Below are 144,179 nucleotides of genomic sequence, written 5' to 3' on the forward strand. Positions count from 1 at the left end.
GACGATATCCTCATCTACTCCCCCGACCTGACCTCTCATATCCATCACGTTCAAACAGTACTCACCCGGCTCCGAGATTATCACCTCTATCTCAAACTGGAGAAATGCGAATTCCACCAAAGCACCATCCAATTCCTCGGGTACATCATCACTCCCCACGGAATCACCATGGACCAGAGGAAGGTGGAAGCGGTACTCCACTGGCCACAACCCACGACCCGTAAGGAGCTCCAACGCTTCCTAGGGTTTGCCAATTTCTACCGCCGGTTCATCCATAACTTCAGTCCCATCAGCTCTTCCCTCACCGACCTTCTCAAGAGTGGGGCCAAGTCTCTATCCTGGAACGACCAAGCCACCCGCGCCTTCCAAGACCTCAAGTCCGCCTTCAGCACCGCTCCTACCCTGGCCCTTCCGGACCCGACCCTACCGTTCCTCGTCGAAGTGGATGCCTCCATCTCGGGGGTAGGAGCGGTCCTCTCTCAGCGGCAGGGGAACCCACCTCAACTCCACCCATGCGCCTTCTACTCCAAGAAACTGTCCCCGGCGGAGCAGAATTATGACATCGGCAACCGGGAGTTACTGGCCATCAAACTCGCGCTGGAGGAATGGCGGCACTGGCTGGAGGGAGCCCAACACCCTTTTACAGTGATCACGGACCACCGTAACCTTGAGTACCTCCGAGAGGCCAAGAGACTCAATCCCCGTCAAGCCCGTTGGGCCCTGTTCTTCACACGCTTCAATTTCTCAGTCACCTATCGCCCCGGAGATAAGAATGTGAAAGCAGACGCTCTCTCGCGTCAGTTCCAACCCGAGGTCCCTCCTCTTGAGTCCGAAACCATTCTCCCTCCAGCCGTGGTGGTCAGCCCCATTCAGTGGAGCATGGATGATCACATCGCCGAAGCCACACAGCTTGAACCTGCTCCGCCGGGAGGTCCTGAGGGACGGGTCTATGTCCCAACTCGTTTACGCCTGTCCCTCATGGACTCAGTTCACTCCTCTCCGGGCTCTGGACACCCAGGCAGCCAGTCCACTCTCTCGCTCGTCCAACAGCGCTACTGGTGGCCGGGTATGGCCCAGGACGTCTCCCGGTTCGTCAAAGGATGCTCAGTCTGTGCCATGGCCAAAGTTCCCCGTCATCTCCCAGAAGGCAAACTGGTCCCTCTTCCCATACCCACTCGACCCTGGTCCCACCTCGGAGTGGACTTCGTCACCGACCTGCCCGTGTCTGACAATCACACCTGCATCCTAGTAGTAGTAGACCGCTTCTCTAAAGCGTGCAAGCTAATTCCCCTTCCTGGCCTACCTACAGCCCTTGAAACAGCGGAGGCGCTGTTCCAGCACATTTTCCGGAACTTCGGAATCCCAGAGGACGTTGTCTCCGATCGAGGACCCCAATTCATCTCCCGTGTCTGGAGGGCCTTCTTCAACCTTCTGGGAGTGACCGTCAGCCTCACTTCAGGTTATCATCCCCAGTCAAACGGCCAGACTGAGCGGAAGATCCAGGAGATAGGGAGATACCTGCGGTCATACTGCCACGATCATCAGGACTGTTGGAGTCGTTACCTGCCCTGGGCCGAGTATGCACAGAACTCTCTCCGACAAACCACCACCGGACTCACCCCATTCCAGTGCATACTCGGCTACCAACCTCCACTCTTCCCCTGGTCAGGAGAACCATCAGACGTCCCAGCAGTCCACCATTGGTTCCAGACGAGCGAGAGAGTCTGGGACTCAGCTCATACTCACCTCCAGCGGGCAGTTCGGAGACACCAGAACCAGGCCAACCTGCGCCGCGCCGACACCCCTCACTACCTTCCCGGACAACTGGTCTGGCTCTCCACCCGGGACATCCGTCTCCGACAGCCCTGTCGGAAGCTGAGTCCCAGATACATCGGACCTTTCGCGATACAGAGGCAGATCAACCCCGTCACCTACCGGCTGGTCCTCCCCGCTCACTACCGCATCGCACCCACCTTCCACGTCTCCCTGCTGAAGCCCTACACTAACCCTCTCTCTCCTTCTTCCCCAGGGTCTGGTGCTGCGGAGGTGCCCCCTCCTCCTGCAGATCCCGAAGACGATAACATCTATCGAGTCCATGAGATCCTCGACTCCCGACGACGGGGCGGCCGCCTGGAATATCTCGTGGACTGGGAGGGATTCGGGGCTGAGGAGAGATGTTGGGTCAATCGGGAGGACATTCTGGACCCCTCATTACTCCAGGACTTTCACACCACCCACCCAGATCGTCCAGCGCCCCGGGGCCGTGGTCGTCCCCGTCGTCGGTCCCGTCCGCCAGCTGGAGCTGGCCGTGGGGGGGGGGGGGTACTGTCACGGACCCATCTGCGTCAGCACCAGACACCTTCACTCCGCCCACTCGTTCCAGCTCCCCAGCCTTCTAATCACCGTCACCTGCCCGCATCAATCACCGTCCCAATCATCCTCCCTTTATAAACTCACTCCTCACAGCCACTCACCGTCTGGTCTCGTCGACACATCGGCTACAGACTCCCGCTACACTACTACCTGGCTTTGAGACATACTTACCCGCTTACTTTCGTCCTGTCTGCTCCTCATCCGCTCCTGGTCCCCGGTTTCCCACTGCTCATCTGTCCGCTGCCTCAGCTCTCCATCTTCCAGTCCTGCTCAAGATAAGATATACATCATCAGACTGTTTCCCGATCTATTACTGAACTTTATCCATTATCTACTCACCTGCTGTCTACCATATCACCTGTGTCAATAAACCTGGTTTACACTCATCCATCTGTGTCCTTCTAGTCTGTGACAGCGAGAGATCACTTCCGGCACTTTCAGGCGCAGACCGAAGTGCCCATGCCATCAGATCACTTGGACGTGGCTTTGGTTACAAGAGGTAAAAACGATATAAATACTGTTCGTTTTCTCACAAAAAAAAAACAAAAAAAAAACGCCGTTTCATGTAGGCCATCAATGTGTACTAACATTTACGAGTCATTAAATCATGTTTAATTTGGACTTCTCTGTGCATGCTCTTTTAGGTGGACCCCATAAACCTCTATTATATGACTGACAGACAAGAACGGTTTGACCTTAAAATATCAAAATTGAAAATACTGTGGAAACAAAGACACCTACATCTTGGATACCCTTGAGGTAAGCTAAAACATATCAAAATAATAATAATAAAAAAAAACTATCCCTTTACAAGTATCTTATCCTCCTTAAAACAAGACATATTTACTTTAGAAGCAAAACTGTTTAAGATATTTGGACTTCACAGAATACACCTGGAATTAAGTTTCTTACCCCATTTTATTAGTTTTTTTTAAGCACAGCCACTAATTTTCTTAGATTCATGCTTAAACATGTGGAAAAACATACTGGTGTTTTAATGGAAAACCAGATAAAGTAATGATTGAAAAAAAATGATTTTTGCAGGTTGTTGTTAACAGTAGTGTTGCACCATGCACTTAGCAACACTCTTCACCTGAGGGATCTTTTGTTCTGTTTTCTTCGCTCAGCAATCAATAGAGCTCACTTTCCTGCAGGATAAAGATAGTTCAGGAGATTGAAATGCACGTGACATGCTATCAATTCTAGATCCGTTACAGAATGCTATTTCTAGCACTAGGTTTGAGAGAGGAAAATCCATTTCCCTTTTACACAATATATATCAGATGGGCATATGGAGAAGACGACATGCCGGAAATAAACCCTTTACTTGTTTTGTCATTTAGATCTTATTTTCTGTTCCATTTGTTTTTGATATCCAATTTCATCAAACTGCTGTTTTCTGTCTCAACAAAAAGAGATCTGTGTTCAATTACCTTCCTAGAGCTCTTGTGATCTCACCGTTAATCTATCTGACCTACAGCTGAATTTGTGTTCCTCTTTTGGAAAATGCATTTTGGAGATGAGGCATTTTGTCATTGGCACAACCTGTCTGTGACAGACAATTTTAGCTTGTCTAGCTGAGATAAAGGAGAAGACGAGAAAGTGTGACATGAGATGAGGAGGAGACATAGACATACTGACAGAGAGAGAAAGAGAAAGCAGAAGTGTCCTCAGGAATAACTTCTCCATTATCCTTCAACATTAAAGTTGAGCCCTAACAGAGAATGGACATCACATCTAAGCCACAGGCTGGCATGACCTTAAAGGTCCCAAAAATATGCAGTTTTTCTGTTTGAAAACACTTCTGATCAAGATTGAATGTGAAGGGTTGTTTTCATGATTATTTTACTTAAATCATTCCACTTTGACAACCTACCCCTTGTGACAACATCCACTAAAAAGGTCACCTTATGTCCAATGACTGTTATATATATATATATATATATATATATATATATGTTTTCTTCCTGGATAACCTTGCCTTTATGTTAAGAAAATTATTATTTTTACAGATTTAGTCAATTGCAATTATCCATAGCAAATTGACTAGTGAATTGGTTCCAGGTCGTATGAATGTTATTTCAATGCAATGAGGAATGGGGATTGTGCAAGATTACTTAATCAAACAGATTTTAAGTAGAATGAAGGAATCTTGTTTTAAAATGTATATACTATAAATCTTTGGTAACACTTTATCTGAAGGGGTGTGAATAAGACTGACATGACATGACATAACACCTGTCATGAACATGAAGGAGTGTTTATGAACATTTGGTAAATGATGACACTTTTAATGCAAAGTTGACATTGTTTAAAATATCTTTGTTATGACAACTTGACATTAACAAAGACAAAAAAATGTCTTTTTTATGACAACTTGACATTAACCAAGAAATTATAACCTGTGAACCTGTCACAAATATGTCATAACAGGTCTAATTATCAAACTTCAAGAAGTTATTTAGCTTTGTGTTAACATTACATTACCCTGTCATATGTTATGGTTGGTTTTAACTTTGGTTGTCATGACACCATTATAACCGTGACATGAATATTTTACTTGTCCTCAAGTAAAGTGGAACACATTGTACTAGTTATAAAAATGTCATTAAGGGTTATTACACTTTCAAATGCTTTAACAACAGTGTCATTAATATTTCCCCTTACCTCAAGTGGAACACGTATGATTTCTTGGTTAATGTCAAGTTGTCATAACAAAGACATTTTAAACAATGTCAACTTTGCATTAAGAGTGTCATAATTTACAGAATGACACTTAATGACAACAGTCATAAACATTCATAAAGACTCATGTTCATGACGGATGTTATATCATGTTTATGACAGTGTCATGTCAGTCTTATGTCACCCCTTCAAATAAAGTGTTACCAATTTTTTTTTTTTTAGGTTTTTACCTAAATTGTACTCTCTATTAAACATGTTTTGCTGTACTTCAGAGTCTGCTTTTATAGCTGTCGGTTATATATATATATATATATATATATATATATATATTTTTTTTTTTTTTTTTTTTTTTTTTACATGTTCTGTGGTTGTCTAGGCGTGCTTGACAGACAGTGAACAGTGTGAGTAAATCTCATACTGAGTTTCTATTTCGGAGCATTTCTTCAGTTGGTTTGTCTAGGGTGGATAGGACTGCGTTAGGACTACGTTAGATGGAGTGCAGAATTTGTGCACACTGCTGCAATAAAGCAAGTGTCTGCATGAGGCTTCAGGGGCTCAACTGTGCATAGAGGACAAGCTGACAGTTCCATCTGCCTCACAATTTCTCCACAGATGTCCACACACACACTTGCCTGCGCGCGCACACACACACACACACACACTCACACATAACCACGCACGCCAGAGCTGTTTTGTTCAACCCATCACTCATTACATTGCTGTCTTGCTTTGGCATCCATTTCTGGCAGTGTCATACAGGGCAGCAGCAAAAAGATATACCGGTTTGAGAAAAAAAAAAAAAAAAAAACCTAATGCCGCCCACCGGTTGTTCTTCTGCATTCGTTTAAACAAACGATTGAATGTTTGAAAAGACTAGCAAGGATTAAAACAGCTTAAATGAATTGTCCAGTTATCATTTGCTCTCCCACATGTCCTTCCAAATCTGTATGCTGTTACTGAATGACAGATCTGAGCGATCAATACAGTCAAGATCCAAAAATTACAACTTTTATTTGCAGATGGTATTCCAAGAGGACAGTTCAACAGATCTGTTTGCATCACTTGACTTGAATGTGTTTGTTGGTTCCAGACAAACTGTGCATTAGTGGTGCGGATTTTTCACTGACTCTTTTGGCAGATTATATCCTTTTGTCACACTTGGTTGCAATACAATTAGAAAAAGGATATTTTCTCAGCAGTATTGAATTTATTAACAGAACTGAAAACACTAAGAAGCCTATGGATCATAACAACCGCAAAACACACAACGTAGAAAAGACAAGTGTACAAAGAACACTGAGGACTTAAATACAAAGGGGTAAACGAGGAAACTAAATGAGCAACGTGAAATTAATTAGTGAATAACTGGCACACTCAAGGACATAGGAGTGCTTCTCAATGTCCCTCCTCATCTCCTCTGTCCACCGTCCTCCATCCTATGACCCGGAAACCAATCAAGGTCAGCCATCTTGAAGGACATCTCAATTCTCTCATTGTCAAGGAGTGAGGAGGCTTCCAGAGAAGTCATGACCGTCTGAATGTGATGCACGTATAAATTCCCCTCCCCCTTCACAATCATTTTATTTTGTATATAAACCACACATCTCACATATTTCAACAGGCAATCTTGCCTTATTATTATTTATTACGAATTACTTAAATAAACAAACTTCCACAACATATAAGTGCAGCTCCTTTGAGCGCTGCTGATGACGCTGCTCAAGTGATCAAGTATCCAAATGTATAACAAAAAAGGTTTCAGTAGATTTCTCCGTCCTCCTTTTCTTTCCTTGCAACCTTCCCTCGTATCTTGCAGAGGGTGGAAAGGAAAGGAAAGGAAGCGAGGAAAGGTAACAAGGATGCTAAAATAAGAAATGAGAAGCACCCTATGTTAACATACAAATGCAGGAACAGAAACAGAACCAAACCAAAACACAAGGAAACTAACCAGAAGAAAACATAATCCTGACATGACGCCAGGATGACAGAGGACTGAAGCAGAGCCGGTGGGACTGAGGACCAAGGTGGGGCCGGAGGGGTGGAAGGATGAAGCACAGCTGAAGGCCCATAAGTCTTTGGCACAGGGAGATTTCTGACCAAGGTGGCACCAGAGGGACAAGGGAGCCTAGTGGAGCCGTAAAGGCGATGGTCCTAAGTGAAGCCAAAGGAGGGAGGAGCCAAGGTGGAGCCAACAGGTTGACGAGCCAGGATACAGGGTCCTGTTTCTTAACCCCACACACGCCCCACACCCTGCAGTATTTTACAGAACACCCGACCCATTATCTGACAGCAGCATAATTTAATTCCGTACCCAAACCGTTTGACATAAAGGCCGAGACCTGAACCGCATCCACATTAAACACCAACATGGCATTCTGAGTTGATCCATTTCCAAGAAAAATAAACATGTGGAAGCACATGGTGATAATTGAATGGTGAATTTTTTTTTTTTTTTTTTTTTTTTTTGAGAAAGCACAACAAAAACTTTTGCTTAAATGTGAGCAATCTGCCCATGCAGGCTATTTTGAACAAATGTGCATAAATAGACCATTTACTGATGCTTAGAGGTCTCCTTAAATTAGAAGAAAATGGCCAAATGAGCCTTTATCTTCATAATAGGTATTTTATCAGGGATTCACTCGTGGGATGTAGGTCCTCTAAGCAGCATAAAAATAAAACTTTAATTCAAATTAAGAATAGATTGTATAGGAAGCATGCAAATAGGCCTCTCTTAAGGACTGAAGCTGTCAACTTAATGCTGGCAGTGCGCAAACGCTGCTGTGCTCAACGCTAAACCACGTTGAAACATTATAAACATTTGATGGTCTTCAGACTATAGAGCGCGGACAAAAATAAGCATGAGACCGCTTGAAATCAGTTGCGGATTCCAAGTGAGTGGCTACTGAATTGAGTCAAAATAGTCTGTTGGCTATTGGACTCGCAACCAATGAATGACAACGTAAATGTTATTTCATCCGTTACATCAAAATTAGCAGTTCATCTGTCGGGTAGCCGTCCACGTGCAGGACTCTGGTTGTGCTCACAAACAAAATAACTAAAAATGTATGCATATTGCACCTTTGAGGGAGTAGTTGAATCAACCGATGTTGAATTCAACTGATGAATTCAATTGATTTGTTCAAAAACTATTTTACTCTTTACGAGTAAGTCATTGAATCGTTTACTCACCTGATTCCTTGAATTCATTGATTGTATAGCTCAGAGATTGTAGCAAAGAAATATAGACAAAGAAATGGCAATACCATGTCTAAAATGCAAGTTGAGATATTAATTTATTGTTCAATACATTTTTGTACATATAAAGGGCCCTATTTTAACAATCTGAAACGCAAATATCAAACGTGAAATGCAAGTAACTTTGTGGGCAGATTATCTATGGATCGCAAATTATCTATGGATCGCAAATCTAAAATGGGTTGGTCTGAAGTAGCTGAATTACTCATAGGTGTGTTTTGGGTGTAACGTGCAATAAGCCAATGAGAGCGTCTTCTCACATTCCCTTTAAGAGCAGGCACTCTTGTTCCATGATGGATTGATATTATAACGCCAGATTTGTCAGGCCCAATTTTTTTTATAGGGTTTTACAATTTTACTTGTAATTATGTATGATTTGCAAAAAATGCTGCATCTGTGTAGATGAGAGAAGCAAAGTGTATGCGCATTGTGCAGACACTACATTATGGCCAAGCATTCGCCCTTACAATACCATCCGAATAACACGCCAAAACCTTTTTCTGGAACTGCAAATTAGCAGGGAACGTTTTCGACGAAGCCTAACACACCTCCTCTTTTCGTTGGACCACCCCCGGGAGCACAAGTTCATTCCCTGTCGGTGTACAAAGTCAATTGTGCTGGGGGCAAGATAGGGCCCAAACAGTCCTTAACTATTTAAAAATTGGACTTGGGCTGCATTTATGTCCAAATTTGTATTATTTTACTTGTATTATTGAACTTCCCTCCATCTCATTCACTCGAATGTACATGATTGCTTGCAATGTATAAGTGCTCACCACATGGCGGAAGTTCTGCAATGTGTTTAAGTGGAATACCCCAAGCCCTTGATCAATTGGAATCCACATTGGAGCAGATTTCTTATTGACTGGGGGTGTTTTTTTTTTTTTTTTACAGATAATTTGTTTTACACAACTTTCTATATGTGTGGATGCTTGGCCTGTTGGAAAAAAATAATAATTACCATTACAACAAATGAAACTGATAACAATACAATAAACTACAACAGTCAGACTCAGGTAGCTATGTGGTAAATTTCTAAATTTCAAAGTAACTCCAGTATCATACACTAGAGTTGTGTGGGGTGGAGGCAAATTAATCTGCTATGATGTAAAACCATGCTGCATTGGGGTCTATGAATCTGCCTGAAGGGTAGACTCGGTCCCTCTGTTAAAATCAAAGGGTCAAGTGTCTGTCCAAATACACTTCTCTCGCCCACTTGACAAACTTTGAATGCACTTCAAAATGGTGGTGGGGATTCCCCTGCTTAGGGAGGTTTGCGAGTGTATGTCTTAAAGTGCAGTTAAATGCAGCCCTTCGCTTAACAGCTTGAGAATACCAATAATGCACTGTAAGGGTCATGCCAAATGAATTCATGCGTCTTAGTAGATGATGGCGCCCACAACCGCAATCCATCCATCCATCTTCCAAACCGCTGGTGCAATGTGGACCATACAACTTGCCAAGTCAGTGATAGACAGAAATCAAAAAGTCTCAATGATGTGCCTACTGCTCCATTCATTCATGAGCCTTAAATTGTTTGTTATTTTCTGTCCATATGATAAATTTAATGTGTTTAAAGTTGGCATTAAACTGTCACAGGTGCATGTAGAGTAAAATCCAAGAAAGATGCCTGATGGAGAAGAAACGTGAAATATAGCTATTTTAATAGCTTTTTTACATTTACGAGTCATTAAATAATATGTAATTTGGACTTCTCTGTGCATGCTTTTCAGGTAAACCCAGGGTGAACCCCATAAAACTCCATTATACGATTGACAGACAAGAACGGTTTGACCTAAAAATATCAAAATTGATAATACTGTGGGGAAAAAAGACCCAAGATGCCCTTGAGGTAAGCTAAAACATACCAAAAATTAATTTCAAAGTGAACTATCCCTTTAAGTTGTCTCTGTATGCAGTTGTGCTCTCTTTCCTTGAAATGCGAAATACCTCTAGTTTTGTTTTTTCCAGTTGTGCTCCATTTTTCTGGCTGCTCTTTTAAGGGCCTAAGGGGCCTTTAGTCTGTAATCATATAATTAACAATAAGTGCTTTTGAAGTAAGGGATTGAATATTCAGAAACCCGAGATTTATCATTTGTTCATTTGTATTATATCTATTTTTTTATTTGTTGAACATCAATTAAAATTTTACCCTTAGATGGATTCTGAAGTTTTTTGTATTTCCTAATTGGGGGAGCAAACATGGCCTTTATACAGTATGATGATATCCAGGTGAAAGAGTCTCTACATGATGGGATTTATCTGACCCCAGTGACGTGAGACAGCTAGCAAATGGTCGGTTTAGCCGGACTGTATACTTCCTGACCTGAGCCCTAGATTGTCATGTTTGAGCTCCATTGAGTCTCCTTGAAGACCATGTGCCATATTACTAGAGAGAAGAGCAGCACCATCCCATGAGGGATAAATACCATTCTCTTCAACAGGTCAGGTCTGCCCCAAAAACTTTTCCAATTGTCCATTCATTCTATGTTATTTTGTGGACACCACTTACACAGCCAGCCACTGAATGAGGACAGTCTACTAGCCATCTGATCACTTCTTCGAACAGGAAGGGGGCAAGAGCAAATTACAGTGCCTGACATCGTACTAGCGGGTTCACTCACCTCTTTAATGTTAATTTTAGTGATCTCCGTCTGGCAAAGTCCAACATCATTAGTGCCTACGTGAATGATAATCTTAGATAATTTACAATTAGCATTAACCAGAACTTTTAAATTTACTTTGATGCCAGGTGCTCTGGCTCCCGGCAAACATGTGGCAAACATGGTAGCTGGTGTTTCTATTTTCATTAGTGTTTTACTATTACTATGTTCATTCTCTATATCTCTATTAGTGTTATAGAATTGCCAACTAGTGCACATACAATAGAATTCTCACAATGGGTGTTTCACTGATAACCTGTTTGATGTTGTAATCGGAACGGAAGAGCGATGTTTTGTCCCGTGACTACAGCGTCTCGCAGTCACCCAATTGCTCAGCTGCACGGGGTCTACTACAGCCAGAACCGAACAATGTATGGTGTTCACTAAGCTAGTCGCTTTCAAAGCAGTATCTAAAGCCCATGCACTCTTACAATTAACCTCAGTTAAAGTTTGGATGCGTGTCTCAAGTTCTGAAATCTTCTCTGTCAGCCTGACTATCTCCCTCCATTTATCACATGTAAATCCTGTGCTGACAGAGAACACTATGATATACATATTACATGAAGTGCAAGTGCCAATAAGAGAAGATGACATAACTCTTTTGTTTGACTGACTGATACTCATCACAATTGTTTAATGGATTTGTAAAAGGCACGAGTAAAATAAATAAATAAAGAGTGCATGGATGGCACACTAAGAGGCTAGCGTGTGTTGTGCTAGCAACGATTTAGATTGAAACTAGCGATGTCCGGTTAATACGCAATATTGAGTAAGTTATATTTAGCAGTATAAACAACAGGAAATGATAGTAAATAATGATTCAAAACAGAAAGATATACACAGCTTACAGATGCAAACCAACTCAGCAGGAGCAGGCAGACAGGCAGACCAGGTCTATCACATCATCTAAACCCAGGTATTGTCACGGCAAGGAAGCTATTCCCTGATCCAGGAAGGAAGTGTCTAGATGCATGGTGTGGTGCCAGGAAAAAAAAACAGGAGGTTTAAAAGTTATTTTTCCTGGTTTTACCAAGTTTGGTAAAACCAGGAAAAACAGTTAGTTTTATTGACACCAGCCTCAGCAAACGACTCTTTTTCAAAGTGGGGAACTATGACGTCAAAGAGGATAAAACCCCACCCCAGCAGAAGAAGATTAACGCCTACTTCAACACAGCTGGGTTAGCCCCGCCCACAGATTCACAAATTACACGCATAGCTAAAAAACATAGAGGACTACCTTGTGATGACAAACTGAATCGAGCTACCTAGCAATACAAAATATTGTGCAGTGCCTGGTTGTGGAAGAAAACAGTCATTGCATAAGCTTCTTCTGGATTCCAATAGGACTGCATGGATAAACTTTATTTTTAATGACGTTCCAGCTGATGAGGTAAAACATTGTCTGTCTGTTCGCTTCATTTCACTGAGGACTGTTTTGTAAACAAGACTGGATTTGCAGACCGATTAAGAGTAAAGAACGGTGCTGTGCTGTGACAGGAATTGTGCAACGCACAATGTCGAACATGTATGGGCGAATCCTTCCGGTTGCCATTTTACAACATTGGATGTTTTCAAAACAATTTCCCCCAAGTGCATCGACGAGTGAGTTGAAACTTATTGTAATGTACAAGACTGTTATCCACTCAAAGCAGTGGGTGTTTACTTTCAAGTCGCAGTGCGAGACGCCCATAAAAACCAAGCGTTTACACAGCCCATTCTCACCCCCAAGGCGTCACTTAACTGACGCCTTGGGAAGCATTTGGACATGCTTCAATATCTGACGCTTTAGGCGCCCTTTAACATATTATTAGTGTCCTCCTGGTAGAACTTATGCTAAAGCTTTCTTTTCTCTTTTATTTTATGTTCTTTTCTTTTTTCTGAGTATGTAGTTAACTTTTTCAATGCACATTGCAGTTTGGTATTAATACATTGAGACAATGCCTGCTTGAACATAACATTTTCCAATTAATGAAAAGATTAAGAGTAAGACTGCTAAACCCAGGGTGAAGTGTAATCACTCACTGACAAGCTGGTAAAATGTGATGTAACCTTTCCTGCACTCTAAGGATTGTGGCAGTCATAATCACCATTTGATGACTTTCAGTTCAATAACTCTCACTGGCTGGCTTCCGTTACTCACGCAATGCAAAAGTGAATGTCCATTTATCGTAGCAGAAGCCAAACAAAATAACGCTTCATGAAAAATAAAGCGAAGTTGATGAACAAACGACAAGGAAGCAGACACACATTTTACATACACACAAGAGTAAATACAAACAGGGGGTTCGTTGTTGGTTGCCAACAGTACAGCAGCTCCAGACAAACAATGACACGAAAACCCAGTGTTACTTACGTATGGAGTTGAATCAAAGCAACCTCCCCATCTGTTTTCAGGCCTTCCCATCTAGCTCTCTCCAACGCTGGAAGGCTTTTCTAAAATTAACACAGTCCTAAAGCTGTTTCCTGATAACATCCCTTCATTTTCCAGCGATATTCTTATGAGCTTTTATCTTTTATAATGTCTCTCAGCCATCTCTCTTTCTACAGTCTTTCTTCAAATCTCCCTCTTGCTCGTTCTCTCTCCTCCACTGTCATATGATTGGCGGCTAATGCTGATTGGCTACAGGTTTGTTGTTGTGTCTTCTGTGTCTGTCTGACCAACTTTCAAACAGCGTTTTTCAATTATCGCTTACCCCACCTTAAGCCAGGACTAGGCTTTGATTCATTTAGGACATTTAAGTATCTTTTAAGGCCATTGCACACTGAGTATGAAATTTTCGTATGCGTATTTTCGTGTTCGTCAGCCTAAAAATTCGTCACGCATAGAAACCTTGCACACCGAGTCCGTTGCGTATTTATTAAACGTTTGGGGGAAAAAACGCAAAAATACCAAATGGATTCGTCAAGCAGTGAGGATGATTTTTGCCCTCTCTCATATTGAAAAGAGAAGAAAGAGAAAATATTACGTCCATCCAATCCTGAAATTGCGCCGAGGCAGGAGAGTTCCACCTTATCAAGGAGTTGCGAATTTATCCTGAGCGATTCAAAATTTACCTAAGAATGTCAGTGGGATAGTTTGATGCTTTGCTAGCGATTCTGGAGCCACATATTAAAAACAAGACCACCAATTTCCGTGAACCAATCGATTCTGAACGGAGACTGGCTGTGTGTCTGGTATGGACCAGGTATGGACACACACACAAACACACACACGCGCGTGGCCCGGTGGAAGCGCTGGCACCGGTCTGGGATGACAGAACAGCTAGGCTGTTATTGTGTATATATTGTGCCCAAATAATGCGAATTTCGGACTCAGTGTGCAATGGCCTTTATAAACATGCCTTAGAAAAAAAAGGCATTACTGGTGTGCATGTTGAGACAAGACAATGACAATGACATATTTTAAGATATGTCAGTGCAAGTTGGTTTCAGTTAAAACAGCTCAAACATGCATTATAGTCTGGAACTATCTTAAGCCTTGTCTGTTTAACCAGGGAAAGTTGAGTAAATAATGACATATTTCAAAAAAAAAATTATTTTGTTTTACACTTTTAACAACATATCCTAAAACAGAACCCAACATAATGATAGAGGACTGCGTAGCTGTCAGTTTAATGAGGACACTGGAATGAAGGAGAAGGCGAGGGAAGGGTGAGATGTCCTTTGCTGGGTGAAGAGGAGAGTGGGTGTGTTGGAAGAGATGTCAAAGGAAGAAAGGGCCACATGGCGTTCACGCTGAGCCCTGCTTCACTCAGCATGCTGTTGCACAGACGCCGTGACAGGAACTTCCATGCAAGGTTAAAAAGATGCAAAATTATGAACATAAAGAATGGGTCGGTCTGTCTTTCCGCATAGCATGGGACTGAAGCAGAGCTCTCCTGGGATTTCAGACGCCACACACAGCAGAAACAGCATTTACACCGGCACCAAACGTGAGTGGATGGCAGCGTCAGTGGGAGATTGCAATCGCAGTGGGATTTGTGTGAAAATGGAAAGCTGTGCTCACAGCTGAGAGGAGACAAATAGCCAAGCGCCTCTCACTTGTTGTCTTTCGCTTTCAATCATCACAGTAGCTTATTGTTCCACTTGAAGTGCAGAGCGAAGATAAAAGCAACCCCATCCAAGCAAAAATGAACCAATATGTGATTTTAATAACATTGAAAAGGTTAATACTTAAGGTTAAAAATGTAGATGTCTTTTATTCAATTTTCGGTAACACTTTACAATAAGGTTCATTAGTTAACAATAGTTAATGTATTAACTAACATGACCATGAGCATATACCATGAGCAATACATTTGTAACAGTATGTGTTAATCTTCGTTGATGTTAGTTAATAAAAATAAAGCTGTTCATTGTTTTTTTCATGTTAGTTCACAGCACATTAACTAAGGTTAACAAGATTTTAATAAAGTATTAGTAAATATTGAAATTGACGTTTACAAAGATTAATAAGTGCTGTTCATCATTAGTGCATGCTAACTAATAACTAATGTTAACTAATGAACCTTATTGTAAAGTGTTACCCAATTTTCCATAATGTTCTCATTAAGTTAATAAATCAGGGCCTGAGAACACAATATGCCATCAAAATAGATTTGATATGTGTGTTCCTCCATCTGCCTGGTTATTAATTCAATATTGAAACAGGAAATATGATTTCCGTTCCCTTTGGTCAGCTTCAAACAACCATTGAATGAAATAACTCTAATGCTCCTGATCCCATTGTCATTTCACATTGTCATCAGCCCAATGCCCGGAATGATGTAATTTACATCTCATTGTCCTGAGAAGGAAAAGAAGGGAGAAAGTCACGCTTTTCAATTTGAAATCGAGCGTTTTTCTTTTTTTTTTTTTTTTTTTTTTGCTATGTAAATTAAAGAAAGGCGGCTCGGCTTAAACCCTTTAGGTGCTTGACAATCACTGAATCTGGAAAATTGCTCTACCTCCCAAGAGTACAATGTACCCTCTAAAACAGCCGAAGACGTCATTATCCCACTCCTTTTCCCATCTGTAGGTCGACTAGATACATCGTATACCTCAAGGAGTGAAAAAAGGAAAAAAAAAAAAAAACTGCAAGTTGGCATGAGTGAATGTGTGAAAGCAGTGCGTTACAGAGAAGCTGCCTTGTGTAATTAGATAATTTATGCAAAATCATGCAATGAAAAGTGATTCAGGGTGAATAACAATGAGGCCTTTGCGGAATAAGATGTGTATGATCTACAGATGAGCAGATAATTTTAAACAAAGAAAAAAAAGCAGCAAAAACACCTTCATCGTGGCTCTTTTGTCACTATGGGGTCTTATTGCTTGTTACCGCAAAAGGGAGAACATAACAAACTTAAAGCCCAGTTCAAACAGAAAGAAATTAGAGAGGGGCAAATTAGCATCTTATATAACATTATCAATTCCCACTAAGAGCACTTTATGAGGACACATAGGCCTACCCATCATCGCTGCAGCTCAAGATTTTTTGGTTTAGGTTCAATAGTCTCCTAGCAACAACTGTGATGGAAAAACATAATAATAAAGTTGAGGAAAACAAGCGCTATTGTGGCCTAGTTTTGTGCACATCTTTGTGTCCATTCACTTAATTTGTCATTTCTGACATTTTTTACTTGGTTTTAATTGATTTTCGGTCAAATTTAAAGTAGTCAAAACCAAATTGCAATGAACTTATAGCTTGCATTTTTTTTTTATGTAACATTTTGTGTACTTCTTTTAATGTAGGGGTAAGAGCAGGGCTCAATCTAATGTGGGGCTATTTGTAACACACTTGTTTTAAATTCACATATGCAAGCTTAACAAAATTGAGGGTATTTACAATATAGTTGCCATTTTAACACCATATAGAGAAAAAATGCAAAAAAAAAATCGACTTTTGGAAGATATCACTGCACAAGTATAACCATGGCTAATGTAAATTTCTTACTTGCATTAATTTTTAATGTTTATATATATATATATATATATATATATATATATATATGAAGAGTTTAGATGCAAAAGCCTCTAAGTGCCATTTGAAATTTTCTTCTAGAATGATGATTTTTATCAAGCTTGTATATTTAAGTTCAGTGATTTCACTTAAATGGCAATGATATTTACCTATTAATTGTTATTTAAGTGAAATTACTGAACTTAAATATACAAGTTTGATAAAAATCATCATTAAAGAAGAAAATTTCAAATGGCATTTAGAGGCTTTTGCATCTGAACTCTTCATATATATATATATATATATATATATATATATATATATATATATATATATATATATATATATATATATATATGTATACGTATAGACAGATTTGATACTATTTTAATCTCCAATCTGTTATTTAACAGATGAGATTCTTTTCTTATAAATTCTATTGAAAAACCATGAGAAAAGGGTGAATAAAGCCTGGGAGTCGAAGTTCAGAAATTATTATTTTTATATAACTTTTTGTGGTGTGTTTGTTGTCAAACTCAAACTTTTTTTTTTTAATTATTACAAAATGTTGTTATTTTATATGAAAAACTTGAAAATATTTTAGTTTGTCTTGTACATTTTTTGATTAGATCATATAACATTTTAAGCTGTCATATGGTCATGTTATGGGGCATGTTGTCACATTTCACTTCCATTATTTTGGGGGTAAATCAAGAAAAAAATATATGCACTAAAGAAACAAAACCACATAATTGTTCTAGACGTGTGAAATTAATGCAGGAAAAAACAAATACTCTGAACCAAAGTAAAACTAAGTAGGTTTACACAAACTGAGAAAGCCAAAAAGCGTTAGGTTGTACTCCGCTCTCACCTTATCTCAAGAAAATATGGTGGGTTTTTGTACTATAATAGCTTGAATAGTGATGTTTCCCCCCAGTCCATTTGTTGTTTGTATAGATCGATATTATGGTCAGATATACCATTGAAAAATGTAATGTAAACATGTAAAATGTAAAAAAATCACCATCAAAAGGTGCATAAGAAATGCTGTTATGCATTGTAGTCCTCACAGGAAGCCATTTAATCAAAACATTGCAGAGATACATCTATTCACAAATTTCTTCTGCAAAAGATTAGGTGTGTGCATTTGTTTGGAATAAAAAAGGAGCTAATCACAGTTCCAGTCAAGGGCGTTTAATGAATAACGATAGTGCGTTTAGCGCTTTGTCCTGTTCAGTTAGGAACACGGCTCTTCATGTTAAAAAAAAGTACAGAAACAGCGCCCTCTACTGGTAGACTAGCAGAATAACAAAATGACGACGATGCAAATGTCCTTGTGCTACAACAGATAGGCCTAGCTATAGTCTCCAAAGATCTATAGAAATTAAACACCTGCATGTTTATATTTTTCTTAAATTATTACTTGTACAGAACATCTACTGTCCTTTGTGTTTCAACATGTAGCCTAATGTAAATAAAAATACATGCTAAAATCATCTAATGTTATGAAAGAAGCCTGAACAATGTATAATGATGCGCCACATGAAACACTTAAAAAAAAAAAAAAAAAACATTAAAAAAAGTCCAATATGTACAGTATATTCATTGTATATAGCTCACTCCACTGATTCTCCATCACTCCCCTGAGAGGGAAACTGCCCGTGCTCTGAATGATCAGTCACCTCCAGACAGAGTCCCTCCTGAGCATAGTACTCGAATTCAGTTTCTTCTCTCCAGGACATCTCTTCACTGTGGTAGCCCTCCAGATCCTCAGCATTAGCGTGACTGAGGGCTAAGCTCAGGATTTCTCTCTTCTCCTTGTAGAAGCGGAGTTCCCTGCCCGTTCTCCTGGCCTCCGCCAGCTCCTTCACGGCCAGCTGCAGCTCTTGGGATAGCAGACCGGAGGATTTCTGCTCTTTCTGTAACCAGTCTAGTGCCATGTGGCTGCGCGTACGCTCATCCAAACGCTGCTGTGAGTAATAGTGGATGACGTCCTGTAAAAGAGACAATTAAACAAGAATGAGAAGATTTGACGTCAAATTGACAGCATTTGGATCTGGGACTTGAGAACAGGCTTTTTTACTGGGGTCAAATAGCAAAACTCAGCAACCTCATATATAGCTACACACTAAAACACTCAGAGCACCTTTGTAACTTCATGGAAATGCCCTGGCAACCACCTACAGCACCCTAGCATAATGGTGGTAAACTACAGCATTACTCACATTTTCTTCAGAAAGGATTACAAAAAGCGAGTTATTCTTACCTGACGGCTACATCTCATCTCCCGAAATGCCTTCAGAGTACCATTCCAGTGCAACAGTTGAAAAACTGTCATTATTTCCTATGAAAAAAAATAAATGTATTTGAAAACAGTCAAAAGACTAATTCTACAACTAAAAGGCCTAGTTTGTGTTGATGTGTAGACATAGATACATTGCTGGAAGCCAGTGATCAGTTTAAAAAAGTTTTAAATATGGATTTTTTTTTTAAACATTGCTTCAGAAAGCACTAACAATGGAGTTTTATGGATTACCAGCCCATTCTCACCCCCAAGGCGTCACTTAACTGACGCCTTGGGAAGCATTTGGACATGCTTCAAAATCTGACGCTTTAGGCGCCCTTTAGCGTCAGTTAGATGACGCCCTAGGATCGCGTGTACCCTACCCCCCAACGCATTCTCACCCCAAGGCGTCACCTTTGACCATGCTTCAATATTTGACGTTTTAGGCGCCCTTTAGCGTCACTTACATGACGCGATCCTATGGCGTCATCTAACTGACGCTAAAGGAAAGCGTCAGTTAGAGGATGCGGTTAGGTTTAGGTCTGGGGTGGGGGTAGGGTACACGCGATCCTAGGGCGTCATCTAACTGACGCTAAAGGGCGCCTAAAGCGTCAGATATTGAAGCATGGTCAAATGCTTCCCAAGGCGTCAGTTAGGTGACGCCTTGGGGGTGAGAATGGGCTGGTTACCCCCACACCTAAACCTAACCGCGTCCTCTAACTGACGCTTTCCTTTAGCGTCAGTTAGATGACGCCGTAGGATCGCGTCATGTAAGTGACGCTAAAGGGCGCCCAAAACGTCAAATATTGAAGCATGGTCAAAGGTGACGCCTTGGGGTGAGAATGCGTTGGGATTACATGATGGATGAATGGATGGATGTGTTTTTTGTAGCTTCAAGAAGTCAGGTTCTACTCACCTCCCCCCTATAGACCATTTTGCTAGATGTAAACAACACTGGTCCAGAAACACTTCTGGAACAGTTTTCTTTATTTCACATGTAAAGAAAACATCTTAAAGATGTTTAACTTTTTGATTCAGTTTTATATTTTTTGTTGGTTGTATTTTATGCCAGCTTTTATGTAGTGTTAAAAAACTGAAACAGGAAGTGCTTCTGGACCAGTGTTGTTTACATCTTGCAAAATGGTCTATAAAGAGCCTGCATGATATTATGTAATACAACTCCGACTCTGTTCGGTTGAAAGAAGAAAGTCGATTGGTGAATTTAGTCGGGTTTAGTGAGTAAATTATAGAATCATGTTTGGGTGAACTATTCCTTTAACTTGTCAAAGGTATTTGAGGCAAAATTTCAAAGAATTAGAACAAAGCGTTTAGGTGTTCACCAGAACTTAGAGGCCTATAGAATTTGTGTTGATGTAAATAATCAAATTCTCAGAGACATCATCTCATGATGTTTATTTTTGAAGTGTGTTGATCATATTTAACATATTACTGTGTCTAAGCAGATGTGTATTGCTTTAGCATTTTTTTCTTCACTGATGTCATACTGGGGATTAGTGTAGACGGAGTGTGAAACAGAGCTCCATTGTGCGCACAGTGTGAAAATTATCAGGGTTTTTTTATGCACATGAATTTGTACTCATATAGGCTCTAGAAAGCATTCACGAGTAGATTTTGCTCAGCGTTTGTAAGAAAAAATGGTATCTTAGTTTTTCATCATGAAGTGAAGAAAGCAGCTATTTGTCGCGTTTTCACACGTTTGACAGATGAGCAGCATGAGTAAAGTTTGGACCGAATACAAATTATTTATAGCGTTTTATAGCAGCTACTATGAAATATGTGAAATATCAGCCTTATTATGGAGTTTTCATTGTCTCAAACTAGCTGAAGCTTTCAAGTTTCAAAGAGGACACCGTAGTGCCATAATGTGGTTCATATAGCCTACATGTTCCAATTCTAAATTCTAAAGTTATACAGTATAATTCATTTTGTGTGAGAATTTAACTGAAATTTAAAGGGATAATTCACTTTGAAATTAATTTTTGATATCTTTTAGCTTACCTCAAGGGCATCCAAGATGTTGGTGTCTTTGTTTCCGCAGTGTTTTCAATTTTGACATTTTTCAGTCAAAACCGTTGTTGTCTATCAGTCATACACTGGAGGCTAGGGGGGTCCACCAAAAAGCATGCACAGAGAAGTCAAAATTAAACATGATTTAATGACTCGTAAATGTAAGTACACATTGATGGCCTAAGACACGAAACGAGCGGTTTGTGTGAGAAAACGAACAGATTTATATCGTTTTTACCTCTTGTAATCATAGCCATGACAAAATGATCTGACTGCACGGGCGCTTCGGTCTGTGCATGTGCCGGAAGTGATCGCTTGCGCGCCTACGTCACTCTTTGTTAATACAGAGATTTCGGAAGTTTTAACCTTTCACTAAACATATTTAGATATACGGGAAACCGCAATGGAAGACGATTTCGTTATATCTAAATATGTTTAGTAAAAGGTAAAACTTCCAAAATTTCTGTGTAAATATTGAGTGACGTCACACGCAAGCGATCACTTCCAGCGTAACATTGAACTGATTCAGTTCGGTTCATTTGGACATTGCACAACTGATTCAGATCACTTGGACGTCAATGTGATTACACGAGGTAAAAACGATATAAATACTGTTCGTTTTCTCACAAAAAACGCTCTTTTCTTGTCTTAGGCCATCAATGTGTACTTACATTTACGAGTCATTAAATCATGTTTAATTTTGACTTCTCTGTGCATGCTCTTTGAGGTGGACCCCATAAACCTCCATTATTTTGAGTGAAAAATATCAAAATTGAAACTACTGTGGAAACAAAGACACCTACATCTTGGATGCCCTTGAGGTAAGCTAGAACATCAAAAATTAATTTCAAAGTGAACCCTTTAAGTCAGGAACACTATTAGGGTGAAATTCTCACTATTAACTAGTTGCTTTTTAACAAGCATAAAACAAGGATATTGGGTGTTTATTATTAAAGCAAATATTAATGACATATTTCTGCATGACCCTAATCTGCATCCATTAACCCAATACCTAAAGTTAAACGCTACAAAAAGTACCTTATTAACTATTAATAAGCAGCACTAAATTAGGAGTTAATTGAGGCAAAAGTCATAGTTAATGGTGAATATGTGAAGAGTTCAGATGCAAAAGCCTCTAAATGCCATTTGAAATTTTCTTCTAAAATGACCATTTTTTATCAAGCTTGTATATTTAAGTTCAGTAATTTCCCTTAAATGACAATTAATAGGTCATCTTCATTGCCATTTAAGTGAAATTACTGAACTTAAATATACAAGCTTGATAAAAATGATCATTTTAGAAGAAAATTTCAAATGGCACTTAGAGGCTTTTACATCTGAACTCTTCATGTGTTCCCCATACTAAAGTGTTACCTTTAAGCCATTATTCACAGATAATCTTCCCTTCCCGTGAACTGTTAACTAATGTAAATGGAACACTGACCAATGACTCATGTTAGAAATCATTATAATACACTGATTTGGTGCTCAAGAAACATTTCTTATTATTAACCATGTTGAAAAAAAGTTGTGCTGCTTCAAATTTTTTTAGAAACTGATACATTTTTGTCAGGATTATTTTGTCAGATAGAAAGTTCAAAAGAACACCATTTATTTGAAATAGAAATCTTTTGAAACATTATATACTTCAGAACCATTATCTTTTGATTCATTGAATGTATCCTTATTAAATTATTAATTCCTTTATTAATTCCGCAAATGTTTGAATGGTAGTAAATAATAATTCATTCAAATGATCTGATTCAAAATAATAATTCTCTGATGTGTCATTTATCAAGGCTGATATTAAGTGACTATCATTGAATAACATGACTTCTGAAAACTTGGAAGTCACAGTAGTAACATGGTGCTTTTGTATCCTATTTCAATTCATTGTCATTGCATGGAAAACTGCATCTGGAACATCATTCAAAATACCTTCTTTTGAAGTCATACAGATTTAAAATGAGTTCCAGCTAGACCAGCAGCACCTAACCAGCATAAACCAGTCTGGACAAAGCTGGTCTTTTCAGAAGGGTAACATAGGGCAGTTTCTATTTTTTCTAACCTGAAATTCCAGCATGGTTCTCCCAATGTTCAGCTCCAACATGAGGCAGTATGCTCCTATACTAGTACTGGGGTCAGATGCATCTGAAATGTTACCCTGTGAACAGTGGGACACAATGACTTACAGACGTGTCATCACTCAGCGCGAGCAGACACAAATACAGAAGGAGGTCTGGGTTTCATTAGACACCCCTTTTCTTTGTAATTCAGCCGGAGCAACTTGTCTTTATTGTTGGAGGAGAAAAGGCCAAGACTGCCGAGGATAAATGACATGAGACTGAAGGGAGACCACACATGCACACCTACACACACACAGAGAGAATGTGAAAAACTTGGCAGCTACTTTCAGGTTTGGGGTTAGGGAGGGTGGCATGACTTTTTTCTTTTGGTACAAAGCCAATTTATCATTGGAATTGCTTCTCGGCTCTTAATTTTAAGGAATAGAGCCAGAGCAAGGACATGGTTATATAACTACAGTGGGTGGCCATTCCGTTCTTACAAACTATGTTTGGAAAGCTTTAGTGCACAAAGAGTAATCTACAACTGAGCGAGAATGTACCAATGAAATGTGTAGCTATACTGTTAAAAACATATATACTAGACAAAAAGTCCGAAACATCTTGTAAATCTCAGCAGTGTAAACGGCAAACTGTTGATAAGCAGCTTAGTATTGAGACTCACGCTAGTGGTGCTGACGGCTTCCTTCACGCTGCGTGATATGAACTCAGGAGTGATGCGGCGGCAGGGCAACTCATTAAACGTGGAGTTCATCAGAGCGATACGAGCTGCATCACGTCTGGCCTCTGCTTTACTGTAGCAGTACTGTCAGTGAGAGAGAGGCTTTCAGTTCATCATCATCAGGAAATGCTGAAATATGATCATTTGCACTGATTGGGCGGTCTTTAGGATTTATTTTATTTTTGATTACACAAACACTCTAATTGGACTTCAGAGGAATTGTACACCCTGAAAAAATGATACAGTCACAATGATTAACATCGAGGAGGTCATCAGTGAAAAATGGCATACATTTCGGTCCATTTCTCACAAAAAGCTACTGTTTGTCTTCATTAGACTAACAATGCAGCATGAGTTGTGTGGGACACTTTTTTATTTGAGCAATCAGCTTGGTGAAATTAAAGGGGCAATGTGTTGGTTTTTACTTAAAAAAAATCTTTAAGATAGAGTCTTCATTTGTACATTTATGAGCCAACCATAATGTAATAGAAAGAATGACACCTTGACTGTCCACCACGGTTGACTCTGTCAGCCTGTTGGTTCAATTGTGTGAGGAAGAGTCGGGTCTGAATTGGCGTGAAAATCCACAAAATGTGACATCATGCACATTCTTGTCTACTTGGGCTTACATCCACGGCAGCCATTAGTAAGCAGCAGCAATCGCAAAGATCGTAATCGGAAAGATGCAACCAGCCTCAAGCACAATCCAGATACCCACGGAAACTCCTTGTTAATAATAATAATAATAATAATAATAAAGCCTCATCTAGTGGCCAACACGCGTGTGCACCGAGAACGAGCATGAGACTGGCTGCAGTTTCTCTAATGACCACTGGTGTCAGTAACTTTCCAATGCTCTTTTTAAGGTATAGGCTACATCTTTGACCAGTGTTTACCGAGCTTGATGATCGAATGATCCGGAAAATAGTTCACAAATATATTACATTTTTTAAAAATTATTACTGCCTTTAGTTATTATTTTGGAATTAATGTAAAAATGTAAAAAAAAAAACAACAACAAAAAACACTAACTTGATGTATACTAAAATCTATATAACACTTTTGCTGATAATTTACTCACCCCCATGTCATCCAAGATGTCCACGTCTTTCTTTCTTCGGTCGAAAAGAAATTAAGGTTCCCTTTCGAGGGAACTCTACACTGCGTCGAGAATCGACACTTTGGGGACGCTCCCTAAGCGTGCGCCTCTGAAGTATGAATGAAACTAATCCAATCCTGATTGGTGTTGCGTCGTGACGTAACATGTGACGGCATACCCGGAAGTATAAAAGTGACGTTGTCACAACACACACTAGCTTTCGCTCTTCAGCAAGCGCTTTATGTTGAAACTGTCTGTCTTATTTGGTGTTGTTTGTCACTCAGTTTGAACTGGGAATGGCCAGCGAACAATTTAAAAACATGTGTGCATCTCTGCCCTCGTTATGTCACAGGTGGGGACGCACATGCTTTGTGTGTAAATTGTTTGGGAGCGCAGCATGACTTGTGCAGACTGTAAAGCACTTCCTATTAGAGTGCTGCGCTCCCGGCTGGCGTGCTTTGATGAGCACGGTCAGGCTTGCGTTCCCTGCGTTTCTGGTCCCGCGTCCGTTGAGGCGGCGCGGCGATTGAGATCGTGGGGTTCACAGCGGGATCTTGCAGACGAGAATGAGACTGCTGAGGCACTTTCTCATTCATCGTCTGATGATCCCGTAGCCCCTGTGAGTGGCGCAGAAGTCCGCGCCGCGGCTTCTTCTGACCACGATCAGGTCCCGATACTCAGGCTCTCTGCTTCCAAGGAAGTAGACGTGCTCAGTATCGATACGGATGACCGTGAGTTAGGCGCGCCAGTTCACGGCCAAGCATATGAGGAACTGGTGAGGTTGTGACTCGTGCCGTGGCCAGACTGAACTTCAGCTGGCCACAAAATGAGGAGGGAACGCAAGTTTAAATAAATTGCGTTTCTTGCGGCACGGGTCACAGCCTCAGCGCCGGAGTTTGCCGTTTTTCCCCGATCTCCACTAAAAGATCATGAGATCGGGGGATGAACCGCATTCGTCCCGTGTTTCCAAACCCAGTGTCCTAAATTCTTGCGTTTGCCGAGGCAGCGTGTAGATTACGAGTCTACTCTGCAATAAAGATTCTGTGACTGCAGCGCATAGATTTAAGGTCTGCATTGCAATACGGAAACTTTGACTCGGATCTCTCGTTTGTCGAGGCAAATTTTCTCTCGTGAAAATTACGAGTCTCCTTTCCAATAAGGGAAACTGGCCTGTTCTCCGGCGCTGTAACTTCAATCGTCGACAGGTTTAGGAATAAATAAATAATATATATATATATATATATATATATATATATAGTAAATAAATAAATATATATAAGATATATATATAAAATATATATGTTGTCCCGCCGTTTTGAACGTTTCGGGCTACATCGATTTCCAGCGAACGCACACTGTGTCGTTCACCCCGACTGTGGTCACAAAATTTTTCTCGACTTTTTCCTGCCGGTCATCCGCTTCAGGGACTCGAAAGACACCCGAGGTCGGTCTCAAGGGGCTGGTTCCCTTAGTAGATTTTGCAGAATGGCTACACCTTCCAATATATCTATATGGGGCCTGAATATTTTTAAACAGGAAACGATGTATGTTGCCCGCCGTCAGCGACGCTTCGGGCCACATCGGTTTCCAGCGAAAATATTATAACGAAGCATCGTTTATGGTCAAAACATCCATATCGACTACAGCCTGCCGGTATTCCGCTTCAGGAAGTCGAGAAAGATGCTCTCGAAAGACAAAACAGAAAAAAAAAAAAAAAAAAAAAAAAACCAGAGGCCACTCTCCAGAGGCTGGTACCCCTAGTATATTTTGTAGAGGCATGGTATCATCTTCCCAACATATCTGCATGGGTCCTACATATAATAGAATCAGGGTACAGACTGCAGTTTGCACACCGCCCCCCAAGTTCTCTGGGGTGGTACAGACTACAGTGGTCCCAGAGCAGGCTCAGGTGATGGAACAAGAAGTTCAAACTCTGCTGCTAAAGGAAGCCATAGAACGTGTTCTTCCTTCAGACAGGGGGTCCGCGTTTTACACCCGGTACTTTATAGTTCCAAAGAAGGATTGGGGGTTAAGGCCAATTCTAGATCTCGGGGTTTTGTACCGATCTCTGAATAGGGAGGTGCAGGTTCGAACGGTTAACTCCAGTAATCGTGAGTCAGATCAGAGGACTGATTTGTCACGATAGATCTAAAAGACGCCTATTTTCACTCCATCCTTCCATGTCACAGGAGATACCTGAGGTTCGCTTTCGAAGCTTACCAATATCGGGTTCTTTCGTTCGGCCTAGCACGCTCTCCCTGCACATTCACCAAATTTATGGATGTAGCCCTTGCTCCACTGAGACTTCAAGACATCCATATATTGATTTATCTCGACGACTGGCTCATTCTGGCTCAGTCTCGGGAAATGGCAGTTCGGCATCGAAATGTCGTCCTTGGCCACATTCTGAAATTGGGGTTGAGACTCAATGCAAAGAGGAGTGTGCTAGAACCATCCCAGTGTACGACATTTTTGGGAGTCATATGGAACTCGATTACGATGTAGGCACGTATGTCTCCCGCACGTATCGAGTCAATTTTGACGATGGTATCCAGGGTAAAGCTAGGCCAGGCCATCACTGTGAAGCAATTTCAAAGAATGCTGGGCCTCATGGCAGTGACATCCAACATCATTCCTTTGGGGCCTGCTACACATGAGGCCCCTTCAGTGGTGGTTAAAGACCAAGGGGCTTTCTCCCGAGGGAATCCGCTTCGTATGATCAGAGTAACGCGCAGATGCCTTTGTTCTCTGAGAATATGGAAGAAACCTTGGGCCAGTGTTGGGAGTGTCATGTCGCCGGGAAACCGTTTCGACAGACGCCTCCCTCACTGGCTGGGGCGCGGTCATGGACGACCGTTTGCCAGGGGTCTATGGCAGGACCATCATCTTCTTGGCATATAAACTGCCTAGAGATGATGGTTGTGTTCAGGGCTTTGAGGAGCTTCCTCCCAGACATCAAAGGTCACCACGTCCTAGTACGGTCAGTGGTAGCCTATCTGAACCGACAAGGGGGAATCAGATCGCGCCCTCTGTGCAGACTGACGCATCAGATTATCCTTTGGTCCCAAGGGAAAATACTCTCTATCAGAGCAATGTATATTCCGGGGGTTCAGAATCAGGGGGCAGACATCCTGTTGAGAAAACCATACTTAGCTCTTGGGCTCCATCCACCAGGAGATTATATGACCTCAAGTGGAATGTGTTTGTCACTTGGTGTAGAGAACTTGGGTTAAATCCAGTAAACTGCCCGGTGGCTTCAGTTCTGGGATTTCTCCAAGATCGTTTCTCTAAGGGTCTCTCCCCGTCCACGCTTAGGGTGTACGTGGCTGCCATTGCGGTTTTCCACGCACCGTTAAGTGATGGGCCTCTGGGGAGGCACCAGTTGGTCATTCGGTTTATCCTTGGTACTTGGAGGATGAGGCCGGCAGCCAGGTCCAGGGTTCCTGCCTAGGACCTGGCAATAGTTCTGGAGGGGTTATCCAAAAGTAGAGTGCCCCCTTCGAACCTTTAGAGTCGGCTTCGCCTAAGGACTTAACACTGAAAATGGCTTTTCGCTTAGCAATTACCTCACTTAAGAGGGTGGGAGATTTCCAAGCCCTGGCAGTAATGCCAGCTTGCTTGGAGTTTGCCCCTGGCAGAGTGAAGGCCTTTTTACACCCGAGTCCGGGCTACGTGCCTAAAGTTCCATCGAATACGGCTCATTCTATAGTCCCTCAGGCATTCCATCCTCCACCTCATGTGTCGGCGGAAGTGGAGAGGCTTCACTTGCTCTGCCCAGTCAGAGCTTGAGCTTGTACCTTGAGGGGTCCTCTTCTTGGAGAAGGTTGGAACAATTGGACTAGTATGTTCTGGGTCACCTAAGAGGGGGCTCCCGGCAACCAAACAAACTATTAGCAACTGGATCGTCCAGGCTATTACTGAGGCTTACAAGGTGCGCGGTTTGCCTTCACCTTTTACCTTGTGGGCACAGTCAACTAGAGGCATGGCTTCCTCTAGGGCCCTTCTTTCGGGAGTACCTCTTCAGGAGATCTGCGAGGCAGCCGGCTGGGCTACCCCACATACTTTCATAAAATTTTACAGTCTCCACCTTCCCAGTACACCCGGTGCACAGGTGCTCAGTCCTTGCTGAGTGCCTAGACAGTTTTACTCCAGGACAGGCCTATTCGGTGCGTGGCCTAGTGGGCACTCGTTCCCCAAAGTGTCGATTCTCGACGCAGTGTAGAGTTCCCTCGAAAGGGAACGTCTCGGGTTATGACTATAACCCTTGTTCCCTGAGAAGGGAACGAGACACTGCGTCGTTCTGCCACGCCCCCTTTAGGCCTTAGAGCGTCTTGCTTCATCGCGAGGCTAGTGTGTGTTGTGACAACGTCACTTTTATACTTCCGGGTATGCCGTCACATGTTACGTCACGACGCAACACCAATCAGGATTGGATTAGTTTCATTCATACTTCAGAGGCGCACGCTTAGGGAGCGTCCCCAAAGTGTCGATTCTCGACGCAGTGTCTCGTTCCCTTCTCAGGGAACAAGGGTTATAGTCATAACCCGAGACGTTTTTCACATTCCAGGATTTTCTCCATATTTGCTCTGTTCTGTGATGAGCGTTCGTGACTCTCCTGTTCAAACTTGTTCATCAAAGTGAACAAATCTTTTTTTCGAGTCGATGACTCGAAGGGTCCTAAGACCCTTAATCATCGTCTGGTGTCATTTAAAGCTGTTTGAAGCTGCACTGAAACTCTCATTTGTACCTTGAACCGTTTGGTTCCCAATGAAGTCCATTATATGGAGAAAATCCTGGAATGTTCATCAAAAAACTTAATTTCTTTTCGACTGAAGAAAGAAAGACGTGGACATCGTGGATGACATGGGGGTGAGTAAATTATCAGCAAAAGTTTTTTTTTTTTTTTTTAAAGTGAACTACTCCTTTAAGTGTGTCAAGTGTTATGTTCAGTAATTTTCTGTTTTCGTGGACTGTTTGTTTTCTTTTGTCAGTCTTCCAGATTCCCGCCACTAGTTTGTCTCCATGGTTACCCATATAAGTTTGTTTGTTTCAGCTGTGTTCTATAAATCATCTTGTTTGAGTTTCTATTTAGGTTGTACCCTCATGTTTGGTCTCTCTTGAGTTTACGTGTGTTGCCACCATCTGTTTGCCTCTTGGATATTTGTAATTAAACTTATGTTGAAACTTCATTCTTCTGTCTTCATCTGTCTGCCTGCCCAACACTATCTCACGACCAATTCGTACGAATTTGACGCATGATTAAAAAGTGGCTAATTCGTACTAATTCGTACGACCTCACTCGTACTAATTCCTACGATTTGTCTAAACCCACGTCTAAACCCACGTGATGGTTAGGTTTAGGGGCGGGGTCAGGGGTAGGTAATTCGTACGAATTCATACGAATTGGCCAATTCGTAAAATATGTACGATTTTGCTAAATGTGAGGTCGTATGAATTGTTACGAATTAGCCACTTTTTAATCATTCGTCGAATTCGTACGACTTGGTCGTGAGATCGGGTTGGCCTGCCTGCAACCAGTGTGACAAAATGTAACTGGGACATGAATTTACATTTAAAAATTGTACGATTTGTCTAACCCCAGTGAGGGGCATAGGGGCTGGGTCAGGGGTAAAACATCTGTACGAATGTCATAAAATATGTACGATTTGGTAAAAATAAGCTCACCTTGAAAATATATACGAATAGTCGTGAGATCGGGTTGGGTTGTTGTCACTGATATACTCCTGTGTCTCAGTTTAGTTTAGTCAGTCGCTTTAATGTTTGCGTTCAGTTAGTGTTTTCTCTTACATATTCCTGCATGTGTTCTAACTATTTTTGGATTGTAAACAAAGTCTGAGTAATTCTCCTTTGTCGTGCTTGCTGACCATAAGTGTGAAACAATATTCTACCAAGTATTTCATTCTGTATTTATTTAAGATTATTGAGATTATTTGTTTATTTGATTATTGTATGCATATGCTTACATGTTTTTCCATCTCAAGAGTAGCCACATTCATTATCATTGCATGAAAAAGAGCAGCCAGTACAGCCTTCAGAATATCTCCTTTTATGTTCCATGCAAGTAAGAAAGTCGTACAGGCTTGGAACATGTAAAATTCTATGAAAACAGAACTTTCATTTTAGGCTGAACTAATCCTTTAAGTTAAACTAGTTCACAAAAATATGTCTTAATCACAGAGCCATACAGAATGCTTAACCACATCACAAGATTATTTTAGATGATGTCTGTGAACCACAACTGCAGAGATTAATTTCTGGATTTGTAATATTTCTGAAAACCTTTATGCAAAATAAATATCAGGCCATTACATTTACAAGCAGTGTTGGAATGAAGATGGAATTCTGAGAATTGTTAAGAATGTTTTGAGGATATAAAAAGAAACCCTTAGCTCCAATGATCTCTGTGATCTACTTGCACACAATGCTTTTGGGAAATGCATCCCAGGTCTTTGATCTAAAAGCAAACTCCTGTTGGAACCAAGCTCCTTTGTGAATGTCATCATCAGTATGGTGTGAGAGTATTTCCCATGTGCTCAATCCCTGATCAATGATGATCATTTAGACAGTACTATCATTGAAGTGGCGATTCCCTGGTGTGCTTCGTTCTCTCCAAAGAGCAGCTGAATTTTCCACAAATAACAGTAATTTCGAATAGAATCCATGGTAACAACGTCAGAGGTTTAGATCCTTTTATATGGGCCATTGCAGTGGTGTTTTTCATGCATTATGTCAACGTCAGATAGGTTTTTCAAACGAAGGACTGATGTCATATTCTTTATAAAATACCCCAGATTCCCCTAGTTTATTTTCAAATGGTTCAATCACAGGAGAAGAAAAAAAACACTTCAGAATAACAAGATCTGTTCCCAATCATATCAAGCACTTCACATTGACAAATGAACAAATAAACTCATTTATTTTCAAGATTAATTTCAAAGAACATTCCATTTCAACTGAAGTAAAATGCCACACACTGATTTGCGGCTGGCAGGAGTAATTTAGCAAATAAGAACCACCTGTTGGCCCTCCTCATTTTCACACAAGAGCCTCTTCTTATGACTGAGCCGAATAGCCTACTGATGAGTTCAGAAAGACTCTAGACCTGATTTAATAATGGAATTTAACCCCTTTGCTGTCACCCCCCTTTTTGAGAATGAGATTTTAACTTGTGGTAATGTTGTGTGTTGTGCCTTGTGTTCTTCTGCTGGCTGTACAAATAATTGTCCTTCGGGGACAATAAAGTAACCTTTGACCTTTGTAATTAGATGGTTATAATTAAACAAAAAACACTTCAAAAAATGAAAGTATGAAAAATGTATGGAAGTTTAACTTTACAGTAAATCAAATATACTGTACTTTATAGTTTTTATTTTATATAAAATATATATTTTACAAAATATTTTTTACTCTAAAATTACTATAAAATCAAAGCCAAACACTTCAAAAAATGAAAGTATGAAAAAGTTATGGAAGTTTTACTTTACAGTAAATCAAAAATACTGTACTATATATTTTTTATTTTATATAAAATATATATTTTACAAAATATTTTGTACTATAAAATTACTATAAAATCAAAGCCATAAATCTAACCAAGTTATGTTCCAAGTTTGAAGTTGATATCACAAAATATCAACTTTTATATCGATTTATTGATATAAATATATATATATATATATATATATATAATATCGATTTTGTTTAGGCGTAGTACCAAAATAGCCACCATTGAAATCCATTCAATTTAGTTGTATACATTCTGCCTTAACAAATTAATAAATTTCTGTCCAAATATCACTTCTGTCACAAAATTTGGGACTTTGAGACACAGACCTTTCTGACAATATATGTTTGGTCAAGATTAGAAAACGTTTTGATCATAAAATGAAATATAATGATGCCCAAAAGGGGAGGAGCCTGATAAAATAAGTACCATTTCTATGATAACGCAACGTTCAATTATAAAACTGGTTTCACATGATGAATTCTGAGTTTAAATGGTCCAAATCAAAAAAGGCAATAAAAAAATACAATATTTTAGAGAATAATTTATTTATATTATCGTTTTTAGATGATAATATTATACTATTTTTTTTTATTGAAAAATACTACATTATATTTGAATAATATGTGTTTTATTATGAACTTTTAGCATGAAAAAGTTTCAATGATTAAAAGTGGGTGCATGGACTTTTTGTGACAGGTCAGAATGATGCAGATTTTTTCCACTCTTGTCATTAATTCATCAATTACTCTTCCTACATAATTTGTAACACAAAACAGGGGTAGAATATCTATTTAGAAGTCTTAGGCCTTTCCAATTATAATTTGTCATAATTAGATTAGGATTTAATAGAAATATAGTGAAGTAAGTTTAGGCGTTCCAGGACGGTGACAGTTAAGGAATTGTAAAAAAAAAAAAAAAATTGAAGAGATTTAAAGTAATTTGAAATGAATATTTTTCTCAAAGTTTTTAAAAATTAGAAAGGGCATAAGAAAGGGCGTTTGTAGGGTGAAGTCAGGTAAAGTGGGACACTTTTTGGTAAATTGCATTTTAAACAACCTACGTCAGTTAGAATGTATTCAAATTGTATTTGTTTTGTTTAAATAGATTGTAATTAAGGCCACTATGGTGAATTTTCCCCAATTTATGTATTTATTAACAAACTGTTCATCTTTAAACAACATCTGACAACCTCTTCAGAAACTGGAAGCACTCAGGTTGAGTGGGACACTTTGTTAGGGAAAGTGGGACACCATATTTTATGGTTAAAATGAACATGGAAAAATACAACCCCCAATTCCAATGAAGTTGGGATGTTGTATAAAACGTAAATAAAACCAGAATACATGCATTGAAAATGTGTGCGCATTATGAAGCGCAAAATACAACAATGGAGACCTTCAATCAATTAATACTCGGAAGCATTTTTTTTAAAGAATTTCTGGAACTAATGCAAATATTTTAACGTTGTAAACTTCTCTCAGCATTGAATGTAACTTTCATTAAGCCTACATCCATTTACCTGAGCTGAGAGCAGGGGCTGGCGGTAGCCACTCACTAACCCTTTCTCTCACCTTTTCAGTGTTGATTATGGGATGTTCCATGCCCTGGTTAAATGCCCTGGTGTCCTTCAGTCACCTCCTGCTCCTATTCTTCAATAGCCCCTGCCATTCTCTCTTCACTCCACTGATTTAGTTGTTTTTTTTTCCCTTTCCTACTTTGCTGTCTTTTCCTTTTCTGTAGCCTATTGCCCTGTTCTGTCCTGTATTGCTTTCTCTCTCTCTCTCTGTCCCTCTCCTCTCTGTATGGATTCCATATTGTGTCTATTGAAGTTACCAACCTAAACAGACACATTATTATTACTTATAACTTTAAAATGTTATATTTTGTTCATGAAATGGCTGCACTAAAACTGTCCCACTCAACCTGAAATGCACTGTCCCACTCAACCTAACACGGTCAGGTTGAGTGGGACAGTGCTTTAAATCTAATTTTCACAAATATTTTATACAGTTAGATGTTCATTGTTATTAATCTCTAATACACATACAGTATAAATGTGTGTAAAAGCAAAAGTTTTATTGTTAAATCATAAGTGACAGAATGATCAACCTTATTATTCTAAAATAGATTTACACTTGCCGGGTGGCTTACCATGAAGTCCCAGGAGTCAAGCAATTTTTTAAAAAACAAATCTGGACCACATCTGTGATGTCACACCAATCACAAAATGTATTTCATATCCAATAGACATTCAGCTACAACACAGTAATAGTTGTTTTGATTGGCTTACAAAATTAACCCTTTACAGTACCAAAAAGCTTAAGTGTCCCACTCAACCTGATGTCCCACTCTACCTGAATTCACCCTATATATTTATCCAATACAGTACATGCCAAATAAAAATGTGGAAGTTCAATTTCAGTTCACTTACCTTAAAATTTCCAAAGCAGCTGCCACCTGGTAAGGTGACGTAGCACGTGTAGGGAGGGCTTGGTGAGGGAATGGACTCATAGACTATCAGATTCTCTGTCTCCATCATCACACCTTTCACTTGTTTCTGCTCCCAAAACTTGTGAAGCATTCGCACAACATTCACTAAGCAAGAGCAGGAAAAGGAGAATCTTTAGAAATTAGATCACATACATTTTGATGTGCACAATATGCACCACTAAAGCGCCATATAGGACGCTTTTGCAAAAGCGTAAATATCCAACGCACATGGCACCCTTTAACGTGAAATGAGACGCAGATATATTTGGGCAGAAGGCGCCCCCTAGTGGTCTAACCCTTACCCTACACCATACCTAAACTTAACCATAACCGAAGCGTCTCATTAGATGTTAAAGGGTGCCATGTGCGTTGGATATTTACGCTTTTGCAAAAGCGTTGTATATGGCGCTTTGGGATGAGAATGCGTTGGTAAGGAAGTATGATTTCTCTCACCCAAGACATAGTGACTTTTACAGTACAAATGGTTTATTCTATCACCTAAGAAAACTTTATGCAGACAAAAAAAAAAAAAGTCCCCACAAGGTAAAAAAAAAATTACTGTTTTTTTTTTTATACTTGTGGGGACATGTAGTCCTCATAATATTGGAAAAATCAGGTGCACACACACACACACACACACACACACTTTGGGTTTCCATCTTTTATGGGGACTTTACATGGGAGCCCGTTATAACGCGTTGTACATAGACATAGCGGTTTTTATACTGTACAATATTCTATCCTCTAACTCTAACCCTTCCCCCTTTTCTGTGATGGAACAAAACCATCACAGAATACTTTCTGATTTTTTACATTTTCAAAAAAACATGATTTAGTAATTTTAATATGATATAAGCAGTTTACACACACACACACACACACACACACACACACACACACATATAAAACTGTCATTATTTAATCACCTTCATGTTGTTCCAAAACTGAATTATGTTCTTTTTCTTCTGAACACGAAATAATTTATGAAAAATGTATTGTATTTACATTAACAACATTGTCTTGAAGAAGCTCATATAGGTTTGGAACGAGTAAATCATACATTTTCATTTATGAGAGAAGTATGCCTTTAAGATGATTTGTGATGAATGGGCTGTATGCACGCATAAATTTCGCATTTGACGCAAGGATGCTCGTCCATTTTCGGTTGTGGAGATTAAAGTGGAGGAGAACCGAGGAAAACGGGATTATGGCAGAGTCTTCAAAATGTACTGTCCTCCCGTCTTTGAAACGAAACGCACATACGTTTAGATGTAATTTTATATAGTTATGTTTATTTAATATAATTTTAAAAAGAAGCATAAACACAACGAGGGGTGCCTGTTTTATCTGTTTTTGTGACTAGCGTTTCTTTATTATAACCATGGAGTATAAAATTCACTATAAATTCTCGGTATGGGCTCTATGCACGGCGTTATTTCCGGTGAAGCATTAGGGATGCTCGATAACTTCCGCCGATCATAGAGTCCAATGCAATACCGAGAATTTATATTGAATTTTATACTCCATGGTTATACTAATGAAACGTTAGTCACAAAAACAGATAAAACAGACACCCCTCGTTGTGTTTATGCTTCTTTTTAAAATTATATTAAATAAACATAACTATATATAAAATTACATCTAAACGTATGTACGTTTCGTTTCAAAGACGGGAGGACAGTAAATATTGAAGACTCTGCCATAATCCCGTTTTCTCCGGTTTTCCTCCGCTTTAATCTACACAACCGGAAATGGACGAGCATCCTTACGTCAAATGCGGAACTTATGCGTGCATATAGCCCATTGCATTGGACTCTACGATCGGCGGAAGTTATCGAGCATCCTTACACCTTCACCGGAAATACCGCCGTGCATAGAGCCCATTCAGTACATTGAGTATTTTATTTAAATCTTGTCTGTTAGTATTCAATCTTTTACCTCCCAGGTCACTAATAATTTGCAGAGGTTCAGTTGTTTATAATGTCTAAGAGTCTAAGTGGTTACATATGAGGTTTTTGACTGCTGTGTTTGTTGAAATTGTGCCTGTTAATCATACAGGGTTAAGCAGGCTGGAATGATGTGTGAAGGAGCTGGGAAAATGAGACTGCAGGACTAAAGCTTGTTTTGGACAAGGAAGGAGTCGGTGAGCATTCGTTTGTGCATGTGGTGCAATTATATTTAGGGAAAAATGTGTGTATAAAATCACATGTTAAAAATTGTGTAAAAAAATCATGTGTTGGAATTGAAAGCTAAAGTCTTGTACATTTAACATTAAGAATGTTTAAAAGCATAGTTAAAAGAAATGTATTGTAAAGCTTTAAACGCGTTAAAAAGCTGCTACGGTTGAAATCATTTTAGCGGTGCTTTAAAAGTGTCTTTATTTGAAAAGTGTCCTCAAAAATTATGCTTTATTATGGTTACTTGGGTTTATTATGTGTTTTCTTGATTTACTTGTGTTTGTGTTTAAGGTTTTTACCTGCTTTTGACAACTTTCGAATAAAAGAAAAGAAAGAATTGATTCCTGGTCATTGAGTAAAATCCAGTCCAAACCTTCAGAAGCAAGCATACCCTTTCAAGTGGGGAAAACTACATTGGATAAACTTCACTGAACTTGACAAACTTAATTCAGACAGTTTTATATGGCTACATTTTATACTGATCTATAGCTCTGATATGCAGATCTAAGTCACCCGACACGTTTGTCGTAATCGTTGCAACAGGCAAATGTTATGATTCATCATTCAGCATTTACATTGACATAAAAGACTTTTCTCTTTAATGTACACTCAAAAATAGATTCTGGAGGATGAATAAACAATGAAAGAATTTAAAATTAACAATCGTAGAGAAACCAAAATATAAATATTATTAATCATTTCATGTTAACTTAGTCATTTCATTACTTAACATTTTAACGTGTCACCATTAAAACACAATTGTTTACCTTCATGTCAGTCTTTCCATTTAAACCAACATCCACTGTAACATTAGTGTGACGCCTGTCCAGCATCAGCACATGGAATCATTTTCCTAGCAAAACAAACAGGTGTCCATGGACACATCAGGGAGTTGTGGTGTGATTTCTGTGTTTCACACCCACAGTAAGTGCAATGTTTGTGCAGTCTTGCTTTAATCAGCTCACGTTGTATAAAACACACCCCCTCTAAAGGGGTCAGCAATAATATTAAGAAGGGGAACCAAAGGTATATTTTTGTAAAAAACACCATGAATGTGGGAACACAGACTTGTTTTTACAGCGTGAAATTTTCCAGCTTTTTGTTTGTTTGAAAGAGTCAGCTGCTGCGAGCACCACCCTGCCTATGTTTGTGGTTCAACACACACTACGTGAGTGTTTAATTCCAGTCTCCTGGTGTATGAACTGCCTTGTTTCAGCTGAAGTGGATCAGAAACAAAAGCTGTGTCTGTGAATGATTGAGCTTTGGTTCAATCAAATGATTGACTGTATTTCATCAAACACCCCTATCATCTAAGTGTTTTTTTCACTGTGATCTCCCCTGACTAGTTGCTAAACATTGTTACTTTTTGCAGTATCAACCAGTTAGGGGGAGCCTATAGATAATAGGCAGCATATAAGGTCAACGTTCAGCACAGAGCGCTATACCCCAATATAAAATACAACTAAAACAAATGTAAAACTGCACTCTTCAACAATATTATTTTAAAACTTTGCCCACAATATTTGAATGTTTGACCAAAACACATTAAATAACCACACAGTAATATTGTGTTTTACAATTGTTGTATTTTTTTTTTTTTACTATATTTTAAAATAACTTATTCCTGTGATGGCAGAGCTGAATTATCAGCATCATTACTCAAGTCTTTAGTGTCTCATGATTCTTCAGAAATAATTAATATATGCTGATTTGCTGCTCAAGAAGCATAAATGCTACTTGCGAAATAATTGTCATACTTTTTTTTCAGGATTCCTTGATGAAAATAAACATTTATTTAAAGATTTTAAAAAAATTATCTTCATTTATTTGAAATAGAAATGTTTTGCAACATTATAAATAACTTTACTGGCTTTTTTTTCTATTTAATCACAGGATTTTTACTAAATTGTCATTAGCAAGACTCAAACTTTCTGCACTTAAAGGATGAATACATATCCTGAGCCTTTACATTTTTGAAACAACAGGACAAACAAGTCCCCCCTTCACAGTTATGCGATACTGCATTGCTTCTTCATGACAGTGAAGTACATCTACACTTCTGCTAGGTCTTACTCACAGTCTTTGAAGGTCCTATCATCATCAGAATCTGGTCCAGACATGATTTCCAACTACAAGTCTCACACGTCCTACAGCAATCCCCCGTCTCCAGCTCTCACATGCTCGACAGAAGTTCAAAACATCAGTTAAGCTCCAGAAAGGGTGAACATGTGGAGGTCCCCTATTAGCATTCTCGTCTCTAGTCCCAGAGCTATCTGTGGAGCCTTATTACGCCGGCCCCCGGGGGTTCTCTTCAGTGGCTGGCCCACCTTTTGTCAAGGGTTGAACTAATTAGCTGTGAGGTTGGTTGTTGCACTGCACTCCCTTATATTCACACACTCTGTCAGCACATACACACTCTCACAGCCTGTTGCACACTCCCACTCGACTGAGTGGAATAAGCCCTGGCCCAGGAATGCAACCCCCTTCTCCATTCATTCACAGCATGCCTCTGCCTTCTCCTTCACAACACTCTTTACTTATGCAGTGCTCAACATCTCACTGAAAAAAACATCCAAGATGGACAGCAGACAACTTCTGACGGTTTTATTGACCACTTTAATAGCTGTTTAACTTAACAAGATCCTGAAATTGGTGGGGAACAAAACATTTTAAATGCAATTAAATAGCATTTATTTGCAAAGAGACTCTCCATTTGTCCTTGTAACAGTAACCCCAAAATGGATGGACACGTTAAATGATAGTTCACCCAAAAATGAAAATTCTGTCATCATTTGATCAACTTTATGTTGTTCTAAACCTGCATGAAGTTCTTTGTTTTGTTGAACATGTATTTTAAAGAATGTTGGGTAAAACTAATGGTCCGTCTAATAAGTAAGTAATGCAGGGCTAAGGACTACATTAACTTCAGCTGCTACTAACTAATATAGAAACAAGCTTAACTAATCAGTAAGTAATATCAATTTAGGAGATAAGTTCCGTATTAAGCAATCAATCATAACTTAATGAGATTAGACTCACTATTAACTAACTGAAAAATGATAAAGTACTTTATTGTGTGTCTGAGACATAATCAGTTATCATTTTGACTTAAAATATAGTCATAAAATGCATCGCTAATTACTCAACCTAGTTACTATGCAGGAACTACTAGTGATTTAGACCATTATTTTAAAGTGAAAAACATCTTTATCACTTTAAAATAATAGTCCAGATCACTAGTGACTCTTAATGACTTCAAGAGTGAGGTACTTGAGTCAGTGACGTGTTTTATGACCATATTCTGAGTAAAAAAAAAAAATACTATCTTCAAGAACTACTAAATAAATATTGTTGCTTTAACTTAAAAAATTAAGTAACCTGGTTGCCTGAAAACTTTAAGTTGATTGAAATGGAAAAAGTGAGTTAATACAATGAAGGTGATTAATTTAATCATCAGAAACTCAAAATAATAAGTTATCTGAACTAAATAAATTATTAAAAAGAAAAATGTTGTGATAACAAATCTTGAAAATTATTTTTAAAGTGAAAAAGATGTTCTTCACTTTAAAATAATGGTCCAAATCGCTAGTAGTTCCTGCATAGTGTCTAGGTAACACTTGAGTGATTAGTGACGCATTTTATGACCACGTTGAGAGTAAAAAAATACAATTGCTAACGTTTTAATACTGTAATTAATGTGTCTACAAATTATAAACCATTAATTAGTAATGCTTTATCATTTTTCATAATTAGTTCTTAGTGATGCCAATCTCATTAGGTAATTATTGATTAACCATCTTAGTGCTAAATTCAATATTACTTACTGATATAGTTAATAGCTGAAGTGTTAATGATCTACTCATTAGTCCTGCATTACTTACTGCAAAGGAAGTAACTAATTATCTATTAATGACACACTGAATGTTGGTAACCAAATAGTCAGCCCATTCTCACCCCCAAGGCGTCACTTAACTGACGCCTTGGGAAGCATTTGGACATGCTTCAATATCTGACGCTTTAGGCGCCCTTTAGCGTCAGTAAGATGACGCCCTAGGATCGCATGTACCCTACCCCCACCCCACACCTAAACCTAACCGCGTCCTCTAACGCTTTCTGACAGCGTCAGTTAGATGACGCCCTAGCATCGCGTGTACCCTACCCCCACCCCACACCTAAACCTAACCGCGTCCTCTAACTGATGCTTTCCTTTAGCGTCAGTTAGATGACGCCGTAGGATCGCGTCATGTAAGTGACGCTAAAGGGCGCCTAAAACGTCAAATATTGAAGCATCCATATGGGGAAAAAAAGTTTCTTCAGCACAAGAAGGAAATAATACAGATTCATAACTTGAGGTTGAGTAAATGATGACAGAATTTCCATGACTGAACTATCCCTTTAAGCTCACCTAAAAACAAAATCGCAACATTAGTATTAAATATTAAAGGGGTCGTGAACTGGCTTTTGAACATTAGCTTGTTGTTTGAGGTGAACATGATGTTCGGTTTTTGCATTCAAAAACATCAAAATGAATCAGTAATAGGCTATTTTCTACCCCAGTTTTGCTCAGATCTCAGATCTCAGAAACGCTCGGTTTTTATGGGCGTCTCGAACTGAAGACTTGGAAATAAACACCCTCTGCTGTGAGTGGATAACAGTTTCGCATATTATAATGAGTTTCAACTCACCTCGTCGGTGTACGTGGGGGAAATTGTTTTGAAAACATCCAATGTTGTAAAATGGCAACCGGAATGATACATGTTCGACCTGGAGTCCGTGTGTTGCATCATTCCTGTTAGATCCAATATAGACGGCACAGCACCGTTCTTTACTCTTAATCGGTCTGCAAATCCAGTCTTGTTTCAAAACAGTCCTCAGTGGAAAGAATGTGTAATGTGCGAATCGGAATCGAAAAATTTGATTTCTCAGTTCTTCACCCCATTTAAATTATTAAAACGTGACATTTATTTTAAACAAAGTGCAAACATGCCTTTTCAGAATAACATTTCACAAAAAAAAAATAAAAATAATGAACTACACCTGGTCACAGGACACTTGTGTGAACCAGGAGAACTGACTATCCACTAAAAAAAACACTTTTGCACCTCTTCATTAAAAGTCATAGTGAAATTAGTTCTGAGGTTAGCTCTTGTGGTATTTTGTATCTAATGCAATGACATTCAGACATTTTTAGAAAGATGACAATTTTTAGACAATTCAGACAAATGTCCATGTTGTACTAAAAACCTCTGTTAGTTTTTGTAAATTTATTGTTAAACCAAGTGCTAAGTTTGTTTGCTTTTTTTAAGATCGTGATGCAGTCTAAGAACTGTGCTCAGACAGCACCGTGTAGTCAAACTCTATGAGAAAACATTTCAATTTAGCATCTCTGAATGCTTGAATGCCTATTGTTCCTTGAACAAATCCAAGTGGCGGACAGCATTCCTTTGAATGGTTCACTCAGTCTGGTGAACTAAAAGCACACTCTATTCCCTCTTCTCCACTTAGCATCCATGAGCCTATTTCCTCAATGTTCGAAGCTCAATTCACTTTACATCATTGCCTAAACCACATTTTTCACGAGTCTGATGCCCCTTTTTAACTTTCTTGTGTCTTTCGTTCTTGGGAATAAGGGCACCATTCAGAGTCGAGCTCTATTATGAGACTGCCTTGGGAAGAGAGAGAGGTGTTTAGCATAAATGACAATCACAGTATTACAGAAAGGGGGCTTCAGCACTGAGAAAAACAGCTTGGCAGCTGAAATGACAAAAAGGGACAGGAGGAAAAAATATCTTTTTGCAAGAATTCACAGAATGGTTTAATTGGCTGTTGTTTTGTGGGGATAAGGGGAAATATATTAAATGTTTTTAACTATTCCCTCTCATCTTTGGTGATAAATAGTTGCAAGGAATTCACTGGAATGAAAGGACCACCTGGTGAGGGGAACCACTGAGGTCACTGAAACGTTCAAGCCTGCAGCTGTCAGATCAAAACCAACCGGGAACTTGAATGTCAATCAAAAAAAAAAAAAAAAAAACTTGGGTGAGTTGTCAGGGTTGAGTGGGTCTTAAAAAGTGTGTGTGTGTGGTTTTTTTTCTTTTACTTATCTGACTTGTTTTCTGTATCTTTGAAGGCCATGCTCAGTCTGTGCAGGAAATAGAAGGGCAGTCACACTACACTTTCAGTACACTCACTTACATTCATACACATGTGAATGCTGGAGATGAAAAATTTCTGATTTTGTTGCATTCCAAAGTTTGGTGAACTCTGACCTGCAAAACATGTGTCGTCTGAAGACGTGTGACTCCTAGCTGAATTAAAAAAGCATAAACTTTAAAGTTTGAGGAAAATGTAGATTGTGTATTTTCATATTTTGGATTTATTCGTTAAATTCATGTTTTTAAAAAGTACTTGATGACCTTAGCAGTGTCTGAAGAAATTGTGTGTGTGACCGCCCTTTAGCAGCAATTACAATGGAAATTCAAAGATGTGCTATAGACATTCCTGTTATTGATTTAGAAATCTAATTTCACATTTCAAATAGTCTTTCCTCACTGGAGAGATAAATAATGGAGATTAAGCCATAATTTACGAATGTTGTTCCTAACCTCTATGACTTTCTTTCAGAATTTATGAGCTCCAAAAATAATAAGTAGCCATAAGCGATATGATAATTTTATGTGAGGAATGGACTCAAATTTAAGCTGTCACTGAAAATCTGGCTTAACAATGCTATAAATGATTACAGAATATTTTTTGTCAACTTTAACCAGTGAAAAAAAAGCCAAAAGAGAAATAAAGAAAAATAAAATATAATATTCAGACTTTTTTTTAGGTCTTTTCTCTCTCTCTCTCTCTCTCTCTCTCACAGAGCACACACAGTTTTCCAAGCACAAATAACACACTAATCAAATATTTTGTGGATTAAATTAAAATTGTGTCACTGCTGCCTTTCAGAGCATGTGCAAAACGCAGATGCCAATATGTTGGACGAAGCCGAGCTATATTCAATAGGTCTGTCTGGTTCAACTTAGCTAAAGTTGAACTGATGCAATTTGAGTCAGCTTAAAGCTCAATTTGAGTCAGCTACATTCTAACAAGAACACATGTGGATGGGGTTTGATTTTGTCCATTGGGAATTGACTGGATCGACCAATAAACACGTTATCAAAGAAGAAAATAGATGTTGTTCCATCTGTACAATAAATACTGCAATATTCCATTTAAATAAGAAGAATTGTCAATTTTGACTCACAGTGACTTTAAATGCTTAGAAGAAGCCCATTCAACAGAGTCAAGCAGAGTTTGGAGCTTTGTTGACATAACCTGCAGCCTTTCTGAATGAAGTGGTCTTTGTTTAAGCCTCCTGTTGTGGGAAATGTAAATGCTAGAGGTTTTTGCTCTGCTTACAGCTGATCTGAGAACAGATTGTAGTGTCACTCACTTGTGATACTGACTTGAGTTTTGAAAGAAGACTGGTCCTGGATGCTGGATGAGTTTAAGAGTCCATAAAGAACACACAGGCACAGCTGTATGTGCCAGGGTGGGCCTGTTGTTGCACATTATATTAAGCAATATAAGTAATAAGTAATAATAAAATAAGTAATAAAATAAGTAATAGTGCCGTTTAAAGAAAAATGATGTAACCAATCTACAATAAAGATTATAAACCAATGAATGTAACAAATAATAAAAAAAAAAATGGTTGTGAAACGATTAGTTGAGAGTTTTAGAATTGTCACAATCCTTCACGTTACTAATTTGGGTCCTGCAGCCTTGGCACATTACCTTAAGTATTTTTATAAAGTGATTTCAATAAGTAGCCTAATTATTGAGTAATTACTATTTATTAGATATCTCACCACTCTATAGTCAGTATCTTGTGTCTGATAGTCGTCTTCTTGTGAACAATAATCAATGATTCATCATAATAAATAAAGATGTCTTTTTTTTCTCACACATTCCCAGACCATCTTGCACGCAATGCAATGATAGCTATAAACAGCAAAAAATAAATAAATAATAATAATAATAAAATCATCATCATATACAACCATGGATTTGATGTAATTATTTTTCATTTATTAATTCCAATAATAATAAGAAGGAAAATTAAACAATAATAATACAAATTATAGCCTGTTAGTATGATAATATATTAGTATATTGTTGATTATAATACATAAATCATAAAAAAAACCTAAATATTAAAGGATTGTCTAACTTTTTAGTGCCATATTTGTCGAAAAGAACTCTAATGAGAAAATATTAGCAATAAACGTGCTGAAATTACCGAAAAAATTATACATATCATATAACTGTTAATGTTATTTAAGGGGTACACACAATATGTTATAATTAAAAAAACATTATAATTAAAACATTAAGGCAATTGACAATAAAATGGTATGAAGGTTGTGATTCCAGCTCCAATCCAGTGCGTGGCGGTAATGAGACGTGAAGCTGAAGACAAAATCTAAAACCAGATCGCACTGCCCTCTAGTGTAAAGAACTGATTATGAAATACAATTGACCCCTGCACAGCTGAGATTGCAATTTGCGCTGTTTGTCTTGGTTCTGCCACTTTCTTTTCTGCTTCCTGAGCTTATCAGCCCGACGACACGCACATGGAGCAGAGGTGGCAGCACACGGTGGGGTGAGTACATGATCTTGTTAAATGCCGATCTGTTTCCCTCGACGGGGAATACAAAGACACTCTGCCCTTTTATACAAAGACAAGCAGCAAACTAATATTAGCACATGCAGTCATTCATATGCTGAGCGGCGAATCTCGTCATAAACACACATGACAGTATGTACGGGCCTGGTTTATTATTGTTTTCAGTTCATAACAATAGAATTTCAACTGTGGGAGACTCGCATCTAGCTGGGAGGATTCAGAAGTGAACTGGTTTAATCCAGTTGTCTATTATCCTTATTTGTCGATCAACATCTATATCACCTTATTATCTTCTTTCAATTAATATAGATATTGTCATTTTGTCTTTCAAACAAAAACGTTTCTATGTCTCAGCTTATTTAAGTTGCCTCTTATATAATCACTAGTCAGTTATGTCATTTAAAATAACGTTTCAAGTAAATGGAAAGGAAATAAGTTTACAACTTGTTATTTTTCGCTTCAGGGAAGAACTAAGATTAAAACTGCTTTGAAATGGCTCTCAGAAAATGCATAATGGACGTATTTGACGTTGTATTGTATGGTTTTTGTTTTTTTTTTACGACAGGATATCTGTGTCCCATCCAGACAAAAAGGACTGTGATGAGTGTCAGTTCCTGAATGGAAATGTGGAGTATTAGGTAAAATCTAACTGAGGAGACACTTTTCAGACACTGCCCTGCCTTAGACAAACAGGATTTGAATCCTGGGTTCACGGACTCTCCAAAGCCAGAGGAGACAATTCTTCAGTGTTATTATCGGAAATGGCTAATAATAGATGACAAGAAAGCCAGAACATTCTTTTGGCGGAGTCTTCTTGTGTAGCAGCCGGGGAAGACAACTGTCCTCGACTTCGGTAAAATATGTTTCAGATGTTTATTTTGGAAGATGATATAGAGTTATTTTTTTGTGATAAATAAAGCATAATTAGTAAGTATATAGATGCTGTTTGTATGACAATGCCCATATTTTCATTTCAGGTAAATCATGATCCCCATAACTGAGCTGCGCTACTTTGTGGACACGCAACCTACGTATCGCATCCTAAAGCCATGGTGGGACGTGTTCACGGACTATTTATCGGTCGTAATGCTGATGATTGCAGTATTTGGGGGCACTCTTCAGGTCACACAGGACAAGATGATCTGCCTGCCCTGCAAATGGGTAGTTAACAAGACCTGTAGGAAGTATTTCAATTCAACATTTTCTGTGCCCTTGACCCTTGAACCCCAAGGAATCCAGTATGACCTTGATCGACACCAGTACAACTATGTCGATGCTGTGTGCTATGAAAACAAGCTTCACTGGTTTGCTAAGTATTTCCCATATTTGGTGCTACTGCATACGCTCATCTTTCTGGCTTGCAGCAACTTCTGGTTCAAGTTCCCATGGACAAGCTCAAAACTGGAACATTTTGTGTCTATCCTCCTGAAATGTTTTGACTCGCCGTGGACCACACGAGCTCTGTCTGAAACCGTCGTGGAGGAAAGCGATCCCAAAGCGCTGGTGAAAATGAATGGCTCCTTCGATAAGAAGGCTTCGTATGTTAGCGAAGACGTTGAAGCGAGTGTTCCCATGCTGTCAGCAACCAGGTCTCGTATTGAACAAGGAATCGTGGACCACTCCGAGACTGGTGTCTTGGACAAAAAGGAAGGTGAACAAGCCAAGGCGTTGTTTGAGAAGGTGAAGAAGTTTCGGATTCACGTTGAAGAAGGCGATATAGTCTACAGACTCTACATCCGACAGACTATCATCAAAGTTGTTAAGTTTATCCTTATTATCTGCTATACCGGCTACTATGTACACAATATTCAGTTCAACGTTGACTGCAATGTGGACATCGAGAGTCTGACTGGTTATCGCATGTACAACTGTGCCCATCCCTTGGCCACTCTCTTCAAAATTTTAGCCTGCTTCTACATTAGTCTAGTTATCGTGTATGGCATGATCTGTGTATACACCCTCAGCTGGATGCTTCGACGTTCCCTCAAGAAGTATTCGTTTGAATCAATCCGAGAGGAGAGCAGCTACAGCGATATCCCAGATGTGAAAAACGACTTTGCCTTCATGCTGCATATGATTGACCAGTACGACCCCCTGTATTCCAAGCGATTTGCCGTGTTCCTCTCAGAGGTCAGCGAGAACAAACTTCGCCAGCTGAACCTCAACAACGAGTGGACTTTGGAAAAGCTTCGGCAGAGGATCACCAAAAACTCCCAAGAGAAGTTGGAGCTCCACCTTTTCATGCTCACTGGGATTCCAGACACAGTTTTTGACTTGGTGGAGTTGGAGGTTCTGAAGCTTGAGCTCATTCCTGATGTCACCATCCCACCAATCATTGCCCAGCTTACTAACCTCAGAGAGATGTGGCTGTACCACACGCCAGCAAGAATAGAGGCTCCAGCGCTCGCGTTTCTGAGAGAGAACCTGAAATCTTTGCACATCAAGTTCACCGACATAAAGGAGATCCCTTTATGGATCTACAGCTTGAAGAATTTAAGCGAGTTGCACCTTACTGGGAACCTTAGTGCTGACAACAATCGCTACATCGTCATTGATGGTTTACGAGAGTTGAAGCGACTAAAGGTTTTGAGACTGAAAAGCAACTTAACAAAGCTGCCTCAGGTGGTCACGGATGTTGGAATGCACCTCCAGAAGCTGTCCATCAACAACGAAGGTACCAAGCTGATGGTGCTCAACAGCTTCAAGAAGATGGTGAACCTGTCCGAGCTGGAGCTCGTCCGCTGCGATCTGGAGCGCATACCACATTCTATCTTCAGCCTGCACAATTTACAGGAGATCGATCTTAAGGACAACAACCTGAAAACCATTGAGGAGATCATTAGTTTTCAGCATCTTCATCGACTTGTTTGTCTAAAGTTGTGGTATAATCAGATTGCGTACATACCTATCCAGATAGGTACTTTGATCAACCTTGAGCGCCTCTATTTGAACCGCAACAAGATTGAGAAAATTCCACATCAGCTCTTCTTCTGCCGGAAGCTGAGGTTTCTTGATCTGAGCCATAACAATCTGACTCACATCCCATCAGAAATAGGAATTCTGCAGAACCTTCAGTACCTTGCTGTAACTGCCAATAGGGTAAGTCAAGTTCATGGCTATTGTAGTTTTGAGTTTTAATTGTGCTTTTATTTCTATTGGGTTTTATTTTTATTTATTTTTATAAGTAATATTAGTACTTTTAGATTTTTTTAGTATTTTAGGACTGTATAAATTAAGTTTTACAAAATACCACATATCAAATGCTAAAATGATTTTTAAAGGGATAGTTCACTTTGAAATTAATTTTTGGTATGTTTTAGCTTACCTCAAGGGCATCCAAGATGTAGGTGTCTTTCTCTTTGTTTGAACTACGCAGTAGTTTCAATTTTGATATTTTTAGGTCAAACCGTTCTTGTCTGTCAGTCATATAAAGCAGGTCTATGGTCACCACCTCAAAGAGCATGCAAAATTAAACATGATTTAATGATTTGTAAATGTAAGTACACATTGATGGCCTAAGACACGAAACGAGCGGTTTGTGTGGAAAAAAAAAAAAACCGAACAGTATTTATTTAGTTTTTACCTCTTGTAACCACAGCTATGTCCAAGTGATCTGATGCTGCGGGCGCTTCGCTCTGCGCAAGAGACGGAAGTGATTTCTCGCGTGGTCGCGAAAAAAAGAAAAAAGAAAAAAAAATGTTGTCTGTTGATATATCGAATTCGTTGTTCATTGCGTTTTCCTGTATATCTAAATATTTTTAGATCTTTACAGTGAAGGGTAACACTTCTGAAATTTCTGTGTAAACAATGAGTGACGTACACACGCAAGAGATCATTTCCGGCACTTGCGCAGACCTCAAGTGCCCACGCCCTCACATCACTTAGACGTGGCTGTGGTTACAAGAGTTAAAAAACGATATAAATACTGTTCGTTTTCGCATACAAGCCGCTCATTTCATGTCTTAGGCCATCAATGTACATTTACGAGTCAAGTCATGTTTAATTGGGACTTCTCTGTGCATGCTCTTTGAGGTGGTGACCATAGACCTGCTTTATATGACTGACAGACAAGAACGGTATGACCTAAAAATATAAAAATTAAAACTACTGTGGAAACAAAGACACCTACATCTTGGATGTCCTTGAGGTAAGCTAAAACATACCAAAAATTAATTTCAAAGGGAACTATCCCTTTAATGTGTGGCCAGTTTTGAAGTCATGAAAATTTTGTTTTAGCTTGGTTTCTTGTTTCATTTTTTTAAATGAAAATAGCACTTCATAGCTTTTCTAATTGCCACTGATTCAGATGTTTTTCGATTATTTTTATTAAAAGCAGGCCTACGCAATAAAATAATAATTACTAATAATTAACAATAGATACAATCCCATTTCCAAAACAATTGGGACATTTTGTAAAATGCAATAAAATCAAGAATCTGTCATTTATTAACTCTGGCATGCTTTCACTGACCAACAACATTGCTTTTTGTATATATAATTTATTTTATTTTGATGGCTGCAAAGCACTCCAAAAAAAGTTGGGACAGAGGCATGTTTACCACAGTGTCACATCAGCTTTCCTTCATTTTAATCATTTGCACTGCATCCTCAAACCACGACAGATGTTTGCTTTTGCACCTGTCGCTGATGAAAGACTGGATGGGCCATTTCGTCTTTGGGACTGAGAAGTTGATGTCCATTTTTTTTTCCCAAAAACAAGCTGAAACTTGGGGTCACCTGACCACAGCACACATGCTGACCACAGCTGTCTTTTGGACCACCTGAGATGAGCTCGGGCCTAGAGAACTCATCGGTATCTCTGCATGGAACTGATGTACAGCTTTATCCTTGAGTAACAGAGATTCGAGTTGCATTTCTTGATGCAGCTTCAGACTGTGTTATGTGACAATGGTTTTACAAAGTACTCCCGAGCCCATGTGACTGTATTTAACAGAATAGCACGACAGTTTCTCTGCAATGCCATCTGAGGGCTCGAAGGCCACGCACATTTAGCATAGGTTTCCTGCCTTGCTCTACATGTACTGAGATTTCTCTAGATCCCATGAATCTTTTCACAATATTATAGTAAATTTGCTGTGATTTTTTTTTTTTTTTTTTTTTTTTTTTAACTGTTTGACATTTCTTATGCAATTTTGCTCAAAGTGGTGAGCCATGATGATCCATCTTTGGTGGATGGTACTATTATACCTAATCATTATGCCCTCACCTATTACCAATTTACCTGCTAATTGTGGACTGTTTTAAAACAATTTAACTTGGATATGATGTAGTCTTTTCACTTTTAATTAGCCTCTGTCATAAAAAAAATAGTTTGGGAGTGTTGCAGCCATCAAAATCAATTTTTATATTTACAAATGACATTATTACATTATTAATAATAATATAACTGGTGTAAGAATGGAGGAAAAGCGCTACTGGTCTTCTGTTGAAATTCAAGTTGTACATTCTTGTAAATTACACTAATGATTGTGATGTGATTGTGCCTCCAGTCAGCTTTGTTTTCTAATCTCTGTTCTCTTTCATGCTTTCATTTTCCCTGTAGATTGAAGCGCTTCCCCCTGAGTTGTTTCAGTGTAAGAAATTGCGAACACTGAATCTCGGAAACAACTGCCTGCAGTCTCTTCCCTCTCGGTTTGGGGAGCTCACCAGTCTGACACAGCTGGAGCTGAGGGGCAACAGGCTCGAGTGCCTTCCTGTAGAACTTGGGGAGTGCAGATTGCTGAAGAAGAGTGGTCTAATCGTGGAGGACAATATTTTCAACACTTTACCTTCCGAGGTCAAAGAGCAGCTGTGGAGAACCGAAAAAGAGACTTCTTGAAGCAGATGCATAAACCTGAGAGCACTTACCTGCGTGAAGTTTTTAAATGGTGTGAGGAGAAGAATTCAAACCGAGCAATAGAAAATTACATTTATACATGTTTGTCACATTTTACAGGGTTCATCTGAAAGTTTCCTGGATAAAAGGTAAGTGTTTCAATTTATGGCATGTCGTTTTTTTATTGCAACATAGACATTTCTGCTGTTTGGCACAGAGGAGTGAGCAGACCAAATATTACATCAGGATTATGGTGCGGTTCATTTTTGCCTTAACATGCACAAACACTATTCATATTTAGTATTTTATTATAAACATTTCTACTGTATTTTATACCCGTGTTGCTGTGTAAGTGTTACTGTGAAATCACTCTACTTTTACCTTTTCCTAAATCCATGTGTAACGTTGAAGACTCCTAATTCAACCCGATTAGGGTTTACTTTTGTAATACATTGTGTTTACTTGAAATTGTTGGGCATATAACATGTAAATAACTGGTTAACATAATCCAGAAACATAAGACACCAATTAACTTTTTTATTTTTTTTATGCATGCCCTATACATTACCCACCACACAAATATGCTGTACAGTCTTTTTGACATATGTCTGTTACATTACAAACATGCATATTTTGAGATCCCCTCCCCCCCCCACCCCCCCCCCCCCCCCCAAAAAAAAAAAAAAAAAAAAAAACATAGTAAGTTGCTATTATCTACAGTTAATATTTATTGTCTTTATTGGTTTTATGTGTTAGCAGAGTTACGGAGTACTTATGGTTACAAAATTGATGTTTGCAGTATTTATGAACTGATGCAAAAACTAAGATCTTTTAAAAAATATAACGTTACAGTAAAAGATAGTGTTAATGTCTGTATCACTATCTATCTATCTACATGTATTTCTTTTGTATAAAGCATATGCATGTTATTATTACTTTTTTTCTAATAAGTTAGAAAAAGCCTTGATTACCGTACATTGTACCTTACAAATACAGCACCTTATTTCTACCCGTCTGCTCACTTTGAAACGCTTTAAGATTTATCAATTAATCATTTCTAATAACCAGTTTACCCATTTGTTAAGGTTGTTTATACATTGTAATCAGTAAACATACATGTGCATACTCAAATTAAAATAGACTAGTTCCCTCAACTTAATGTTACATTAAATATTCTTTATTGTTCTACGTTATTCTCATGACCGTGTGCGACAATCAGAAGTATTGAGTGAAATGTTGTGTATAACTTTGAGTGTGTGGTGCAGATGTCACTTATTTGCTCTAGTAAAATCAATATAGCTGTTTTGTCTTATTTTAATGTCCATTCTCAGTTTGTTGATATGTTAACAAACTTGTTACTGTTGATAGGTTATTAATCTTGGCTTGTTGCATGTTTTCTCATATTACCTCAAATATGAAACATTGTAGAATGTTTTTCTTCCATACTGTACACATTGGAAACTAAGCTAATAGAATTTCAGAACTTGTTACTCAGGTAAGTGCTTTTCAACTTTGTACATTTGAAGATCAACACTATTGTTTAATGTCTTTTTTGAGTCTTTTTATTTTTATTTAAACAAATTTAGCTGTTTGCAGTGTTAACGTATTTGTAACCATTTGATATCAACACTTTTTTTAATGTGTTATTTGAGGGGTTTTTTGTTTGTTGGTTTTGTTTGTTTTTTTAAACAAAGTGTGCTGTTTCCAGTGTTAACATATTTGTAACCATTTGATAAATTTATCACAATATCAAAATGTATTTATGGTTGATGATTTCATCAATTTGTGTATTCTATAAACACACTATTTTACTTTTGTTTACATTGTTTGCAAACTAGGATGTAAAGTAAAAAGTAAATGCCACAAAATGTATGAAGCCATACAGTGTGAATAAACACTGTTTATTTAGTGTGTCAATAAAAATCACTAAACATTTTTTTTTTAAATATTTGTCCTGATTATTTTTTATAATTAATATTTGTTTGTCAGTTGTGTATGCTCTTGTATAGCCACTAAGAACCGTTGTCGTTTTTAAAAATCATTGCTTGTTTTTGGATAGTTTGGTATTATTAAGTTTGTGCTTGTGCGCGCATGCGTGCACTTGGTTAGAACCGGGTAAGGGGAACCAATGCTTTGAGTCATTCCGCTCCATCGGAAGTTTAACAGTGAAACGCCACTAGAGCGAGTTTGCTTGTAGTGTACGCATGAACTAGTCAACTTTCTTATACTGTCTATGACTTTACCTTGTGCTTTAGAAGATGGTAAGACTGCTCGTTACATATCTGTGAATGCTGAAAATTACGGGGGAAATGTAACCCTTTATATTTTAGCTTATTGTTATATAGAATTAATTTAACGCTTTGTTTGTTGTATGTTAGCATGATGGCAGAATGAGAATCTGGCCAAATTAAGTTAACAGTTCCTGATAGTTATTGAAACATTTGCTGTTCTGTGGAAAGCCTACCTTCTTCGGGCAGCATACACAATTCTGAATTAGTTATTATAAGCTCGGTATTATCATTCTAATTATGTATTCTATAATTCTATTATATTAATAAGATGACCCTTTCATCATCTCGCAGGCTGTCACTCTGCATACAGACCTTGGTGATATTAAAATAGAGGTGTTCTGTGAGAAGTGCCCGAAAAGCTCCGAAGTAAGACAATTTTTCTTTGTTTCCTAAACGTTGTTTCTTGAAGAAGCGATATCTCTTTGTTCATTTATAATTCGAATTCAATTTTCCCCTAGAATTTTATTGCACTGTGCGCTGGAGGGTTTTACAATGGATGTATATTTCATCGAAACATAAAGGGCTTTATGGTCCAGACTGGAGACCCAACAGGTAACTGGTCTGAGATTTCTTTTCCATCCTAAAACCCATGTCAAGCTGCCGTTTTTTAAGCTTATACGGTTGTAAAATGCGCGAATGCTTATTTAATGTAAACACACACACACAATATTAAATATTATCCTTTGTTTAAAAAAACAAAAAAACATCCAGATTCCAGACTAGTATTTGGTTGATTAATTTATGGATATTGTTTTTCTTGCAGGCACAGGCAAAGGAGGGACCAGTATTTGGGGAAGAAAGTTTGAAGATGAATTCAGTGAACATCTGAAAGTATGTATTGTTGTGCGTTATTATACTTAAATATATTATACAAAAAATAAAACTGTACTGAAGTCAGGCATGAGTTTGAATTTAATTTTAAGGTCTGATGTTGCAAGTGTGAAAATAAAACCTTATAACTTGATTTGGTGATTAAAGGGGACCTACTATGACCTTTTTCAAAGTCTTGGTTTTGGGGACGACTAGAATATGATTTCATGCTTGAATATTCAAAAAATACATTATTTTTCACATATTTTACATTGTTGCAGCACCTGTGATGATACACAGGGCAACTTTTTGAGCAATGTTGCTGGGAAATTTCTATCTGGATAATTTTGATTGGCCGTGGGCCCTGTCTCATCTGGTTCGAGCAGCGAGCCATCTTAGAATATAGTCTCGATAAGTCGATCCCCCAACGCCGTTCATACAGTTCAGAAGTTAGTACTAGCGTTATACGCTAAACAGTTTTTAGAGATAAAACTCTTTACATTCGATTATCATAAAAACAAATCTCAGAGAACGGTTGACTAGGTACCGATGTTTTATTAGACCATTTTTCATTTTGCACCGGAGTTCTCCGGAGACACATGTCTAGACTTATCAAACTCAATCCTCCCTTTAATATCTGTCTTTTGTAGCACAATGTCCGGGGTGTCGTGGCCATGGCAAATAATGGACCAAACACAAATGCATCACAGTTCTACTTCACATATGCAAAACAGCCTCACCTGGACATGAAGTACACTGTTTTTGGAAAGTATGTTTTTTTTTTTTTTTTTTTTTTTTTTTGCTTGTGTGTTTTATTTTCAGTTATTGTTATGTGATTGATCATTTCAATAAATAAACCAGCTTATAGTTTTTGGTATATTTAATTCTGTTATAAGTATTGTATTAATGGTAATAAATTGTGACACAAACTCATCCTTTGTTACAGAATTATTGATGGACTTGAAACTCTGGATGAACTAGAGAAACTCCCTGTGAATGAGAAGACTTTCCGTCCTCTCAATGATGTCCGTATTAAGGATGTTACTGTCCATGCCAACCCATTTGCTGGTTGATTGATGCGAAACATGCATAATGGCTTGTATTGTAAATAGTTTTTTTTTTTTTTCGCTTTCATGCTGTTCCATAAATATGTACACACTGACTCACCAATGTTTTGCCAATAAACTTTTACATTGTGTTTTTAAATGTAGCCTTTTAATGTTGTAAAATTATGAGAGAAACAAAATCAGATGAGCAATATTGCACTTTGACAAATACAAATTTCACAAAATGGGTAGGGTTTTTCCCCCTTGTTTTGAATGTTTTTTTTGCAGTTTGTAAGAACTATGATTTTGAAAGGCTAAAAAAAAGACTTTAATTTTGAAATTGTTATAGCTGGTTATAACCCGGAAATGATATGTAAGCACGCTAGTACATCCATAAATAAAGTTAATTCCGCATCAGTTAAAAATATAAAAAATACTGTCACAATAAAACTGAAAAATTCTATTAATATTTGGTTGACTTAATCGGAAAATATAGTAATGAACTGTGAACTGCTAAAATGTTCTTGTAGGTACGCGGTGACGTAACTAGTTCACTAACGTAAGTTACTAGACAGGAGCACGTGAGCAAGAGGAGAAATAAAAGTTCAGTTGATCCAGAGAGAGGAACTGTGAAAATAAATCGAATCTAATGGCAACTCCAGGTGCGTTTAAAGTAGGTAGAGTATATTTTACAAGCACTCACAGAATTTCTAAATTATTAATTGAAATTCCAAAACTGTCGTTGACATCTCATTGCTTCTGAGTTACACACTAAACTTGATTTGCCGTTTCAGGTTTGCTCTTTAAACGACAAAGTCACGCTGATAACTGGCGCAAGTTCAGGAATAGGAGCTGGCACAGCCGTGCTGTTTGCCAAACTGGGTGCCCGACTGGCGCTGAATGGACGCGATGTAGAAAATCTCACTAAAGTCGCAAAAGAGTGCGAAGCTTGTGGAGCAGTTAAAGTAAATCACACTGAAAGATGTCAATTGCAACCGAAATAATTTTAATATGCTATTATTATTTAAAAATAAATATTAATATGTCCTTTCGGCCCTTGTCTGATGCATTTAGCCCTTACTAGTGCCAGGAGACCTGACAGATGAGGATACTGTGAAGAGGACAGTTGAAGAGGTCATTGCTCACTTTGGGAAGCTGGATGTCCTGATCAACAGTGCAGGAATACTCGCCATGGGCAGTATAGAGACAACAGATATGGCCCAGTATGATAAGGTCATGTCTGTTAATGTCAGGTAAAAAAAAAAAAAAAATAGTCACATCTGTGTGAGTGTTTATCTGCACGGGATTTAGATCTGGGGTTCCAATCATTTAGAGGCCACAGACACTAAAATATGGCCATCCTCATGTGAGGGAGCTCCAAACTAAAATTTAAAAGGCATATATATATATATATATATATATATAGTTCCCTGTATAAAGTCCCAGTTTATACTGTAAAATATTATAAATATGTTTTATAATTATGGGAAATATTTAGTGTATGTTAAGTTACAGTTTGACATGTTTTACTTGTAGTCTTAGTATAAGACGGAATAATATACAATATTATAATATTTGTATTATTTATCTTCATTTTTGTTAGATTTTGTATTGTTTTAATTATTTTTATTTTCCACTTTTATTTATTTAATCTGTTTACTTAAACCAATTATTTTAAACCTTTCCATGGACCCCAGCCTCTGCACTGGATTTATGTAAAGATTTATTGATTTATTTAACCCCCTGCAATAAAATGATCTAAAGATGTGGATCTTTGACTTTATAAGGACAAAGTACAAAGTCAAACATTTTATTTTCTTTCAGATCAGTGTATCATCTCACTCATCTGTGCGTGCCACATCTTATCAAAACTAAAGGCTCAATTGTGAACGTGTCCAGTGTGAATGGGCAGCGATCGGTGCGTTTTTATCCGTATCAAATGAGCCATAAACCATAGAAATACAAAATATTTGCTCATTGTTTTATTCATATAGGCCCTACATGAATGAAACTATGAGCAGGCTCTGGTTGATATGCTTACACATTTTTCTGTCTGTTATAGTTCCCTGGTGTACTTGCCTACTGTATGTCCAAATCAGCAGTCGACCAATTCACATGCTGTGTTGCTCTTGGTGAGGTGATATCTCAAGAATCATTAATATTATTTATAGATAACCGGGGCTAATGATAATGTCACAAGGTCTATTTCTCAGCAATACAGTTTCAGTTATAATTATATTATTTACAATATTTGTTGTCCAAAACAATGGTTTGGTATTGTAGCATACTACCTTTTACATTTTTGCTGTTTTATTTGTTTTTAATTGCTTGGTTTCATTATTTGGCTGAAAAAAGAACCTCTAATTGGCTGTTTAATAGCATATCCCGTTGTGACAACATGACCTACTATTGGAGAATTAAAGGGTTAGTTCACCCTAAAATTAAATTTCTGTCATTAATTACTCACCCTCATGTTGTTCCATGTGGTAAAGACTTTTGTTCATCTTCAGAACACAAATAAATTCCGAGTGACGAACCAATGAGGTTCATTCTCATGTGTTACGCAGAAAATTCAATCTGTGACTAAACCACTCAATTCATATGGATTAGTTTTATCTCTTAATGAACTTTTTTAAGTGACAAAATGATAGTTGCGTGAACTGTCAATGAAGGGATAGAAATAGCTCAGGTTTAAATTAAAATATTATTTTTGTTTCTAAGATGAATGAAAGGGAGGGTGAGTAATTGATGTCAATTGTTTCATTTTTGAGCGAACTAACCCTTTAATGGTTTAATGGATAAATATATTTTTGTATCCAATTTTATGTGCGTTTGCAGAAATTGACTTTAAAAATAAACCTGCTCTGAGAAATATACTCGAGTAAACAGTGTGACAACTAGCCCTGGTCTCTCCTACTACTAGTTTTTAATTAATGCAAAAGGGCTTGGGTATTACTACTGTACAAATAAGTGTTTTTTTGTTTGTTTTTTTCACCTTATGTTAATTGTAGAGTTAGCGTCAAAGCAAGTACGAGTCAACTCAGTATGGTAAGTTTCTTTCTGCTGCTGTTTTTTATGTACCATACAATTGCTACATTGAATACAAAATAACTTGAAATGCTTTGTCTTTACAGCCCAGGAGTTATTATAACAGAAGTTCACAAGCGTGCAGGACTGGATGAGGACCAGTATGCTCAGGTCAAATGCTTTTTTTAATGCGAGAGTGTTTATTTCACTGTAATATACATTTCTAATTAATCACACGTCATGTGTTTTTTTTCTTTGCTGCAGTTCCTTGAGAAAACCAAGGTGACCCATGCTCTCGGCAGACCGGGGGAAGTAGAGGAAGTAGCTCATGCTATCGCCTTCCTGGCATCTGATGCGGCAACATTTATAACAGGCGTCAATCTTCCAGTGGACGGAGGTCGACATGCAATGTGTCCACGATAACACTCTGCCACCATGATAGAGCTGCCATAAAGAAATAAACATAATTGGACCCCATTTGAATGTTGTAATCCTTGATGTATTATGCAAACTGCCCACATTTATTTATAAATACACATAACACACATTAACAAAAGCAAGTGCACATTTTCATATGCAGTTATTTATTAATGAGTCACAGTGATTCTCTCCAAATTCTGGCATGTTTACACAGATGGAAGTAGGAAAACATTCATTATAGAGTTGCATATAGTGTTGGAATACAGCTGTCTGCAAATGAGGAAGTAATATGTTAGCGTTCAAAACTGAAATTCAGCCAGAGCAGGTATACTGAAACAATATATTTTAATCTTTACAAAAGATATGTCAATCACATGATGCCACAGCAGCATTCAAAATCAGTTTAATACATTTAATCTCCCTTGACCTGTAGTTTGCAAAAAAAAGACATTAAACCTGATTTTGACTGCACGTGTATCTACCAACCAGCAGACACGTAATTTAATTATTGTAATTTACTGTACAGTTAATGACTTACAGTATTGGTTATCAACTTTATTGATATATTTTTTTAAATCAAAGGCCTTTTGTCTAAAAAAAAAAAAGCGGTGTCCAATCTTGCTCCTGAAGGAACAATGTCCTGAAAAGTTTAGCTCGGAAGTTTCTAGTAGTCCTAAGGCTAAGACCTTGATTAGTTCTTTCGTCTGTGTTCAGTTGGGATTGGAGTCTTTCAGGAGCAGATTTGGACACCAAAACCCCCGTCAAAGACAATATGTCCAACTGTTGTAGTAAAAATAAATAAATAAAAACATATAATGTCAATGTAATGTTGTTAATCGTTATTTTTTTGTGTATGTGTTTTGAAGGTTTTCAATTAAGATTATGGGTAACACTTTATAGTAACTGCACGCTATTAATCATTTGTTAACCATGAGTAAACAGTTAATTCATTTATAAAGCATTAATAGACATTAATAAGCAGTTTATAAATATAACTATAAATGCTTTTTCTTGATTTAAAAGCATATCTATAGTGCGTTTAATAATTGTATTTTCATACTTTGTTAATGATCAATTAATAATTTCTAAATGAAGTATAGCATTATTTACAAACAAGTTATTTAAGAGTTGTCAGTCATTCATAAGATCACTTAGAAAGTGTAAGTAAATGTAGTAGATACAGGTAGTTATAAAGCATTTAGTAGTGGTCAGTTAACTATTTTTGTGAGCTAATCTAAAGTGAGAACGTCATGCCTTGTAAAGCATTTATAAAGGAGATTTAAAGGCTCATCAATCTTCTAAACAGTAAAATGTCACAAACACAACACAGTAATACAGAATATAGAAATATTGGTAACACTTTACAATAAGGTTCATTAGTTAACATGTACAATATGTGAACAATACTTCTTCAGCATTTATTAATCTTAGTTAATATTAATTCCAACATTTACTAATAGGCTACGTTATTAAAATCAAAGGTTGTATTAGTTAACATTAGTTAATGGACTGTGAACTAACATGAACGCACAATGAACAGCTGTATTTGTATTAACTAACATTCACAAAGATTAATAAACACTGTAACTAATGCACTGCTCATCGTTAGTTCATGTTAGTTAATGCATTTAGTAATGTTAACTAATGAACCTTATTGTAAAGTGTTACCTTTAAATCTCCTTTACAAAGCATGAATAGTCCTCACTTTAGATGAGCTCACAAACATAGTTAACTGACCACGACTAAATGCTTTATAACTACCCAAATTTTCCCTGAATTACATCATAAATACATGTTAATAAAGCATTTATTAACATGCTAAGTAACCGTCACTACATGTCTGAATAATAAGATGTATGAATATACGTTTAAATCATTTACTTACACGTTCTACCTAATCTTATGAACCACTGACAACTCTTAAATAACTGCTTTATAAATAATGAAATTCTTCATTTAGAAATGAGGATGAAAATACAATTATTAATCAAATTATAAATATGCTTTTAAATCAAGAAGAAAGCATTTATAGCTATATTTATAAACTGCTTATTAATGTCTATTAATTCATTATGAATGATGAATGAACTGTTGACTCATGCTTAACTAATGATAATTAGCGTGTAGTTATTATAAAGTGTTACCCATTTGGGTAGTTTTTATACCTAACCGTGCCTTAGAAAAAAGAAACCTTACTAGTTTGCATCTTGAGACAAAACAATGGCACTGACATAATTTAAGATATGTCAGTGCAAAGTTGCTTTCAGTTAAAACAGCTCAAACATACATGTTAGTCTGGGACTAGGATTAAGTCTTGCCTCTTTTAAGACTTACTGGGGCCCTCTTGGAAGTTTGCCGAGGCGAGCCCCCTCTGCTTGAGATCCACTGATTTACGGCATTGTGTCTGCAAGACAAAGTTATGTCTGTGTGTAACTTATTTTAATATGAATTTATAATCCTTCAAGCAAACTGCCTTCGTTGGCATTGTCAAAACTGTTTTTTCCATGGATCTGCTTCAGGTGTTTACGTAGAACTGGTTTATGCGCAAACACCATCTCACAGTAATTACAACGGTGTGGTTTGTCTCCACTGTGAAGGTTCAGGTGGTCCAGCAGCGAGCACTTCTGGGTAAAAGTCTTTCCACATAACTTACATTGGAAGGGTTTGATGCCGGCATGGACACGCATGTGCCGGTGCAGGTTTCCTTTCTGGGTAAATGTCTTTCCACACAAGACGCACATAAACAGCTTGTGCATCTTCAGATGGTTGGCGTAGTTCTCCAGTTGACGGAACACGCGAGCACATTTCGGGCACTGGTGGTACCACTGCATTCCTTTATCGGAATTCCTTGAGAATCCCCAAAGATTCCCTTTCCCGGAGCCACTGGTTCCAGGTAAGGACATTGAATAGTCAGCTGCAGGGTTAACAGTGAGCACGGCAGGCCGGGTTTCCACTGTGGAGTTTATCAGGGAGTGTTGTGGCTCAGGTGAGCGCAATTTCGGAGAGCGATTTGACTGACTCTGGAAGTTATCAGACATCCGCTCATCTATTGATTCCACCTTAACAATGCTAATGGGACTGTACTCGTCTCTGGGATTGTTGCTCTGAGAGTTTCTAAACACAGGCGGAGACTTGGGCTGTATGATTACATCATCATCATCATCATCTTCTTCTTCAATGAAGTTGTCTTCTCCATCATTGTTTACCTCATCCTCTTCATCACATATTGTCTCCACAGCTGATGGGCCACGCTGTGCGTTATAGTCCGAGGGCTGTCGAGATGATGCACGCTCGTCTTTAACCTCGTGTGGTTTTATGAATTTATTTAGAGCTTCGGTGCACTGTGCTACAATATTACCCATCTGTAGGAAACTAGCGACGGTTAAGTAGTGTACTAATTCCAGCTCCGGGAACTCAAGGGTCCCAGTGTAACAAGACAAAAGAAGCCTCTGTCCAACCTCTGCGTCCTGGTGTGTAGATATTTGTACTTCACGCGAGTCCTGAAGGAAAAACTGGTCTCTAAGAAAAGGAGAGCCAGCAGCAAATATCACTTTGTGTCCAGGCACTGCCAATTCATTGATGCGGATCACTACATCACAGAAACGTCTGTCTCGACGAAGAACATCCATCTTTTGAAGCATGGAGTCCCCAAACGTGGGAAAGTTGAATTGTAGTATCACCCCGTCCTGAGCCATGGTATACTGTCAGAAAAATGTACAATTTAGTAGACATAATAGATTTAAATCTTATAACCCTGCTGAAAATTCCAGCATTACTGGTCACCAGCATAAGCCGGTATGTTCATGCTGGATTATGTTATGGACCTGTATTATTATGTTTCCAAACGCACGTATTAGTTAAGACATTTATAAGGCACATAATGTCATGATATTTAAATGTATATGCTGGTCTATATTTTCTGAAAGCAAAATCGTTTTAAGTTGACACGAGGAAACTAGTGTGGTTAGAACAGGCCTGGAAATTGTGCGAGCTAAACCAGACACTGGATGGACGACAGTAAAGAATGGAGGAAAACGGACGATGAAGACAAATCGTCACAAAAATGAGGTAAATATGATTGTTTATTTAAAATATGAATACCTGCGCAATTGTTTTTTGTTTATTTTTGTTTTTTTCTCTCTCTCTCTGGGTGTTTTGTTGTCCTGGAGATGAGCATACAGCGCCTGTATGTTTAGTGTTTTGCTTGAGACGGAAAAGGATGTGCTAATAAGACAGCCGAGCTTCCCGATTGGTCGGCAAAATTTAAAGGGCCAGGACACAAATACAGGTGGCTCATTTTGAAAACAGCTCATTACATTTATATCGGCTGTTTTAGGATTATTTTGACTTTTCTTAACAGCAAAAGAAAGATTTATTTACTGCTAGGCCGTTTAAAATGAAAGTTTAGTCATCCAACAACAGTTAAAATACTCCAAATAACGTTAGCTTGTAATAGAAACATTGAAATTTAAAGAACTAACATTCCAGCCTTGCTTCAACTGGTGTTTAAAGTCGGTCTATTATTATTACTAGTAGTACTACTATAACTGAAAGTATTTATTGTACTCTAGAAATACTAATAGACTAGTAGTATTTATAGAGTATACTCTCAGTATTTCATTACTTGTGACATGACTTGTTTCTTGTGAGTCCGTGGTATTTGGTGTTTTTTGGTGTGCCCCCCCCCCCCCCCCCCCCCCCACTATAGAAGGTTTTTTTTTTTTTTTTTTTTTTTTTTTTTTTTTGCTATGGAACTCAATGGGTGCCTCGACATTCTTTAAAATTTCTTCTTTTGCGTTCAAGAAACTCGTAGCCTACAGCAGGAATGACGATGACGACATTTTCATTTTTGGGTAAACCCTTTAAACAAACCTAGTTGTGTTCTACTTACCACAAGGAGGCAGTGATATAAAGGAGAAGCGCGTTCACTCAAGTTTTATTAATCAGTTATTATAACGTCTCGATAACTAATTAAAAACATTTACAGTTAGCTATAGCATTTGAGACTGCCGTTATGGTCTCCTGTGGATCCTCCTTGATTCTATTAGTATTTTTTTAAAGTTGTAGCCTAAATTAAAAAAAAGATTAGCCTACAAGGTCTGCTATTTTAGGCTTTCAAAATGTTACGTTTTAATAATGTGTTACTTGCCGTTTCTAACCTAATTACCTAATTATTCATTAAATAAAATAGCCTAGCCTATTAGGCCAAGTGATTTTTTAAAAAAGTAAATCCTAAACCGTTTTCACTCAGTGCAAGTATAGATTACGTCATTTGCTACAATAATAATGTTGTGGTTCACAATGTCACAATGGTAGCCTATGGCAGGAAAGAAAATCAGATTAGTATTATTATTTTTTAAGCTTCTCGTGGATAACAGACACCAGAGCCATGGCTCTGACAGACACCAAACAAGAGTCAGAATACACTTTGGCTGATCAGTTTATAAGTTTATTGTAAGTGCCTTATTGTATGTTCACCCATCTACACAATGGTTTATATAGATGCAGGGTGCAAGATGTGCTGACCTGTGACTCTGAGCATTTCACACACCTTTATTTGTCAGATATGGACTTTATCCATAAAAGATTTTAAAAAAAGAGAGAGAGAGAGAGAGAGAGAGAGAGAGAGAGAGAGAGAGAGAGAGAGAGAAATGTCAAAATGTTGTGAAGTGTGGGGGTAAAACTTATTTGAATCTGCCCCATATTGAAAATGAATAATGAAGTGTGTTTTTTTGGTGTTCTTGTTCTAACATGAGTGTTACATTTCCATAATATGACCTATGTACATCAAAAATGATAAATAGAGACATTTCATTGATTTAATGTTTTAGTAAGCACTTAAAATGAATAAAATTCTGATTCATTAAGCCTGTCAATAATTATTTAACGCATTCACATTAGCACAATCTTTGCACTGTAGCAAATACTGAAAGCCATGCTGTTAATAACTTTAATACATTTGTTACCAGTTTGTACAAATGCTTAAATTGTTAGCCTATATTTCTGGGATGTCTAAAGAATATAGCAAAACAAAGCTCTTGTTTACCAGGACTGGGAGTATATTAGGTATTTCGCCCAGAAACCCTCACAAAAGCGAGACATTTGACACTACAGAGGTTTGGTGTCAGGGCTTTTTCGGTCATCGTTCTCAAAGTGAGGCTGTCTTGATTTCGTCGTTCGGCTTGGTTTCTCACACTGTGACCAGACAGGTTCAAATCCCCATCCACATACATATCATTTTTCTACCACTGCCTCTAAAAAAGTGGATATCAGCTAGTATCGCATGTATTTAGTTTCACTGTGTGACTTTCGGTCTGTGCTATTTTTAAATGACCCGCTCTATTGCGACTCGCCTTACAGAATCAGACCTAAAGAAAGTGAAGAAGAAATAATATCAGTGCACATGCTTCAACAGTGAATGGGAATGCAAATATGACAATAAAGAGAGAGTATGAAGATGTACAGCCTTGTTAGCTTTCATGTGGCAATTTCTACCATGATGAAAAAACAGGTGGTAAAAAAATCAAGACAGCTGACACATCACTACTTTGTAATTTTTTATTCACTTTTTTGGTGAAATGATGAACAGATCTCTGATAATAGTCTTGTGATGGTTTGTGCTTTGTCTACGCTTATCACAAGGAATGTCACTTTTGAGCCAGACTCACTTTTTTCGTTCTTCAATCTGTTCAACTTCACTGGATTCATCCACCACCTTTCCATTTACCATGGTCTGGGTGACAACTTTGACAATCTTCCTGGTTCTCACTTCAGGCTCTTCTACAAAAGGGAGGGAAAAAAAGTTTTAAAAAGTTGTAAATCTTTACTAACTCCTCAAGTGGTCTTATTTAGATCACATCCCTTTATTATTGTGCAGTAACTCTCAAAGCGTTGTGTTGTCCAAAAGAAAAAAAAACTATTTGCATTAAAAATTTGTATTGTTACTGACAAGGAAAAAATAGAGTTCAATGATTAGCAGGACGTGTTGTAACGCTATAATACTATTGTCACACTGTCAGACAAAATTCATGATAAAATTCTCAAAACTGCAAATATCTCAAATGTAATGTACAATATTTAATTGAATTGGAATATATTCAATTGGAATATATTCCAACAAATGTTATAAGTTATAAATCAAAGCATTGCTTTAGCCAAGAACAGTTTTTAAGTAAAACGTTTATGTAAAACGTATGTTTATATTTAATAAAACATATTACAAGTAACAACTTGACTCAACTTGCAACTTGACATTTTGGGTTAAAGTCTTCATTCATTATAGCAATAGTTGACACTTTCCTGAATGTACAACAGTGTTGTTTTATTTTGTCCATTTATTTTAAAAGCTACGCCAAAATTATGATATTATTGTAATTTTAGATACAGGGAAAAAAATATTTTATTTTAAGACAGCCCATTCTCACTCCCAAGGCGTCACCTAACTGACGCCTTGGGAAGCATTTGACCATGCTTCAATATCTGACGGCGCCCTTTAGCGTCAATTAGATGACGCCCTAGGATCGCTTGTACCCTACCCCCACCCCATACCTAAACTTAACCGCGTCCTATAACTGACGCTTTTCCTAAAGGGCGCCTAAAACGTCAAATATTAAAGCATGGTCAAAGGTGACGCTTTGGGGTGAGAATGTGTTGTTTAAGAGGGTTTTTGTGGATTTTACAAAACCATTACTGGGGAAAACAAACATCAGTATATTGCAAGTATTAAATAAACTGAATATATGTTGAGTTTTAGTCTTTATAGAGTTTAATAGTCTATAAAAATATCCATTCAGACTTACTTTTAGGAGTGGCCATCTCTTTTATCCTGAAAAAAACAAAAAGGAAACACATTTCACATCTGATTTTATATGTCAGAGATGCTCCATTCCGCACCATCTGTTGTGAACTGTAATGTGTCAATAGAAATCAGCTTTTTTTTCAGCTTTGAGAAACCTCTCTCAGTTCTTACACTTCCTCTCCATCCAGCAGCCTTCTATAGGTGGCAATCTCCAGCTCCAGGTTCTGTTTGATACGCAGTAACTGCTCGTAATCAGTTTTGATTCTTTGCATGTCCAGGCGCAGCTGTGAGAGCTCGTCCTCCAGCTGTGTAAGTGTGCCCTGAAGACGTTCAATCTCAACCGCGTACTTCTGATTCACCTCTCCGAGGTTCCCCTCAAGAACACCAACCTGAGGTGGGCCATAACATTCATAACATTTTCATTGTGAAAGCTCAAAGGTTTTTAAAAAAGTGTCTCATGCTCACCAAAGCCTCCTTTATTTTATCACAAATACAGTAAAAACAGTAATATGGTTAAAATTAATTAATTTATTTATTTTAAAATGTAATTTAATTGAAATTAATCCAGTCTTCTGTGTCAAATGATCCTTCAGAAATCATTCTAATATGCAAGAAACATTTTTAATGTTACAAAAGATTTGTATTTCATATGGATGTTATTTGGAATTGTGTCTTCATCAAAGAATCCTGACACATTTTTAATACGAAGAACTGTTATTAATAATTATGCACCAAATAAGCATATTAATGATTTCTGGAGGATCATGTGACACTGAAGACTGGCAAATGATGCTGAAAATTCAACATAAATCACATTTTATAAAATGTATTAAATTTAATCAAATAAATGCAGCCTTGAGAGAAACATTACAAAAACAAACAAAATCCATAAGATGATCGGTTGTGTATGTAAGACATGATGATAAATTCATAGAAATGATGAGAAATGTTTTAGATGAAAACCATTAGAGGTGATCACCATCAAGAATGAACTGCCCTGTATCTGCCTGGTCTAAAACCAGGATGTGTGAACGACTATTAAACAACGCTGAAAGGTCCTTATCACCTGTCCAGGCCATGAGATGCGATGTGTTTTTAGACTGTCATCGCATGTATTACAGAATGATTTATTAAAACAGGAGTAAACATTGTTTGCATGAGGACGAGCAGCAGATGTGAGGGGAGAGTGGTTTCCTGTGCTGAAGAGCTAACCTTGACACATTCTCTGGATATTTGTTGACAAACTATGGACAAAATTATTGCAGATCTAGTTCAAAAATAAAACCCCCAAAAGGGTAAAAAAAATAAAAATAAATAAAAATAAAAACACTGCAAGACTATGATGCTTCAAACAGCTCACTGGCATATCCATTGCCCTTTAACTGCAGGACAGAGTGAGTAATATAAGGAATTGTTTGAAAGAAGGTTGGGAAGATCTATTTTTGCTAACTTCTTGAGTTCTTCAAGCAATTCAATCTTGGACATTTTTACGGAATCTTCCCAACCATTTAAGCTACTGAATGACCTCCTTTGTGTTCTAAAGACATTCAGAGCTTTTCAGGGAGATGTTAGGGTTGAAGCTAAATGGCACCCATTTTTTATGGATGGAAGAAAAGTAGCCTTATTTATATATTTCACTGAGCTATTTGTCTGGAATTTTGTTGTTTTCTTGTATATAAAGCATAAAAATTACTTCAGAACATTTTAGAGACAAGTGACTGCCTCTTCCCAGGGATCAAAGATCTGGAAGCAACAAAATAACATATATCAACTATAAAAACTTCCTCTCTCTCCTTAAAAAGCGACATTCCTTAAAGCTACACTGTGTGATTTTTACCCCCAACTAGCGGTGTAAAGATATATCCAGTGAATATTAGTTTCTGTTCCTCTCAATTCCGATTTCGTTTTAACTCCTACGGTGGCCAATGTAGTCCAAGATTAACATGGCTTCCAGTTTGACCTCGTCCATGAGTGTTAACCGAAACGTAACCGAAAGGTGAAGCTTTAATTAATGGGTATGTACCTCTTTGGCTAATGTACTTTCAAGATGAAGGGTCAACATTGCGACCGACATTAGAACCCCTTACCCCTATGTATTTTCAATGGCATATTATACACTCACGAGAATACTTTATTACTTGAACGAAGTAAATATACATTAATGAGCACACATATTTTTGAAAGAACTAAGTGTTTTTAGCTAACACAGAGTGTGTAGCTTTAAATATATAAGGGGCTTTAAAATCTAGGGTTTAGGGACCTCCAGTGGTCCGCATGAAAGTTTGATAATTCATGAAAATGTTTTTTTTTTTGTGATATTTTTATATCACTCAAGACTAATATATTCAGTTATGTTAGTAAAATGTTAATCTAAAATACATATTGGTTGCCTAATAAAAAGTAAATATTTTCCAGATAATAATTTAACAATTTGGTTTAGCATAATGACAATGTAAAAGTCTTTGTTTTCTTTATCAAATCATCTTAATAAAATGTCATCTTTTTTATCACACAATAACATTATTCAATATCTTCATGAAATTAGCTTTTGTATTTTAGGCAGATGGTCCCTCAAAAGGGGATCATCTATTTTGCGGTCATATTTCATACTTCAAATGTTTATGAAAGATTAAAATTTGTCTTGTCATGCTGGTCATGAACATGCTGCAAAGCTGTCTTACATTTAAAATATATATATATATATATATATATATATATATATATATATTTAAAAGATAATTATAAATTACATACATTTATATTTTTTATACATTTATACTTAATGAAAGAGATCTTTGCAGCATGTTCATGACCAGCCAAACAACTGGAAAAGTCAAGAAAAGTAAAGTGGGAGACACTTGCTTCCTGTAAATGGGGATACAACTATTCACAATGTCCCAGTGTCAAACACTGGCATGTGATATTAACAGATATCTTTTACTTCTTGATTTGTTTCAATAGGAGTAACTATTAATCGACAAAAATCGAGTGGACATACAAGCCACAGCAGTTTAACCTGCAATCTATGTATTGTTGAACCATTTCAAACACTCATTGGTATCACCTGTTTGCGCAGACTGTCCAGTTCCACCTCTAGCGCCTGCAGGAAGCGTCGTCTTTCACTGAGCTCACTCTGAGCACATCTCAGAGCCTCGTTGCTCTCCTTCACCTCGGACTGCACGTTCTCCAGCTGTCACATATAAACGCCACACGTGCTTATTGTGTTACAGAACACACCTGTGTTTGCAGTCAAATCATCAGTCTATAAATAGATGTTTGGGGTGTGTGTTGGCTGTTGGATTGTACTCTGACCTTCTTCAGATACCACATCTCAGCATCCTCTTTATTCTTCCGTGCGATGCTCTCGTACTGCACCCGTAGCTCCGCCATTATGGCTCCCAGGTCTGGGCCCTGGGCTGCTTCCACCTCCACGTTCACTTGCTCGTTGGCTAGACGGGTCTTCAGTGTGCTCTTCTCCTTCAAGGACACAGACAAATCATTTTAAATTTGTTTCACTTCATTTGAAGCACTTCAATGTTTCAAATGCACTACACTGTGTTAGCCCTCCTGCTGCTTTCGGGTCCGTTTTGACCCAGCAAAGGTAAAGAATATCCATAGTTGTTAATACAAACATGAAAATGTGCATATGCTATGTGTTTACACACATTTATTTATTTTTTTCAGATTTTTTAAATTAAAAAAATTATATAAAAGACATATATCCATTTAAACCTAATTGTTTAGAACTTTTCCGTTTCTGGTCTGTTTTGACCCGAAAGTGGACTGCAGTTTAACACAGGGAATGCATGCACACACACACACACACACACACACACGAAAATTCTGAAATTTAAATAAAATGACAAATTAAATGAACGTCTCTTAGTATATCAAAAGTTCAATAGTCTAAACATCCACATTTTACTCAGATGCCATCGAACGATTGCAGCATTTATAGTTGATTAGGCTATTTCTTATCTTTTCTCATCAAGTTTATGCAATTAAAATGTATATTTGAAAACATTTCAGAGTAAACTGATGATGATTTGATGTTTAGTTAGAAAAAGAATGTGTAGTTGACATACATTTTGACTGTTTTGAGCAGTCAAGCTATATAGGTCAAAGGACTTTAATTAAATCCGTTGAAGTCAGAGTTCATACTGGTAATTCTCATATTATATCCTTTTATAAATTTCATACAAATTTCATATAATGATATTTTCAAATATAATTCATCACATGGATAAATGTTTTATGCTGATTTTTGAATTAATTTTAAAAATAATCTCTCTAAAAGGTTCTTTGGGGAACCAAAAATTGTTTTTTTATTTTTTTTATTTGACAAGAGTATTTGTGCTATCTTTCTTAAAAAATAAATGCCAGTTGATTTTATTTTTTGCCAGTTGAGATATTTTTTACATATATTTACATTTTTATGGCTTAAGTGTCCTAATCTTTATTGTCAACGTTCTGCTCTGCAGATGCTCATTGTAAACTCATTACTGAGTTTAGGGCAGGGTTATTTTTGCTAATTAAAACCATAAAAAAAGAAAAAAAAGAAAAGAAAAAAAAAGAAAAACTATAATAGTAAGTTACTAAAATAACACTGGTTTATGGTTAAATGCATTTCAGTGGCGCCACACCTGTCTGTCCAAACACTTTTCCCCCTACTCTATGTTTGTGGACATGGGTGTGTGTGTTTTACACACTGATTAGTCTATATATTTATCTAAAGAACTTGATAAGGGTGTTTCTATATGTGCTGTATTGATATACTGTGAAGGCAATATGATCTTGCTCAAACGTAAAGGATATTTTAACTACTGTAACATTGTCGCCAGTCTCTGTATGTTTATATGTATGTATATTACATTTTTATATGGGAAGAGGTTAGGTATATATATATATATATATATATATATATATATAAAGGATTCATAGACTTTTATGAGTTTCTAAATCTATGTAAATTTTTTTCAGGTGCTGTTGTCAATATATATTGTACATTATTTAAGCATATAAACATACAACAATGTCTGTGCAAACTCAGTTTTGTGTTTAACCTCTTCATGATTCTTCTTCAGGAAGTAAAGCTCCTCTTTCAGACTGTCCAGGTCTCCTCGGAGGGTTGCGATGATCTGATCATGATCAGATTTGGCTCGTCTCAGAGCATGGCAGTCTCTCTCAACCGACTGGCAAAGGGAAGCTTCTGCCTCCCATCTGTTTATAAAGACATAATATAATGTACCAATTAAACCTAGAAATGAAAACAAAATGGTATACCGGCAATAGATTTCATAATGGATCTTTCTCGATGACTATAAGGAGGAACAAACTCACTTGACCCTAAAGTCATCTGCTGCAAGCTTGGCATTGTCAATCTCCAGCATTATACGAGCATTCTCCAATGTCTTTTTCCTCACCTAGAGAGCAGAAGTTTGATTGTAACTGTCTGTAAAGACACAACTGAACATTCCTGCTACGTTATTGTCTTGACCAAAGCAATAAACAGAACTTAAATTCCACTAGACAACCAAACCTCTTGTCCGATCGCATGTGCTTGAGCCATCAATCCGTCAATGTCGTGACCCTTGGGTGATCGCTCAGTCATCAACTGTTTAATCTTCAGCTCCAGGTCGGCGTTAGACTTCTCCAGAGTGCGCACCTTTTCCAGATAGCTGGCAAGTCGGTCGTTTAGACCTTGCATGGTCTCCTTGTCACTGGAACCAACTCCCAGACCATTCAGTGAGAGGTTGCTTAGGATGTTTAAGCCATTTCCCAGAGAGGTGGAACGAGACAGGGACAGACTACTGGCTGAGGAGAGGGACACTGGGACTTTAGAGCGTCCACGAACCCCAAAATCACGCATAGACATGCTGGAGAAAGACGCCTGCCGTCCAAGAGAGTGACTGTGCATAGAGAAGCTGGAGGTCATTGTACTCGCAGAACCAGAGAGGGGGTTTCTGTATGTGATCCAATGGTAAAGAAATATTCATTTTTTGTTATAATCTGAATGCAGCGTGTCGTTCATTTATGCCATATGAAAACTATAGTAAACACAGAATGCTAATTACTCTAATTAGGCATATTTGTAATATTTCAGGAGCTATTTAATGTTATGCTGCAGTGAAGAATTTACCATAAAAACTATTTGGGAGATTACAGATTGTATCAAAATACAATATTTTGCATTTTAATGACAAATTTCCCTTTTTTCAGTGAAAAAAATGGTAATTTGGTTGCAAACAAAGAAGAATAGAGACTTTGTGAAGATGAAATGTAATACTTACATGTATTGTGCAGCGCCTGTGTGTTGGTTTTGTCCAGAGAATAACTGTTGGCTTTTATTTGTAGTTGCTCAGGTGATGTATGTGCTAGGACTCCTCCTGAAGAGCTGTTGACTATGGAAGTCTATTGCCAGCCAATCACATCCCTCCACAGGTAAAGGATATTTCCTGACTGAAACCAAAAAAAATAAAAAAAACAATGATATTTTCCCAAGGCATCATCCACAGATTACATTGCACATTTGATTTTGAAAAATGTCAGTAGCAAATTATGATGCTTTCATTTAACCTTTGCTAAAATAATTTTCTGAAAAAGGTTAATACAATGAAATTCAAAAAAGTCCTTTGTTGTTTTAACACCAAAATATCTTAGAAAAGGGTTTCAATTTATTTGGATGGTCCCTTTAACACATTCAGTTGACTATAAGTAACGTTGCACCTACATCGCTACTAACTCTCACTAGAGTTTTAGTATTATTAGTAGACTGGTAGGGTTAGGGATAGAATAAGTTGACATGCACTTGCAAAGTTACTTATAGTCAGTAGATTGTCTGTTGGAGGAGCATCACAATAAAGAGTTTGCAGATATTAAGTAGTAGACAGTGTACTGATACTCTAATAATGAGAGTAGTTGACATGTAGTTGCAAAGTTATATTCAACAGGATGTTCAAAAGGGGCCAGCAAAATAAAGTGTGGAAAACCTAGAAAAGTGTGGAACAACATGATAGTGAGATCATTGTCTTTTTGGGTGAACTATCCTTTCAAGGCAATTAACTGACAATTACAGTTTATATTAGAAGGGACTTCATACCCACTGTGGGACAGAGTGTTCTATAATAATCATAACCTATTTTTTTCTGTATCTTGTGCAACCTGAATTACTTTAGAGAACGGGGGAAAGTCCATTTCTGTACATTGACACTATTCAGTCAATACAATGACCTGTAACCTGAGAACTGCTTCACACAGAAACGGTTCTCCAAAGCCTCACAAACCATGGAATAAGCTCAAACAATGAAAAGAGTGAGAGAGTGCAGAAAGGCAAAACCTATGAGAAATGTTTCTATTTGGGGAGGAGGTTGACCTAATTATCTAGTTAAACACACACACGGTGACTGGAAATTTGAACGAATTCTTGAATTTCGATTTGTTTTTCATCTTTCATGATGCTATTTATCGTTAACAAAAATTACCCTCACCATGTTTTTTGGACATTTAATCGGTAATACCATATGAAGTGTAATAGTGATGCATTAGATGGTGACGAATGGCACTAAAAGATTGCCACCATGACCCTTCTATCTAAATAGACTACAGTATGTCAGTAAATGCGACCCTTCCATCACAAATAACATGCACTATTGTGAATAGAGTCAGCACCATCATGTGGGCACTACTGAAATGGCACACTGATGTTTTGCTACGACCTTGTGCATGGATAAAACACATAAACATGCGTTAACATGATGTATATATACTGTATAGAGTAATGACTTTTGCATAATGCGTTTATTCAGCAAGGATGTATTAAATGGATCAAAAGTGACAGTAAAAACGTTTGTAATTCTTTTGTAATATTTTTTTTTTAATTTCTTCAAAAACCTTGAACATGAGTCAAGGTATCCACACGGTTTTTAACATTGATGATAATAAGAAGTGTCTCTTGAACACCAATTCTGCATATTAGAATGATTTCTGAAAAATCTTGTGACACTGAAGACTGGAGAAATGACTGCTGATAATAAAACTTCAAACTTTTGGACAGTATAGTACACTACAACAAAATAATAATAATAATAATAATAATAATAATAATAATATATATATATTAGGGCTTTCAAACGATTAATCGCGATTATTTGCATCCAAAATAAAAGTTTGTGTTTACATAATATATGTTGGTGCACTTTGTATAATTATTTTGTACATATAAATACACACACATGCATGTAAATTTAAGAAAAAAATATTTATATTTATATATAATATAAATTATGTATAAATCTATAGTATATACATGAAAATATTTCTTAAATATATACAAGCATGTGTGTGTATTTATATATATATATATATATAAAATAATTATACAGAGTGCACCCACATATATTATGTAAACACAAACTTTTATTTTGGATGCGATAAATCGCGATTAATCATTTGACAGCCCTAATATATATATATTAGGGCTGTGCAAAAATTAATTGCGATTAATCGCATCCAAAATAAAAGTCTGTGTTTACATTATATATTTGTGTGTGCTGTATATAATTATTTTGTATATATATAAATACACACACATGCATGTATATATTTAAGAAAATGTGTTATTCATATATAAAATATTTATATTTATATAATATAGATTATGTATTTATATATATACAGAATTTAAGCGCAAATAATTTTTAAATATATACATGCATGCATAGGTATTTATATATACAAAATAATTATATACAGCACACACAAATATATTATGTAAACAGAGACTTTTATTTTGGATGCGATTAATCGCAATTAACTTTTGCACAGCCCTAATATATATATATATATATATATATATATATACAACCTAGTACACTTTAAAAATATATCAGTGTAGTAAATTGTATAGTAAACATTATAGGTGCACTGCAGGAAAGAAATTATCCATAAATGACTAGGAAAGGACAAGCAGTTTTAGATCTGCGTTTGACCATTGAGGCTTATTGTAAAGCTTAAGTGTGTCCAAATCAATACAAGCCTATGAGATTCTTCAAGAAATGGTGACATTTAATGGACAGTGCCGTAAATCAATGCATCATGCAGTATTCAGTGCTGTAACTGCCGGCCAACATTGAATTGCTCACTGAATGAATACTTTTAATGGTTATTATTTGATTGGACAATTTTAAAAATTGTAATTGCCCTTAAACACACACCGAAAAAAATGGAGACTTTCAGCGTCCACTGGAATTATTACATACCAATGAACATGAGTGAATAAAATACATTGATGGCTGTATTATATTGGACAATTCGATGAACTGACAGATAATTGACAATTATTGCTAGAGTGCAAGAAAACAAACGTCACCAGGGCTGTAGCAATTTTTTAGCAATCAGACAGACAAAGACTAGATATAAAGATGTCAAGTCTGGCATTCTTTTTTCTTTTCTTTTCTTTCTTTTTTTTTTTTTTTTTTTTTGGCAAATGAATACATAAGATGAAAAGAGGACACTTTAACTATGACAGTTGGAAAAGCCTAAAATGAAAAATGAAAAAGCCTATCAAGAAAAATCTCTTGAGAAAGAATCTCAAAATCATCTCAGATGTTTTGAGCAATTTTTGGCATCAAATTAGCATCGGATATACTGACTATTAGGGATATTAAAAACAGATGTGTTCCATATTATTGAAGAGTCACCATTTTACAATTTCCAGTCAATCCCATGATAGCATTCAAAACCCTTTGAACTCTATGTTCTCTTAAAACACCTGCTACAGATAATAATTGAAAATTAATAAATGCAAAACCATCTACAGAGAACTGATGATGTTTCTTGATGGATTGTTAATAAAAGTAAACTTTTTAAATGTGGTACACTAGCCGATCGTTGGAGGTCAGCGATATTTATAATGTTTATTTATTTTTTTATTTTTTTACTATTGTCTTACTGTTCAAGGCTACATGTATCTGACCAAAATGAAAACAGTAATACTGTGTAAAAAAAAAAAAAAAAAAAAACACACATACTTACTTATTGTGACGCTGTGCGGAGAAACAGAGCTGAGGCTGGGTCCAAACGCAGTGTAGCTTTATTAAAGAAACTTAAAACAAGACACTAGAAGCAAGAAACTTGAGAGCACCAACGCAACACACATAAATTCAACAACCAACAAAGACAGGGCAGAAACACAGGGCTTAAATAATCAATGACAAACGAGCTAGACAAGATAACAAGGGGGCGTGAGAAATGAGAAACACCTGGGATAAATAATGGACGGGCAATAACTAATAACGAAAACACACAAAATCACTACGTGACATAGCCTCCCCCCTATGGGCGGCTCCCGACGCCCATACAAAAAACAAACAGTTCAGGAGGGCGGTGAAGCGGAGACAGTCCTGGGGGAGGGACGGAGGGCCAGGCCCGTGCAGGGGAACAGGACCAGGAGGTAGCCAAGGCGGGCCTGGGCCGCAGAGCATGGGCCTACCAGACTGGGCCGGAGACCAAGGCGGAGCAGGACGTGGCAGAGGCCAGGGCGGAGCAGGACGTGGCAGAGGCCAGGGCGGAGCAGGACGTGGCAGAGGCCAGGGCGGAGCAGGACGTGGCAGAGGCCAGGGCGGAGCAGGACGTGGCAGAGGCCAGGGCGGAGCAGGACGTGGCAGAGGCCAGGGCGGAGCAGACACAGGCAAGGTCCATGACAGCCTCGCCTCCATGGCCCCCACAGAGTACCTACTGCCCCCCCCCAAAAAATACTTGGGGAAATTCACGGGAGGAGCCTCTGGGTGGTAAACGGGTTCAGGAAAGGTCTCCCGGAGCTTGAAGGGCGCAGTCAAGGTGATGCGCAGAGGCGGGGCCGGCAGGGCGAGGCGCAGAGGCGGGGCCGGCAGGGCGAGGCGCAGAGGCGGGGCCGGCAGGGCGAGGCGCAGAGGCGGGGCCGGCAGGGCGAGGCGCAGAGGCGGGGCCGGCAGAGCGAGGAGTCTGGGCACGCTCACCGGGGCCTGGCGAACCAAACGAGTCCTCCTTCTCCTCCTCCTGCGGCGGCGCGTCACAGGGCTAGACACACTCGCTGGACTGGACAACTCACTCACTTGAAGAGGAGATGCAGCGCTCACTTGAAGAGGAGATGCAGCGCTCACTTGAAGAGGAGATGCAGCGCTCACTTGAAGAGGAGATGCAGCGCTCACTTGAAGAGGAGATTCAGCGCTCACTTGAAGAGGAGATTCAGCGCTCACTTGAAGAGGAGATTCAGCGCTCACTTGAAGAGGAGATTCAGCGCTCACTTGAAGAGGAGATTCAGCGCTCACTTGAAGAGGAGATTCAGCGCTCACTTGAAGAGGAGATTCAGCGCTCACTTGAAGAGGAGATTCAGCGCTCACTTGAAGAGGAGATTCAGCGCTCACTTGAAGAGGAGATTCAGCGCTCACTTGAAGAGGAGATGCAGCGCTCACTTGAAGAGGAGATGCAGCGCTCACTTGAAGAGGAGATTCAGTGCTCACTTGACTCGATTTGGACCTGGACACACTTGACTCACTTGATTTGGACCAGGACACACTTGACTCACTTGATTTGGACCAGGACACACTTGACTCACTTGATTTGGACCTGGACACACTTGACTCACTTGATTTGGACCTGGACACACTTGACTCACTTGATTTGGACCAGGACACACTTGACTCACTTGATTTGGACCAGGACACACTTGACTCACTTGATTTGGACCAGGACACACTTGACTCACTTGATTTGGACCTGGACACACTTGACTCACTTGATTTGGACCTGGACACACTTGACTCACTTGACTCGGCCGTTGACTCACTTGACTCGGCCGTTGACTCACTTGACTCGGCCGTTGACTCACTTGACTCGGCCGTTGACTCACTTGACTCGGCCGTTGACTCACTTGACTCGGCCGTTGACTCACTTGACTCGGCCGTTGACTCACTTGACTCGGCCGTTGACTCACTTGACTCGGCCGTTGACTCACTTGACTCGGCCGTTGACTCACTTGACTCGGCCGTTGACTCACTTGACTCGGCCGTTGACTCACTTGACTCGGCCGTTGACTCACTTGACTCGGCCGTTGACTCACTTGACTCGGCCGTTGACTCACTTGACTCGGCCGTTGACTCACTTGACTCGGCCGTTGACTCACTTGACTCGGCCGTTGACTCACTTGACTCGGCCGTTGACTCACTTGACTCGGCCGTTGACTCACTTGACTCGGCTGGCACGCGCTCAGTGGAAAACTCTTGAGGCAGGAATGCAACGGAGCTCACGTGAATCGCGAGTTCGGCTGGGCTGACGTGAAGCGCGGGCTCGGCTGGGCTGACGTGAATCGCGGGCTCGTCAATGCGCACGTGAAGCGCGGGCTCATCGTGACTGACGTGAACCAGCGGTGAAGACGACGAGGGCTTCGCGGGTAAAGTACACTCGGCAGGTGTCGAGTAGAATAAGCGCGCAGTAGTGAAGAGGTCCTGCAAGTAACGAGCCCGAGCGACATACCCGTCAAGAGTCCAGTTGGCAAGGTCCCGCGGCATCCGTCGAGCGATCTCATAATCCAGCCCATTCAGAAACAGGCCCATGAGCTGGATATCATCTAGCGCTCCCAGACTGCTAATGGACAGGAACTCCTTCGCGTACCTTTGGACAGACTGGCCCTCTTGCAAGACCGACGACAGGTATTCTGTCATAGCCCGGTTGCTGACGACTGCTGGACCCATATTGAGGTTGGTTGTTCTGTGACGCTGTGCGGAGAAACAGAGCTGAGGCTGGGTCCAAACGCAGTGTAGCTTTATTAAAGAAACTTAAAACAAGACACTAGAAGCAAGAAACTTGAGAGCACCAACGCAACACACATAAATTCAACAACCAACAAAGACAGGGCAGAAACACAGGGCTTAAATAATCAATGACAAACGAGCTAGACAAGATAACAAGGGGGCGTGAGAAATGAGAAACACCTGGGATAAATAATGGACGGGCAATAACTAATAACGAAAACACACAAAATCACTACGTGACACTTATACACTTACTATTATTATTATTATTATACTTACTACTTACTTACTTATTATATATATATATATATATATATATATATATATATATAATCGTGTAACAAATGTATTTCAAATATTGTAATTTATTTGTGATGGCAAAGCTGAATTTTCAGCATCATTACTATCCAGTCTTTAGTGTCACATGATCCTTCAAAAATTTGATTTCTGAAACAGTTATTATTTTTGCTTGATATTTTTATGGAAACTGTAATACATATTTTCCTGATTGAACAATAAAAATGCATTTAAATGTATTTATTAGGCTAATAGAAATCTTTTAGCATTACAAATGTCTTTACAGTCATTTTGATCAATTTAATTCATCCTTGCTTAAACAAGTAATAATTTCTATTTAGAAATCTTACTGAAACCAAACTTTTGAACAGTATACAATCAGCACTTAAATCAAACGATCCCCACAAAAATGATTATACATCAAAAGATCTCACGGAGCACATGATATGCTGAAATAGAGGACAGTCTCAGTGAGTCTCAGGTCTGCCTAAGGACAAGAAGGACTGGCTATCTCACAGAAAGGGCACGCTGTCGTGAAGTGGGTTCCTCTTCTGTCTGGCTCTACAGTTTTGGAACCAAACCTACAAGAATTCAGTAGTGATTAAAAAGTAAATTCTTCTTTTTTTATTAAAATGTTAAAAAGAACCAATTTGATTGAGTGAGTCACTAGAAACATGAGCCTTTACATGTTCTGTACCTGTATGACTCTTCTGCTCAGCCCAGTCATGTCTGCCAGCCTCTGCAGAGTCTGTGCATCAGGGTTCTTGTCTTGGATAAAGTGGGTTTGCATAATCTGTATAAAGCAAATACACAAGCCCAATCTGATATGCAACGATCTATGAGTAGCACACATTTATTTGTGGTTTGGGATGAATCTTTGGACTTTAAAAACATTCAGAAGAACCTGAATACAGTTAGCTGTTACAGTTCCTTTTACCACAGGAAGAGAAAAAGCATCTGAAGTGTACCTGTAGCTGTTCTGAGGTGAATGACGTACGAGGTCTTTTGGGCAGCTTTGGGAGATACTGTATGGCTCCATATAAATCATTTCCTGTTGTGAAAAATAGATTCATGATTAATGTTCTTAACTGTTCTCTACTGCAATGCAAGATATGCTTTTCATATCCTTTTCCATTGGTGTTATGAAATAAAATGCAAACAAAAATTACCATTGTCTGACATGGGCTGTAGGTTTAGCATTATGTCATAGTGAATGCGACAGAGAACCTGGTTCTCCATCAAGCCGAACTCCTCCCCTGTAGAAAGCTGCCTTTTACAGAAGAAGCAAGCGAAGCAGGTGAGATGATATATGCCGTTTCCTGCCCTCCGAACCCAGTCATTTGCACTGACTTGATGGCCACATCGGACACATTTTATGCCAAAAGTACTGAAAAGAACATGTATTATTTTCATGCTGTTATACATTCTGTAATCACAACATTTGTCACAATAATTTATTTTAAGAGTTTTCAGAACTTCAGTTTTCTCAATTTTCTTCTTCTTCAGTATAATTCAGGTTGCTGTTTGTACTTTGGCTCCACTTTCATAAAAAAAAATAATACATTAGTGAAAGTCCTGATATTAAAGCTTTATTGTAAGTTAACATACTATATTATATATATTATATTATAATTATAGGCCTAAATTAAGATAGAATGTTTAAACCCTTTTACTGTGTATGTACTAAAAAGTTTTCTGTTCATTATATAATTATCAAATACAGTACAATTTTATAAGTACGTGCAGTTTTGTTGTCAACCAACACACAATAAATGTAAATAAATTATGAAAATCGCCAGAAATTGAGGAAAGCTTGGGGTGGGAAAGATTAAACACTTTACCTGTTATAATCCTTTCTACAGAAAACATCTTTATTTCTGATAAAGCAGCTGTTATGGTGACCCAAGGAAACTCCGCACACCGAGCACTGCAAACATTTCAGGTGCCACGTTAATCCATTCACCTGCGAGAAGAAATGACGTTAAATATATTTAAATGCGCAAAAATATTTGTATTTGTCGTATATTCATTCAATTAAAGGCGCATTATATGTTGACAAATGTATTATCACTAATCTTTAATGAGGTTTAGCTATAAGCACCTTCAGCACTTGTCGGTCCACAATGTCTGTCCCGCAGCGCGCGCATATGAATAAAGACGATATCGATGAACACGTTGGTGTCAAAACAGGTCCTTTCTCCCTTAAACTCTGGAAAATATATTTAGAATACCCAAATTAAAATATAGGCTATTTCGCAATAAATAAGTTAAAATAGCCTAAGTGAAAACTTAATCAATTCATATACTTACCATTTCTATGCGCGAGGATAGCCTACTTGAAGCGATGAGGAGACTGGGATTTAAAACCCGTCTCACAAAATAGTCTACCACTCACACAAATCCTGAATATGAAAGCTAATGCTACACTTAGGTCCAATTATAACAGAAATATCGATCTTAACCTCTAAGCCCTTCAGAAGTGTTATCATGTGCCATATAATAAAAGAACAGCAAAAGTCCATAATTAATGACTTGAAAAGTTCAGGATTGGAGACAGCCAGAGTGTACATTTCAGCTGTCAATCAAAAGCAATAAGCCCATCATCAAAGAACACAGACAGAAAATTCAATACAAGCATTTTGAGGCATTTGCCAGCCAGCACTTGACATGGTTTAGCTGGTTTAGAAAAAAAATAAACGTTAAAATAGTCTTTTTAAAGTAATTTTTATTGTATATTAATACATTTATATTATTTTATACGGTGCATTTCAAATATCTGTGAGAGATTTGGTTGTATCTGTGAGATCTGATAGAGATCTGTGAGAGATCTCTAACCTCGTTACTGCCAAAATATCTTAATAGACTCAAAAAATGATTGTTGAAATGACATCTTGACAACCAACCTCAGTATTTTGTTGTAAATTAATGCATTTTTACAGTAATGTTTCTACTTTGACATACAGGAGAAGAGTGCCTGTGGCAACACTTTTTGCATTTCCTTGAGTTTTCAGAGACTGTATTGGAAAGGCAAACTGTTTATAGACAAAGTCAAATGTTGCACTAACCGCATAATATGGGATGGTTGCAATAATCCACAGGGACTGTTTTTTTTTTTGTTTTTTTTACATATTTTTTCACATTTATTTAGTTTACTTGTGCACATGTGGGTCTTCACTAAGTTCAATTGGCTGTATAAAGACAAAGACTAGTAAAAGAAATAAAACATTTACAACCAGGTTTTTGGTAAATTATTGCAATAGATTTAAAATATATTTTTAATATATATATATATAAAAGCCTCTAAGTGCCATATGAAATTTTCTTCTAATGATATTTTTTTATCAAGCTTGTATATTTAAGTTCAGTGATTTCACTTAAATGGCAATGATAATTACCTATTAATTGTTATTTAAGTGAAATTACTGAACTTAAATATACAAGTTTCATAAAAATCATCATTAAAAAAGAAAATTTCAAATGGCATTTAGAGGCTTTTGCATCTGAACTCTTCATATATATATATATATATATATATATATATATATATATATATATATATATATTAAATCAAAATCAACACTGAAACTTAATTATACCCCTGCTGTTGAGCATTTCCTCTCTTGTGGCACACTGGTAAAATGTACCAAATGTATGCCTATAGTCTGATTTTTTTCATGTAAAGAAAACATCTTAAAGATGTTTGTTTAACTTTTTAATTCAGTTTTATATATTCTGTTAGTTGTATTTTATCCCAGCTTTTATGTAGTGTTAAAAAACTGAAAGAGGAAGTGCTTCTGGACCAGTGTGGTTTACATCTTGCAAAATGGTCTATAATGCATATAAATATATATATGAACCGTAGTTCGAATTTAGCCAGGGCCAGATATATAATGAGAAATATTGCCTGGGGGTTAGTACTTAAACTTACACTGAAAGAATCCTCGCTTGTATAGTGGGAACTTCCAGGTTGTAAAATCTGATAAATGTAGACGGCGAGACAAAGCTGGCCGCCGCACAAATATATCCAATAGGTATTCCACTTGACCAAGCCCAGCATGACGAGGCCATGCCTCTCGTAGACTGAGCTCTGATGCCTAAGGGGCAATTAAGTCCCTTAGACTATCAAGCTAGTGTTGTGTTCTAGGTATCAATACTGCCCTACAAAGCAAAAAGGCAGTAACTGCAGTTTTGGTAAAGCATCAATTATTACAATGTTCATGACATTCAAGGCATGAAAAAAAAAAAAATTACAACCACTTAGACTATTCAAATAGACTATTCTATTTGAACAGTCTATGTTTTCATATTGAATAATCTGTGTTTTCATATTTTTGACAATTTCCCATTCATTTCCTATGGGGGTCCATTTGAACCCGAAGGTCCTGAGTGTGACTATTTTTTTTACAACCACTTAGACTGTTCACATCCTGTCCCCAATTTTTTTGTGTGTTCACATACCTAATACCATAAAAGTCACCTAGTTTCGTAACATTCCGATGAAGCTGTCATTTTTAAAAATTCTAAACAGATTTATGTAATCTGAATTTATGAGTGTGAAAGTGTATAAAAGTAGGCTATGTGTGTTTGTGTGTGTGGCTGTCTGTTTTGCACTCTTTGTGTTTTATAGATTCACCCCTTCACTGTTGTGTGCTTTTTTTATGGATTGTGTCTGATTTGTAGATTGTACGCACCAAAAAACTCAATCGAAAAAAAAACTCAATCAATTACAACCACTTAGACTGTTCACATCCTGTCCCCAATTTTTTTGGGTGTTCATATACCAAATACCAACAAAGTCACCAAATTTCGGACCATTCCGAAGAAGCTGTGATTTTTAACATTTTTTTATTTGAATGCTTCGGGTCCATTTGGGCCGAACAACCCCAGAGGGTTAAAGAATGTGTAAATACATTTTAGTATTATTGTTGGTGTTTAAACAGCACTACCTCTTTAAAAAAGGGGAGGAGACCGCAAGAAACTCTGTGTTTACTGAAGAAAACCTGCTCCCGACCAGGTTAGGTTCACAGAGTAAGCAGTGGCGGTTCTACTTTGAATTACACCCAGGGCGAGACCCCCTTCGAGCGCCCCCCCCCCCAAGAAAAAAAAAAAAAACTTTGCGTATTATAGGCTACTGTAAAAACTCATAATTAATATTGATTTTAGTTGATCATTATGAAAAGTATTAGACAATATGGTATATCACATACACAGAATCGTGTTCAAAAAGCCTAATACATAGTGAAATCAATTCACCAAGTTAATAACATCAAAGATTTGTTTTAAAGGAGTGTCTTTCATTTTACCTACTAAACTTAAAAAAAGGTTAACACACAAAAAAGGGTTTTATATAAAGATAAACCTCATATTTCAGCATTTAAATCATCTCTATAAAAAGAATGAGTCAATAAAGATACATTCCTGACATTTCTACCCCAAACATTTATAATGCACAGTAGCTTATCTTTTATTATTAATAGTAAAATTCGTACCGATTTTCCCATGGCTGTCGTTGCTATAGAACCATGAACTCACACTGGGCTCTACACAACGACAAAAAGTTTTAGTAGCTAATGTATTTCCACCACAGAAAAACGCTTGCTGTAGCTCTGCTAAAAGATTTATTTACAGAGAAGAGAAAAAACACACAAGTGTTTGGGTGCACGTGCACTCCCATACTGAAAAGTTTATGAGCGCGCTTCCCATGAGCGCATAATGAGCGCGCTCCCCGTGCGCCTATTTGAAACATAGAGGATTTGAAATAACGACCTCGAGCGCAAAAGACGCGATACGTGAACTAATCTGGAGATCCCCTTGACATCGCTTCTAGTCGGCACCTTTTTAGCAAGCAGGGCGCCATTGCCAATAATTGAATCGAAATAAAATATAGAAAAACGTCTCCGGTTACTATCGTAACCTCGGTTCCCTGAGAGGCGGGAACGAGACATTACGTCATACTGACGTATATGGGAACTCCCCCTTTCTCCATTTCCACTGAAATCTTATAGGCTAACGCCAGCTGGAGACAGCTGGCCAATTGACGCAAACATGCAAATGCTGACCGGTCCACGGGCAGTATAAATAGCATGGGCGCGCCAATTGCGTCAGAATCTCTTTCTTCACGCTAGAAGTCTTATTGAAGTCATCGTGGAAGTTGCAATAGAGGTTACTCACCACGTTTCCTCCCCGCATCCGATGGCTGCTACATGCCAGATGTGCGGGTCCTTGACTCGCTCTACCCTACAAGGAATCTACAGAAGCCGCACTCACGGAACGACAGGTGTGCTGATCTTCCAATGCGCGCCTCAGCAGGGATGAGGCCCACTGCCGCCAGCTGGCCGCTGGTGGGCCCTTTCCCGCCCAAAGTCGAGTGGACGTCGCTTTCTCGACGTGATAGGCTTCGTCGAAAAGGGATCCTAGCACTGTCTCTGTGTTCGGTATCTCAGCCCGCCAATCGGCCCCGAACCTGAATTAACCGGTTCCTCACCGTTGTCAGAGGGCGGGACCGGGAATGTGGCGACTCGGGCCACGGAGAGCGCCGCACCAGACAGTGGGTCCTTCCCTGGCTGCCTCTCGGCACCTGCTCAGGCCTTAAGTGCTGGATTCTGAAATTAACCATGTATTCACAGCTGTTGTCGCTATGCCACGCACGCTGTGTCTATGTGCACGCTGATATGTGCTATATTAACGGTAACGCCAGTGCAACTGGCCATTCTGTTAATCACGATTCACAGTTGTTGTCGCGACGCCACTGACGCTGTGTTTATGTGCACGTTGATATGTCTTGTACTACTGTTATGCCCTTAAATATTGCCCCGTTTTCCTCAGTGCAACTGGCCATTCTCTTTAACCATGTATTCACAGCTGTTGTCGCTACGCCACTGACAGTGTTTAGGGCTCGCTATGTGCTTATTTAACAGTAACTTAGTGCTACTGGCCATTCTGTTTATCCTATGTGTTAATCACGATTCACAGTTGTTGTCGCTACGCCACCGAAGCTGTGTTATGTGCACACTGTTAGGTGGTATTATTACTAACAGTGCAGTTGAGCGGCCGCGCCGTCCTCGAGCCCCGTCCCCGGGTGCCTAGTCCCGTGTCTTTCCCCCATCAGGGCGGTTCCATTCTGATTAACCACGTATTCACAGCTGTTGTCGCTACGCCACTGACACTGTGTTTACTCGCAATGCGCACGGATATGTGCTGTGATTTGTGCCATTATATAGTGCCCTGTTCCTTCAGTGCATATGGCTTTTCTATTACTAACGTTACGTGTTCACAGCTGTTGTGCGATGTATTGATAACGCTGTTATTATGTGCACGCTTCACACTGATGTGTTAACATGATTCATGCCGCTATAATTGCCCTGTACCTTCAGTGCAACTGGCTTCTGTTCACGGTTGTGCGATGCACTGACGCTGTGTTATTACACTGTTATGTGTGTTATGATGTGCCACGATATTGCTCTGTACCTTCAGTGCAACTGGCCAGTCTGATTACTACGTATTCACAGTTGTTGCGTTGCCGCTGTTATGTGCACTCTTATGTGTGTTCTTTGCCACGATATTGCCCTGTGCCTTCAGTGCAGTTGGCTATTCTGATTACTACATTTTCACAGTTGTTGTGTTGCAACGGGCGCTGTGTTACGTAAGCACTTCACACTGTTATGTGTAGGATTTATGCCAGTATTCTTGCCCTGTATACTTCAGTGCAAATGGCTATTCTAATTACGAAGCAGTGTGTATTCATAGTTGTTGTGCCATGCAACTACGCTGTGTTATGTATTCACTACACTTGGTATGTGTTGAATTTGCCATTGTTTATTGCCCTGCTCCTTCAGTGCAAATGGCTATTGTATTTCTACATATTCACAGTTGTGGCGCGATGCGACTACGTTTTTACAAGCTACACTGTTACATGTAATGATTTATGCCATTATATATTGCCCTGTGCCCTTCAGTGCAAATGGCTATTCTATTACTACACTGTGCATATTCACAGTTGTCGTGTGATACAACGGGCGCCGTGTTTATGTACACTCTACACACTGTATGTGTTATGATTATGCCGCTGTACACTGCCCTGTGTCCTTCAGTGCAAATGGCTATTGTATTACTACATATTCACAGTTGTTGCGCGATGCGACTACGTTTTTACAAGCTACACTGTAACACACTGTTACATGTAATGATTTATGCCATTATATATTGCCCTGTGCCCTTCAGTGCAAATGGCTATTCTATTACTGCACTGTGGATATTCACAGTTTGTCGTGTGATGCAACTGGTGTCGTGTTGATACACACTCTACACACTGTGGTGTTATGATGTGCAAATGGCTATTCTGATTATGTGCACAGTTGTGCGTCACAACTGACGCGGGGTACATGCTAACTCACTGATGTGTTATGGTTACGCCGTTAATTTTGCCCTGTATCCTCAGTGCAACCGGCTATTCTGATGTACTATGTATTCACAGTCGATGTCGCTATGCCTCTGACGCTGTGTTTTTGTGCACACTAATGTCACTATGCTATCGCGTTGCCCTGTATCCTTCAGTGCTCCATGGCTATACTATCCAACTGTGCCTAGTCACAGTTTTTCGCTACGGCGACTTGCGCTGTTTGCGTGCACACTAAAGCGCAATGCTGTTATGTTGCCAACATAACTGACCATGATCTTGTTCTGCACATATTCATGCAGTTTCGGTCGCTTCGGTGGCCCGCACTGAATTTTTCCCACGGATGTTGAAATGTACACACTGTTGGGTTATGCTGTTATGTTCTCTTCCTCAGTGCAACTACCAGCTACCCTCTAACTGCATATTCAGTTTTGTCGCTATGGCGACTACACTGCACGTACAAGGACGTGTTTTTGCTATTCTTGCTCTGTCCCTTCAGTGCAAAACTAGCTATCCTATCTAACCATGCATTCCACAGTTCTGGATGTATGTACGTAACAGAGGTTTTATGCTGTTTGCTGCCTTGCTCCTCAGTGCAGCTTGCCATCCTATCTACTTGCATCCTAGTTCTGTCTACACAGTTCTGTCGCTACAGCGACTTACGCTGCATATACAAATGCAAGGATGTGACACTTATGTTATGCTGTCATGTTGCCCTGTATCTTCAGTGCAACTAGTTATCCCAGTCAACTGTGCATTTCACAGTCTCCGATAGGTGGCTGCGATGTAATATCTACACGTGGATGTATTCATGAACAGCGGTGTTGCCCAGTGTCCTTTAGTGCCTATACTGAGCTATCTGCGTTCAATGAGTTGGAGCTACGGCTACCGATGCTGTTTTACGTGCATGTGCTACGCTGTTATGTTGCCTCCAGTGCAACTGGCTATTCTACTTTTGAATAGGCTGACCCTATTCTATTTCTGGCTGCGTAAATTCACAGTTGTTGTCGCTATGGCCAATGACACTGTGTTTATGTACACTCAGTATGTGTTGATTGCACTTCTTACATTGGCTTGGAACATCAGCTATGTCCTACAAGGAAGTGTCAGTTCCTCGTAACCCGCTTGCTGGAATGGAAGAGGGCAAGTGTGGAGGTGGCAAACACATAAGACGCCTGCTGGTGATCAGACCGTCGTGAGTTCCACTCAGAGTCTCTCTGGGTGGGTATATATAATCCAGATTACGCCGTGCCGCGGTGGAGCTCTGGAAGTACTAGACCTCCAGGATAAAACAGGCTGGTTTTCTGAAAGTGCACCCCAGAGCAGGGTGCAGCTTTCCTTGGCTTGAGACCAGCGCACATGCCGGATTGGGCGATGGTGGTGTCAATATGAAAACTTTAAAACTTATCACCCCCGGTTCACGGACCTGTGAGTTATGGGGGGCCTACGACAATCCCCCTCGGGAAGGTTCTGTTCTACAGACGATTGGCACTCCTGCCCTCAGCTGTGGAACCTTCGTGTGTGTCTGCTGCTGAGTCCATAGTTGAGCAAGACACTTCACACTAACAAGTGCTCAGACGAAGCTCTCCCTGAGATGGCCTTACCACCGGCTCTCGCCCAGCGAGCACTTGGAATCCTACGCTCATTCTAGTGACTGATGTCGCATCGTCTTGGACCTGGTGACTGCAGCGTCAATCTCCGTTCGATATCTAGCTACGTTCCGAAGTTGCTTACACCGTTCAGAGCACAGGTGGATCTCTGCCCGCATTATCAGCTGAGCTGTTAGCCTCGCATATGCCGATGCTCAGAGTGATGTTGGCCCTGTAGAGATTTGTGATCTGTAGGGCAGCAGGCTGACAAACCGCTGTTTGTGTGCTTGGTGGATGGTTCTAGGGACGTGCTTTTTTATACAGAGACTCTTCTCTGATTTCAACGCTTTGTTTGCTTAATACCTACGGGATTAGGTTGCTGGCTGTCTTCTCGGAACTCGTTCAGGGTTCAAGTTTGTTGATCCGCCTATAGCGTTGTGGGTTCAGTGAGTTATTTTGAACTCATGGAACTGTTACCATCAACTGTGCAGTAGTCTTTTTGCAGGGTTACCTTTGCTGCTAACTCTGTGTGTGGCTACTTGGTTATGCAGCTGTCACCGCTATGCTGTTGTCACTGTATTAACTCTTTGCTTTAGTGCTTATGGTGTTGTGCTGCCCTGTCAAGTGCAGCCTTCGCTTCTTTGCATTGGATGTGCAACTTGGTAATGTAGGAGCAGAAGTTGGTCTAGTTCGCCTATCCGTTGAGTGCTCCAAGCGGCGTGGCTGTCTTAGAACTGTTGTTTCCTGGGGAGTGTAGCTTGACCCTGTCAGGGCTTATCTTCACTGCGCTCACGGAGGGATTCTATACAGTTCCCATATACGTCAGTATGACGTAATGTCGAAGTGACCGCCTTGAAAGGGAACGTCTCCGGTTACTATCGTAATCTCGGTTCCCTGAGAGGCGGGAACGAGACATTACGTCAACCGCCGTGCTCACCGTTTGATCAGCTGTGCTAGCGTTCAGTCGTGATTCTGACGCAATTGGCGCGCCCATGCTATTTATACTGCCCGTGGACCGGTCAGCATTTGCATGTTTGCGTCAATTGGCCAGCTGTCTCCAGCTGGCGTTAGCCTATAAGATTTCAGTGGAAATGGAGAAAGGGGGAGTTCCCATATATGTCAGTATGACGTAATGTCGAAGTGACCGCCTTGAAAGGGAACTTCGCGGCACAGAGTATTTTTTTTTAACTGCTCGTGCCGCCCCCCACGTGACATGAAGAAATGCCGCCCCGGGCGACTGCCCGGTTCGTCCGTGCCTAGAACCGCTACTGAGAGTAAGTTACCATTAGGCTACATGGTTACTGACTCTGAGTATAAGTTACCTCTCTTTCAGAAACGGGCTTGACTTACTCTGCTTTCTCGGGTTTGATATACCCCCCTTTCTGAAACTGAAAACCCAGAGTTTCCCTCATTTCAGGGTTAACATACTCAGAGTTTTCACTTAACCTCCTTTCTGAAACAGGCCCCTGGACTCGGTCGAGGCCAAAAGCCATATTTGGCATGACCAGTGGCCGAGACCGTGACAAGTCCGAGTCCAAATACCAGCGAGTCGAAGACAAGTCCGAGACCATATAAAAACGGTCTCGAGTTCGGATTCGAGTTCAAGACCGGACTCGAGGGCTACAGCCCTGATTTTCGCGGACCCCAAAAACAGCGGGTTGTCGTCAGCGAAAACAGCAAGTCAAGCCCGCAGCGTGGGGAGATCCATTTCTCAACAGGAAGCCGGCATCCTCAGAACTGCAAAGCAGGTGGCTTGTTCCGCTGAAGGCTTTTCGATTTCTGATTTTTTTCAGAGATCAGTGAAGTGGTGAGTTCACTGAAAGGAGACAAATTCTAACTACCTTTGGCTGAATGGGCCATTATAAAGGCTCAGGCCATGCCCATGCTGACGGGCTCTGATGCGCCAGTGCGCGTAGCAGCCTGATTGGGTCTCGCGTCTACCGCCTCGCCATAGGTCCGTAAAGTTGCCGCGGCACAGCTAATGACGCTCGCTCATCTGTGTTGACTGTGCAGCTGCATTGCATCTTAATAATTTGGCTTCAATACTCTTGAGAAAAGGAGTTTTTCCATAGCGTAAGCCAGTCTTATGTAATATTAGAGACCTCGAAAGGAAACATTGATTATAACATTGATTATGATGTGACTTCATAATGCTTCACACTTCATTTTTTTGCTGAAGGAATGCTCAACCAACACATGTTGCTGCTTTCTTCAAGGAAGGAAGAGGGGCTAACAGAGCATGTATAACATGAATATCAATATCATACCTAATGTCCCTAATCTGAGGGATTACATTAACTACATTAACTACATTTACAGTATTAAGCAAGCCATGCAGGTAATTAGAGGAAGAGTAACCTGAGAGCTTTCAAATTTGTTTTTACAATGTACAATACTTTGTGAATCATAGCGAATCACCTTATCACCAGTGAAATTCAAATTCAAATTTTAACCAATGGGGTTGGGGCACACCAATCCATCCATCCATCCAGACACAGTCCTTTTATGTTTTCCTTCACTGGCATTTAAGTACAAACATCTTTTTAAGACATTATATAGTTCTTTTAGAAAATATGTAATTTGCTGTAATCTAAGTTACCGCAAAATCTTATTAGAAAGATATTAAGAGAATAGTGTTTATAAACCATATAATATAAATATGCTAAAGGTGCTTCCTCAATGACAAATCATCAATTACACACGGTGCTTTCATATACAGCTGAATGCCAGAGAGGTGTTTACATGTACTTTCCTGTTGATCAGTTCAGTCAGTTATTCTACAAACACTTGAGTTTTAATATGTTTAGCTGTGGCAGTTCTGTAATCACACTAGAATTCAACAGTAATATCCTCTGGCCAAGGAGGACATGGGGGTGTTGTGATGCTGCAACTTGTTCAGCAGACAGCATCATCTACAGATCTGATAAAGAACTGGATTATATATATGTTCAGGAATTAAATTATGAAGTTAAGTCTCCATGATGAGGCAATAAATTGTTAGTTGTATAGAAGTGCAAGAGTAGTAGATGATTTGATTAATGCTGAAAAGCACATTAACCAATAGCTGAAAGTGTTGAAAAGCTCAAATCCCTTCAGCTTGTGAAGATTTTCTTTGGTCTTCTGTGATTTATAGGGAAGAGCGGGGCATGTTTACAACACTGTAATTTATGAGAAACTTACCGTCTGGGCTGAGGGGTGTGATAGTTGGGCGGTGGAGCTGACAGAGATTTAAAAAAAAAAAAAACTGATGGTAAAAGTTGGGGAGGCTTTTTACTTGCGAGGCCCTTTAAACTGTTGTTTAACTATAGAAGCCATTTAGTGGGGGCATTTTTTTTCAGTAGTTTACAATTTGTTGGTCAGTTCCAAAACTGATAGGCCTAAGTGTGTGAACAAGTTCAATTAAAGATGTACACCTTTTCTCCAAGATTTCTGCACCATTTCTTTGTGTCGTTTGCAACATTTCTGAAAATTGTATTGATACATTTTCATCTTGTTAATATCGAAGCCTGTTTCCGCCACAGTTGAGTAAAAAAATAATTCTGTGAGTCATAATAATGAGAAACTTTTTCATAATTATGACTTACACTTACCTAAAGGAGTATTATAGGAACACCATACTAATGTTTGACCCCCTTTCGCCTTCAGAACTGCCTTAATTCTATGTTTAATTGATTCAACAAGGTGCTAAAAGAATTCTTTAGAAATGTTGGCCCATATTGATAGGATAGCATCTTGCAGTTGATGGAAATTTGCAGGGATTCATATCCAAGGCATAAAGCTCCCGTTCCACCACATCCCAACGATGCTCTATTGGGTTGAGATCTGGTGACTGTGGGGGCCATTTTAGTGCAGTGAACCCACTGTTATGTTTAAGAAACCAATCTGAATTGATTCGAGCTTTGTGACATGGTGCATTATCCTGCTGGAAGTAGCCATCAGAGGCCATAAATGGATAGATATGGTCAGAAACAATGTTCAGATAGGCCGTGGCATTTAAACGATGCCCAATTGGTCCTATTTTATGAACTGTTACACTTAAACTTAATGAATAAATGTAATAATCCAACTTTAATAGTGATACTATTGAATACAATGAACTCTGATAGTTTGTTCATGTAACATGATTTCCGGTGTGCACAAGGCATTCCACTTTCACCTTTTCATGGACATTTTTATTTTTAATTTATGTCATTTAATGATACTACAGACTGCACTCCGTAGATCACACTGACTTTACTGAAAACAACTGTTTTGCAGAGCGTGCCATGTTGTGATGCATTACACCGTCTTGACCAGCGGATGTCACTAGCGTGGTGCTTCCTTCTGTTCCGCTGCTTTGCGCATGCGTAGAAGTGCGGTTAGAAGTGCGATAAATGTGCAGTTTACGAGATGTTAAAACATTAATACGAGAAAGTACCTCATTATGAGATGTAAGTCATTACGAGAAGTTTCGCATTATGAGATGTTCATCCGAGAAAGCTTCATTATTAGGCCTACGAGAAGTATTATTACAAGAAGATTTCTCATTATGAGATGTTAAGTCATTTTTTCTCATTATGAGATGTTATTACTAGAAAGATTCTCATTATGAAATGTTAAGTCAATTATGAGAAAGTTTCCAATTATTATGAGATTAAGTCATTATTATGAGAAACTTTCTCATTATTGGTGACCTTTATTTATGTAAGTTAGCGCTTTTTACAATAGGCTACAGGTTGTATCAAAGCGGCGTGATATTGTGAGATGTTAAGTCATATGAGACCATTTAAGTCATACGAGAAGGTTTCTCATTATTATGACATAGCCTACATAATTATTATTTTTTTTTTTACTCAGGCTTCCATGCCTATATCTGCCTATTCTTTGCCTAATTTTCATGAATCCTTGTTCCGCTGATCCTTGTAAGTAGATAATTTATTGGGGCCATGTTAGGTTGGGCTTGCACGTATCTATATAACGCTCGTCAGTTGCTCAACAGATTCAGACACGCAGTGGCGCAGCAACAAACTCATTCTTTTTCTTCTCAATGTGCTCTTAAAACTGAACTACTGTTACATGGCGAGATCCATTTCGATTTTTGCATTGAGGATTTTAATCGCGAGTTAAGTCCGAGGCGAAAGGGTGGAGTTTCCTTTAAGGCTCTAATGGTTTTTTTTTATTATTATTTTTGTCGCTCTAAAAGTTCCACTTGAAAGATTCAGTCTGCTAAAAGCCCCCGCGAGTGATATGCAAGAGCTGACTTTGGCTTAAAGCCTTGCATGGGGTGATAAACGACATGGAAATATTTATTTGGAGTTTTTTCTTTAACACCACATTTTGTGCTTTGGTATTGTAGTCGTATTTTTATTTAATTACTTTTGCGTTCCAAACTGCAATGAAAGGTGAGCAATTCATATTTTTGAATCTCTAAGTTTTATAAATAAACTTTGTGGTGAGCCCTATCTGATATCTTGCTTTGCAGCGTTTAACCTTTTCCTGAAGTGGACATTTATCCTGCTGCTGAGTCTCTCTTTATGTGTTGGTGAAGAAAGTGAAGAAAGCCCAACTTCATTAAACAATGGTAAATATCAATATTATTTGGGTTATGGTTTAAAAAAATATAACAAGTTTTTATTTAACCAGTTTTTATTTAGATTGGTCTGTTAAACTATAGTTTTGTGCTTTTAATAGATTTAGAAGTGACAATATTTTAATTTCCCAATATTTTCTCTCAAACTCATTTTTCTAAGGCATATGCTTAAAGCATATCATAACAAACCTATTTAACATAGGCGTACTTTGAATTTTGAACCTTAAATTAGCCTAATCAAAGTGTCATTAGTTTAATCATACGGCTAAATGCTCAAAAAGCTATTTTCTATTTTTAACAAAAATAAATAAATGATTATATGAATATAAAAAGCAAACCTTTCGTGTAATACTATCTGGGTATTAATAAGCCTGTTAAATCTCACAATATTTTCACATAGCCTATATCACTGAAATTTACATGACTCTTTTTCCATTCATCCTCATCGAGGAATGCGTAAGCAGCAATGAACAAGTCTGATCTTGGTTGGTTAGTTGTGGATGTTATCTCTCTGCTACGTCAGTCTCTCTGTTTAGTTTAGTCCACTAACATATAGTGTAGAGGCTTTGTGCATGAGCTCATGCCATGTGCATGAGCTAGATGAAGTATGTTCAGTAAAGGAGTGATGGAAAGTTCTGGAGAGAGTAGATGATTTTGGTTATCTGCCATGCAATTTGTGCACAGTAACCACATTTCATTCAAAATTTCCTCTACTTTTAGGTGGTGTCTGTCATAGTGCCACTGGCAACCATGAGCGAAAATATGATGTGTCTTGTATTTATGAATAAGCCTTATCAGGGGAAGTGCCTTGTCTCATTCCTGTTGAGAATAAATTAATAGTATTGTGAGAAATGTATAAAACATTTAACCAAAAGCATAGATTACCAACTCACTGTGACTGTACAAGACTGATAATTTCTCTTATGTTAAAAGTTACATCCGACACCAAACAAATTAGTGCAGAAGTTCATACCATTTCAGTCATGGTTACAAAATCTATTGTCATTATACACCAACATGAATCCATCATATCTTCCAGTTAAAGTGTAAAAAGTGAAAATCCTGGAAACCCTGAGAGCTGCATACAAAAACACATTATGCATTTGCCTTTGATGAGGCATGTTGTAATGGTTGCGTAAATCTTCAGATATAATCTCAGATCTAAACTATGCCTGAAATTCTGTAGTAAATAAGAAGTGGGAGCGCCGGGGAGTCATAACGCCAAATGATGCTTTTATAACTTTGACTTTGTATTATGGCTTGTGTTGGAAACTCAGAAGTGAAGCTGTTGTGAGAACACAAGCTGTTGATAGCTGCAGTTATCAGTGTCTTGCTAAGGCAGTGTACATTGTTATTTAAATAGATTTTAGGAGTCAGTGCCTAGAAATGGAGACAAAACAACTGGCTGATGACCTTAACAAAAGCATGTAAATCCAGGTATAGGAACTCGCCCCAGACTCAGTGTTATCAGTCCTAATCCAAGCATAACTATTCAAAGAATGGAGAAGGGGCTCCAAGAGCTAAGACAAAGGGTGAGAGACTCAGCAGTAATCTGACTCATTTGACTTACAATAAAGAGAACAGGACTGGTTGGAACCTCTTGCTAAAATCTTTGCTTAACTGAATCATTCATTGGTTGTCCTCATCTTTACCTTAAATGCTAAATACAATGTACTTCCTCTTAGTTTTTCATGCAATGTTATGTAAGATCAGCTGATCTTAAACAGCTTCTTAAATTTGTATTTCCACACTTGTTTTCTCCAGTGAATCCTTGTTGCTATTACCCTTGTCAAAACCGGGGGATTTGTGTTCGATATGGCATGGACAGATATGAATGTGACTGCACCAGAACTGGATACTATGGAGAAAATTGCACTATACGTATGTATCTTACTCTTATCTCATTCTGACTGTAAATTTGTACTGTGCTCTTAATAATGTTTTACAATAACCTGAAATTTTACGGCTACCATTTCTTTAATTTTCATAATAACCTAAGCTGTGTGCACATAGTGGCGGCACATCAATTTGCTGAATCATTTAAACAGAACAATAAACTATCACAAAAGTTTTGGAAGCAGATGCCTCTTTTCACACAGTCCAACATCTGTGCCAGCCTATTCCTGGCAGAGAGAAAGGATCAGGCCCAGTTTTCACTCTACCATAACCCTCTACCAACCAAGACCTGCTGTTTGTCTACCTTTCCGTTACTCTTTTTATGTTTCTACTTCCTGTCTCTCTCAACTATTTGGCTTATGTTATCTGGCTCAATATAAGGATTTGTACAAAGTTTCAGTGAAGTTACCATATGCTGTTTGTGTTTGTAGGATGACTGTGTTAAATAAAAGACAAAAAGCAAAACAAAGATGCATGTGTTTTGAAAGAGCTTTATTTTCTAGAATAATTCAATTGCTTAATTAAGTGTCAATTCAGTTTGAACTTTGAATACAAGTTTCCAAAGGAATTCTGAATGTCCAACGAATTGGGCATGTATTTTGTAGGGTGAATTCAGAATCCCAAACAGTTGCACCTTATCATTCTTTATTAGAGTCACACTCTTTTCTTTCTCTCTCTTCTTCAGCTGAGTTCTGGTCTCGAGTCTCTCGGCTACTGAAGCCCAGTCCTAATGTTGTCCACTATATCCTAACACACTTTGACTGGCTATGGGATATCATCAACAGAACGTTCCTCAGGGATTGGCTCATGCACAAAGTGCTCACAGGTTGGTTTTGTTACACATACTCAGCATGGCTTGTGTGTTCGCATGTTCATAATGTTGTTCATGTGTTTTTATGTGGGATCATTACTGGCAAAAAGCTTCAAAAAGCTGTTTCACTCTTCAATCACAATAAGGAAGAAAACGCTATTACAACTTCCTTTTTATGCAACTTTGAAGGTGCATGCAATAGTTATTTAAGTTGCGTTAGTATTGGTGTAATTTTTGTTCTTTGAGTATTGATTCCACATTGGTGTTTGATAACCAGATGATGCTAGAACTGCCCGGTCCTGTAGATTTGCCTTAAACAGCATTAGGAGAATCAGGCCCTTCCTATCAGAACATGCTACACAGCTCCTCGTCCAAAGACTTGTTCTATCCAGACTGGACTATTGTAATGCGTTCCTAGCAGGTCTTCCAGCTTGCACTGTCAAACCTCTGCAACAGATCCAAAATGCTTCAGCTAGGTGGTGCTTGGGTTTGACCCAAGTACCTCAGATGGCTGAGAAAAACGATGTTGAACTGTCATCTCCTCTGACTGTGCCAGAATGAGACAGTCGTCAAAAAGATTGAGAATACGGATGCCCTGAATTCTCAATGGAGCTAGAGCAGCATCCATGCATTTCGTGAATGTGCGAGGTGACAATGCTAGGCAGAATAGAAGAACTTGGTATTGATACGCTTTTCCCCCAAAAGCGAACCTCAGAATCAGAAACTTCCTGTGAGGGGGAAGGATGGGTATGTGGAAATGCACTTCTTTTAGATCTATCGTGACGAACCAGTCCTCAGACCTGATCTGACTCAAGATAATAGTTATGGTTAGAATTTTGAATCTGAACCTCCTCAGAGACAGATTCAACACTGTCTCACACTGGATTTGAACCCGGGTCTCTCACACCAAAGGCATGTGTCTTATCCACTGCGCCATCACCACCCTGTTCCTGTGGAATTCTGTTCCCTTTTTCCACTATGTGCAGGACCCATTGAGATATATTTTGAAGACCTTTCCAGGTGTCTAAATACATTGCTAGGGGATCAGTCTCTCGGGAGCCAGTACTTCATAGTGTAAACATTAATGTTTTATCAGCACACAGACATTAATGTCTTTGGCTGAGTATCTCCAGACCAGACCACACATGTATAGTTTAGACATAAATTCTGATTGAAGTCTTGGTTGGTGGATTAGATATCATCTGCTTTCTTTTGCTTTGGCAAAACAGTCTATAAACCTAATGGCTTGGATGTAGTTTAGTTGGTGGTGGACCTGAGCAGGAGTTTATTGTGTAGGATTAATATGTGTGATTGTGCTCTGCATCTGTATCAATGAATTTGGCTTGGTTGTATTTCTTTTCTTGCAAAGGAAGCCTCCTTTAACTTAGCACCCTTCCCTTATTTACTCAGACACTACTCTGTTTTGAGTGGCCCCTATACTGACGTTCAGCGCCTTTTTTATCATTTCCTCCCAGTTGGCATTGGCACTCTATAATGTTTTCCTGTACAGACATTAAAGTCAGTTAATGTTTATGTAATGCGAACGTGGTGGGAAGATACACCATGATCAGAGGAATCTATCATTTCATTCAGCACTCATTGCAACCAGTCCAGTCGGCTATTGTCATGGCAATGCTCATGTACTCTGCAAGAGGCCCCCTCAAATTCCTCATGTCCTTCCAAAAAAATTCCCTGCAAGAGCCAAGTGACTGATTATCTTGAGGTACTGTTCCAGGAAAGTGTAATGGAGCGCATGTTAACTCAGAATAAGTCTACCTGTATGTGGAGTTGCTCGAATGTTTGTTGATGCCACCTGTTTAAATGTGCTTCCATATTACACCAATATTAGCAGTAACGTTTTTATTGAACAGAAAAAAAAAACATTATTATGCTTTTGGGTCTAACTTTATATTAGGTGTATTTTTGTTATACAAATGTTGATGTTGTACTGCAAAACGATTTTGCTGCAGTTGAGGTCAGGTTTAAGGGTGAGTTAAGGTGTAAGAGGAGGTCAACAGTGTAATTGTACAGTAGCTATAATTACATGATTTTCCTATTTGAAGCTATTTTTAAAATATAAGTACAACATACAGAAACATGTACACAATAAGTGCACTTATTATACAGTGGGTCCTTATGTTTATCTAATGAATGACAAAATACTAAATCTATAGGGGGAGTCTTTTTAAAAGTTTTAACACTTTTTTTCACCATCTGCAACTCAAAATATGGGGAAAATATTATGATTGTGTTGTTATTGTAAAATCTTTTGGTATCTAAACAGAATTTCATTAAGTTAATGACAACATGTTACAACGTTTACATGGTCCAATAACTGGTAGGCTACTGTTCTCTTATGAGAGCTTCTCTCGCACTGCGTATAATATCTTACGCTAGGGTAAAACCTCTTTTCCACGAGATATTGAAGCCAAAAATGATCCTTAATTTTGAATTAATGTTAAAAACGTGTTGTGGCAGCATGCAGACATAGGCAAGGCGGCGCCATAAAAAGCGCCGTACTCAGCGAGTCCCGGCCTAAACCTTCCTGTGAAAGCTTGCCGGTTCGCCCGCCAGCTTCTCCAGCTTCACTCGAGTCTCTCTCTGTCTACCTGTATAGTGGATGCTTCCTTCACTGATGATGATGAGGTAACTGCATCTGTAGAAGAGCACAGCCGCTGCTAGCTTTTTCTTTACATTACAAGAAAGCTACCCCGTGGCCCATGTGCATGCGTTACTGACCACCGAAAAAGGGGAAAGAGAGTGGTTTAGTCCCGCCGAGGCCGGACCAACCCCCATTTTCCGAACATTAGGGCTGCAACTAACGATTATTTTGATAATCGATTAATCGGACAATTATTTTTCGATTAATCGGATAAAAATGACCGAAATTACCATTCCTTAGCCCTACCGAATATTTCTCAGCTCCTCCGAGTTTGTCAATGTTGCAGCAGTCAGCCTGTGATATATTATGCGCGCCTGCAACAAATGCTGACGCAAAATGTGATGACACTCTCTTATCTGCTCGCACTGAATTCAGCTTATGTTGTTTTCCTCATTTGGTTCAGTGGTGAAACCCATTGCTTTCACGGCAGAGACCCGTGTTCGAATCCCGGCTTGGGCAGTAGATAAAATTTGTGCAGCTCCCCTCTCTGAGCATGGCCAGCTTTTTTATGTACAAAAGTTGCTCATCTAATTCGAGCTGAGATTGTGAAACTTTTGAGCAGAGGGATAGACCCTTTATCTCAAGCTCAGTGTGAAGGGGGTTTGTACAGCAGATATTTTCTGGTACCGAAAAAAGACAGGGGTCTCAGACCCATTCTAGTTCTAAGGCAGCTGAACAAAGTCCTTGTGAAATGCAGTTCAGAATGCTCACAACCAGGAAAATCCTTGCGCAGATTTGCCAAAGGGACTGGTTTAGCATTACGTCATAGGTGATTCTTGAGATTCGCCTTCAATGGCCAGGCATATCAATACACAGTCCTACAGTTCAGCCTGTCCCTAGCACCCTGTACATTTATAATGTGCATGGACGCGGCTCACAGTTCCCTGAAACTTCAGGGCATGCGAGTTTTGAACTACTTGGACTATTGGCTGGTTCTATCTCGATTACACTCAGAGCTCATAGAACACAGGACCATATTACTCGAACATCTCGAGAACATCTCTGGGTCTCAAAGTCAATTGGGCAAAAGTTTGCTCTGTCTCCCAGTCAGAAAATGTCTTTTCTGGCTGGTGCAAAGCTCGAGGCTTTTCACCCCCAGACTGTAGGGTTACGGATGTTCTTTCCTTCCTTCAAGAGCTACTGGATAAGGACAGAAACCCCATCCACGCTCAAAGGTTTTCTAAACCAGCGACTGGAGTGGGCTGAATGGCTCGAAACTCATACTCAAAGCAAGACACGGGTACGTGCCTAAATCCCTCAACACACCCTTTAGAGCTCAGGTGATTTCCCTGTTTGCCCTGCCGGTTTACAGTGAGGAGAAGGACGCGAGCTTCTTTTGCCCGGTCAAGGCATTAAAGACCCCCTCCGATGAAAAAAAACATAAAAATTCTAGGTGTTAACATGTTCTTGTGTCATTTTTCTAATGTTAGAGGGCGTTTCTTTAGAAAAATAAGATTGAAGTTGCATTTCTGAGTATTTCTACATTCAAATGTGGGTGGGGCCACAAGCTCATACTCCCCTCCCTTCATACTGATTCCCTAAACTTTTCACAAACAAGCATGTACATAATGTATAATATACTGTAATAGTAGTTAATTCTTGTATAATATATAATATCACACCACAGATGCACAATATAGAAAAGTTATTTAATGCCTAGAGAGATGAGACATGGACTAATCATTTCTCTTTCCGGTAACGTTACTGACAGCATAGTCTCTAGTCTATGGGACTGACAGGAAGAACGAAAGACTCGGACGCGGCCGAACCATAGGGCCGAATCCGAACTCGAGACTCGAAATATGAACTAATATTACTCTTTCCGGTCCTTCTGTATCACACACGGCACGGCCTAGCAGACAGATCAGAGTCAGACACTGACGAGTCGACAGCTAACGTATCGAGACACGAGAGGAGGAGAACAAACCTGATAAATATGAAGTTGCAAAGGAATGAATGTCTCGGATCAGGAGGTGAGGTGAACTAACAGAATCAGACAGCAATAGCCTGCCCTGAACTTAAGACTCAACAACTAATAAATTAATACAACATTAGCGGAAGAGACAGAGGAGAGCTCTCAGCAACGGGCAGGGGGAGGGTCGTCTCCATGCCAACGGCTCCGCCCACAACCCAGAGGCGAATTGCTAATGAGCTACTGCCGCTCTGCTGAAGTGAAGTCCCATAAAACGGCACAGGTTTTGTGATTTTGGCTAAAAATTGCATAATCATATTTTAAAGACCACTGGGAATGTTTATAAAATAGATCAAAATATGATCGGAGGGGGACTTTAAGAGCTTACCTGTCTCATTCGTCTGCTTTCAGACAGACTAAGCCACATCGAAACAGAGTCTATCCAGGTGTATAGTTGATGCCATAGCGCTGGCCTACACTTCTAAGGGCCTGCAGTGTCCTTTGGGTGTCAGAGCGCACTTCACAATAGGCATGGCCTTGTCCTGGGCTTGGTCTAGTGGGATTGAAATTGAAACTGAAACTGCTTGAGCACAGCTCGCTGATCGATTAAATAACTTCATGGGCAGTGAGTAAGACCCATACTGTTACCCAGTTCAGGTTGAACATTTTTCACCCTGACTGTGTGGAACGCTGTTGATGTGATTAGTTCCTTAGGATGCTACTTCTTGGAGAATGACGCTTCTAGCCTCTCCACTCAGACTCTCTGTGAGTCCTGGGTGATTATGCACTATATGAGCCCCAGTTACCTGCCCTTGGGACTTTCATGTTGGATCCCATGCACGCACAGTGTTTTACACTGTGTTCCCCCTAGCGTAAGATATTACGCAGTATGAGAGACCCTCTCATAAGAGAACGTACTCGGTTACTAACGTAACCTTGGTTCTCTCTAGAAGAGGGAATCAGTACTGCGTATCTTTTCCGTGCCTGCAACATGCTCTGGTTCTCTTCAGCGTTGAAAAAAACAGATTATATCAGCCCATGTATCTATAGGCTCTGGCCACGCCCGTTCCGGCGGGACGTGACGTAGTGGCTCATTAGATCTAATGTCACGAGGGGCTTCTTCCGACGGGCTGCTGCAGTTGCCGCAGGACAGCCAATAGGACAGCCAATAGAAGTGTATGTCTGCATGTTGCCGCAACGCGTTTTACATTAATTTAAAATTAAGGATAATTTTTGGCTTCAATATCTTGTGGAAAATAGGTTTTCCCCTAGCGTAAGATATTACGCAGTACTCGTTCCCTCTTCTAGAGAGAACCGAGGTTACTTTAGTAACCGAGTACGTTTTTATTAGTGCTTGTCTCTGGTGATGGGTCTTTCATGAACCCATGTTCATTGCATCTGTCACATGACAAATGAACGAATGACTCGGCTGGTAAAGTAATTATTTATCTTCCCTGTAAATTAATTTTGACTGCATAATAATAATTTCTCAATTCAGAATATGATCAAGATTGCTTAAGTGGATGTGTTTGGGGAATGTGGCTGTTAAATTTATAACATTTAAATCCAGTTAATGAACGAAAAGACTCAAAAAAAGAAATTAGTTTATTTTGATGAACGAGATCAAACAAGAGGGTCAGTAAAATGAACCGAACTTCCCATCACTACTTGTCTCAGATTTCACAAAATTCACAAGCTTATGAATAGCTACATGTAGCTACATGTTAATTTTTTTCTCAAGGTAAAATCTCTTTACTAATGCTGTAAACATACATGAAACCCTGTCAGCTGGTATTATTGTTAAAGGTTTAAAATTTACAACTCAAATTAATATAATGTGTTTTTTATAATAATAATGTTATATTTTTTTAATGTAATGAGTAAAATTATAATATATAATATGTTATATTTAATAAATATAAGATATGTATATATGACACCACCCCACTTTGCTTTGCAATGTTTCACTGCGTGAGAAAATTAATGTGTGGTGTGAGATTAATGTGAGAGCGTGAGAACAGTGTCAATTGTGCGACTCACTCGGGAGAGTTGGCAGCCATGGGACTATCAGAGTAACACTGGTGACAAATGAATGTTTAATGTTGACAAATGAACACTGTACTGCAGACTTGGTAGGCCCAAAAACTGCATAGGCCACATTTTAACAATACTTCCTTTGGCTCTGACTTTGAGGTCTTAGTGTCCTCACCACTGGCTTTCAACATTTTCCTTGCAGCTGATCATTTGAAACCTCATCAGTTCCTTTTTAAAAAAACACTGGCAGGCACACCTCTATCTGTCTTTCTTTTCTTTCTTTCACTGATATTCTGTAAAATTATTTCAAATAAACTGTTCTTAGTTGTATGTAAGCAGATGGTTGTAACACTTTTTAAAAATGTGTTAAAGATTGGTTTCAAAGGGCACACCCATGTTCCTAACTGACAATGAAGAATTGACAGAACAGTCATCAAGTTTTAGACCGTATTCTAGGTTATTGCGTGTGTTAGAATCTCAGTTTTTTCAGAATTAAGTAGTAGGAAATTACTAGTCATCCAATTTTTATATATAAGCTTTGCATTCCGTTAGTTTTGTGAATTGGTACTGGGTATCAAAAGCTGAGTATCATCAGCGTAACAGTGGAAGCTAATGTCATGCTTCCTAATGATTTCTCCCAATGTATATACAGGGTGAAAAGCAACGGTCCTAGCACTGAGCCTTGAGGTACACCATACTGAACATGTGATCTATATGGCATCTCTTACTGATTAATTTCAGTAAGTTGTAATGTATATTTCAACACACCTTCTGACGTTCATTAATGTTTATTTAATATTATCAAGACGATCAGTTCACAAAGCGTTTGAACTGAGGCGGTACGACGATCTGTCAAACACCACATTTAAGAGCGCCAAAATAGTATTTTTTGAATAACGTAATAAAATTTACAGAATTTGAAAGCTGATACTTTCAGTTTCATGTCAAAGTAACCTGCTCTGTTCTGTCCACTTTGCTTCGTGATTTTTCACCGCGTAAGAAAAGAGATGTGTGGCATGAGAATGTGAGAACAGTGTCAATTGCCTGTATCTCATGCTGAACACTCATGATAAAGTAATGTTGTTAACCCTAGATCGCATACTTGGTAGGCCCAAAGACTGCATCTAGACTGTACCTGTCTATCTGTCTGTCTGTCTGTCTGTCTGTCTGTCTGTCTGTCTGTCTGTCTGTCTGTCTGTCTGTCTGTCTGTCTGTCTATCTATCTATCTATCTATCTATCTATCTATCTATCTATCTATTTTAGTTTTAAGGGGATGGTGGTTGTAACACTTTTTAAAGATGTGTTAACCCCAGTCAACCATTGTTTAGCTAGCTGTATTAGCACAATGGTTTGAAATTAGCAGGTTAAAAATGTATCACGTTTGCAGGGTAAACTACAGTTTACAGTAATCTAAGTTCAATTATTTTATCTTCAAAAGTTTAAATTTGAAGTAAAATATACTGTATACTGGTATGTTCTGGGAAAAAAACACATTCTTTGCTTTGTTTTTTTTTTTCTTTATAAAATCTTCTCGGCGAGAAGAACACCAGTTGAGAAACAGGTTCCACTTTAACGCATAGACGTGTCTCGTGGACGACGCTCTAGCAGAAGTGATGGTAGCCGCCACCGCAGGTGGCAGGCTACTCAAACCTGCCTCGTCCCGTCCAGGAGCCACACATGTAGCCTCCAGAGATCGGGGCGAGGGTGCCATAGGGTGCCCCGTCTCTGAGAAAGGAGGCCCTTCCTCAGAGGAATTGGCCAAGGAGGTGCTGTCGCAAGGAGTATCAGTTCGAAGAACCAGGTCTTGGTCGGCCAGTATGGGGCGACCAAAATGACCTGCTCCTCGTCCTCCTTGATCTTGCACAGAGTCCGTCCGAGAAGGCTCACTGGGGGAAGCGCACATGTGCGTAGGCCCCGCGGCCAGCTATGCGCCAGTGCGTCTGTGCCGAGTGTGCCCTCGGTCAGAGAGTAATACAGGGCGCAATGGGATGAGTCGGAGTGGGAGGCAAACAGATCTATCTGTGCGTCCCCGAACTGGTCCCATATCAGACTGGGGATGGATTCGCCAGAGACTGGACAGAGCCGAGACAGCTCGTCGGCTGCAAAGTTCCGCTCTCCTTGAATTTTAATAGCATGAAGGGACCTCAGGTGCTTCTGACTCCATAAGAGGATGTGGCGTGCGAGTTGCGACATCCGGTGAGAGTGTAGACCACCCTGGCGCTTGATGTACGCTACTGTCGCGTTATTGTCTGAACAGACTAGTACGTGTTGACCCCTGAGCAATGCATGGAAGCGGTGCAGGGCAAGGCGTACTGCCAGCAACTCAAGGCAATTGACATGCTTGAGGCGCTGGGGTCCTGTCCAGGAGCCCATGGCTGCATGCACATGGCACCCAACCTGTGGCAGAGGCATCTGTGGAGACAACAACATGCCTGGAAATTCACTCTAGGGCAACTCCGGCCCGTAGAAAGCAGAGGTTCCTCCACGGGGTGAAGGTCTGATGGCAGGTCGGAGTTACTGGAACTCTGAGCGTACCGCGATGCCATGCCCACCTCGGGACTCGATCGCGAAGCCACAGCTGAAGTGATCTCATATGAAGCAATCCGAGTGGCGTTGCCACAGCTGCGGATGCCATATGCCCCAGGAGCCTCTGAAAAACTTTCAGTGGAACAGCACTCTTGCCCTCGAACTGTCGAAGACAAGTCAGCAGTGAGTGTGTGCGCTCGCTCGTAAGCTGCGCGGACATGGCGACCGAGTCTATCTCCATACCGAGAAAAGAGATCTTCTGCACGGGGCAAAGTTTGCTCTTCTCCCAGTTGACCCGAATGCCTAGACGGGCTAGGTGCCGGAGCACTAGGTCTCTGTGTTCGCAGACCTGATCTCGAGAGTGAGCTAAGATTAGCCAGTCGTCGAGATAATTCAGGACGCGAACCCCTTGTTCACGAAGGGGAACAAGGGCTGCCTCGTCAATCTTCGTAAAGACACAAGGAGACAGAGCCAGCCCAAATGGGAGAACTTATATACTTATATGCCTGCCCCTCGAAAGCAAACCGAAGAAACGGTCTGTGTCGAGGTAAAATGGAGACATGAAAGTAGGCGTCCTTCAGGTCTAACGCTGCAAACCAATCCTGGGGCCGAACACATTCGAAAATGCATTTTAAATGGCAGCCGGTGAAGGGTGCGGTTCAAAATGCGCAGAACCAGAATCGGTCGTAACCCACCGGTTTTCTTGTGGACAATGAAGTAGGGGCTGTAAAACCCTGACCTCATCTCTGCTGGAGGGATGGGCTCGATTGCACCCTTCGCCAGTAGGGTGGCAACCTCCGCTCTCATGATCGGGGCATGCCATCGACCGTCTTAAAGCGGACTCCCCTGAAGTGGGGAGGAAACCGTGCAAACTGAATCCAGCGGGACAGATTGGGAAGCTCTAACCAAACCCCCAAAAACTGATCCAGTGGAATCATCCAAGCCACAGGCGTCCCCCCAGAGGGGCAGCGGGGCGTAGAGACCGGCACAGGCGAGGGTGGCATATCGACCCTGCGCGCGTGCACGGTCAAGCTCCGCGCCCCGACAGAGGAGACCAGGGAAGGACCAGCCTTCCATGGGGGTCTGCTCTGCCAGGGGTCTGGCGATAGAGGGGGATGAGAGTGGTGTGGTCCGGAGACGACATGCACTGCCATCCGCGCCCTCAGAGACAGAGGAGGACGAGATTGGCGAGGCACGGGGCGTTGCACACTGCCATCCTGCTCTGTGTGCTCAGGGATGGGATGCAGATCTTTGGAGAAAAGATTCTCCCCCAGCCCTCCACCGGGGGAAGGAATGGGCCTCCACCACTCCCAGAAAGAACTGCGAGCCATATCGAGCTGCCCGTAACGGGAGCGCCGCATAGCCTGGCGTACAGCGGGGCTGCGGGGTTGGTATGGGCAGGGACCCCTCCCTGCGACCACCTCCACGGCACGGCCCGGTGCTGCTGGGGCCGGGCGAGAGGGGGCGGAAGTCGCAGGAGGGCGCGTTCGGCGGCACGCGGACTGAGCAGACTTTTTGTCTGACCCTGCGGCTTCTGCTGCCAACCAGGCGCCGGCTCAGACAAAAAATCCACACTTCTGGGTGGCCGAGAACTGTTGGGCAGAGTTGTCGACCACCCCGCTGAAGAGGCCAACCTGGGATATGGGGAAGTTGAGGAAACTGGTTCACTCAGCCTCACGCACATCAACCAGGTTAAGCCAGAAATGTCTACCCCCAAAAACCAATCATCAGCCTTAAGTGCTCGGGACATGGCAGAATTTTCCACTCAAACCCAATACTCGTGGCGGCCCGGGAAAGCATAGCTGTGAACTCTGAATCCAACTCGCTATCGCTATGCTAGCACATCCGAGGACAGCAGCACAAACGAGCCATCTCCAGAGGACTCCAGAGCTCACCATGTGATGCGGTAATAGACATAATTTCATCAGCTGTTTTTTTGGGGGGTTTTTTTGTGGTTTTTTTTTCTAACTTGGGTTGCAACGTGAAAGACGGGGGAATGGACCGAGGAATTTTCGTCGGTTTAGTTCCAGACCTGACGTCACCCTGGCCACCAGCCAAAGTATTATCTCACATGGAGAAAATAGTTCGGGTTGTGGATGAGGGGACTCTCGCTCTATTGAGCTCATTGAGTCTCGACCGTTATATATTGCGATGGTCACTAAGAGAACGTGACACACCCACGAGCGCTGTCTGAGCGCGATCAAAGCCCAAACACGTCAAACAGCGCTCACGCCCATCAGCTGAATCTATCAGAATACCGCACTCAGAAGTACACGGGCAGGTCGTCTTTAAAAAGACGTGCCGCGTGCACGCTCTTTGAGTGAGAGGAAAAAAACTCTGCGGATGTTGAAGCGACCAGGGAGAAACACGCACACTGGCAGACCACTGCTCAGATCGCAGGCAATGTGAAACTCGCTGTATACCGCCATCACACAAACACCATAGAGTTTGCTCATCTCGAAGAGGTGAGTCACAGTAGTAAACTCAGATTGTGTGGCTTGTGGAGTGAAGAAGTTCTCTTGGCTCCGAAGTGAAGACATACTGCGGTTGCGTCCGCTTCCTCCTTTTATACTCACAGGGTGAGGCGTGGATACGCTATGCAAATTCCGCAGACCCATGGCATTCCTTTGCCATTGGCTCGTTTTTTTTAATACTCGAAGAGGATTGGCTTTCTAGGCGAAACCCCCATTCTCCGTCATCCGTCGTAACTCGGAGTGACTACGAAACGGAAAGCCGGTCATTTTGCACTGAAAATTCTCCGCCTCCTAAAAGCAGGTGTAACTTAGGAAGCGGGTTTCCTGGCATTTGCCTCCTGGTGAAATGGCAGCAGTAATCTGAGCAAGACGAAGACATAGGCTAAGGAGACAAGCTGAAAAGATTTCTGAAACAAGAATCACACTTTTTTTAGTTGAGTGAAAACGAAATTATTAAGCGTTACAGATTAAGCAGCAAGGCAATATTACAGTTACTGGAAGAAATATAAGATTACATCAAATCTCTGACTCAGCATTCACATTCCATTCCAGCCGTTTTTAAACTCCTCGCTACATTACAATTATTGGTATCAGGATAATTTCAAACAGTCATTGCATCAACAATGAAAGGAGGAGGCCCATTCAATTGCATGTTTAAATACGCGCAATTTGCGGTATAGTGGTGGTGACAGGTGCTGATTACCTGATGAACTGCAGGTTTGGTACATAACACGCTCATTGCGGTTTCACATCAAGCGTTTTCTGCGTCTTGGCCATGGCGCTATTACCGCAGTGTTTGCAAATGTACGTACATCTGGCCCTCAGTGTCTGGTTTTACATTGTCATCTGTGTTTGTTCTAGGCCTTCTGTGGATCACTATTTCGATTTTTATTAAACTATGTGTTTTGAATCTTCTTCTTCTGCTTCTTATGCACCTTGCTGACACATACATACAATGTACCGAATGCCAGAGAAAGAAAGAAAAGAAAGACAGATAGAGGTTTATCAGACATGAAACAAGGTTAGAGAGGCAGATAGATAGTCAAGTGTTTTATTAATTATAAATATAGTTAAGGAACTTTTTTCTAGTAAACTAATTTACACACACTTGCACAAACAGAAAGTGGATTTGAGTTATGATCAGTCACAGTGAGAGACTTTTTTTAAATTGTTTTGTTGGATTGTTTAAATAAACATTTTTTGAGGCATATTGCATAGTGCGGCCTTTGTTTGCTTTTTTTACTTAAATTGTTTCAACTTACAGCATGTGCTACAACCTACCTTAGTAGTGGCCTCCATTTCTTTCTTGACATCAACCAGTAGCGAACCGTGACTCTCAAACCTTGGTCCTCTCACCCCCCTCCCTTGTCATAAGTAGAAAGTAAACTCAGCCTAAAATCATTCTACCTTACTGTTCTCTTCTATAATTCTGCATTTTACCTTTGACAAGAAATGCCACAATCAAACATCAGAGTGAGTGTGAGAGTTATCACCAAAATTAAACAAAAAGTAATAAAATGCAAATCATCATTACAAATAATTGCATCTTCACAATCAATGTCATTTCAGCAGAATATTGTGACAACTGGCCAGAAAACCAACAAAAATGTATGCAAGCTAGCTCATTGTGACATCAGACCAAGATTATCGACATACACTTCTGCATCTTAGACGGAGTCCAAAATACAATTCTCTGTTGAGTAGGTACTTATTCTGAATACATAAATACTTCACAACCACTAAAAAGTTTGTTCTATAAAGTATGAATGTTTGTGCGATAGTATGAATGTAATCCGGACGTACTTTTTTTGGCATGTTGTCATTATCATGTAACCATCCAGCTTCAGTTACGTCGCTTCACCTCCATTCACAAATCCTCCCCCGTGGCCTCATGGGATTAAGTTTCCTTCATATGTAAACTTCAGAACCTTGCCAGAAGTAGGTCATCCTGGTACTTTTTGCCCACTATTTTATGAGTACTGTTATTTCAGACATACCAGTTTTGCTACACACTGTTTTTCGCCTATATAGTAGGGAAGTATGCAATTTCAGATGCAGCCAGAGAACAGCGATCATGACATTTTTTAATCCATCACCACAAACAAGCTATGTTTTTTCAAAGCGAGCTTGCTATTGCTAGCCTCTCCAAAATTGCCTTCCTTTTTTGGTTGTTGGCTTACAATAATAGGAAAATGTTTAGTGGTCAGCTGCAATGCCAAGCATGTTGTATCATTTGTTTTGTGTTTTTCTAGGTATCATATTGTCTGATTGTGTTTTTAAAAATTCTCTCCTTTCACAGTAAGAGCCACTTTAATCCCAAGCCCCCCTACATACAATTCCAAATATGACTACTTGAACTGGGAGGCGTATTCCAACATCACCTACTACACAAGGATTCTGCCACCAGTCCCTCAGGACTGCCCCACACCAATGGGGGCTAAAGGTAAGAGACTCTAGTCATCTAGTCATCAGCCTCTTCCCACTGAAGGACACATGATCTGAAAATGTATTTTTTTTCCTCATAAGAAGCAATATTAAAATGCTGTAAGGCAAGTCTATCACAACAAAAGTCACTGGAAATACCTTTGCTGTAATAAAATCATTCCATGTGTCTCTCAGGGAAAATGAAGCTTCCAGACCCCAAGATTCTTGTAGAGAAGTTCATGTTAAGACGGAATTTCAGGCTGGACCCTCAGGGAACAAATTTAATGTTCGCCTTTTTCGCTCAGCACTTCACGCACCAGTTTTTTAAGACTCACAACCGTATGGGACTTGGGTTCACAAAAGGTCTAGGTCATGGGGTGAGTCACAATTTTTTAAATGTAACATAATATCTCCTGCTGTTTTTTCACAGTAGGATGTGCAGGAACCACATCCATCCACATAATTATATAATTTTGGAAGGACTTGGGGGAAGGGGTGGGTCAAAAAATGTTATCTCATTGTCAGCACACAAGCATACTTTAAGTTCATATTTTTATGTCAGCATAGGTTATATAAAGCCTTGTTACCTCTTATGATTGATCATTTAAATCAGTGTTGCATGCTATGAAAACTAAAAAATAACTTAGTTTTGTACTGTACTGTATTTGCTATTCGCTGAGTGTCTGTATTTTTAAAACTAGGTTCATTTTGCATTTTTGCATTGCATTTTGAAAACTAGGTGGATGCTGGACACATTTATGGAGATTCTCTTGATCGCCAGCTGGACCTCAGACTGCATAAAGATGGGAAATTGAAGTACCAGGTACTGTTCACATCAGGCATGTTGGGGAGTCATTAGTAATGCTAGGCTGAGCATGTCTGTGTATATATATATATATATATATATATATATATATAATAATTCTGCTTGTGTTTCATGAACGAGACCCATGCATTTTCAGTTGTTTCATGTCACAGCTGTGTGCAAGTATTTCCTTCTGAATGTGCTTCATCTCTTAGTGTGGGTGTGATTATAGTTTAAACATGTGGTTTTCGTTAACCGTCAGTGATGTCATTTAAAATACTGCACACTGTTTAGTCTAGTAGCAGTAAATACCATATCTAGGGTGCTTGGTTGGTTAATGTGAGCATAATGTTCACTGATTAAAACAACTTTAAAAGAGATTTCAGGATGCTCGTTGTTCAAAAGAATTCACTCATTTACTGGTAATGAAAAAGAAATAAGAGAACAAAAAGTTTTGAAACATCTTCTCAATTCTGTTTGGCTCTGATATAGGTTGTCAGTGGTGAGATATACCCTCCTACTGTGCTAGATGCACAGGTCAAAATGAGCTACCCACCATCTGTACCTCCAGAGATGCAGTTGGCCATTGGACAAGAGGTGTTTGGACTGCTGCCGGGTCTCAGTATGTACGCCACCTTGTGGCTGCGTGAGCACAACCGCGTTTGTGATATCCTGAAAAAAGAACATCCGACCTGGGGGGATGAGCAGTTGTTTCAGACTGCCAGGCTAATCATTATAGGTAAAGATTTCCTCAGATTCTTTTAAAAATAATTTGATGTACTTTAAAATATATACCACTCAAATTATGCACTTTGCAGTCATGGTTGTGTGCCATTTAAAATGCCTAAATTCCAGTTCCATTCCTGAATTTGAATTAAAGGGTTAGTTCACCCAAAAATGAAAATGATGTCATTGATGACTCACCCTCATGTCGTTCCAATCCGTTCATCTTCGGAACACAGTTTAAGTTGTTTTAGATTTCGTTTTCTATCCCTCCATTGAAAATGTATGTAGGCTACGGTATACTGTCCTTGTCCAAAAAGACATCATAAAAGTAGTCCATGTGACATCAGTGGGTTAGTTAGAATGTTTTGAAGCATTGAAAATTTTGGTCCAAAAATAACAAAACTTTATTTAGCATTGTATTCTCTTCCGGTTCTGTTGTCAATCCGCATTCTGACGTAAGATGGTTCTCTCGTATTGCGTAAGTTTAGCTTACGCTAAGGCTAAAGTAATCTTTTCTCGAGATATTAAAGCCAAAAATGATCCTTAATTTTGTATTCTTTGTCAACGCAGTGCTTCGCGCACACTACGTGTCACAGCCCGCTCAAGTGAGTGTGGCTTAGCGTATAAAAGCTCGGCTCGGAGGCTGCTTCCCTGATTTTCATCTCTTCAGCGAAGCTCATCGCACCGCTGAATCAGCAACTGCAAGTAGAGGAAAGCTTCTGTGGAAGCCGGTCGATTTCTCGACCGCCTTCCATGCCAGCAACGCTATCCGACAACATATCCCTTTTCTGCTATTGCATTTTACTGTGTGTGTGTGTGTGCTCGCCGCAAGCGTTCTTTCAGAATGCCTTGCAGTTCCTGTGGCTCTTGCCTAGCCCCGCTCAGCGGTGGAGACCATATTGTGATCTGCATGGGTCTCTGGGCCTGGACCACGCAGCCCTCACACTTTCGTCGGGAGGCTGTGTCCACTGTGAGGAGCTGTCCATGTCGACCCTGCGGGCTCGTCTGGACCTCTTCAGTGCCGAAGCAGTCTCTCCGCCATCTGCTGGACCACACAAAAAGAAGCGCCATGCACAGAGACCGCCAGAGCCCTACGCAGAAAACAAACACTCGGCCGTATCAACTCCCTAGGCTACTGCAGGAGAGTATTTAGCAGCCAATGAGCCGGTAACATTACCCTCTTGCCTGCACACAACTGCCGTTTTCACGGCGACCCACAGAAATCTCATAAAGAGTGTAATTTCTGGTTATTCGGCTCACGCCATTGGTGTTTTAAGTGTAGAGAATGTGCCCATGCCCCAGTGTTCACCCTTACACACAAGCACTATGACACATGTGTCGTTCACGCCCACAGAGCCCACTCTCATAAAGGTGATAAATGCTGCTCGAGTGTCAGATGTAGAAATCGCGAACTCGTGCTCGCGTATCTCTTATGCCCGCTCTGTCATACACTCACTCACTGATGATGGCTTAGGCCGAAACGCGTCTGTGTGGACATGGTGAATGAATAAATCTTCATGAGATTTAACTAGAGAGTGCGGTTCTTTTTCTTTACATTGATCACTGTTTTATAACTCGCACCCAAAAAACGTCTTGGTAGTTGAGCGCGCCTAGTTTGAGCGCTCTGTCATACGGCCATTTCAACCTCATATAAATCAGGTTGTGAGTAAGTCACGTGCCCACTCACCAGCACTCTTTACTAAAAGACACACTGTCTTGCCTGCTCGCGCGTCACAGAATATTCATATAACACTTCCCATTCCCAGAAACCGGGTTGCCTCACATAAAACAGCCAGTTGTCGCTGTCAATGAGCCGCCGCAAATGAGCACTCATATAAATCAGGTCGTGAATGTAAGTTATGTGCTTGCCCAAGCGTGCTCATGCTTACTAATGAACGTTTTGCCTCCGGCGCCGCTCACTTGCTACAAAGCTCTCAGAAAAGGTTCCCTGTTCAAGGTAACCGGGGTGTCATGTATGAAACAGCGTGCCATCACTGTCAGCAAGACGTTCCTCATAGAATCTACGTCGCAAGCTTGCTCACGAGCGCTCGCGCTCACTGTCAATCGCTCTGCCTCAAACGCAGCTCACGCTTCAAAAACGTATCAAAATCGTTAAACCCCCCCCCCTCCCCCCCATTTGGTGTAATCGGGTCATTACTGACAAATCAGCTTAAAGCGATTGTCAGTGAGCTGCTTTGTTTAAGCACAGAGGGCAAATCTCCAGTTCAGTTCCCCAAGCCCACAGTGTGTAGCGATCGGGACCCGGAGACCATCCTCCCCTTGGCTACACATGCAAAATCATGGGAAGCGATTCCAGAGGTTTCAGAGTGGGTGTTAAGCTCAATATGACAGGGCTATGCACTTCAGTTCGCTCGCCGTCCCCCAAGTTTTGTCACACGGACAAGAGTCGACAGTGAATGCGGAAGTAGCACATCTACTCTGTGCAGAAATAGCCAAACTGCTGTGCCAAGGGGCCATAGAACCACCATCAAGCAGTCTAGAGCTCCCTCTACGAGATGGATCTATGCGTCTAAATGGTCTGTTTTCTCCAAACCATGCACAGACAGAAATCTGAACCCGCATAGGGGTGAGGTCTCGCAGGTGCTCGGTTTCCTTCAAGAACTGTTGGATAAGGGCAGGCCCCAATCCACGCTTAAAGGTTTCGTGGCGGCCGTTGCAACGTTCTCTAGGTCGAAGCAAGGCCGGACACTAGGAAGGAACAAGTTGTTCATACACTTCCTAAGAGGAGCCAGAAGGATGAACCCACTGAGACTTCTGTCAATCTAATATGTGTATGTCCTGCCCACGTGCTTGTGCGCAGGCTACTTTCAACTAACCAGCTCTAATCTGCAGATATGTGGGCTGATACGCAACATGCAGCCCGGCGGCACCGCTCAGCATTTCCCATGTGTCGGCTGCCTGAATTCCCACTTTTCAGTGTTCCCCTGACTCCCTGGGACTCATAAAGTGGATGCTTGGCGCGTACGGCGTTGACAAGGGGTTCCCGTAGCGTAAGCTAAACTTCCGCAATACGAGAGAACCTCTCGGAAGAGAATGAGAGGGAGCGAGTTTTGCGTAACCGGCCGTGCTCCCGCCACGAGCAATTTTCACTTCAGATGATGAAACCAGGGAAGCAGCCTCTGAGCTGTGCTTTTATACGCTTAGGCACACCCCCTAGAGCGGGCTGTGATGCGTAGTGTGCCCGAAGCGCCACCATTGGGTGTGACGTCACGCCAGGCTCAGTGGTAGGCTGCTGCAGTTGCCGCAGAGCAGCCAATGAGCACGCTAGACAGCCATTCCCTTTCTAGAGAAAACTAAGGTTAAGTTGGATAACGTTATATTACATTATAAATACTTATATTATATTATAATAAGATATATTTGTGGCAATAAATAGATTTTTTTTTTATGCCAAAAATCTTAAGTAAAGATTTAGATATTAAGTAAAGATCATGTTCCATGAAGATATTTTGTAAATTTCCTACCGTAAATAAATAAAACATTTATTTTTGTGAGTGAATGCAGCACAATTGTATAAATGGGCAACTTTAAAGGCGAGTTTTGATTTTTTTTTTTTTTTTTTTTTTTTTTTTTGCACCCTCAGATTCCAGATTTTAAAATAGTTGGATTGCGGCCAAATATTGTCCTATCCTAACAATTCATCAATTAAAAGCTTATTTATTCAGCTTTCATATGATGTATAAATCTCAGCCAAAATTGTGACCACGTGACTGGTTTTGAGGTCCAGGGTCATATTAGTACGTACGTTATTTATACATATCATTTTTCATACAAGAGATTTTTTTTTAAATATTATATTTCAGTATATTTATATTTAACAAATTAACATTATTGTTAAAAGTCATTTATTGAAAGAGAGAAAATTCATAAATTATGAATTTCCTCCAACCTTGGTGTCTATTTCAACTCTGATGCTATTATTATATTATATTCAAATCTGTTATAATTTAAAAAGGTTTTCAAGAGTGCTCACAGTTTTCCTTTGTGGTACACTATTTACATAATGTCAGTTTTTACTAATTTATTGTAAAATGTTGACTCTCTAAACTCAAGGTGAGACCATTCGTATTGTGATCGAGGACTATGTGCAGCATCTGAGTGGTTACCGGCTGAAGCTCCGGTTTGATCCCAAGATACTGTTCACCTCACAGTTCCAGTACCAGAACCGCATTTCTGTGGAGTTCAGTCAGCTTTACCACTGGCACCCGCTCATGCCTGACAGCTTCCACATCGATGGAGATGATATCCAGTACTCTCAGTTCCTTTTCAACACCTCTATCCTCATGCACTACGGGGTGGAGAAGTTGGTCGAGGCCTTCTCAACCCAACCTGCAGGACAGGTAATGACACCATGAGGGTTAGGGAGAACTTAATCACTTCAACATCAGTTCTAAAAGGGAAGGTGCAGTGAGCCTTGGGTTGTGTCTGGGTTATGTTTAGGTCTGTTTTTGTCATTCCAATGGTAATTTCCAATGAGTTTACCACCCTCCTATATGGAAACATGTCTGTAAGTGTTTTATTGCAGAAAGACATGGAAGCCCCATACTTAAAATTTTACCCCAAAATTACTTCCCTCACCCTCATGCCATCCCAGAGCTTCAAAGTTGATGCTTTAAAAACCAAACAAAGAGAAGGTAATCCAAACAACCCTAACCGGACGCGCCTGGACATGCGATAAAAGGTATCTTTTCCATGTTTCCATGAGTGTCGTCATGACGAAGTAGTATGTCCCAAAGCTTGCCTACTCCTTTGCTACACACTCAAAAGTGTGTACTTTTTCTTCACAAAGGGCGTAGTATAAGTAGGCGAATTGGGACGAAGCCACAGGGTACTAGAAAAGGGAAAGGATCTAGAATATATTGTTGTAGCATTGTGGGTAAGAGGGGAGGAAGTTGTTATAGAAAATTGCTATAATCCTTGCTAAAGTTTGGAAGTAGATAAGTTAAGAATTAAAGGAAATAATAGAGAAAAAGTAATATCGTGTGCAGATTTTAAGGCTCACAGTAAAATATGGGGGGGGGGGGTTCACAGACAGATGTAAATGGAAGGGTAATTGAAGATTTGATGGATGATAAGGAATTAGTGTGAATGAATGACGGTGGAGGAACAAGAATTAACATAACAACAGGAAAGGAATTAGCTTTAGATTTGTCTAATCCCTTAGCTGGAATAAGTAACTGGCCTGTTTCAAACAATACAACGGTGGGCAGTGATTACTACCCAGTATCATGCTCAGTGGGAGAGCAAGTGGAAATAAGACCAGGTGAAGGAATACTTAAATGGGGTTTTAGAAGAGCAGATTGGGTCAAATTCCAGCAATTAACTGAGGAATCATTATCTAAGATAGTAATTTCTGGAAATTTAGACTGAACAAAAAAACAAATAACATCAGAAATGATTATGCCAGCAGCTGGATCTATTCCCAAGAGTAAACAAAGAAGGAATAAAAAACTGGTACCATGGTGGACAGAAGAGTGTCGTCAGGCTGTTAAAAAAAAGGAATAGAGCATTTAAACTAGTTAAAAACACCCATAACATGCAGCATTTGATTCAGTATAAAAAGGCACAGGCTAATGTGAGAAACAGTACGTCAAGCTTAAAGGGCAAGTTGGAAGACATTTTGCAATGCAATAGGAAGATCAACACCTGAAGGAGAGGTTTGGGGAATGATAAAAAGGATATGTAAAGAACTTGGGTCTATGAAATATTAATAATCAATAATAACTTGTTGTGGTTAAAGGGTTAGTTCACCCAAAAATGAAAATTAAGTCATTAATTACTCACCCCCATGCTGTACCAACCCCGTAAGACCTTCGTTCGTCTTCGGAACACAAATGAAGATATTTTTGATTAAATTTGAGAGCTGTATAACTACCACATTGGCTCCTAAGGGACTGCCTCTTGACGGCCCAAAAAGTCAATGAAGAAAATGTTTAAATATCCCAAGTGACTACCGTGGCTCAACTATATGTTTATCAAGCGACGCGAATACTTTTTGTGCGAAAAAACAAACAAAAATAACGAGTTTATTCGACTATTTCTTTTCTTCCTTGTAGGCCAGAACGAGACTTCCTTATAGATTTCCACGACGCATGCGCGAGAATTGCGATCTGAAGTAGTGTAAGCTGGTGTAAGCAGATCGCAAATCTCGCGCATGCGTCGTGGAAATCTAAGGAATTCTCGTTCTGGCCTACAAGGAAGAAAAGAAATAGTCGAATAAACTCGTTATTTTTGTTTGTTTTTTCGCACAAAAAGTATTCGCGTCGCTTGATAAACATATAGTTGAGCCACGGTAGTCACTTGGGATATTTAAACATTTTCTTCATTGACTTTTTGGGCCGTCAAGAGGCAGTCCCTTAGGAGCCAATGTGGTAGTTATACAGCTCTCAAATTTAATCAAAAATATCTTCATTTGTGTTCCGAAGACGAACGAAGGTCTTACGGGGTTGGTACAGCATGGGGGTAAGTAATTAATGACTTAATTTTCATTTTTGGGTGAACTAAACCTTTAATTATGAATATTTGGGTCAGTTAATTGGATTCAGTTCGTCCAACAAACTCGTTGTTCATTTATTCTAAGAATAGGGTATCTTCCATAGCCACAGAAGAATAATTATTTCTTGGCATGTACAGCACTTTGAGCATGTAGCAAGATCAAGATTGTAAAAGTGACGTTTGCAAGCAGTGAATCAGACACAAATACATAAAGTGCACAAGTTTTATTAACTAAATCATAAACATGAAGAAACTAAACAAACCTATATACATACATACATGCATACCTAGATAAATAGGTGAGTGACAGAATGAAATGGGAAACAGGGAAAGGAACTATGAGAAGATCCATGTGAACTCTTAAAAGAACCAACAGCATTTCATTTCCACATTTTATTGAATTGGGTTCCGGCAGTGGCAAGTGGAAGTTGTTTGAACGTTTTCTTTCTCTATGAGCACATGGCAGTTTTGGTCAAGGCCTGAACCACCGTTGAGGCCACCCCGAGCACCCAGGAGAAGTGAGGAAGTCGGAACAGTGGGTGATTGGAGTCATTGTTGGTTGGAGCCGTGGTTCCAAACTCCTGAGATTATTCTTGGTTCTTTGTGAGAGTCTTCTCTCTCCTGCCTTAGCGCATTTCTGGTTGGATCAAGGCCTGTCGGGCCCTGGGCCATGTTGAGGGGGAAGCTGTTCCCCAGTATCACCAGAAACAGTGTTGCAGCTGGATGAGAAAACCCAAGAGAGTGAGGTCACATGTGGACTGTCTCTAATAAAGCTTGAGAAAGATCCAACCCCTAAAGGTTGACTGACCAATAAGAAAGGTGCCATGTCTGAGAGGGAAAGTGGCTCTTGGTTGATTTATGGTCTTTGTCCCCAGTGTGCTTAGACTGTTCATTCATTCTCAAATAGACATAACAAATCCACATTGCATTCTAAGAGAAGGTGATGTACATCAAAGTTTGAGTCATTAAATGAGGATTAATTGGGTAGGAGGCATGATACAGGTGAGGTTACATTGACCATTAGCTGGTTGTATAATACTGGGTTTCTGTCTTCCCATTGTCTCTCTCTTGCCCGTGTGGCCACATTCCTGAGGAGGTTGTAAAATCTCCTTCTCAGCCCTGTAACATGACACTGTTTCAGCTCTTGTGTTCGTTTCATTGGGGGTGTTAGCTTTGGAGTTAAACTTTGTATATAATGAATAATTAGTGTGTGTCTGATGGGTCCAGGCCCTACAGATGAGGAGTAAGGAGAATGGGAAATTCCAGCTCTAACTACTGAGGAAGGAATAGCAATCTCCAATAAGGATGAGGCAGAGATCAAATAGTTTTGGTAAGGACATTCAAGTACCACATAAATAAAGATTATAAAGAATTCATACATGTGTGTATATATAGATGGTTCTAAGAAACCTGAGACAGGGGTGACAGGATATGGGGTGGCAATACCTGCTAAAGGAATAGGAATCAGTGATGCGCGGGTCAATGTATAAACAACCCGCAACCGACCGACGTTTTCAACTACCCGCCCGCAACTCGGACCGCAAAAAAAGTAAAAAAATATTGTACCCGACCCGCTTCCTGGCCGCATTTTTTAAAAGTAGTAAATGCTCATCGGAGCGTTATTGAGCCATAGACGTGTAACAACACAGCATCGCAAGAAGACGTAGGCCTACACATAACAAAGCCAGCACTTTGGTCATCATCTTTCATTATTTCAGTAAATGTCTCCCACACTTTTACTCTTTCTATTTGTGTATTTGCGGAGCTTCCACTCCCCAGTCTTCACCTTTTCTCTGCCGCCTCCATCTCTCTGCAGACTGTAGTGATCATAGACATGGCCGGTTCGTGAACGAATCGTTCTTTTGAACCGGCTCTTTTTAGTGAACCGGTCGAACCAGTACACAAAATCGAACTAAATCGTTCGAAACAGTTCACGTCTTGCGTCAGTGCTGATCCACAAGTTACTAAAGTTACTCACTTTCAGACATGCCTGACGGTCGCCTACGAATCGAAATAAATCAATATCCTGAATTATATTTTACTCCAGTAACCGAGACATGTTGGTGCCACTGTTGTGATGAGCACGAGCAGCTGATACTGTGGACTACCGAACGCACAGGGACAGCGGTTCTCGAATCACCAGTACAGAACCGAGAACTGTTTCGACTGATGTGTTATCTTCGTGTCAGTTATTCAGCCAATAATGTGTAGGGCTGTATATTTCATCAAAAATTGTGTCTAGTGCTATATTAATACAAATGTTTTGGCATCTTTTTTCAAACGACCCGACCGACCGCGACCCGAATATCATTAAAAACATTTTTGGATGACCCGTAACTGCGGGTAACCGCGGGTGACCGCAGGCACCCGCTCATTTCGGATCAAGCCGCGCATCCCTGATAGGAATTAATAGAAAAACAGATTTTCTTAGGTATGTACACAGTGGAAATGGTGGCAGTGTTAGTCGCATTAGGGTGAGTGGAAAAAACAAGACTAGAAAAGGTGCTGATATGCTCTGATTCATCGTCATTGCTTAGTTTAGGTCTTTTCCCTCGAAAAGCTGTCAGGATGTATTGTCCTTCAGTCAGTTACAAGGATAACAAATCAAGGAGGACAGGTACAATTTGTGTGGGTTCCAGCACATGTAGGGGTGAAAGGGAGTGGATGAATTGGCATAGAGACTGACAATAGCAACTGACTGGCTACTAATGTTATACTCAAACAGCGTTGGCATTAGTTTACGTTCTTGATCAAATCGAAAATAACATCATAAAGCATATATACATGAAAAATACGTTTCAAACATTAGTACTTATACAAAATTCAAGTCCATAATGTTTGTATGCGTTTGTCGTAGACACAAATTAGCATAACTAGTAGCCTAGTGGCTATAAAGCCAGCACTGGTATTTGAAAAAAATAAAACACAAGGCTACGTCTGGAATTATACATGCAAATACATTTAAAATGATTAAGTCTTAGCCTACTTACAGGTTGTGGCCCAACAACTGCTGCCTCTGGTTTTAAAGTTGGAACTGCTTCATGTTTTAGTAACAGTTTCTTGTTGAATTCGTGGAGATTCTGGAAGCTGTCTTCCACAAAATGCGCAGCACAGAAGGCTAAATTATGATCGTCATTTTCAGGAACATAATCAAACATAATCTCTTCCACATACCGGAAGTGGGCACATCCACTGCCGTTAAAAACAAAGAAGTAGTCCTTGTCGATTCTACTTTATTCATGATTGAGTTTAGAGTGTGAATGTTACCTTTGTGTGTGTACCGTCTGCCAGCCTGTACCTGTTTGTTGTCTTGTTATTAGTAAAATTTTGTGTTGGAGCCTTTTGACTTTGAGTCTTCTTAAACCCTTTAGTTTAGCTTGAGCAATGAGAAAGGTGTAATTTTCAAGTGGGAAAGGTTTCTTTGATTGGAAGCTGACTCATTTGCATGATCAGTTTGAGGTGGCAGTTTGTGTCCCTTCAAACTCTGATCAATATAACAAGCATACAATGCATGCTATAAAGAGGTGAAATACACCAATGTGCTGGCCGTTAAACAAGGACCATTTTGATTGGAAGCATGATATAGATAAGGTTACATTAACTAGTTCTAACATAAGGCATGCATAAAATGGTATTCAATACAAAGACAATACACAAAACGGTAATGATACATATGTCCTGGGGTTAAGCATGTTCCTTCATAGTACATTTGTATGTGAATTAATGGAGAATAGTATGGTTTGCCTGTGTCTATTTTTTTCTTTCTGGTCTATGCTGTTGCATTTGACAACCTTCTGCATTTTTCTACTTGGTAAATCATGTCTTATCTCACTGGCATATCTTTGCTGCCATGGTAACCAGGGGCCTGTTCTGCCCTTTTAGGAGGTTGTCACAGACACCTTGGCACTTAGTTTTGTTTTTGGGAGAGAGCACATTCAATTTAATAACTGGGGTTTGCATGGATTACTTTCTTGTTCACTTTGCATGTTTTTGGAAGCATTATAGGGTTAGTTCACCCAAAAATGAAAATTAAGTCATTATTTACTCACCCCCATGCTGTTCCTTCGTTCATCTTCCGAACACAAATAAAGATATTTTTTATGTAATCTGAGAGCTGGATCACTCTTCCATAGAATGCCTAAGGGACTGGCTCTTGACGGCCCATAAAGTCATTAAAGAAAAGGTTTAAATGCTCCATGTGAATACAGCGGCTCAACTATAAGTTTATCAAGCGACGAGACTACTTTTTGTGTGAAAAAAAAACATAAATAACGACTTTATTCGAGTATTCCATTACTTCCTTATTGGCGCATGCGCGAGAACTGAGACGAGGACGTTCTCCTCGGTTCTCCTCATAGACATATACACTAGACCTCACCTTGGATACGGCAGTTCATTAGAACGAATGCGTCAATAGAGCCGCCATCTTGAAACAGGGGAGCCCCTCCACTTTAATACTTTAATGCATCAGCGTCAATGTACACAGGTCTAACGCAAATAAAATCACCATTAATCATCATGAATGCGATTTTTCTTGTTTTTTGGTTTGTTCCAACGGTCAGACATGTATTTATCATTGATTCCAGAAAGAAAAAAAAAAATATATTTATTTTTTTTTTTTTTTAAACATTCTTCCTAGTTCAGATTTCATCCGTGAACTTCATACGCTGCACAAAAGTCCGCCACCATCAATGAATTCGAAGTAAAGGCAGAGATAGCAGCGTTACCTAGCTACTTCCTATGACAAGACCCCTGTTCCAAGATGGCGGTGGTTTTGACGCATGCTTAGAACCCCCAGGTGAGGTCTAGTGTATATATGGGTTCTCCTTTGACTACTTCTTTTTACCGGCTGCTCACCGCTTAGGAGTATTATTGCCACCTACCGTATAAGATGATGATAAGGCACGCTGTCGTTTTTTGAGGAGATTAAAGGCTTTTAAGTGCACCTTGTAGTGCGGAAAATACTCAAATTGAAAAGCGTACAGCGCGCATCTTCCTCTGCTTGTAAACAGAAAGTTTTGCACTTCCAGCTATATCAGCACATCATCTTATACGGTAGGGGGCGGTAATACTCCTAAGCGGTGAGCAGCCGGTAACAAGTCGAAGGAGAACGTCCTCGTCTCAGTTCTCGCACATGCGCCCATAAGGAAGTAATGGAATAGTCGAATAAAGCCGTTATTTATGTTTTTTTCGCACAAAAAGTATTCTCGTCGCTTGATAAACTTATAATTGAGCCGCTGTAGGCACATGGAATATTTAAACCTTTTCTTTAATGACTTTATGGGCCGCCAAGAGCCAGTCCCTTCGGCAGTCTATGTAGGACTGATCCAGCTCTCAGATTCAATCAAAAATATCTTTATTTGTGTTCCGAAGATGAACGAAGGTCTTACGGGGTTGGTACAGCATGGGGGTGAGTAATTAATGACTTAATTTTCACTTTTGGGTGAACTAACCCTTTAACTTTGAGATATTTATCCACTTCAATTAAATTATATTAAAGAGATTGTTTTTTGTTTTTTTTTGTTTTTGTTGTGTGTGTGTTCATCTGAAGGAAAAAGTCATACGTCTGGGGCGGTACATTTTTAGGTGGAGTATCGCTTTAACTGTAAAATAGTTTAGCTGAACAACAGAATACAGACAGAAACATTTGTTGTGTGTGTGTGTGTGTGTGTGTGTGTGTGTGTGTGTGGTGTATATGTAGTATGTATATGTGTGTTGGTATAATCTGATGGGTATGATTCTGAGAAACTTGTATGATGGTGGGATTTCTGTTAGATAAACATCAAGCCTTTACATCAGAGCATAATCAGCCTTGTGGGTAGGATCACACATAATATGTGCCTGCAGAATATCAACAAAAAGCTCTGCAGAACCTTGAACTAATGTTGATAAATGGTAAACATTGAAATACACATTCCAAAATTCTTATGCTCACCAAGGCTGCTTTTATTTAATTAAAATATCACTAAAACAGCAATTGTGAAATGTTATTAAAATTTACAATAATTGTTTTCTATTTTTAGAAATGTAACAATTTAATGTATCCCTGTGATGTCTTAAGTGCCACATGATTCTTCAGAAATCATTCTAATATGCTGATTTGCAGCTAAAGAAACATTTATTTTTATTATTATTATTACTATGTTTTTGCTGCTTAACATTTTTGTTCAAACTATGAGACCATTCACTAAGAGTGTAATTAAAACTTATATTCATTAAGGATGCATTAAATTTATCAAATGTGAAAGTGAAGACATAATGTAACAAAAGATTTCTGTTTAATAAATGCAAAAAAATTACATTTTCAAATATTCGGTCACTTGGTTTAGAGTCTAATTCTCACTTTTATTAAATAAATGCAGCCTTGGTGTGCAAAAAAACAACAGGCACTGTAGATAATTATGTGTTTACTTATTTTTAATAGTTGAAAATGTCATTTCACCAAGGAATGTAATGTTTCTCTAAGAGATTTAACGTACAACGTATTTTTAAATGATCGTTTTTATTTATGGTAAAGATGGCTCATTTTGTATATATATATTTTTTAATTATAAATCTCTTTGTGCTGGAACAGATCGGAGGTGGTCATAATATTCACCCAGTGGTGTGCAAAGTAGCTGAGGGGGCCATCACTGAATCGAGGGAGCTTCGACTTCAGCCCTTCAATGAGTATCGCAAGAGATTCAATCTGAAACCCTATACATCATTCTCTGAATTTACAGGTATGATTGTACTAACACCTTTTTAAAGCTTCATTTACAATGAAAAGTACAAGGAAAGAATCATGGACAAATTATCATAAAGAGCTTCTGTGGTTTCTTGAATGCTCACTATATATTATTTTTAAGAGGTCCGCATGCATTTGATTTATCATTTATTCTTAAGGGGTAATGAGAGAAATAAATTCAGGGTTACTTTTTATATACTTAATGTTTAAACAATGTTTAGGTGCTTACTACACAACACATGCGCTACCCATCTGCACACTATATTTATGCAGGGTGTATAGGCGATTAATGGCTGAAATTACTGTTTTACAGGAGATGAAGAAATGGCTAAAGAACTAGAGGAACTCTACGGCGATATTGATTCGCTAGAATTCTACCCAGCTCTTCTTCTAGAGAAGACACGACCTGGTGCGATATTTGGCGAAAGTATGGTGGAAATGGGAGCCCCATTTTCCCTAAAAGGCCTGATGGGAAATCCCATTTGCTCCCCTGACTACTGGAAGCCCAGTACATTTGGGGGGCAGACCGGCTTTGATATAGTAAACTCTGCTTCTTTGAAGAGACTGGTTTGCCTCAATACAAAATGGTGTCCTTATGTATCTTTCCATACTCCTCCATCAGATTATAAACAACAGAGGACATCTCATGGTGGTGAACTTTAGCACAATGTACTTCTCCAATCTGTTTTAAATCAAAGACCACAATTTTGATCTTTAATAAGAAGCTTAATGATATTCAAGTAATTTGATAAAAATAATAAACTTGTATACCAGAAATGAACTAGTTATTGGAGAGTTGTTATTTGTTACAAGGTGATTGAAGAATCATTTTTCATAATATTACAATATAATGGGTAACACTTTACAACAAGGTTCATTAGTTAATATTAATGTATTAACTAACATGAACTAACCATGAGAAATACATGAGCAATATCTTTGTTAACATTAGTTAATAAAAAATATAGCTGTTCATGTTAGTTCACAATGCATTAACTAATGTTAACAAGATGTGTACAGTATAATGTATTAGTAAATGTTGAAATTAACATTAACACATATTAATAAATGCTGTATGTGTGCTGTTCATTATTCGTGCTAAGAAACTAATGAACCTTATTATAAAGCGTTACCATATAATGAATGCTTTTGCAATATGAAATAATGTTCAGAAAGAACACACATGAGTATTTTATGGACTTGACTGACTCTTTGCTAAGTCCCGTCTTAATTGATTGATTGATTGATTGATTGATTGATTGATTGATTATTAATCCCCAGGGGGGAAATTTATATGTCACAGCAGCACATAAATACAATAAAAATAAAATAAAAACACAACAACAACAACAGGTCTTGTACTCAAATATCAATTTTTCAAAGCATTATGACCATGATTAAAAAGTATTTGCCAGCCATTGTTCTTTTATTATTTAACTTAAAGGGATAGTTCACTTTGAAAACAATTTTTGATATGTTTTAGCTTACCTCAAGGGCATCTAAGATGTAGGCGTCTTTGTTTCCACAGTATTTTCCATTTTGACATTTTTCGGTCAAACCGGTGTTGTCTGTCAGTCATATAATGCAGTTTTAGGGGGTCCACCTCAAAAAGCATGCACAGAGAAGTCAAAATTAAACATGATTTAATGATTCATAAATGTTAGTACACACTGATGGCCTAAGACATGAAACGAGCGGTTTGTGTGAGAAAACGAACGGTATTTATATCGTTTTTACCTCTTGTTAACAGCCGTCGAACTGATCTGAACCAGATGTCCAACTGAACCGAACTGAAACGTCTCCAGACGTTACGCCGGAAGTGATCGCTTGCGTGTGTACGTCACGCATTGTTTACACGGAAGTTTTACCATTCAATAAACATATTAGATGTACGGGAAATCGCAATGGAAGACTATTTCGATATATCTAAATATGTTTAGTGAAAGGTAAAACTTCCGAAATCTCCGTGTAAACAATGCGTGACGTACACACGCAAGCGATCACTTCCGGCGTAACGTCTGGAAGACGGTTCAGTTCAGTTCAGTTGGACATCTGATTCAGATCAGTTTGACGGCTGTAAAAATGATATAAATACTGTTCGTTTTCTCACACAAACCGCTCGTTTCGTGTCTTAGGCCATCGGTGTGTACTTACATTTACGAGTCATTAAATCACGTTTAATTTTGACTTCTCTGTTCATGCTCTTTGAGGTGGACCGCCTGCATTATATGACTGACCAACAACAACGGTTTGACCAAAAAATGTCAAAATTGAAAATGCTGTGGAAACAAAGACACCTACATCTTGGATGCTCTTGAGGTAAGCTAAAACATATCAAAAATTAATTTCAAAGTGAACTATCCCTTTAACAATTTATCCCAGCCCACTTAATGAGCATATTTTACTGAAAATCATGCTGTTAACAATAATATCCAGTTTATTTTATGAAGTGTTTATGGGAAGTTTGTGTCTGAGTTAGAAACAATAACTAAAGGTGGAGCTTAACAAAATATCCGAGGATTAGAGGATTTACGAGGTTGGTAATTCTATTCAGTATTGTGGTAGGACTTTAAAATTAGTTTCCATTTGTTATTAGTTAACAAGAACTAACACTGAAAATTACTTCTAAAGCATTTATTAATATGAGGGGCCATTTTCAAACTTTGTATGCATTTTGGCCGTACATTTACATGATAACTGCATTTTGAGGGAAACGGTTTTCAAAGTGCAAGTTTTTGAAAACGCTACTGTTAAGGGTTATATAAACTACAATGTATAGACCATTTCACAAGATGTAAACAACACTGGTCCAGAAGGACTTCCTGTTTCAGTTTTTTAACACTACATAAAAGCTGGGATAAAATACAACCAACAGAACATTTAAAACTGAATCAAAAATTTAAACAAAGATCTTTACAATGTTTTCTTTACATGTGAAATAAAGAAAACAGTTACAAACTGAAACAGGAAGTGCTTCTGGACCAGTGTTGTTTACATCTTGTGAAATGGTCTATAAGGGTTCTATAAACTCCATGTAAACAACAAAAACACATGCGTGTTCACATCAATAATTAAGATAACAAATGTAGCCTACTGATCATTGTCAGTTAATATTTGTTAATGCATTCACTAACTTTATCTAATGGAGCCGTATTGTAAAGTGTTATCAGTATGGTTTACCATTTACTTTATACAGTGAACATGGGCATCTATTACCTTATTTGTTACCTACTTGATCTAACCATTAAAATGGCTTCTGTTGGTGTAAAGTTAAAACATTTTTTTACTTGAATAAAATCTGAACAAATAGCTTTGTGCAAATGACATTGAGGGATGATTTTCAATTAAGTAATTCAAACGTTTTATTCAATTTGGCCGTTCATTTACAATAGCGTTATTTTCAGCATGTACTTTGCACGTGCATGCATATTATGTCTTCAGTCTATAGGCTCTCAGGGCCCTATCAAACACTCGGCGCAATGCAGGGCCAAGTGTTTTTTGCCAGTTTCAGCCTGACGCAGTTATCATTTTCCCATCCTGTAAATAGCCTGTGGTTTTAATAGCAAATGCATTGGTGAGCCCATGGTCTGGACTGAAAACGAGGTGTTTTCAGGCGCATTGTTGGCGTGCTGCTACAAACCCAATTCCATAAAAGTTGGGACACTGTACAAATTGTGAATAAAAACAGAATGCAATGATGTGGAAGTTTCAAATTTCAATATTATATTTAGAATACAACATAGATGACATATCAAATGTTTAAACTGAGAAAATGCATAATTTTAAGGGAAAAATAAGTTGATTTTAAATTTCATGGCATCAACACATCTCAAAAAAGTTGGGACAAGGCCATTTTTTCCACTGTGTGGCATCCCCTCTTCTTTTAATAACAGTCTGCAAACATCTGGGAACTAAGGAGACAAGTTGCTCAAGTTTAGGAATGGGAATGTTGTCCCATACTTGTCTAATAAAGGCTTCTAGCTGCTCAACTGTCTTGGGTCTTCTTTGTTGCATCTTCCTCTTTATGATGCGCCAAATGTTTTTTTTTTATGGGTGAAAGATCTGGACTGCAGGCTGGCCATTTCAGTACCCGGATCCTTCTTCTACGCAGCTATGATGTTGTAATTGATGCATTATGTGGTTTGGCATTGTCTTTTTGGAAAATACAAGGTCTTCCCTGAAAGAGACGACGTCTGGATGGGAGCATATGTTGTTCTAGAACTTTACCTTTCAGCATTGATGGTGCCTTTCTAGATGTGTAAGCTGCCCATGCCACACGCACTCATGCAACCCCATACCATCAGAGATGCAGGCTTCTGAACTGAGCGCTGATAACAACTTGGGTTGTCCTTGTCCTCTTTAGTCCGGATGACATGGCGTCCCAGTTTTCCAAAAAGAATTTCAAATTTTGATTCGTCTGACCACAGAACAGTTTTCCACTTTGCTAGAGTCCACTTTAAATGAGCCTTGGCCCAGAGAAAACGCCTGCGCTTCTGGTTCCCGTTTAGATATGGCTTCTTTTTTGACCTATAGAGTTTTAGCTGGCAACAGTGAATGGCACGGTGGATTGTGTTCACTGACAATGTTTTCTGGAAGTATTCTTGAGCCCATGTTGTGATTTCCATTACAGTAGCATTCCTGTGTGTGATGCAGTGCCGTCTAAGGGCCCGAAGATCACGGGCATTCAGTATGGTTTTCCGGCCTTGACCCTTATGCACAGCGATTGTTCCAGATTCTCTGAATCTTTGGATGATATTATGCACTGTTGATGATGATAACTTCAAACTCTTTGCAATTTTTCTCTGAGAAACTCCTTTCTGATATTGCTCCACTATTTTTTGCCTCAGCATTGGGGGAATTGGTGATCCTCTGCCCATCTTGACTTCTGAGAGACACTGCCACTCTGAGAGGCTCTTTTTTATACCCAATCATGTTGCCAATTGACCTAATAAGTTGCAAATCGGTCCTCCAGCTGTTCCTTATATGTACATTTAACTTTTCTGGCCTCTTATTGCTACCTGTCCCAACTTTTTTGGAATTTGTAGCTCTCATGAAATCCAAAAGGAGCCAATATTTGGCATGGCAATTCAAAATGTCTCACTTTCAACATTTGATATGTCATTTATATTCTATTGTGAATAAAATATAAGTTTATGAGATTTCTAAATTATTCCATTCTTTTTTTACTCAAAATTTGTACAGTGTCCCAACTTTTTTGGAATCGGGTTCTATTTTAAGGCAACTGAAATAGACTGTGCCATTGACCTGAACAGTATTTTTTTGTTGTTGTTTTTTAAAGAGCGCATTAGTAATATGCGCCTATAGGCTATCCGTTTCCTCTCTGGAGAAGCGTTCAGTCTTTCTGCTTGCAAATTCTGCCATGCTAATGGCAAATCCGCCATGGCTCGTTGCCAACTGGCTTTTAAAGAGAATGGGAGATGAGATTCTGGTTTATTGCATGTAAAGCCCAAAACACACCCATTTCTCATTAAGAGAATAGGGACAGCCTTTTTAGACCATCCTTTTATACAAGCAAAAGTAGATTCTGACTGACACGAGTGCACTTGCACCTTGTGCTTTAGACCATGCGCTTAGATCGTTAAAATAGCCAACCCGATCTCACGGGAATCCGTACGAATTTTACGAGGTGGCTAATTCGTAACAATTTGTACGACCTCACTCGTACGAATTAGTACGATTTAGCTAAATCGTACATATTTTACGAATTAGCCAATTCGTATGAATTCGTACGAATGACCTACCCCTGACCCCGCCCCTAAACATAACCGTCACGTGGGTTTAGACAAATCGTACAAATTTGTACGAGTGAGGTCGTATGAATTAGTACGAATTAGCCACTTTTGAATCACTCGTACGAATTCGTACGAATTGGTCGTGAGATAGGGTAGAAATAGCTATAATAGACTAAAATATCGTTTTTAGTCATTTGCATGAATCCATGTGAATGGGGATCATTTTAGTTAAAAACGTTTCAGTTTTTAGTATATTGTTGACTCGAAAACAACCCTTAGGTTTACAGGCACTCATGTTGCCAAACATCTATCCATCCATTTTCCAAATTATGCGGGTCGGTGGAGTCTATCCCAGGTAAACACCCTAGACAAATGGATGACCAGTCCACCGCAGGCAAAATAAATATTTAGCTTTTCTAATTCTCATAGTATTTGCCTCATAGTTTGATCTGTTAAGTAAATGTATGGTCTAAAGCACTGTTCAACTTGGGGGGAAAAAAGTAATTTGGCATTGAACTTTGAATATGTGACTGGCCGTTTTTTTTTTTTTGTTTGTTTGTTTGTTTTGTTTTTTCAGTGTTTACTGTTGAATTAATTTATCTTCCTTGAAATAAACTTATATAACCTTATATACTATCCCTGTCCTTCTAAGCAAAAGGTAAGCATTTAGCACCAATATTATTAGAATTTTCTGTAATGTGATTTTGTTTGTCAAAAAGAACTGAATCTGTACGTCTGATAATTGTCAAAAGTGGTTTACTGAAATAAAACAGAAAATATTCTATTTTACAAGTTTTTAAATTGTACATTTGAATGGTGTGATTATGCTTACCATTTCAACAAATTAAAAACAAATTGAGGCCATTAATACAGAGAATGACATTTTCTCTTTTCATTACACTATTAATTGTTCTGAATATAATTATATAGTTTAAATGCTATTCAATAATACTTGTGTCTCAGCTTCCTATAATATGACTTGTGTAAGTTCAAGAAAGTCAACAAGAAACATAGTTTATTATTTGATAAATTTTACTTCTATATACAGTAAAAGGAAATTACAACAGTTGGTTACCCATGAAGTACAATATTCCCAAAATTGTGAGATTAATGTTTAAGAATACAGTTCACAGCAATAACTAATGTTAAGGGTAGTTTAACCTTTGGCACGAGCAGAAATAACAGTCAAGTTGTTGCACAATTAAACCATTTTACAACTTTTAAGTTCCATGATCTCATTGCATTTACTCTCCGTTAAAGTGGAGACCTTTTCCAACAATATTTTACACAATTCCATGGTTAGGCTCGTAGAAATACTTCCTAAAAATATGTTTGAAAAGTAGCTGAATATTATCTAATTTTCAGAAATACATTAACATATACATTTAATTACTCTTAAATACTTGCAGTATTTTAAATTCCTTGGCATATGAAAAAAAGTGTCTGTGAACCTGATGAATGATAAATGTTACCTGCAAATATTCCTTGTGTCTGCATATGCATACTTCCCTTCTACAAAAATATACAGTACAACAAAAAGCTGAAAGTGAATTATATTTATCATACAGACCACAAAAGATTTCATGGTTGTTATTCTGTAAATGTCAATATTTCATATATTAAAATGTCTTAGTAAAAATTAATGATGGTACCTATTGTTGTAACTATATATTCTTATATATAAATAAAATGATTAAATATTCTTTAATTAATTTAACATAAAGTGAAAAAATCCTTGAATATTCAAACTACAATTTTACATGTATTTTTTACCTTATTATTAAACATTCCAAACATCTGTTATGGAAGAAATGGTGGTTCATCTGATTGAAAAAAAGGAAATATTAAAAAAGCTTTTTAAACTAATTCACAAATATTGAGATGATTAATATAAAAATAAGATTTTGCCCAAATAAATATTTTTAGTTATATCTTCCAGACCTAATGCCACTTTTGTATATATATAGTGATTTTTAAAAATGGTTTAACATCTAACAAATGTAAATTTACTGTCAAATATTATTAATAACTTTATGGGTTTTGGAAGTTAGGCTATGTATCGCCATATAATTTACAGATAATTCTTCTTATTTTTTATTATCGGTTACATACCACTAGTAATGTTACCAACACACCATCTGGTGATACTGGAAACATTGTCACTTTATCTTTATGTTAAATTTCTTAATTTTTTTACTGTAAATTTAACAGTATTTTTTCAGTGCAGTACAGCAGATGTACAGTACAGTAAAAAGTCACATCAAATTTAAATTTAGTACATAGTACTGGGAAAGTACGGAAATTCTATCGCATGGCTCCATATGAGCTCAGACTCCTTAGGTGCCCTTTCGTTAAATCAACATTATAAGAAATGGCAATCATTAAAAAAAAGAGGGAGAAAAAGCATCAACCCCATCTTTATACTAACTGACAGTAGTGAAGAGAGCGATTTAAAAAAAAAAGAAGAGACTTCAATATTTGTTAAACACACTTGTTATTTACTGTGGCTAGCAGAGGGTGCAGATAGTTCATGGTCCAGCCTGGTGTTCACCTGCTGGCCCGGGGCCCCAAAAGCAGGGCATTGAGGAATGCCAGCTGCTGAGGGGGCCGAAGGGTAGAAGTGCACATCCACAGCCACAGAGGTCATGCCCAGAGACACGCAGTGGGACAGCATGAGGGGAGAGAAACCGTGGGAGATACTAATGCTGTGGCGCACAGGAGTTGAGGAGGGATCGGTGGTCTGGAGGGTCAGGGAAGACCGCAGACCCTCCTCCTGGGCAGGTGCTGGATTGGCTGGAGGAGGTGAGGGGGCGTCCTGACATGGTTCAAATTCTCTGCTCCTCCAGTCCTCCATACACTGCAGCTGAATGTCAGAATGTGGTGAGGGAGACACCTTCCCCTCCTCAAATATTGTCTCCAGCTAATTCATAATGGAAAAAAGACACAATATTGTTAAAAAGTAAGTGTTGCTTCTTCCTTTATATATTTCAATGCTCAAATTGACTGTACGTTCTTAATGTGTGGAGTCACTGAGATTACGTTTTTTGAATAGGAATAATACTAGCAAGTTCAAAATCAATCTAATCATTTAACAGAAAATTAATACATGTTGAAGAACGTTAAAGGCATACTCCACTTTTTTGGGAAATACGCTCATTTTACAACCCCCCCAGAGTTAAACAGTTGAGTTTTACCTTTTTTGAATCCATTCAGCCGATCTCCGGTTCTGGCGGTACCACTTTTAGCATAGCATACATCATTGAAGTGCACAAAACCATTAGCATTTCTCCCAAAAAAATTACCAAAGTGTTTCGATATTTTTCCTATTTAAAACTTGACTCTTCTATAGTTACATCGTGCACTAAGACAGACAGAAAATGTAAAGTTGTGATTTTCTAGGCTGATATGCAGGGAACTATACTCTCATTCCTGCGTAATAATCAAGACACTTTACTGCCGTACTATGAGTGCAGCAGGCACAATGACTACACAAACTTAGTCCCAGTCATGTTGGAAGCTGGGCACTATTTTCAGGCGCTGCGTCATAACTAGGGCTGTCAAAACGATTAATCGCGATTAATCGCATCCAAAATAAAAGTTTCTGTTTACATAATATATGTGGGGGCACTGTGTATAATTATTTTGTATATATATATAAAACACACATGCATGTATATTTAAGAAAAAAATATTATTTATATATAAAATATTTATATATAATATAAATTATATATAAATCTATATACAGAATATACACAAAATATTTCTTAAATATATACAAGCATGTGTGTGTATTTATATATATATATATAATAATTATACACTGTACACCCACATATATTATGTAAACACAAACTTTTATTTTGGATGCGATTAATCGCGATTAATCGTTTTGACAGCCCTAGTCATAACATTACGCCTGCTGCACTCATGGTGCGACAGTGAAGTTTCCTGATTATTACGCAGGAATGAGAGTATAGTTCCTAGTCATATCAGCCTAGAAAATTGCAACTTTACATTTTCTGTCTGTCTTAGTGCACAATGTAACTATAGAAGAGTCAAGTTTTAAATAGGAAAAATATCGCAACACTTTGGTAATTTTTTTTGGGAGAAATGCTAATGGTTTTGTGCACTTCAATGATGTACGCTAAGCTATGCTAAAAGTGGTACCGCAAGAACTGGAGATCAGCTGATTGGATTCAAAAAAGGTAAAACTCAACAGTTTAACTCTGGGGGAGTTGTAAAATGAGCCTATTTCCAAAAAAAAAAGTGGAGTATCCCTTTAATGCTGGTTTGTTTCATACAATGACAGTGAATGGTGACCAGGGGCTGCGAGATCCCAAAAAAGACAAGGGTGCAATAAAATTGGTCCATATCACACAAGTTACAGTATATTCACAGTCTGTGTATAAATTATGAAGCCCTTAAATTACACTACCATTTAAACATCTGGGATCCGAATTTTTTATTTTAAAGAAATGAATATTTTTATTCAGCAAAGAATTGATCAAAACTTTCATTGGTAATTTCACAAAATATTTATTTTTCAAATAAATGCTGTTCTTTTGAATCCTGAAAATGTATCACTTTCCACAAAAAAATTAAGCAGGAAAATTGTTTTCAACATTGATAATAATTAGAAACGTTTTAAAATCTAACACAGTCTCATCCCAAGACGTCATATAACTGACGTCTTTTGACCATACGTCAACATCCGCCGTTTTAGGGTACCCTTTAACGTTGGTTACTTAACGATCCTGGGACGTCATACAACTGACGCTTTACCTTTAACATCAGTTACTGTAGGTGACGGGGTAGGTTTAGGTCTGGGGAAGGGTTAGGATCCGATAACGTCATCTAACCGACGTTAAAGGGTACCCTAAAACGGCGGATGTTGACGTATGGTCAAAAGACGTCCCAAGAGGTCAGTTATATGACGTCTTGGGATGAGACTGCGCTGTAAAATCAGTATATTAGAATGATTTCTGAAGGATCATGTGACGCTGAAGACTGGAGTAATGTTGAAAATTCCGTTTTGCATCACAGGAATAAATTACAGCTTAAAATATATAGAAAACAGTTGCTTAAATTGTAACAATATTTCAATTAGCGACCGTTAAAGAAGGAAGTTCTGTGTGAACCCACCATTCAAGCAATTGCAAATTCGAAAGGGAAAGTAAAATATACGTTTGGGCATTCATAAGCAGTTTAAAATCGAGGTGAAAAATTGAGAAAAACTCTAACAACACCCCCAACCCCAGTGTTGTCACACATCAATTTACAGGTGGGAAAATGTCCTCACTGCCACATCCCTACTTCTACTGACCTGATCCTCCTCTCTAGGCTCCGGGTGAGTCTCCACAATAACTGGCAGGTCATGGGGGGAATGGAAACCCTCTTGCACATCATCTAATGGTGGGTCTATCATCATGGTGGATGGGCAGCTTTCTGTTGGAAGCGCTCTTGTCTCGGATATATTGGGGCTTTGTTCAATAACAGCCACCAAATTATCATCCTCAAATGCTCTGAAATGTGCCGTCATTAAAAAAATGTTACAAAAACTATAACTCAATGAAAGGGATAGTTCATGCAAAAAAAGAAATTTCGGTCATTAAATACTCATGTCGTTCCAAACCCATTATACAATTAATAAATGCTCTCAACATAACTAACTTGTTATCATATGTCCTTTCCATCGCAAGGCGTTCCCCATGTCTGCAAGGCCCACCCATACACCTCAGAGCTATGAGGAAAAAAATTATATATACATTTTTTTATGCATTTGAAAAACTCATTCACTCATCACAGTTCTATGCTAGTATAGTGAGTATCAAGGTTTATTTTTATTATATTAAAGTCTCACCTGCTCTCCCTGTAGGCATAGCAGCAGGATCATTTGTCTGAACCAGAGAATAAAAGGCCATGGCAATGAAAATGAATGCCAAAGAAACACCTACTCCAACCACAATGGGAATGTCATGTTTCTCAATCACAGGCAACCAAGTCTGAGATTTCTCCTTTTCTCTGAAGAAAAGAGGGTCATGTGTTTTTTAAAAATCACAAATCAAACAAAGCATGAAACAAAGCATGATTCAGCAATTTTTCAGGAAAAATGTCAATAAAAGGAACTAAAATACCATCAAAATCTCTGATTCCACACTTTCTCTTGACAACGCTGAACTATAGTTTCAAGAATTCATAAATATATCTATGCTCATAAGATTAAAACCAAGAAAATGGTAAAAAAAAATCCTAAAATTGTTTTTTTTTTCATCCTGTGTACCACACAATATAAATTAATTAAAGTTTCAACTATTTAAGGATCTACATACATAGAAGTCTTGACTAAAACTAAATGTATTGTCATTCTGTCATGTTCAATAATAGTTTGTTAAGGTTGAAAGAAATAATACTTTTTGTTTCAAAGTTATTGACTTAACTATTAACTAAATGACTATTAGGGTGTATATATCATAATCTTACACTATAAAAAAAGACCAAAATAACTACTTTATTTATGAAATATTTTAGGGGGGAGGGGGTTCAGCTGATAAGCTGATAAATGAAGAAGCTAATTTGATATCCAACCTGTTATTATTGTCAGTGGTCTTCATAGGGGCCTGTGAGGTGTTTTTCTTGAGTGATTCAACTAGTTCTGTGTCATTTGTCACCGATGATTTCGTACCTCCAGACTGCTTAATGCTTTGACTCTTATTTGGATGCTGTTCCACAGTGAAGTTGTCCACATCCATTAAAGGTAAGCCTGGAGTCTGGGAAAAGCTCTGAATGTTTGTAATCTGAGAATATGAGTCTGCAGGCGAGGGGCTGTTTGTGATTGGATTCATTAATGGAGGTTTAGTGACCTGGTCCGTTGGTTGGATATGTGGATGTGTATCCTGCATAAAAGTCTCTTTGAGTTGGGGAGATGTTGTTGGTTTGACGGGCACAGCAGTTGGATTTTGTGTTTGAATAAGTTCTTTAATGTTATCATTACTTCCTATGCTAATGCCAGTTGGCTGCAGTGAAATCAACTCTGTAGTGTCTTGGGTAGATTCAAGATTCAAATATGTTGGTGAGTCCTCCACAAAAGCATTCAACACTGCAACAAATAAAGAAAATAAGAATGAGGAAAAAAACAACCCAACACACCAAACAAACAGAAAGAAAAAACTCCTTAACAGTGTTGTAGTCGAGACCACCTCACTCGAGTCGAGACCGAGACCAGAGAGAGTCGAGTCCGAGTCAAGACCGAGTCCACAGAGAGTCGAGTCCGAGACCAGAGACGGTCGAGTCCGAGTCGAGACCGAAACCAGTGAGGGTTGATTACCTAATTTACTTTCATTTACTTAGAGAAATCCTTTTTCTCAATTCCGAGTCCAAATGCACACGAGTCCATGACAAGACCAAGACCATTAAAATATGGTCTCGAGACCGAGTCCGAGACGAGTCCGAGTCTCGAGTACTACAACACTGCTCCTCAATGCCAGGGATTCTCAACTCTGGCCCTCAAGATCCAATTTTCTGCAGAGTCTAGCTCCAAACCTGATCAAACTCACCAGCCTCTAACCAAATATGGTCTTATTATTGGGAGAAATTTGGGTCTGTGACAATCTGATTTGTAATGCTGCCCGAATAACGGTAGATCCTTTGAGCGCTCCTGATGACACTGTGAAGTGATCAAGTATTCCAATATATACAAAAAGCTTTCATTAAATTCCTCCATCCTCCTTTTCTTTCCTTGCAGCCTTCCCTCACATCCTACAGGTGATGAAGTTGAGACTCCAGGAAAGGAAGTGAAGATGTACAAGAAGCACCCACAGTGTTACGTTTTTTTTTTTTTTTTTTTTTTGCTGGCTTTGCAGGCTTGCCTTCAAGTGGTTTTGCTCTATCTTTCTAGTACAACCTGATTAGACCTTGATTATTTTGTTCAGGTGTGTTTGATTAGGGTTGGAGCTAAACTGTCCAAGAAAGTGGACCTTGAGGGCCAGAGTTGAGTCCATTTTCTAAGCTAGGTTAATATCCTTACAAGATATCTTTGTATAAACTTCAGTTGTCCACTGAAGCGATTCTTTTATCTCTGTATTGTTCCGAATCTTTGAGCCATGGAAAAAGGAATTAGTAAATAGTTCTTGTTCACTCTCTGGAACCTGGAAGGTTAGAGAAACAAACAAATTCAGACCCATAATTGTTACAAGATGCATTTGTTGCAAGGTAATCTTTTAAATGCGCTTAACCATTGAAAATGGTGGAGAATGTTGATGAAAATGCCAAAGTACTTGCAAAACAATCACAGAGTCACAGTTACACAGTCACACATGTTATGAGGCTAATGTCACAGATGATTGATTGTACCAATATGATTCTGCATACTGCATTACTCACAGTGGTTATAATCATTTTACTCAGTGCTTCTTTATCACGTAGGACATCAGAGTCAGCTTTAAGTCAGAGCATTAGAATGATTAGATCAAACCGAGATTCAAACAGGAAACTGATGTACAGTATATTAACTGGTGGCATGAGAACTGTTAATAGTTAAGTTCTCGTGCCTTTTGCCCACCTGTTACAGTTATAATGGCGCTTCTTACATCCTGACCGACTCTGTTTTTGGCAGTGCAGTGGTACTCTCCTGAATCAGACTGGTGAATATTTGAGATGACTAAGGTCCCATTATCTGTAAAAATTACATTTAAAATTTTAAAAACAAGGGAAACCCTGCATCATATTAAACCACAGTCTGTTCCGTATGTAACACACCATCAATGCGTATCTGTTGTGGGAGTGAGACCAGAGACTTTGGATCAGACAGTTGTGAGTTTCGTATCAAAGCGGTTCTAATCCAAGTATATTTGACAGGAAAATCTCCTACGGCTTTACAAGGGAGTCTAACAGGAGATCCCTCTGAGACTGTGAGTGATGCAACGAAGGAAACAATGACTGGTTTCACTGAAAACAAGAAGAAATACAAAGTTAGATCAGGGGTGAATTCCAATCGGAAGTGCGCATCCCTTTTCCCTACTCACTCTGAAGGGCAGAGCCCTTGAAGAGGAGACGTAATTTCCTGTAGTGTTATCATGTCCATGAGCCCATTAGCTGTTCTTACAAGAGAAATGTATTATTGCTGTTAATATAATTGTTGCAAATATATAGAGTCATTTTAAAATTCGGTTTACACACTCACCTAAAAGATTATTAGGAACACCATACTAATACTGTGTTTGACCCCCTTTCGCCTTCAGAACTGCCTTAAATCTACGTGGCATTGATTCAACAAGGTGCTGAAAGCATTCTTTAGAAATGTTGGCCCATATTGATAGGATAGCATCTTGCAGTTGATGGAGATTTGTAGGATGCACATCCAGGGCACGAAGCTCCTGTTCCATCACATCCCAAAGATGCTTTGTTGGGTTGAGATCTGGTGACTGTAGGCACCATCTTAGTACAGTGAACTCATTGTCATGTTCAAGAAACCAAACTTGAACTGATTCAAGCTTTGTGACATGGTGCACAATTCTGCTGGAAGTAGCCATCAGAGGATGGGTACATGGTGGCCATTAAGGCATGGACATGGTCAGAAACAATGCTCAAACAATGACCAATTGGCACTAAGGGGCCTAAAGTGTGCCAAGAAAAACATCCCCCACACTGTTAAACCACCAGCAGCCTGCACAGTTTTAACAAGGCATGATGGATCCATGTTCTCATTCTGTTTACGCCAAATTCTGACTCTACCTTCTGAATGTCTCAACAGAAATCGAGACTCATCAGACCAGGCAACATTTTTCCAGTCTTCAACTGTCCAATTTTGGTGAGCTCTTGCAAATTTTAGCCTCTTTTTCTTATTTGTAGTGAAGATGAGTGGTGCCCGGTGGGGTCTTCTTCTGTTGTAGCCCATCCGCCTCAAGGTTGTGCGTGTTGTGGCTTCACAAATGCTTTGCTGCATACCTCGGTTGTAACAAGTGGTTATTTCAGTCAAAGTTGCTCTTCTATCAGCTTGAATCAGTCGGCCCATTCTCCTCTGACCTCTAGGCATTTTCACCCACAGGACTGCCGCACACTGGATGTTTTTCCCTTTTCACACCATTCTTTGTAAACCCTAGAAATGGTCGTGTGTCAAAATCCCAGTAACTGAGAAGATTGTGAAATACTCCAGCCCGTCTGGCACCAACAACCATGCCACGCTCAAAATTGCTTAAATCACCTTTCTTTCCCATTCTGACATTCAGTTTGGAGTTCAGGAGATTGTCTTGACCAGGACCACACCCCTAAATGCATAGAAGCAACGGCCATGTGATTGGTTGATTAGATAATTGCATTAATGTGTAATTGAACAGCTGTTCCTCATAATCATTTAGGTGAGTATATGCTTAATATGTATGTGTGTTCTGTCTCTGCTCTCAACTTTAAAACTTGCCATCTCTTGTTTGGACACTGTAAGCCGTCAGCACTAACCTACCTACTATTAAACTAATTTCTGACCTATGAAACCTATTTAACTTCATATGAAATGTATTACGTGGAAAACAAACAAAGCAAAACAAATGATTCTGTTTATACATTAACTCGACCTCTCCCACCCTCTAGCTTTTTAAAATGAATTGTAAGAATTTTCCACCCGGGACACATGACCATAAACCATAAATTTACTTCCTTGAAGTCACCATCGCAAACCCTTCATTAACGGACTTGTGGAAGCCCTTTATGAAGGGATTCAGGCGTTCTTTTGTTTAGAATTCCCCTAACAAATGGCATCCCCTTCACAAAGTGTCCTTTCAAGGGCACAAAAGCAGCTGTTTGGAACTTGGGCCAGTTGCCATTCTGTTGTAGTAAAGTCAAGACATCACAAATATCCTCTACAAAAAAAGAACTAAAGTGGTATTATAATAGAGTGACATATTAGTTGATAATACCATGGTACAAAAATGATTACCTTAATCACAGAGGTGCCCAGGGGTCAGAAAGTAAAAGTCCTGCCATATGTTTATTCCACACATGAACGCAACCTGCTGATTTCACTAATTATTTATCTCCTGGCTGAAAAACT

At 39.1% G+C, this 144,179-nt stretch overlaps 9 protein-coding genes and 1 pseudogene across 15 annotated transcripts in view; 4 read left to right on the top strand and 6 right to left on the bottom strand.

The window, feature by feature from the left end:
• Nucleotides 1-6,816: 6,816 nt before the first annotated feature.
• On the bottom strand, nt 6,817-11,570 carry LOC148981673 (uncharacterized; annotated as a pseudogene).
• Nucleotides 11,571-17,894: 6,324 nt separating this feature from the next.
• lix1 (limb and CNS expressed 1) lies at nt 17,895-39,726 on the bottom strand. 2 transcript variants are annotated; one of them, XM_039669046.2, is made up of 6 exons: nt 39,403-39,720; nt 35,090-35,253; nt 23,975-24,115; nt 23,295-23,390; nt 19,181-19,258; nt 17,931-18,908 (listed from the first exon to the last, which is right to left on the bottom strand). In XM_039669046.2, the coding sequence occupies exons 1-6, from the start codon at nt 39,443-39,445 to the stop codon at nt 18,531-18,533; spliced, it is 900 nt and encodes a 299-aa protein (XP_039524980.2). In that variant the 5' UTR covers nt 39,446-39,720; the 3' UTR covers nt 17,931-18,530. The 2 variants fall into 2 exon arrangements, with proteins under 2 accessions (XP_039524981.2, XP_039524980.2); XM_039669047.2 differs by lacking the exon at nt 23,295-23,390 and having other exon boundaries at nt 17,895-18,908; nt 39,403-39,726.
• A 5,953-nt stretch (nt 39,727-45,679) lies between these two features.
• Nucleotides 45,680-53,784, top strand: lrrc8ab (leucine rich repeat containing 8 VRAC subunit Ab). The gene is made up of 4 exons (XM_039669067.2): nt 45,680-45,978; nt 46,568-46,855; nt 46,980-49,101; nt 51,566-53,784. The coding sequence occupies exons 3-4, from the start codon at nt 46,987-46,989 to the stop codon at nt 51,839-51,841; spliced, it is 2,391 nt and encodes a 796-aa protein (XP_039525001.1). The 5' UTR covers nt 45,680-45,978; nt 46,568-46,855; nt 46,980-46,986; the 3' UTR covers nt 51,842-53,784.
• A 167-nt stretch (nt 53,785-53,951) lies between these two features.
• On the top strand, nt 53,952-56,145 carry ppil3 (peptidylprolyl isomerase (cyclophilin)-like 3). Its single transcript, XM_039669072.2, has 6 exons — nt 53,952-54,099; nt 54,421-54,495; nt 54,588-54,681; nt 54,893-54,960; nt 55,590-55,708; nt 55,886-56,145. The coding sequence occupies exons 1-6, from the start codon at nt 54,097-54,099 to the stop codon at nt 56,010-56,012; spliced, it is 486 nt and encodes a 161-aa protein (XP_039525006.1). The 5' UTR covers nt 53,952-54,096; the 3' UTR covers nt 56,013-56,145.
• Nucleotides 56,146-56,392: 247 nt separating this feature from the next.
• On the top strand, nt 56,393-59,489 carry LOC120477464 (uncharacterized). The gene is made up of 8 exons (XM_039669071.2): nt 56,393-56,658; nt 56,780-56,950; nt 57,060-57,238; nt 57,810-57,903; nt 58,048-58,117; nt 58,997-59,033; nt 59,120-59,183; nt 59,277-59,489. The coding sequence occupies exons 1-8, from the start codon at nt 56,635-56,637 to the stop codon at nt 59,433-59,435; spliced, it is 798 nt and encodes a 265-aa protein (XP_039525005.2). The 5' UTR covers nt 56,393-56,634; the 3' UTR covers nt 59,436-59,489.
• A 505-nt stretch (nt 59,490-59,994) lies between these two features.
• On the bottom strand, nt 59,995-63,637 carry zbtb26 (zinc finger and BTB domain containing 26). 4 transcript variants are annotated; one of them, XR_016168264.1, is made up of 4 exons: nt 63,534-63,637; nt 62,086-63,133; nt 61,767-61,836; nt 59,995-60,212 (listed from the first exon to the last, which is right to left on the bottom strand). XR_016168264.1 is itself a non-coding variant. In XM_039669070.2 (3 exons), the coding sequence occupies exons 2-3, from the start codon at nt 63,125-63,127 to the stop codon at nt 61,823-61,825; spliced, it is 1,056 nt and encodes a 351-aa protein (XP_039525004.2). In that variant the 5' UTR covers nt 63,128-63,133; nt 63,534-63,637; the 3' UTR covers nt 59,995-61,822. The 4 variants fall into 4 exon arrangements, 2 of the variants coding, with proteins under 2 accessions (XP_039525004.2, XP_039525003.2); XR_016168263.1 differs by having other exon boundaries at nt 61,767-63,133; XM_039669070.2 differs by having other exon boundaries at nt 59,995-61,836.
• Nucleotides 63,638-64,863: 1,226 nt separating this feature from the next.
• Nucleotides 64,864-73,691, bottom strand: krt1-c5 (keratin, type 1, gene c5). The gene is made up of 10 exons (XM_039669068.2): nt 73,521-73,691; nt 72,770-73,193; nt 72,571-72,653; nt 72,294-72,450; nt 70,543-70,707; nt 70,295-70,420; nt 67,402-67,619; nt 67,232-67,257; nt 66,101-66,212; nt 64,864-65,800 (listed from the first exon to the last, which is right to left on the bottom strand). Exons 2-10 carry the CDS (start codon nt 73,163-73,165, stop codon nt 65,758-65,760), a joined length of 1,326 nt encoding a protein of 441 aa, XP_039525002.1. The 5' UTR covers nt 73,166-73,193; nt 73,521-73,691; the 3' UTR covers nt 64,864-65,757.
• A 7,032-nt stretch (nt 73,692-80,723) lies between these two features.
• On the bottom strand, nt 80,724-86,931 carry lhx6b (LIM homeobox 6b). Its single transcript, XM_089130692.1, has 7 exons — nt 86,800-86,931; nt 82,417-82,524; nt 82,157-82,278; nt 81,485-81,702; nt 81,284-81,366; nt 81,013-81,108; nt 80,724-80,896 (listed from the first exon to the last, which is right to left on the bottom strand). The coding sequence occupies exons 1-7, from the start codon at nt 86,929-86,931 to the stop codon at nt 80,828-80,830; spliced, it is 828 nt and encodes a 275-aa protein (XP_088986818.1). The 3' UTR covers nt 80,724-80,827.
• An 8,276-nt stretch (nt 86,932-95,207) lies between these two features.
• ptgs1 (prostaglandin-endoperoxide synthase 1) lies at nt 95,208-128,732 on the top strand. Its single transcript, XM_089130030.1, has 11 exons — nt 95,208-95,680; nt 95,761-95,859; nt 97,633-97,749; nt 98,450-98,590; nt 112,484-112,627; nt 112,804-112,985; nt 113,348-113,431; nt 113,906-114,152; nt 118,214-118,500; nt 127,230-127,377; nt 127,696-128,732. Exons 1-11 carry the CDS (start codon nt 95,674-95,676, stop codon nt 128,043-128,045), a joined length of 1,806 nt encoding a protein of 601 aa, XP_088986156.1. The 5' UTR covers nt 95,208-95,673; the 3' UTR covers nt 128,046-128,732.
• A 5,417-nt stretch (nt 128,733-134,149) lies between these two features.
• Nucleotides 134,150-144,179, bottom strand: part of LOC120477492 (uncharacterized) — a 70,732-nt gene continuing 60,702 nt past the window's right edge. For 2 of the 3 annotated variants that reach the window (XM_089130037.1, XM_089130036.1), the window contains exons 12-20: nt 141,893-142,081; nt 141,696-141,809; nt 141,518-141,573; nt 141,162-141,282; nt 139,724-140,234; nt 138,999-139,159; nt 138,809-138,878; nt 138,462-138,660; nt 134,150-136,055 (exon numbers count right to left, since the gene is read on the bottom strand). In XM_089130037.1, coding sequence (XP_088986163.1) covers nt 135,630-136,055; nt 138,462-138,660; nt 138,809-138,878; nt 138,999-139,159; nt 139,724-140,234; nt 141,162-141,282; nt 141,518-141,573; nt 141,696-141,809; nt 141,893-142,081 — 1,847 coding nt within the window. In that variant the 3' untranslated portion in view covers nt 134,150-135,629. The remainder of the gene's footprint in view (nt 136,056-138,461; nt 138,661-138,808; nt 138,879-138,998; nt 139,160-139,723; nt 140,235-141,161; nt 141,283-141,517; nt 141,574-141,695; nt 141,810-141,892; nt 142,082-144,179) is intronic. The other variant, XM_089130038.1, reaches the window with a different exon arrangement.

The sequence above is a fragment of the Pimephales promelas genome, chromosome 4 (genome assembly GCF_988280905.1).
Source record: "Pimephales promelas chromosome 4, fPimPro1.hap1.1, whole genome shotgun sequence".
Lineage (NCBI taxonomy): Eukaryota > Metazoa > Chordata > Actinopteri > Cypriniformes > Leuciscidae > Pimephales > Pimephales promelas.

Excerpts from the sequence above, each read along its gene's own strand:
- lix1 (XM_039669046.2), bottom strand. The coding sequence starts at position 39,445 with ATGTCTGGACCAGATTCTGATGATGATAGGACCTTCAAAGACT. Across the intron at positions 23,391-23,974 it reads AAGCCGTCAGCACCACTAGC|GGTAACATTTCAGATGCATC; the intron begins GTGAGTCTCAAT and ends CACTGTTCACAG. Across the intron at positions 18,909-19,180 it reads AGATGAGATGTAGCCGTCAG|GACGTCATCCACTATTACTC; the intron begins GTAAGAATAACT and ends TCTCTTTTACAG.
- lrrc8ab (XM_039669067.2), top strand. The coding sequence starts at position 46,987 with ATGATCCCCATAACTGAGCTGCGCTACTTTGTGGACACGCAACCTACG. Across the intron at positions 49,102-51,565 it reads TTGCTGTAACTGCCAATAGG|ATTGAAGCGCTTCCCCCTGA; the intron begins GTAAGTCAAGTT and ends TTTTCCCTGTAG.
- ppil3 (XM_039669072.2), top strand. Across the intron at positions 54,496-54,587 it reads AGTGCCCGAAAAGCTCCGAA|AATTTTATTGCACTGTGCGC; the intron begins GTAAGACAATTT and ends ATTTTCCCCTAG. Across the intron at positions 54,961-55,589 it reads AATTCAGTGAACATCTGAAA|CACAATGTCCGGGGTGTCGT; the intron begins GTATGTATTGTT and ends TGTCTTTTGTAG.
- LOC120477464 (XM_039669071.2), top strand. The coding sequence starts at position 56,635 with ATGGCAACTCCAGGTGCGTTTAAA. Across the intron at positions 56,951-57,059 it reads AAGCTTGTGGAGCAGTTAAA|CCCTTACTAGTGCCAGGAGA; the intron begins GTAAATCACACT and ends TGATGCATTTAG. Across the intron at positions 59,034-59,119 it reads GTACGAGTCAACTCAGTATG|CCCAGGAGTTATTATAACAG; the intron begins GTAAGTTTCTTT and ends TTGTCTTTACAG.
- zbtb26 (XM_039669069.2), bottom strand. The coding sequence starts at position 63,127 with ATGGCTCAGGACGGGGTGATACTACAATTCAACTTTCCCACGTTTGGG.
- krt1-c5 (XM_039669068.2), bottom strand. The coding sequence starts at position 73,165 with ATGACCTCCAGCTTCTCTATGCACAGTCACTCTCTTGGACGGCAGGCG. Across the intron at positions 66,213-67,231 it reads AGAGATGGCCACTCCTAAAA|AAGAGCCTGAAGTGAGAACC; the intron begins GTAAGTCTGAAT and ends TCCCTTTTGTAG. Across the intron at positions 65,801-66,100 it reads CAGATTGAAGAACGAAAAAA|GTCTGATTCTGTAAGGCGAG; the intron begins GTGAGTCTGGCT and ends CACTTTCTTTAG.
- lhx6b (XM_089130692.1), bottom strand. The coding sequence starts at position 86,931 with ATGGTTAATTTCAGAATCCAGCACTTAAGGCCTGAGCAGGTGCCGAGA. Across the intron at positions 82,279-82,416 it reads TGGACCGACAAGTGCTGAAG|GTGAATGGATTAACGTGGCA; the intron begins GTGCTTATAGCT and ends TTCTTCTCGCAG. Across the intron at positions 81,109-81,283 it reads TCACCTCAGAACAGCTACAG|ATTATGCAAACCCACTTTAT; the intron begins GTACACTTCAGA and ends TGCTTTATACAG.
- ptgs1 (XM_089130030.1), top strand. Across the intron at positions 98,591-112,483 it reads CATGCACAAAGTGCTCACAG|TAAGAGCCACTTTAATCCCA; the intron begins GTTGGTTTTGTT and ends CTCCTTTCACAG. Across the intron at positions 127,378-127,695 it reads ATCATTCTCTGAATTTACAG|GAGATGAAGAAATGGCTAAA; the intron begins GTATGATTGTAC and ends ACTGTTTTACAG.